Raw genomic sequence first — 144,179 nt, 5'->3', positions numbered from 1 at the left:
CGGGAGTCAGACAAATTTGAAATCGATAACTGCTTACTCTATCGAGTGGTGCAATACCACAACCATCCGGATAGAAGACAACTAGTCCTACCTAGGAACTTGCAGTACATGGTGTTAAAGTCCCTACATGATGAACATGGACATCTCGGTGTGGAGAAGACATTTGGGTTGGCCTGAGACCGCTTTTTCTGGCCCAAGATGCGACACTGTCGCCGTTGTTCTCGGTGTATACAATGCAAGACACTGCCTACCAGAGTAGCACCCATGGGCCATCTGAAGAGTTCTGGCCCAATGGACCTTGTGTGAATGGACTTTCTGTGCATTGAGCCCGATAGCAGAGGAATATGCAACGTGCTGATCATCACGGACCATTACACCCGGTACGCTCAGGCCTTCTCCACAAAAGACCAGAAAGCCATCACAGTGGCGAAGATACTATGGGAGAAGTACTTCGTCCACTACGGTCTTCCGAACTGACTTCACTCAGACCAAGGTCGAGATTTTGAGAGCACTCTGATACGGGAATTGCTCAAAATGCTGAACATTGCTAAATCACGGACGACTTTGTACCATCCCGAAGGAGACCCTTTGCCAGAACGATTTAATCTGACCTTATTGGACATGCTTGGAACACTACAGGGTGCTTAGAAGACTGAATGGAGTCAACACACAGAGGCCCTGGTCCACATGTACAATTGTACACGCCACGAGTCAACTGGATTCTCCCCATACTTCCTTATGTTTGGACGAGAGGCGAGACTGTCAGTGGATGTACGTCTTCGAGTCTCAGCGGATGGGATACACAATGCTACCCATTTCAAATATGTGCAAAGACTTAAGGACAGTTTGCAGCAAGCTTACCAACAGGCTGAGAAGTCTAGAGCTAAGCTGAATGCCGAAAAATCATCATAAAAGATGATACGACCATAAGGTCAAATATCGGGAGCTTCGTCCTGGGGACACTGTGTTGCTTCGCAATCTGGGAGTCCCAGGGAAACATAAATTGGCTGACTGTTGGAGAGATGGTGTATATGAGGTAGTCACAGATGCCTGGCCTCCCTGTCTATCGCATCAAAGACACTGAAGGCCGGGTAAAGGTCTGGCATCGTAATCATCTTCTCCCCATTCCACAAGTGGGAGACGACGAAGCCGAAATACTGGCTACAACGGTGAGCCAGATTCGTCAGAGATTGGTCAAGAGACTGTACATAATCATAACAACGCTGAAACTCCTGAGGATCCTATGGAAAGGCCATCTCAAAGGGACTCTCCCACTGAAGGGGCATCTCCCGGAGGAGCAACGGGTAAAGAGCCCCGTAGGCCAATGCCTACTACGGTGGCTCCAATGGGCCAGCTTTGGATCCACAAAGCCCGTGCTTTATGCCAAACAGAGACTGTTCAGAGACATTTCTCCCCTCAAGGGAAGAGGCTGAGCCTCAGGACTGTACTTATTACTCCCCAGAGGGAGTTGCTGAAGAACAGCTCTGAAGGAGCCAAAGAGTTAGGTACCCTCCAAATCGGGTAACCTATGATCAAGTTGGGGCACCCCACTATGAGGCTCAGCAGTGTTCTCGTAGCAAAATACAATCTGTAATTGTAATGCTCACAAAACTGTGTAACATCGTTAAAAGACATTTGATATGTTAAGTTGTATTCTTATTCATATGCATTTTTATTTTATAACTCATTTATATAGTTGTATAAGTTGTATCGGCCCAAGCGAGGTCGTTGAGGATTTTACCAGGGGGAGGATGTAGCCAGGTCCCCTCTGGGTGGTTGTGCCCCCCCTTCTCTGCACTTTCTTCTGTGCCGATCGGAAGGGATGCGGCCGGTCGCGGGGGCATGAGGGAGCGGGTGTGAGTGCGCACGCCTGCTCGTGTCCCACAGAGGGGGGCGTGCGGGTGCCGGGCGGTGATTGCAGCACCGGGGACTCCCGGCGGCTCCTGCAGTGGGAGGCCGCAATCTTCTTCTTGCTCGCACATGCGCAGTGAGTCACTGCAGCCGGCGGCGATTGCAGAGCTTTGCGCATGCGCAGGTGAGGTGCGCACGAGGAGGCCAATGGGAGAATAGCTCCCAAGAAGACTACAGCCCCAGCATGCACAGGGGCAAGGTTAAGTGGCGCCAGGGAGCCAATTGGGTTGCCCAAATCACCTGCTCGGGGGATTGCTACTTTTGGCGCGCTCAGCCCATGCTAGGTCAGTCAGGACCAGGAAGATCTAGGGGTAGGAGGTGAGTGCAGGGTTCTGTGACCCACTGCATTAGTCCAGCAGCCCCCTAGGCCCCAGTTAGGTCCTGAGCCACATTAACAGCTTGTAGTGCTATAGGGACTGGCCTTAGGTAGGGACTCTGCCCCATTATCTGTTTGGTAGTCAGGAACACAGTGCTAAGCAGTGCAGCCCTGCGAGGTGGGTTCTGGGCTGAGAACGTCACCAAAGACACAGAGACTTACGGTGATATTATCCACGCAGGAATTCACCCGACGCGGTGGTGGATGACGACGTCGGACCAGACGAAATCCCTGTCGTAGTCTGCGGAACCCGGGGCCGGAGCCCCGGGCAGGTATCATTCAACAAGTGCACCAACACTGTACAGCAATGCAAGGAGCACGCCTGAAAGGGGGGGTATCACTTGGGGACACTTACGTGGTAGAGTGGCCAAGGGCCCTGTATAGTTCATTTGGACACGGTGTGGGGGTATACGGTTGTTGGGAAGGATAATACTTTCAATGAGAGCAAGTATTTTTGTGATTCATATAGAGTATAAGTATCTATTTGCATGTGTTCCGTAAAGACCGTTCTGTTTATATCAGTGAGTATTATTGTGTTGTGTCCTGAGAGGGACTCCTCCCGCTCCGTCGGGATGCCTCCCAGGTGGAGATGTTGCACCATGAGATATTGTGATATATATATGTACCCCAGGCTCTCCATGCAGAGGCTTAGCACCTGAGGGCCACACAGGTAAATAAGCACCAGTAGCATCTGTATTTACAGGGAATATCCGTTACACCTATGTTAGAGGTCACTGATCTCCCAAAAAGACTTACATGTGCAGTGCACACACGAGGCTATTAGTACCTCATTTTTAATTGGACTGGTCAAAATTAGGGGTAGCAACACGTTGCATACAAACCAGTGAAATATTACATTAAGTGCAAAAATATAAATAAAGTGAATCAAAAAGATTAAAACAAAGCAGGGATGATTGCATTAGAGAATTGTACCTGTAATGTAAAACAAATATAATCACTGCGCTTCTCCATGTAAAGAGCATGCAGCTAGTGAAGAAAATGGCCATACAAATGTGCAAAACAGAAAGTGAATCCCTGCGCTTCTCCCATAGGGATAGCAATCAATGGGGAATATATATATATATGTAGCCCTCTTACCCCCACCCTAAGTGAGATTGGGGTGTGTAGGTGTATCTGACTACTTCTAGTGTGGTGCTATACCTGTTGCTCACAGGAGGGCTGAGCTTCCGCCATGGGGAACCTGGGGCATTTATACTAAGGGTACTTACTTCCAACGATGCAGCGCCTCCACCTGCGATGGCTCCCACCATAGGGGGAGTGTTTCCTCGCAGGACAATCACAATAATCGATACTCACACAGATATATATATTAACTAGGGACTTTACTCAACATGCAAGAAACAGATCACAGCAATATCAACATCATAACCTGTGTTCCTCTCTAGAGGAGACACTTACTGCGTCGCGCAGGACGCTTCCCAACACTAGGTGATCCCACCCAGTGTCCCGAGAATCCCCACCCAATGTCCCGCACTCTAGGAGAGAACGTGAGTGACTGCGCAGTCACTAATTAATGTGTTAGGCCTGTTGGTGCACATATATATTGAATACCTTCCGAGCACTCCGATGCTCGGGCCTGCAACACTCTTCTAAAAGGGTCAGACGTGCGATGCATCCGTCTGATCCTATCCAGGTACTTCTCCAGGAACCCCAACGAGGGTCCCACCGCTTCACGGGAACACAACCGAATCACGGCAACACCAACCGCATCACGGGAACAGCAACCGCCGCTATCCCTGTCTATCCCTAACTAACCCTAAAGTGACAGGAACCCTAACCTAGGGCCTGTCCCTGATGAACCGCAACCTGGGGTGGCTTGGGGAAAACTCCTAGGGCCTGCGGGGTAATAACCTGCCCCACTCCCCTAACTCATCCCAGTCCTGACACTCACTGAACCCTAACACTAACACTACACTACGCACTGCAAACTTCTTAACGCGTACAGCAACTTGCTGCACACTAGCACTATGCCTTCTTGTCAGGCCTCACAGCCCTGCCAGCCGTGATCCTGACAAGACAGCACACACACACGCACTAAGGGCAGCGTCCCTATCTGGGCCGTCCCTCAACACTTACCCACTAACCTGGTGGGGAGTTGGGGCCTTACTTGGGATGTGGGGACCTTACTCGATGCAGGAGCTGCATATGCTCTCTGCACCCTTCCTTCCCTCACAGCTCCCCAGCTCCAACTGCCGTTCTCAGCGCGCGAAATGTATCTTATTGCTCCCTCTGGAGATCCTTGGCCCTTATTGGCCACACGGAGGCACCTGATGTGCTTGCCCCTAAGCCTCATGGGAGTTGTAGTCCCGTGGAGGCTTCAAATACATTGGGGCCGCGTGCGCACTTGCCCTGCGCATGCGCGAGTCTTTGGAGGCCACCTCAACCCTTCCTGCACTTTCCCTACACTCGTGCGACTTCTCCCTAGCTCTGGGGCCTTACCTGCGCCTGCGCGATCACTGCGCATGCGCGAGTCTCTCCGCAATGGCGGCGCCCTCCTCGCTAGCTGCCGGGACCGCAGCAACGCGATCGCGGCCTTAGCAACGGCCCGATCGCGTTCCCGGCAACCAGCCTGCTCGCGGAGATAGCACGCTACTCCCTGCTCCGGCCCCCACCTTTGGAAGCAGCCGTCGGGTCCGTCGCTGGCTCCGGCGGCACCCGCGACCACGCTGCTCCAAGGGAGGGGGGTCTCTAGGAGCTGCTGGAGACCTGGGTTACACTCTCCCCCTGGTGGAAAATCCAACGTCCCCGCTTGGGGAACGACATCAATCAACATAATAGTTATACAATCAAAATGCACAGCATAGAAAATACAACTCATCACATGGCAATTATATGACTGGGTACAATGAAATTTACACATAATACCCGAGGCTAGCTGAGACCATTTTTGGGGTGCCCCTAACTGATCATGTGGGGGTACCTCACTTTTGCGTCCGTGAGCCTCCCCCAGAAAAATTTCCTGAAGAGCACACCGAAGGGCAAAAGTCACGGGTTCCTCGCTACTTCCTCCCCCTGGTGGAAGGAGTAGCACAATGTCTCTTAACCGGGCCTTTACCCGGTCACCCGCGGCAGGGATGCGGTAGACCAGGAGGCCAGGACCTTTTCCGCGGTCCACTACTTGGCGAATGGCACACTCCTTTTTGGGCTTAAAGGAGGCCAGTCTCCCTGGATCTTCCTTTACACAGTCCTTGTCCCTACGGACTTGCGAGGCTTCCACTGAGAAGCGAGCACTGGACAATGTCTCTGTTTCACCTGGCAGGGGGTAAAGAGTAGACACCCGACCACTGCGGTGATTCACGGTGGCCAACAGGTCCTCGGGGATGCTGTCAGTTCCCACCTCGGCCGTCTTGGGACCTGTCCCCGGTACTTCTGGGGCAGTCCACTTACGCGCTGAAAACTCGGGAGCGTTGGATCCCAGTCCTGGGACCACTTGTGTCGGAGCGCACGGGCTCATACTCCGTTCAGAAGCCGCAACTCTGACCTTCTTCACGGCCAGCTCCATCGGAGATTGTGGGGAGTTAGGGAGTTCCTTACCACTCCACTGGCTTGGGATGGATTCTCCCAAGGAGGACACTTCCGCCAGGACGCGATGTAGAGGGGAGCCCTTCACCCAGGTGACCAGACTTAAGGAACCATCGTGCTCCGCGGTCACCTGGAGGCTCACCCCCGACACCCCTGGGGCAGTCGACTCACCCTCATCGTCGTTTGGTACTGGCCCCCATTCTAGGACCGATGGTACCTCGGTAGTAGGTCGGACTGACCATTGTAGGGCGCACGGGCCCACAGCAGGGTCCGCAACATCGGGGTACACCTCCTCCAGGGCACACGGGCCCACAGCAGGCTCTGTATCCGCCGAAATAATTGGTTCGATAACTTCACTAGAGTGGTCCGCCGGCAGGCGCATCACCACGAGAGGTTGGTCGCTGGAATCACTAAAAGAAAATGGGGGTATAGACACCTTACCCTGTGATTCCGGCATCGGTTGGTCTGGGCTCTGTGGTTCCTGCTCTACCACTAAGCCGTCCCCTTTGAGAGGGTCTGGAACCGGTTCTGCAACATGGTTGTGAACACACGGGGCCACTGGAATTAGGACAGACTGATTAGCAATGTCACTCACTTTTGCAGAGGGGTCAGGCTTCCCCGCTTCTTCTTTAACTGCCTCCGTAGCCTGGGGTGTAATAGGCTTCAAGAACCGCACACCGCAGCATTCACATTCGGCCTCCCACGCCAGTGCACCTCTAGAGCAGTCACAGGTGGGACTAAAACATTGTATACCCGGTTCTCCGCATACCTCAGTCGTCTTGAAGTCTATCGGTAACTGGGACAATTCGGCTCCCTCGTCATAGGCTTCTTGCAGGCAGGGGCACATTAACATAAGGCCATCTACTCCTGGCGCTCGCCAGGCCACATACACATTGGGGTGTATGTCCTGACAGTCTCTCTCATCCTCATCCTCAGAGAAGAAAGAGTCTATTACGGCATCACTGTATGGTTGAAGATAACAAGGCTTGCTCCCCCTGGTGGAATCTGAAGATGGGGCACTTTCTACAAGGGAGTGGTTCTGGCTCTGTGCTGAGTCACTCACAGTGCAGGGGCGGGGTTCAGGGTTTCGCGCCCAACCCGGACAATACTCTGCAACAATTTCTTGCACAGTCCTGGTGCTCTCCCGACTTGGCGGGAGCCGCCATCTTAGGTGTGACTCACTGCTAGAGAGAGACTCCATTTTAATCACAGTCTCTGCAATTACACTAGGGCTCTCTGTATAGATAGGGGGGTAGCCTTCTGGTTTTCCCGCCAATCCCGGACAGTTTTCTTCAACACTATTTAGTGCAGGCTTGCAGCCAGCAGCACGTGCGCTCCCCTGCTCTGGCGGGAGATGCCATTTTACTAGGTCTGCGTAAACTAGGGGGTATCCCTCAGGCGGGCCCCCGGGCATACACAGGGCGGACGGTGCCTCTGCCAGGCATATATCCGCAGTGGGGGTTGCTACAAAAAGTATTGATTTCCATGGGGCCGTGGAATCGTGTTCTTCATCTAAAACACATGCGTGCGGCCACCCTGGAATTTTACGCATATAGGACTGAACCTCAACCGCGGGCATAGTTGCGGGAAGGCCTCCTACTGCCACTACCTGGCCAGGCTCCATATACTGCCTCAAAGCCCAGGCAAGGACCTCGTGTCCGGACTTTACAAACATGGTGACAAAAATTTGAGACTTGGACAATTTGGGAAAAAAATGGAACAGGGCACCCCAGGTCTGTATCTCAGCAGCGCCTCCAAATGTAGCCCTCTTACCCCCACCCTAAGTGAGATTGGGGTGTGTAGGTGTATCTGACTACTTCTAGTGTGGTGCTATACCTGTTGCTCACAGGAGGGCTGAGCTTCCGCCATGGGGAACCTGGGGCATTTATACTAAGGGTACTTACTTCCAACGATGCAGCGCCTCCACCTGCGATGGCTCCCACCATAGGGGGAGTGTTTCCTCGCAGGACAATCACAATAATCGATACTCACACAGATATATATATTAACTAGGGACTTTACTCAACATGCAAGAAACAGATCACAGCAATATCAACATCATAACCTGTGTTCCTCTCTAGAGGAGACACTTACTGCGTCGCGCAGGACGCTTCCCAACACTAGGTGATCCCACCCAGTGTCCCGAGAATCCCCACCCAATGTCCCGCACTCTAGGAGAGAACGTGAGTGACTGCGCAGTCACTAATTAATGTGTTAGGCCTGTTGGTGCACATATATATTGAATACCTTCCGAGCACTCCGATGCTCGGGCCTGCAACACTCTTCTAAAAGGGTCAGACGTGCGATGCATCCATCTGATCCTATCCAGGTACTTCTCCAGGAACCCCAACGAGGGTCCCACCGCTTCACGGGAACACAACCGAATCACGGCAACACCAACCGCATCACGGGAACAGCAACCGCCGCTATCCCTGTCTATCCCTAACTAACCCTAAAGTGACAGGAACCCTAACCTAGGGCCTGTCCCTGATGAACCGCAACCTGGGGTGGCTTGGGGAAAACTCCTAGGGCCTGCGGGGTAATAACCTGCCCCACTCCCCTAACTCATCCCAGTCCTGACACTCACTGAACCCTAACACTAACACTACACTACGCACTGCAAACTTCTTAACGCGTACAGCAACTTGCTGCACACTAGCACTATGCCTTCTTGTCAGGCCTCACAGCCCTGCCAGCCGTGATCCTGACAAGACAGCACACACACACGCACTAAGGGCAGCGTCCCTATCTGGGCCGTCCCTCAACACTTACCCACTAACCTGGTGGGGAGTTGGGGCCTTACTTGGGATGTGGGGACCTTACTCGATGCAGGAGCTGCATATGCTCTCTGCACCCTTCCTTCCCTCACAGCTCCCCAGCTCCAACTGCCGTTCTCAGCGCGCGAAATGTATCTTATTGCTCCCTCTGGAGATCCTTGGCCCTTATTGGCCACACGGAGGCACCTGATGTGCTTGCCCCTAAGCCTCATGGGAGTTGTAGTCCCGTGGAGGCTTCAAATACATTGGGGCCGCGTGCGCACTTGCCCTGCGCATGCGCGAGTCTTTGGAGGCCACCTCAACCCTTCCTGCACTTTCCCTACACTCGCGCGACTTCTCCCTAGCTCTGGGGCCTTACCTGCGCCTGCGCGATCACTGCGGATGCGCGAGTCTCTCCGCAATGGCGGCGCCCTCCTCGCTAGCTGCCGGGACCGCAGCAACGCGATCGCGGCCTTAGCAACGGCCCGATCGCGTCCCCGGCAACCAGCCTGCTCGCGGAGATAGCACGCTACTCCCTGCTCCAGCCCCCACCTTTGGAAGCAGCCGTCGGGTCCGTCGCTGGCTCCGGCGGCACCCGCGACCACGCTGCTCCAAGGGAGGGGGGTCTCTAGGAGCTGCTGGAGACCTGGGTTACATATATGTATGGTGTAAATACCTATAATAAAAAAGGAGACTTTTGGTATACATCCTTTGATCAAATAATGCCAAGCCTGCTAACCATGTCAAGGTAAGTCTCTTTAGCAGGTCCCTACGCTAAATGCATACTAGTGTTATGTGAAATAAGCCCAGAAGGGGTTAAAATATCAAAGCATATGCTTGTATAACTTAGTGCAATTAAAAACTGGTATATACCAGTACAGATACTCACATGTAAGTGAAGTGGAATAAGGGGACCTTGCTAGGAGATTATATACCTAGAAGAGGAGGGGCTGGCCTGCCACAAACTGCTCAATAAGCAGTTGCAGGTGATTGGCTAAATATATTCAATTACATCATAGTAGTGTTGCCCTCTAGGAGCGTGCTGCAAAGGATTAAAATCGGCCCAACAAATAATGTAAAACAAATATAATCACTGCGCTTCTCCATGTAAAGAGCATGCAGCTAGTGAAGGAAATGGCCATACAAATGTGCAAAACAGAAAGTGAATCCCTGCGCTTCTCCCATAGGGATAGCAATCAATGAGGAATATATATATATGTATGGTGTAAATACCTATAAGAAAAAAGGAGACTTTTGGTATACATCCTTTGATCAAATAATGCCAAGCCTGCTAACCACGTCAAGGTAAGTCTCTTTAGCAGGTCCCTACGCTAAATGCATACTAGTGTTATGTGAAATAAGCCCAGAAGGGGTTAAAATATCAAAGCATATGCTTGTATAACCTAGTGCAATTAAAAACTGGTATATACCAGTACAGATACTCACATGTAAGTGAAGTGGAATAAGGGGACCTTGCTAGGAGATTATATACCTAGAAGAGGAGGGGCTGGCCTGCCACAAACTGCTCAATAAGCAGTTGCAGGTGATTGGCTAAATATATTCAATTACACCATAGTAGTGTTGCCCTCTAGAAGCGTGCTGCAAAGGATTAAAATCGGCCCAACAAATAATGTAAAACAAATATAATCACTGCGCTTCTCCATGTAAAGAGCATGCAGCTAGTGAAGGAAATGGCCATACAAATGTGCAAAACAGAAAGTGAATCCATGCGCTTCTCCCATAGGGATAGCAATCAATGGGGAATATATATACTGTATATATATGTATGGTGTAAATACCTATAAGAAAAAAGGAGACTTTTGGTATACATCCTTTGATCAAATAATGCCAAGCCTGCTAACCACGTCAAGGTAAGTCTCTTTAGCAGGTCCCTACGCTAAATGCATACTTGTGTTATGTGAAATAAGCCCAGAAGGGGTTAAAATATCAAAGCATATGCTTGTATAACCTAGTGCAATTAAAAACTGGTATATACCAGTACAGATACTCACATGTAAGTGAAGTGGAATAAGGGGACCTTGCTAGGAGATTATATACCTAGAAGAGGAGGGGCTGGCCTGCCACAAACTGCTCAATAAGCAGTTGCAGGTGATTGGCTAAATATATTCAATTACACCATAGTAGTGTTGCCCTCTAGGAGCGTGCTGCAAAGGATTAAAATCGGCCCAACAAATAATGTAAAACAAATATAATCACTGCGCTTCTCCATGTAAAGAGCATGCAGCTAGTGAAGGAAATGGCCATACAAATGTGCAAAACAGAAAGTGAATCCCTGCGCTTCTCCCATAGGGATAGCAATCAATGGGATAGCAATCAATGTTTTACATTATATTTGGGCCGATTTTAATCCTTTGCAGCACGCTCCTAGAGGGCAACACTACTATGGTGTAATTGAATATATTTAGCCAATCACCTGCAACTGCTTATTGAGCAGTTTTTGGCAGGCCAGCCCCTCCTCTTCTAGGTATATAATCTCCTAGCAAGGTCCCCTTATTCCACTTCACTTACATGTGAGTATCTGTACTGGTATATACCAGTTTTTAATTGCACTAGGTTATACAAGCATATGCTTTGATATTTTAACCCCTTCTGGGCTTATTTCACATAACACTAGTATGCATTTAGCGTAGGGACCTGCTAAAGAGACTTACCTTGACGTGGTTAGCAGGCTTGGCATTATTTGATCAAAGGATGTATACCAAAAGTCTCCTTTTTTCTTATAGGTATTTACACCATACATATATATATATATTCCCCATTGATTGCTATCCCTATGGGAGAAGCGCAGGGATTCACTTTCTGTTTTGCACATTTGTATGGCCATTTCCTTCACTAGCTGCATGCTCTTTACATGGAGAAGCGCAGTGATTATATTTGTTTTACATTATTTGTTGGGCCGATTTTAATCCTTTGCAGCACGCTCCTAGAGGGCAACACTACTATGGTGTAATTGAATATATTTAGCCAATCACCTGCAACTGCTTATTGAGCAGTTTGTGGCAGGCCAGCCCCTCCTCTTCTAGGTATATAATCTCCTAGCAAGGTCCCCTTATTCCACTTCACTTACATGTGAGTATCTGTACTGGTATATACCAGTTTTTAATTGCACTAGGTTATACAAGCATATGCTTTGATATTTTAACCCCTTCTGGGCTTATTTCACATAACACTAGTATGCATTTAGCGTAGGGACCTGCTAAAGAGACTTACCTTGACGTGGTTAGCAGGCTTGGCATTATTTGATCAAAGGATGTATACCAAAAGTCTCCTTTTTTCTTATAGGTATTTACACCATATATATATATATATATTCCCCATTGATTGCTATCCCTATGGGAGAAGTGCAGGGATTCACTTTCTGTTTTGCACATTTGTATGGCCATTTCCTTCACTAGCTGCATGCTCTTTACATGGAGAAGCGCAGTGATTATATTTGTTTTACATTATTTGTTGGGCCGATTTTAATCCTTTGCAGCACGCTCCTAGAGGGCAACACTACTATGGTGTAATTGAATATATTTAGCCAATCACCTGCAACTGCTTATTGAGCAGTTTGTGGCAGGCCAGCCCCTCCTCTTCTAGGTATATAATCTCCTAGCAAGGTCCCCTTATTCCACTTCACTTACATGTGAGTATCTGTACTGGTATATACCAGTTTTTAATTGCACTAGGTTATACAAGCATATGCTTTGATATTTTAACCCCTTCTGGGCTTATTTCACATAACACTAGTATGCATTTAGCGTAGGGACCTGCTAAAGAGACTTACCTTGACGTGGTTAGCAGGCTTGGCATTATTTGATCAAAGGATGTATACCAAAAGTCTCCTTTTTTCTTATAGGTATTTACACCATACATATATATATATATTCCCCATTGATTGCTATCCCTATGGGAGAAGCGCAGGGATTCACTTTCTGTTTTAGAGAATTGTACCTACTGTAAATATTCCTGATATCTGGTTGCTAGTCTGTAGTGGTAAGTGTTAACCCACTAAAAGCAACATTTTCCTTGAGTTCGCTAATAATGCAATGTGCTGAAAGCCTATGGAAGCAAAAGGGTCAATAATCTCATAAATCAGAGAGAAGCATAACACTCTGTAGTATGTATATTGCTGTGATTTTACAAAATATCTCAATAGATCTTATCTGACTTATCCATATACTCTAGATACAGTATTAGTCAGCATAGGAATACAAATAGTAGAAACCTATAAGTGCTGTCGGAGTGATAGAGAAACCTGGATGCCTTCTAGACAGTTGATTGGAGTGGCTAATATTATTTGGATCAATATTGTGCTTGACCATTTCCTGTTAATTATTTTATCAACAGTATCAGACCTGAGCAGATGATAGAAGACCAGATTTAAGTGAAGGAGTTGGTATAAAGTCTAGACTCTAAATGGCCAAACCAGCAATGACAGCACTCAACATTTAGAATTCTAAGAAACCAAACACTTCCTAGTATGACATCATTACGCCCTCAGTACTAGAGAGGGGCAAAACTGGGTGTGTGAAATGAGAGCCTTCCAAAATGAATAAAAAAACTAAAAACCTAAAGATTTTTAGAAACAAAATCTAAAAAATAGGCCAAGGGTGCATCTATTCAATAGAGTTGAAATCTTCGTGTTTCTCACCATATTTTTCCCCCCATTATTTTACGTTTTTTAGTAATATTGTTTTAGTTTCCCATTGTTTGTAAGATTTTATACTTATCTTTTCTTATTTAAGCATACAGCAAAAGAAAGTACACCCTCTTTGAATTCTATGGTTTTATATATCAGGACGTAATAACAACCTTCTGTTCCTTAGCAGGTCTTAAAATTAGGTAAATACAACCTCAGATGAACAACAACACATGACATATTATACCGTGTCATGATTTATTTAACATATCGTATATTCTACACATTTTCGCGGGCTAAAGAGAAAAAATCTTTAATTATCATTTTTATATATTTATATATTTTTTTATTTTTTATTTTATAAATGAATGAATAAGTTTTATTTGGATCTTTTTGGGGTAATCAGCATGATGTGATTCAAAACAAAAGAGAAATGTGACAATTACAAAGAACGGATGCCGTGCTTACAATGGGAAATGATATATAATGAGCAAAAATATATATATTTCAAGTTGCTGCAGGCCGGATAAAATCTTGTGGGGGGCCTGATGTGGCCCCTGGGCTGTATTTTGGAGACCCCTGCCCTAAACAAAATAGAAAACAAAAAGAAATGTACATAAAACAAACACCTATCCCTGTGTAAGGGGTAACAACCTTCCCCAGTCCCTCTCTGTGTCAGGGTCGCCTAGACCTCCTGCCTAGCCATAGCTTCCTTGTCCAGTGGGTGTGCTGCTGCCTTCTGTTGGCTCTGGGTTCCTCTGTCTGTCTGTCTTCTTGTTGCTCCTGTCTCTGTCCTTTATAGCTTCTGCTTCCTGTCTGTTTCCTTTGCCTTTGCTTGAAGTCAGACTCCTATGCACATGCCTCTGATTCCTGATCTGTTTCTGTACCTGTACCTGTATTATAGAAGTCTGTTCACAGTAAAAGCCCTTGCTGGTAATCTGGCTTGTCACTTTTTGTTCCTGTTCTCAGTCCCTGCCCCCAGACCTGTCCTTGCTCCCCTGTCCTGTTTAAGTCTCATCGTTGCCGACCTCTGCTTGTTACCTGACTTCGCTACCTGCCGCCTGCCTCGGACCTCTGCTTGTTTCCTGACTTCGCTACCTGCCGCCTGCCTCAGAGCCCTGCTTGTGACCCCTACTATGCTTGTGCTGTTCCGGCCACCGAGATCCTACCCACCACAGGAGTCTCCCGTGACAGAAAGCAAAGGCCAATTCTGGACCTCGCTGGAACAGATTCTTCTTCTGCCTGCACCCTTTCCTGCCTGCTGCAGCAGACCACATCCGCATGGTTGAAGATAAGTACTTTCATTTCTTTTTTGGAACTCCCAGTTGGGAAGGTTTTTTTTTTGCTGCTAAGTGTTCTGCAAGAATTATTGCGTTCATAACAAAAAACATTTTTGCTGAGGATAGAACTGTTGCTGCAGAGACTAGTGCATCTTTCTTTGAGATTTTTCTTTTGTGCAGTGCCTGGGTTAACCCTTGCAGTACCTGTTGCCACCTTTTAGACTCTGACTTTTCATTCCCTGGACAAGGCTTGTCTCTGCATCCCTGGTTGAACCACTGCTGTTCACAGGGTTCCCATTTCAAAAGACAAGAGTGCTTCCATTATTTTGTTACTGCATACTGTGATTTTTCTTGCAATCTGTAGTTCTTCCTATGATTGGTTTTAAGGTTTCAGGTTTACCTGCAAGTTCCCCTAAAGTTTTTTTCTCTGCAACATATGATATCCCTACGCCTGATATCAAAGGTTTCAGATTTAACTGCAGGGTTCTCTGTCTGATATCCCTACGCCTGATATCTAAAGTTTCAGATTTAACTGCAGGGTTTTCTGTCTGATATTCCTATGTCCGATGTCAAAAGTTTCAGATCTAACTGCAAGTTTTCTCTGTAGTAATTTCCTGCTGTCTATGATATTTCTATGCCTGATTTCTAAAGTTTCAGATTTAAACTGCAGGGTTTCTCTGTCTATGTTTTTTTCCTTGCATTTATAAATCTCTGTGACTGATGCTAAAGTCTCAAAAGGTCAGCTCTCTTATCTTGTGTCTCTCTGTGGCTAATATTCCTGTTGTTCATTCTAATGCTTCTGTTTTAAAAACACATTTCCTCTTTACTGGTTTCTTGGGAAGTATGGTTTCCCCATGTCTGAAATTATGGCTCCCACTCAAACAGTCTTGAGCAGTAAATGTGAACACAGTACCACTGATTCTTCAGAACTTCTCAAAGCAAGGAAGAAGAAGAAAAAGAAGGGAGGCATTACTGTGGAAGTTGCAGAAGGAATTAAGAATCAAAATTTAACCCCAGAGTCTGCATTTGATGAAAGAGATATGCTGCAGCTTAAGGCAACTCACGAATAGTATCCCAAGAATAGTGGAAGAAAAGAAAGATGCCCCTACTCAGACGCTTCAAGCTGCACAGAATGCGATTGATTGTCTTTATGGACGTTTAGATAAGGAGCAAGAAGCCAAGGCTGCACTACAGAGCTGTCTATCCTCAGCAATTGCTAAGTGTGTTCTCCAGGAAAAAGAAAAGCACCAGTTGGAGAGTGACCTGGATGTCATGTCAGGTGAGCTGGAGAAGGCATATGCTGATGCTGCTGATAATCAGCGTCTCGCATCTAAAAGTAACGAATTCCTGGAAATCTCTATGAAGGAAATTGACAGGCTTAATACAGAGCTTAAAGTCTCCCAGGAGGACATTTGCTACTTCAAAAAAGAGATGGAAGTTGCTCGGGAGGAGAGATGCTACTTGAAACAGAGATACATTCTATGAGAGACGCCTCCGAAGAGTTAAATAGTAGGTTTGAAACTATAAACCAAATGAGTAAGAACTTCTCTGTCCAAGCCAGTGAAGGAGATAAAAGACTCCATGAATCAGAAGAGGAGAAGAGACTATTGATAGAAGAAAAGTCAAGGATGCAATTAGTGCTGGAAAAAGCAGAGGGTGACTGGGAAAAATAAAAATATCAGTTGGAGAATGACAGGGTGATCTTGTCAAGTAAGCTGGAGAAGGCCTACACTGATTCTGCCTAGTACCAGACTTTCATGGCTCAAGTTGACGCAGCACTGGAAGCATCTCAGAAAGAGGTTCACAGGCTTACTACAGAGCTGGAAGCCTGTAAGGAGAAGAGTTGCCACTTCAACACAGAACTATGTTCATTGAGAGAAATCTTCGAAGGGTTAAATATCAGTTTTGAAACTGTAACCCAAGAGTGCAAGAATCTCTATGTCCAAGTCAGTGAAGGAGATAAGAAACTCCATAAAGTAGGAGAGGAGAAGAAACAGTTGGCACAGGAAAAGTTAGATGTGCAGACAGCACTGCAGAATGCAGAGAGAGTGCTGAGAGAAGAATGTGTCTCCCTGGAGCGGCGCACACAAGCAGAAAATATGCTGCAGAGTCAGCTGCGAGAACTGCGTACACATCTGCAGGACACCAAGGAGAAATGGGTGAATGCTGAAGAAAAGCAGCGAATTCTGCAGGAAGAAAGTTTCCAGACTGCCTACAAAATAAAGATGCTGCAAGATTATTTGAGTACCCTGTGTGTCCCCAAAGAACAGCATGAGGAGCTGAAGGCCACACTGAGCATAACCAGAGCCTCGCTGGAGGAAGAGCTAAAGCTAGCAGCTAAACACACATCTCAGCAACTCACAGTGCTGCAGGCGCAGATCGCTGAGCTCAAGACACAGCTTGCCAAAAATGAGGAGAGAGAGAAGGTGTCCGTCTGTCAAGTGGCTGGCCTGACACAGCGCTATGAGGTCAAAATGGCTGATGCCTGCAAATTATTGGACCACACTGCCCGTGATAAGGTCCGGCTGCAGCTGGAGCTGTACAATGCCCGGGAGGAGTACCGGCAGCTGCAGATCAGAAATGAAGAAGATGCAAACTATTTAAGATTTACAACAAGAAAAAAAAAAAAAAAAAAAAAATGTAAAAGCGCCGTATGGGATGTTAGTGTGAATATGGGCACTGAAGCAAAAAATAAAAACAAAAAACAAAAAACAAAAAATCATGTGACATGAACCAGTCCGGTGCAAATAAGGGTTTGCTAAGAATAAATATATGTATAGATGAAATTAAGATAATCACAACCCGGTGGTAGATGCAGCTTCTTGTAGTAGGGAACCCCCAGTCCCTAATGTGAACGTGACAACAGAAAGTAGAAAGTGAGAAGCACAGTCAATGGGGGTTGTGATTAAACTAATATTCTTTATTAAATATACTTGTCCCAAGGAAATCCCTCTAGGACAACAATGATAAAAAGTCAATACATGAATGGTAATAAAAATAGTGCAAATAGAGTGGGTATACGGTAACACTTGGTCGGTCTCCAGGGGATAGAAAATGGGAGTAGCCCGATGGATAGTCTTAATCCTGTAGATTGTGCACTGCCCGGGCAGGTTTTAATGAAGAGGGGTACCCCAGGGTTGAGACAATGTTTGAATACGCTCACCCTTTTGGTACTACAGCTCCTTGGCGGTTCTGTTTTCCCTCCGGTCACGAAAACTGCTCCGGTGCACACAGCTTGAATGTGCTGCAACTCGCGATATCACGCAGCCCTCCGGGTGTCCGGGTCTGATGTCACTTCCGGCTGTGACGCACAGACCCTTCCCGGTAGTCTCTGGGCTCCGTTTCTCTGCGCTCCTCCTCCTGGTGGTTACCAATGACCAAATAGACAGCCCAGCAAGTGGTATTGTCCGCTCCTCTCAAACGCACGGATGGCAAGCAAACACCCTATTGCTCCTCCTCCTACGCGTTTCACCAAAAGGCTTCGTCAGGGATCTTTAATATTTAAGATTTACTCTGAGTCAGCTGGGAGATATGGAGTCGCGACTCAACTCCAAAAAAGCTGAATTGACAACTGCTTTGAGTGGGAAAAGAAGTGCAGAAAGACAGCTTCAAGAGCTGAAAACTCAAATAGCTGGTTTTTCATTGGGTGATGCCACGAAACGGCAGTTGCAAGAGGAGACCATGGAGAGCAAACTCTGTGTCCCCAATGACTCATGTGGAAAGGCTGCAGCCGTCATTGATGCCCAAATTCCTGATGTCTCTCCCCCTGCTTTTGGCTTGAACGCACCCATTCGGAGGTTCCTTGCAGCAACCAATGTACCTGTGGAGTACCCTCTGCCCGCTGACAAACCACCAGAGGTGGGTCACCTTGAGCCCACTTTTCATCAAGGCCTCCAGGAAGAGCCTGGAGGATCATCCGGAGAACGCTTTCGAGAGGGGGGAGTAATGTCAGGGTCGCCTAGACCTCCTGCCTAGCCATAGCTTCCTTGTCCACTGGGTGTGCTGCTGCCTTCTGTTGGCTCTGGCTTCCTCTGTCTGTCTGTCTTCTTGTTGCTCCTGTCTCTGTCCTTTATAGCTTCTGCTTCCTGTCTGTTTCCTTTGCCTTTGCTTGAAGTCAGACTCCTATGCACATGCCTCTGATTCCTGATCTGTTTCTGTACCTGTACCTGTATTATAGAAGTCTGTTCACAGTAAAAGCCCTTGCTGGTAATCTGGCTTGTCCCTGTTTGTTCCTGTTCTCAGTCCCTGCCCCCAGACCTGTCCTTGCTCCCCTGTCCTGTTCCAGTCTCCTCGTTGCCGACCTCTGCTTGTTACCTGACATCGCTACCTGCTTCCTGCCTCGGACCTCTGCTTGTTTCCTGACTTCGCTACCTGCCGCCTGCCTCGGACCTCTACTTGTACCTGACTTCGCTACCTGCCGCCTGCCTCGGACCCCTGCTTGTGACCCCTACTACGCTTGTGCTGTTCCAGCCACCGAGATCCTACCCGCCACAGGAGTCTCCCGTGACACTCTGCAAGGCTGGGGGGGGAAAGCCCCTTACCCACTTATCACCCCAATGTCTCAGCATGGCCCTTCGGGTCATGGTGTCCAGGTAGGTGTATGCTTGAGGGTCCAGGCATAGAGGTCTGGTCCCATTGTGTCTTTCTCTCAGGACACCGCCCTCCTTTTCCTTCTCTCAGCCCCCTTGTATGCTAAGGAATCTCTCTCCTGTTACTCAGACCAGGCTTTTTCTAACAGTCCTAATCAGCCAGGTGGAGTCTGGTTTATTGCCTGCGTGATTAACCAGCACACTGCTGGATTTAGAGGCAGTTTCTCGCCAACACTGATTGGTCCCTGTTACAGTGCTAGTACATGAAAAGGGTTAAAACTTTACATAAACTTTGAATAATTTTGATAAGTAATCTTAGAGCTGATAATAACTTTCTAATGCATAAATTTGTATACATTTTCATGCATTATATTAATATGCAATGTATATAGAGATTGGTTGTTCACAATGTCAGTTTTTCAGACAGATATTTGGAGGTGGTACTCAAGCATTTCAACAAAGGTACAGTAGGCGAATGTGACGTTTTTAGATTTAAGCCGCGAATATCTGCAGGTCAATGTGGTGAAAAATGTCCACATCTCTAAATTAAATAGTATTGCTTTTGTTATTTTTATTAATAATGGATTTGTTTTATGTTTTTCTAATTACTCCTCCTTATGGTCTCTATCCTTATCGCCATTCCCATTAAAATGTTAAAGTACTAGAGCTAATCTAGACCCTTGAGTCAAACCGTAGACTTGGTTCTTGCTACGTCAACCCTGCTAGTGACATAATATAATTCAGCACTTTCACATCTACTGTATATGACAATACTCCAGAATTGAGGATTGGAAATGCTTAAGTGACTCAAGTCATCTAGTATTGTTTGCTTTGATAGATCTACAAAAAACAATCACACACACATGTTCCAATCCCATCCCTTCATACATGCATTGTGCACCACACGTACACAAAATGTATGCATCATCTACACAACATACATATACTATACATGCTATATCAATACACATACATCATAAAATCACTGTGTACATAAGCACATACTATACATGCACTATATACTGTACATACAAACATGAACCATATACTGTATGCACACAAAATATGTATTTGTTGTCATCTATCCAATCGTTGATGGGTTAACTTCCCAGCTTTAGGTTATTGGCTTTTTCCAGTAAGAGCCTTAGCAAGTTCTAGTGAGCAATGAGTGGTTTTAGATTAGGCTATACATTGTAGGATCTTTAGTAGTTAATTATTAACAACTAGGGAGAAATGGCAAGCTAGAGAATCCAGAATCCAGGGCAGTAACCACATCATCCAGTTAGGTCACAAGCTACAGTAATATATCTGACCACTACAATGGGAGGAGTTGGACACAGGGAATATCATGAGGATAATTAAACTTTAGCAAACATCCCATAGCCTCCCATCAATAGATAAGGTTGAGCCTAGTCAGATGGATAGGATGAGTCTCCACCCCTATTTTTGAGTCTATAAAGCACCACTGCCATCATTAGGGCAACACATGCATCAAATGCTCACATATAGCACATTCACCACATCAACACACACACACAGTATATAATTTATTTATTAATAAAATATTTTACCAGGAAGTAATATATTGAGAGTTACCTCTCGTTTTCAATTATGTCCTGGGCACAGAGTTAAGACAAATAATACATGTTTACAAATACAGTTACATAATGAGCACTACATATAGTATATGCACTACATGACTACACATAATATATTGTGCAACCCACCATATGGATACACACATACACCATACATGTACAACATAGATACACACACAGTCACATCATAGTCATTATATATACACACCTACACACATAATATACATTTACCATGCATACACATTACAGTATATACAGATGTAGCCGGATGGTTTCTTCTGCGAGCCCAGGAAAAATCTAGGAAAATTTGGGGCTACAGATGCAGCAACGGAACACTTGCCTTTGAAAATCTGAAGCAATCTCCCACTAATTTGCAACATTTCTGTGACATTTCTGCAAATAGACTAATGGCCCATCGGATTAACATAGCGGGGGTTCCTGGCTGTCCCATTCAAACTGAATTCAGTTTGAATGGGACTGCCAGGGGCCCCCGCTGTGTTAATCCGATGGGCCATTAGTTTGTCTGCAGAAATGTTACAGAAATGTTTGAGCATTACTGGGAGATTGCCCCAGATTTTCCCAGACAAGTGTTCGGATACTCGTGGCTGCCAGTATCTCATAGAAATGTTGCAACATTTCTGTGAGATTCTTCTGCTATTTGAATGCAGATTTATGGCCCATTGGATTATCACTGTGGGGGTCCCTGTAGTCCATTCAAATAGCAGGGCCCCCTGCTGTGTTAATCCGATGGACCATTAGTCTACATTCAAATAGCAGAAAAATCTCACAGAAATTAAAATAAGAAAAATACTTGCAATGACCGGTGCTCCTGGTTCAGGGATATCTGCCTAAAGAATCCAGTATATAGGTATATAGTATAAATGTTGAGTGTTTCTGTGAGATAGCCCCACATTTTCCTAGATTTTTCCTGGGCTAGCAGAAGAAAACATCCGGCTACATCTGTACTGTTTACATACATAACCACGTATATAAACGTACCATTTCCAGCACACTAGAAAGATGAGCCAGGAAGCAGGTTTTTTTATATATATTATGATAGAGTCACTGACTCAGTAGGCTGGAATAGTGAATGGAGAGACGCTGCAGCCAGTACACAAAGCGTTAATCTCCTCAGAGAAAGAAAGCACAGCTGAAGACTGATTAAACAGGGGCTGAACTCATCAGTGAAACAAGTGCTTTAAAAAGCAGGAAGTTGCTCACACAAGGTGAGCTTGTTTTTCCACAGGAGGGTGGAGAGACTTCTCCCGGCTAGGAAGCCGTAGCTGTTGCTCTGGTCCCCCAGTCCTGCAAGGAGATATGCTGCTGGGACCAGCTGGGACCCCAACCCAGAATAAAGATAAAAATTGCTGCGAGCTGCACACAGCCTGCTCCCCGGAACCGTGTTCCTGTTTGCTGTTGGAGCTGCATTACAGATAAGACTTTATTATGATACTTATTTGTTATACTTTGTAGAGCATATGTTTTGGGCATATCCAGATTAGCTGGCTGCCCTGTTAGTAAGGGCTCAAGAAGTGAGTTAGTTTCCCTAACGGGAATAGGCTTTATTTTCAAGAAAGTAGTTTCTTAAAGGGACAGTGCACCCGTACTTTATTTTGGTTGTGGCTTATAAACCACTACAGTTTAAAGTTTCCCATCGTGTCTAGCGTCTTACTGACCCCGCCGCGAGGCCGTCCTGCCACAATATATATATATATTTTTAATAGGAACAATACATTGAGAAATACCTATCATTTTAAAGTATGTCCTGGGATATGGGAGCTTTGCTGTGCATGATATCAGAAATCTTCAGTGAATTGCAACCAATGACCATGCTGCTCACTGCCTCTGCTACCAGCCCAATTTTTTAAAATCTGTTCAGCCCTGGTTTTGAACCAGTTTGGGTTAAGTTAATTGGCCCTTGGAGACTAGGGTTATAAACACCTTTTATACCGGGATCATATGATTGACCAAGACATGGCGGTTAAATAAATTGTAATTTATTCCAAAAAAAGACATTGAAACACTCGTGCTACCCACAAACAAGGCAAGACCCCGGCACTGAGGTGGGAAGGTACAAAGCCACACACCCACAGCAGCAGAAGCGTGCCTGGAAGGCGGATTGTCTAGCGTTGCCGGGTCTGGGTTAGAGAGAGAGGGTTAATCAGTATACTTGCAGGTCCTGGGATTGGAGAGAGTAGAATCGTAGAAGTCCGTTAGCCGTGGTCTCGGATTATAGATGGTAGAATAGTCCAGGTCTGTTAGCCGTGATCAGGGGTTGGAGAAGTCGCCATAGTCGAGGGTAAGCCGAGGTCAATATCCAGAGGTGTTCACTTGCATGCCGGGTCGGTACCCAAGAGGTTGATCTGAAAGACAAGACTGGAACAAGGCAAGGCACAACTGTAGGAAGCAGCAAGGCAACACTGAATTATGCTGAGCACTGACTGAGAGCAGGAACAGGGTATATGTAGGCACACAGAACCAATGGGACAGGGGGTAGAGCGGAAGCGTGGCCCCAGCGGAAGCTGGGATAAGCTGAAGTAGACAAGAGGCACAAATGATGCTTGACATGCAGCTGGGGATCGTTGCAAAGGACGTGTTCCTTGATTCCTTACAGACATACACACAATGGATCACAATTTTTGATGAAGAACAAATTTACTGGGATCTGGGCTAACAAACTAAACTTTCCTAGAACGATATGTTAACAAATGAAAGTAGAAAAAATGATCAGCAGTCCAGCTGCTCCTGACCAAGATAAAGACTCACCAGTGAAGAAAGTTAAAAATAATTTATTGATCTACATTAAATGGATACAATCCACGAACAAAAGAGGAAGCCTCCTCCCACGCATTTCAACCAAACTGGTCTTTCTAAAGGAGGACACTCCTGAGGCTTTCAACTCTGGGACCCGAGTAGACTCAGTAGCACCAAGCTTGGTAGCCATCTGGTCTCTCAGAACCCCGGACTTGGAAATCCCACAGTTCATATACAGTGCATCAAACATATACCTGTATTAAATCTACACTTTAATAAAATAAGCTTTTCCCCTGTATCTTGTGCTAAAAATGTGTAAGTCCCCTTTCTGGTGTCAGGGATGGAATAAGTTGATATACTTTCTACTCTTACTAGCCTCATCCCTGCCACACGGTAGAAATCTGACTTTAGACTTTATACACAAATAAAAACCATGCAGCTTTATCACATAGTTGGAGAACCCCCTGAACCCCTGGTTCAGGGTGATTGGGCATGAACTGGGCATCCCCCTTATGCTTGGGACCCCTGTACCATTCTGGGGATACCCTGATCCCTATGCCTCGTTTTTACCTTTCTGCTCTGTGCTGAAGCAGGGAACCATGGCGGTGAGTCACAGGAACGTTTCCAGGGTAGAATATTGCCCTGAGCACTGGGCTTTGATGTATCTGAGAATCTTACCTGATTCTCGGGTACATCTTTGTGGTATCCCGTAACTCGAAGACCCCACTACATAGCCACAATCTGACAAGACTTTATCTGCAAAACTGACTCTGCAACTCTAAGCCCTGCATTCTCTGCTTGCTAGCACTCCTGGAAATGCAAAAACACAAAAATACTGTTTTGTCGCATAATTCACACACAGTCACAGTAATGCATATATACGACAACCAGGCCCAAGAGCTGACACTCTAGGACCTTAAAACACGGATCAGGGGTAACCAAGTGGGCTTGACCTTTATTATTGAAGAAAGAAGGGGAAAGTTTGCGCCAAAAAAGAATTTTGCCTACTATTCAATATGTGGTTCCAGTCCTTTCCACAAAGTGATTTAGCTGCCTGAGTCTTTCAGAGGTTATTCACCAACCTCTGTATGGATATGAGTAGAAAAAGGGTGAAATGTCCTCGGGCGCGTCACTCTGCTTACGGCTTCACGACGTATATTATATGCAAAGCAAAGGAGAGAGAGAAGGGCCAGAGTGAAAAATGACAGCTCAAAGTTTTGCACACTTTTTCATCAGGGTAGGGAGAGGAGGGGGGGGGGTTAAGAGGGGTGAGAGATGAAGACAAGGGATGACTTATATTAAATCAAACTTGTTGACTGGAGACGCACTCACATTAAATCTCTAAAAACTTGATTTGATGTCTCCTCCTCTTTTTGTAATTATATAGACTGTAGGCGAGGAAGTACTCTCTTGTATCTCAAGATTTCTGGTATCTTGAACAGATGTCTTCTCCTCTATGTATAGTTGAATGGATTGAGGCCGAGGAGATGCCTCCTGATATCTTCCTTAGTAAAAGAATAAAAGGTAAAAAATAGTGCAATACAGTTTATTAACGAGTGAAAAATAGAGATTTAAAACTTACAAGCGACCGATAAATTCGAGCATAGGAAGGAGATGCCGCCAGACTCCACAGCTTGTCCCTTTCTGGGTTGTGGTGTCCCGTCTCGGCTGATTCCCTCTTGGCAGGTGTTTCTTGTCTGTGTTAGGTTGTAGGTGGCTGCAGTGCGGATGTCCAGAGTCCATGCACAGGCTATGTCCTCCTCCTCCGGCCGCCTATCTCCCCTGTACAGACAGTTCTCGGCTTCCCTGCTCCGCTGCGCATGTGCATGCGCAGACGGCGAGATGCTGGGCCAGGGAAAACAAACTCCTCGCTCTGGTGGCTTGTAGAGACCAAAAAACGTCAGACGCGTTTCGCCAATGCTTCCTCAGTGACGTCAGCAAGTTCGGGGTAGCAGCAGTCTTTTATACCTTGTGGATTCTACAATCTTAACCTTAACAATGCTGGCTTTGCTCTGACTGTATATGATTTCATTTTCAGCCAATATATACTAGTACAGGCATACCCCGCATTAACATACGCAATGGGACCGGAGCATGTATGTAAAGCGAAAATGTACTTAAAGTGAAGCACTCCCTTTTTTCCCACTTATCGATGCATGTACTGTACTGCAATCGTCATATACGTGCATAACTGATGTAAATAATGCATTTGTAACAGGCTCTATAGTCTCCCCGCTTGCGCACAGCTTCGGTACAGGTAGGGAGCCGGTATTGCTGTTCAGGTCGTGCTGACAGGCGCATGCGTGAGCTGCCGTTTGCCTATTGAGCGATATGTACTTACTCGTGAGTGTACTTAAAGTGAGTGTCCTTAAACCGGGGTATGCCTGTACATCAATTAAACATACACAAAAATACATTAAAATTTTGGTGTTGCACATTACAAAATTTTAAGAACAGGTGGCATATTTAGAAAACCTTTATTAATCATGTGCCTCCTGTAGGAGTTAAAAAGGAAGTCTAAAAATAGAGATCAATTGAGCAGTTCAGATAGAAAAAGGTAGTTAAAACCTATAAAATATATATTTGAAATTTTAAAATGTATTGGATGGGTTTATAAATTGAGTTGGAAGTCTTAAAAGAGGGAATTGTTAAAAGACATTATTTAAATAAACTTATTGAGTTAGATGGCTAATATATGATATTTAAAACCATGGATTTCTGAAGATGCCGTCTGCTTCACATAAATATTTATAACACGACGTTTGCAATAAATACTTTTTAATAAAACTATTGTTATTTTGACATGCTAAATGACTAATATAATATTAATATAATTACAGTAGGCTTGTCTCCAATTATTCCTTTTAACAGGTCATCTTGTTTTAAACCAATTCTCCAACCAATTTCGCTTATGGCAACTATTGGCTTTGATAAAAATTATTGCAGTTTACTGTTTTAAAATGTGTTTTCGTGTTAATGGCTCCTTGTTCAATAAAAATTTCTAAGTCTAAAAATATCACTTTGGATATACTTGAATCATGAGTAAAAATCAAATTTAAATTGTTGATGTTTATAGTGGTAAAAAAGGTCTGTATTGATTCGAGGTCGCCTTTCCATATGATGATAATATCATCTCTATATATAGCCAATAGTTGCCATAAGCGAAATTGGTTGGAGGTTGGAGAATGTCCCCTACGGGGAATTCCGGCGCTTAAAACGCAACTGTACTAAAACAAGAGATTTTGAGGAACAGATAATCCCTATGAAAAATAAGTTCCTAGAGAAGGACTACAATATAGAAACTATTAACAAAGCGTTACAAAAAGTAGGGGAGGTTGACAGAAAAGACATGCTAGTGTACAACAATAAAAAGACACAAAACCAATCAGATGTTTTTATTCCTTTTACCACAACCTACAGCACAAACTCAAAAGAAATTGAAGGGATTTTAAAGAAACATTGGCCTATTTTAAAACAAGATGACCTTTTAAAAGGAATAATTGGAGACAAGCCTACTGTAATTTATTCAAGAGCACCAAATATCAAGCAGAAATTGGTGCCCAGCTTTTTACCCCCTGAAACCAAAAGCTGTTGGTTAGATCAACTAACAAAGGGCTTTAAAAAATGCTTAAACTGCAAGGCCTGCAGGAATAATACATTAACTAACAGTAGGGTAACTTCCTTTAACAGCATCGTGTCCAATTTAAATTATAATATTAAATCACATATCACCTGTGACAGTAAAGGGGTGATCTATGTGCTACAGTGTGGCTGTAACCTACAGTATGTGGGTAGAACAATAAGGAAACTTAAAACAAGATTGGGAGAACATATTAGAAATATATGCAATGGTTTAGAGACGCATAGTGTCTCAAACCACTACAAAATTAAACATAACCAAAACCCATCTTGTCTAAAATTCTTTGGGATTGAAATTGTTAAACCCGACTGGAGGGGAGGAGACTACATTAAGAAAATTAATAGAAGAGAATCCTTCTGGATTTTCACACTCCAAACCTTGGCACATAAGGGGTTAAATTTGGATATGGAAATCATAGCATTTCTCCCTTAATGTTAAAAGACCCTTTTCAAATAAACAAAGACTCTGATTAATTACGCATATTATATTAGTCATTTGCATGTCAAAATAACAATAGTTTTATTAAAAAAGTATTTATTGCAAACGTCGTGTTATAAATATTTATGTGAAGCAGACGGCATCTTCAGAAATCAATGGTTTTAAATATCATATATTAGCCATCTAACTCAATAAGTTTATTTAAATAATGTCTTTTAACAATTCCCTCTTTTAAGACTTCCAACTCAATTTATAAACTCATACAAGTACATTTTAAAATTTCAAATATATATTTTATAGGTTTTAACTACCCTTTTCTATCTGAACTGCTCAATTGATCTTTATTTTTAGACTTCCTTTTTAACTCCTACAGGAGGCATATGATTAATAAAGGTTTTCTAAATATGCCACCTGTTCTTAAAATTATGTAATGTGCAACACCAAAATTTTAATGTATTTTTGTGTATGTTTAATTGATGTACTAGTATATATTGGCTGAAACTGAAATCATATACAGTCAGAGCAAAACCAGCATTGTTAAGGTTAAGATTGTAGAATCCACAAGGTATAAAAGACTGCTGCTACCCCGAACTTGCTGACGTCACTGAGGAAGCATTGGGGAAACGCGTCTGACGTTTTTTGGTCTCTACAAGCCACCATAGCGAGGAGTTTGTTTTCCCTGGCCCAGCATCTCGCCGTCTGCGCATGCGCATGCGCAGTGGAGCAGGGAAGCCGAGAACTGTCTGTACAGGGGAGATAGGCGGCCGGAGGAGGAGGACATAGCCTGTGCATGGGCTCTGGACATCCGCACTGCAGCCACCTACAACCTAACACAGACAAGAAACACCTGCCAAGAGGGAATCAGCCGAGACGGGACACCACAACCTAGAAAGGGACAAGCTGTGGAGTCTGGCGGCATCTCCTTCCTATGCTCGAATTTATCGGTCGCTTGTAAGTTTTAAATCTCTATTTTTCACTCGTTAATAAACTGTATTGCACTATTTTTTCCCTTTTATTCTTTTACTAAGGAAGATATCAGGAGGCATCTCCTCGGCCTCAATCCATTCAACTATACATAGAGGAGAAGACATCTGTTCAAGATACCAGAAATCTTGATATACCAGAGAGTACTTCCTCGCCTACAGTCTATATAATTACAAAAAGAGGAGGAGACATCAAATCAAGTTTTTAGAGATTTAATGTGAGTGTGTCTCCAGTCAACAAGTTTGATTTAATATAAGTCATCCCTTGTCTTCATCTCTCACCCCTCTTAACCCCCCCCCCTCCTCTCCCTACCCTGATGAAAAAGTGTGCAAAACTTTGAGCTGTCATTTTTCACTGTGGCCCTTCTCTCTCTCCTTTGCTTTGCATATAATATACGTCGTGGAGCCGTAAGCAGAGTGACGCGCCCGAGGACATTTCACCCTTTTTCTACTCATTGACCTTTATTATTGAGCCTGGTTACCCCCTCACTATCACAGTAATATTTCATGTTGTATTGCTATATTATCATTCTTACTGAATAATATAATGATGTATTGAATTGTATTTATAAATGCATTTCTAAATAGTAAACTGAATTGTATTTATAAATAAATGATGGTGATTATTTAGTTCCCAGGATTAATATTTACTATTAACTTAACTCTAGGTGCTTACACCAATACTGACATTTGTTATTGTCTTTTAATGTATTGGCAACACCCAAAGGCATATTTGTTTAAAGGATAAAATACCAAATTTGAAAAGAGAAATTAATAGGCAATTTTGAATTAAACTACAAATCTCTAGCAGTATTAGTATAGAATAGTGTTTGAATTCTATTTTCACAAGTAACTTATCGTTTCTTCTACTAAAACCACTCCCCAGTGTGAAAGTGGCACTCAATATTCTGTACTGTAAATAACTTTCACAAAATGACACAAAGGGACACACAGCATAATAGTGTTAGGCATATGTGGCAATGTGGTTTAGAGACAGTAAGAGGATCTCACAAGTTGGAGAAGACAGCCAAAAAAAATACATGTGGGTCAAACACAGGACACAGTGGGAAAGGAAAAGCAATGGCAATATATTATTGCTTTCATTGTCATTGCTTTGAAATGCCTGCTAAGCTCAATTGTACAACTGCAAAAGGAAGTATTGTATTTAACAGCTAAAGTACCTCCGCCCTATCATAAAACAGGACAGAGGAATTGTTGAAGAAAAACAACAAAAGGGACTGGAAAAGGTTTTGTTAATAAAATGTGAAGTGCCAAATGTTCATGCTGTTAAAAATATAAATCCAGAGCTAAATAACCAAGGCTAATTTGGATAATTTTAATCTTATTGTTGTGCGTTTTTTGTTACAGAGCCATGCTAAAACAATGTTAAGTCAAGGTCAAATGCTGAACAAGCTGCAAATAGGAACACTAGGGAATGCGTCAGAATATGGTACCAGAGATTAATGCAGGAGTCAGATTGAAGCAGACTTACATCAGGGCAGGCTGTAAATTGGACAGGTCAGGATGAAGCCAAATCTGAGTTCAAGGTGGGAATCAAACAGAGAAAGAAATACTTTATGTAACTGAGTGATATCAATGTGACAAATAAGAAACAGTCAGCTTTAAAAGAAGTTAAACGTGTCTGAGAGGCTGAATGTGAACAGGTACAGAGAAAAACAGCAGGTTGGATAAGTCTGCCTGCATAGCTCAAAGGTGCATAGATACATCAAACTCCAATATAGAAAAGGTTTATTTCCACAGTTAGAGACTAATTCCAGTACTTCCGGATCACCTTCTATAGTTCATCTTTGTTTCCTGGCTTCATATATTGTCACAAGACCAGGTTATTAACAACTTTTTACCGGGATCATACATTGCGCAAAACAAGGTAATGAAATAAATGTTAATTTATTCGGCATAAATTCGCTTACACACAATGATATACAAAATACAGACAAAAAGACACACTTACTTTTGGGACTGGGGTCAAAAATGAGACTTTCCTAGGTGCAGGGAAATTTACGTTCTCTTCTGAGAACTTGGTCCCTCCTGACCACAAGTTTCTGCAAATCTCCTGGAACTCAAATCAGCATAAATTCCCAGCCGCGTCTGCTACGATCGTTTCTGAGAACTTGGGCGCAAAAGCCGGGACTTAGACTCTGGCAGGCAGGCTTTTCAGGCTTGAAATCGAAGCCGATTGCTCTGCTATTCGCGAAGAAGCAACTTTGAAAAGCCCTCCCACACACTTACTACAGAGAACTACAATCTGATTGGCTCACAGATTCTTAAAGTATTCTGAGTTTCATTCACCAAACTCGGTAGCCAATCAACGCGTGGGAAAATTCCCCAGCAGCCAATCAGAGCCAAGCAGGCTAGAAAAGCCGGGACAGCGGAAAATCTGAAATAGCCAAGAGACATGCGCAAGCCTGCTACCTCTCTCCTTGGCTATCTCAATGCCACTCGCTGGGACAGGCTCCACCATTTCTGGCAGCCCGGATGACTGCCATTGATCTCCGGACCTGTTACTCCGCTTTTTCCCACTGACCAAATGCTATTCTGACTTCTGGGCATCCTCTGACTTCTTTGAACTCCGATGTCCAGCAGACTTACCGGCGCTTATGGATTAGCTCGGGCAGCCTGTTGGACATCGGTTCCAAATGTAACAAGAACATTACACTTAATAAAGTATATTTTCATACACTTCTGAGTCTTGGAGAACAGGGGACAAAAAAGGAAATAAAATGTAGTTTTATTTCTATCTGCCTTATTCCCCACACACTTTCACTTGGACTCAGTCTGGACTCTCAGAGTCCCCCATCAACCGTATATACGGGTTGGGGCATCCACAAACCCTATACTCATTGTGGGTCACTTGGGCACTAGCTGGGGTACCCCCCTTAACCTAGGGATTCACTCAGCTACAGGAATAGAGGTTTTGTCCCTGTGCCCCATTCTCCTTTCTGGGCTGTGCTGAAGCAGGGTACCCTAGTGGTGAGTCGTGCTTGCGTTTTCAAGGGGATATATTGCCGGGACAATGTGCCTACATGTATCCAAGAATCAGGCATAATTCCCGGGTACATTTATGGGGGACCCGACAACTCCGGACCCCAACCTCCTAGGCACATTCTGTCAGCGGTTCCTCTGCAAACCCCCCGCCCCCCTTTTGAAACTCATACCCTAACAATTCTGGCTTGCTGACATGCCCGGAATGGGAAAAACACAAAAAATACTTTTATTACATACAATACATTGGCATGGTACAATTTTACTGGGCCCAAGAGCTAACTTTCTTGGACCATTATACACAGATCAGGGGTAACCAAAACGGGCTTAACATTTATTTGAGAGCCTGGCTACCACCTACCGTCACACATATTTTCTCAGATTATGTTTTAGTGCATGCCACACAACATCTATGGGGTTCAAATTGGGGGATCTGCAAATACAGTATAGAGACAAATACAGTAGTGTTATTGCCAAGAATAAAACAAGCACACACAACAGCACAGTTAATAGTGTACTTACAGTATGTTCAAAATAATTACAGTTCTTACTTTTGTAGTGTTTGGACCCAGTTAATTCCACTGTCTTTAATACATGTAGAAGATGCCCTTTGCTTTAGGATATTTTCTTGGAAGAACTGTTGACCCGATGGGAAGAAATCTAAAATGTATGATGCTGCCTGGATGATAATGACCTCCTGGAAGTACACTTCATGTACTCCATGATTCCTGAAGAAAAACAAATGTAACACTGTTATACAGTTAAATTACTACTGTTTCCAACACTGAAACCGGAACGTGCTTACCGTTAAATACAACTACTGTATGGGTCCTGGTCCAATTCTAGAGATTTCCCCCCACACATAAAGCTGGAGTGGATGCTTTGGATGAGGTTTAAATGATAAACAACGTTTCCCCAGAATGCCATAGAGAAAAATCCATCCAGGGCGACTGATATCTCATCAGAAAATATTACATTCTTATTTTTTTCTCCACTCTCAATCCATGCACGTACTCTGTCAACTCTTTTAATCTTGTTAACATCCCCTATCATGGGAAACACTCTGCAATAAGAAGAAAAAATGGGTTAGGAGCAGAAAATAATATAATGTCCATGCGCTTAAACAGTACATGTACAGTACACAACTTTACCTAGTACATATATAGGTCCAGCCCAAATCGTGTCTCAGTAATCTGATGCTGGACTCAGACACTGGAATATCATGCTTCTGACGCAGAAAATCCCAAACATCTGGAAAAGATCGCTCATAATTTTCCAGGCTGATCTCGTCCACCAGCCGAACCTTTTCACTGTGAAAGAAAAAAATAAATGAAAGATGGGAGAAGGAGCGGCTCAGTGAGTAAAGACAATGACTGACACTCAGTTTGAAGCAGGGGGACCTGTTCAATTCCCGGTGCCGGCTCCTTGTGACCTTGGGCAAGTCACTTTATCTCCCTGTGGCACCAAAAAATAGATTGTAAGTTCCACAGGGCAGGGACCTGTGCCTGCAAAATGTCTGTGTAAAGTGCTGCATAAATCTAGCAGTTCTATGCAAGAGCAAGCTAAAAAAAAAAAAGAGTACAGACGCATAGACATAGCGTATGGCTGTGTTCAAAAAAACATTACAGGCCAAAGTGCTGTTCTAACCCTGTGGACTATCTTATCAACAGTCATCTGCCCAAGATCATAATACTGAACAGAGCGTAGTGTCACCGTGTGTGCCCCCTGGCCATAGCAACTGTTGGATGTAACTTGTTAAGAATCTTTATTGTACATGTGCATTGTTTTAATGCTAGTTTCTTTGATAATTATTTTGGTCATGGCTGCTTTTCAGAATGTATTGAAGGACTAATTAATATTTTTTTCTGTATTGAATGTGTATGGCATCTTTGTTACACTGTATTATACAGCTAACACTACAGGTAAAGGTATACTCATACTTTTGACAACTTGCAACAGTAGACAACCAAGCATCAACTCAGCCCCACCTAAAATTAACACCTAGTGCCGAATGTTACCCCAGTCGCGCCTGCACAAGTGTACATACATTCACACAGAAATTGCATTAGTGGACTATGGGCTGGTCTAATCAGTCAATGAAACTGATGATTAAAATTTAAAAAAAATTCATGTATTCAGTTTTTTAAAAAGTCATTTATTTTTTGGCGTTTTGTAATCCTTGTTGTCATCCTTTTATGCAGATTTGGGAGGCTGATCAAGGTTAACAGGTAAAGTCCAGAGAGAAAATGGTGCTCAGCTTTTTAGCAACTCTTAAGCACACAAATGCAGTATACTCTTTTAGCATATGGATTGAGTTATTCATTTCCTGTATAAAATTAGATTTGAGTGCATGAGATACATTCACTATGTTACTACTGTATAGGCAATACATGAATCACTGTAATTTGTGCTATCTTCAGAATTCCTGCCATTCTGTCTTGATGTGTACCTTCCAAAGACTTTTGAAAGCATTTGAAATATAATTTATCTACCAGGTTATAATGTTACAGTTTAGATATGTTTGATGCAATTTATGGAATACCTCCATACCTCAGAAATGTGTTTTTTATGCCGCTGTTCTGCTTATTCATGATATTGGTATTTATGAATATCTTTTTAGGATTATTTTGGATTTCTATTGGAATTTATTTAAACATGATGGCACATAAAACATGTTAAGCAAAACAAATAAATAAATGTTTCAGAAGCAGCACTTGCCTGAAAATCGGAGGCATTCATTTTGCAACTATGGCACATTTATTATGTAAATTATGCAGTTGAATGTGTGTGAATGATACAGTAACAATTTTGTTATTTCTATTTTTATAACTTTCATGCATTGCATTGCACTTTTAAAATAATAATAATAATAATAATAATAATAATAATAATAATAATAATAATAATAATAATACTATTTAAAAGTTTAGTCCTTGTTAGTTTAACTTTTTTTTTAAACAACTAAATAATGCAATTGTCTAGCTTAAATAAATGTAATCATACTTAAAGCAAACATTTGACTATTTTGATTTCTTTGTTAATAAAAAAGAGTTGTCTGTTCATCAGAACCTCTCAACAGGGCCACGACAGGGGTGGACAGAAAGGACAGGTGTCCAAGGCCTGGGGGGGGGGGGGGCGTCCGGCTGGCTGGCACTGCTAGTTGGGCCCAACCTTGCGGCTGGTCCCCGGCTCCCCCTCAGCTGCAGGCTTCTATTCCTCCGTCCCACGCCGAGCTTCCGATGCTGTTGCGTGATGGGCCTCTCTGACGTCAGCGCACCGGAAGTAAGAGTAACCCAGCTTCTGGCGCACACTGACTTTGGAAGCTTGGCATGGGACAGAGGAATAAGAGGCCTACAACTGAGGGAGAGCCAGGGCCTGGCCATGAGAGGACCGGCAGCCGGGCCTTGCCAGAGGAAGGGCCCAACTTGCAGCGCCGGCCGCCGGGCACCCACCAGCTACTAGACCTGGCCTGACCATCCACAAGGTACAGAGGCAACCAGGCTAAACCTAATGCAGCTGCCCCCGCATTTTAAAAATAGCGCGGGCGGCGCGCGGAAGTCTTCGGCCAAGAACCGGCCGGTTTTCCCGCGCCTCGGGCGCTTTCAATAGTAAGCGTCATTAGTGCTTATCTATTGAAGCGGCCGCCGCGCTGGAAAATCTGTTTTTAAACGGAGAGCAGACCCGCGGCGCTCCCGACCAGCTCCCTGCGAACGTTAGATTAAAAGCTTCCGCAGCAGTAAGTCTGTTTTTTTTATATGTATTGGGGTGATGTTTTTATATATATATATATATATATATAAAAACATCACCCCAATACATATAAAAAAAACAGACTTACTAAGACATGCAGATGAGCATACAGCTATATTTGCATATTTGCTTTCCTGTGGAGGGTTTTTGTCACTTTTTTTACTCACCATAACTTAACTCAGTATTATTTTTTATTTTATATATATATATATAAAAAATAATACTGAGTTAAGTTATGGTGAGTATAAAAAGTGACAAAAACCCTCCACAGGAAAGCAAATATGCAAATATAGCTGTATGCTCATCTGCATGTCTTAGGCAGGTCTGCAACCCCACCTTTCCCCATTATCACCCAGCATACAGTACTTCCACTGCAGCAAGGGATTCTGGGAAATGACATGCAAATGAGCACACAGTGTCACTTTTTGCCTCAAAAACCATTTTTAACATGGTTCCCTATAGGCTTAAGCTTGCTGCATGGTCACAGCTTTGAGCACAGCCAGGGTCAAGGTGCATACCCAGAAAACCACCCACAGACAGCTGTTTCTACCTTGATGGGTCTCATCAGTGTGGGGTTGATTTTACTGGCAATGCAAGAGAGGCTATGGGATAGGCTAAACCATAATACTGAGTTAAGTTATGGTGAGTAAAAAAAGTGACAAAAACCCTCCACAGGAAAGCAAATATATATATGTGTGTGTGTAGCCATGTCTGTTTTGGCTACTAGTCTGACCTCACTGACATGCAAGCCCTGGTAACAGTGCAGAAATGTCAGGACCAATCCAGGGTTTTCCCCAATAGTAAGCAGCTCCCTTGAGTGACAGGGGAGGAGGTGGGCTAAGGCCTGTGTTCTGCCCAATAAGTGGCTTATACCTTGGACCTTCCCCCTCAGTACTTAAGGGGCTGCATTACTAAATGTAGTGAATTGTATCTCCCTCTTGAGAGAGACTGCATCACACAGAGGTGTACAGGGCTCTGGCACCTTCTGTCCCCTCCCCTTGGGAGTGGGAGGTGAATACCATGCCTCTGACTCTAATAGGGTGTCAGGGAAGAGCAAGAATCACCCTTGGTGCCCATGGCTAGGGGGTGGATTCCAGGGACCAACTGGAGAATGAAGGCCTAGAGTAAGCTGTTTGCAGTGGTCCAGTGTATGCTGCTATATGCTGTGTATCATGACTGTATCTGTTGCAATAAAGGAGCTGCTGTTTATATACTCCTGCAATCTATCTGTGAGTTCTCCTCCAGGGATTGTCTCCACATCTGTCAGTGCCTGCAAGAAATGAAGGCACTGACACCAGAGTGTGAGAGAACCAGGTAATTCCCCAGAAATCAGTGCTGATGTCCCCACTACCACCGGCGGACCACCCAGTAGCCTGTAAATCAGTAGGTACCAGCACTACACACCTGGTAGCAGGGCAAATCTTCCAGAGGGTCGGAGAAACACCACTACATACAGTATGTATTGTGGGGGTGCTTTTTATGTATTGGGGGTGGGGGTCTTTTTTATATGTATTGGAGGGGCTGGGTCTTTTTAATATGTATTGGGGTGGGGGTCTTTTTTATATGTTTGGAGGTTGTGGTCTTTTTTTTTATATGTATTGGGGGTAGGGTCTTTTTTTATATGCATTGGTGGACTGGGGGTCTTTTTAATATGCATTAGTGGGTGGGTGTATTTTTTTAATATGCATTTGGGGGTATATTTTTTATATGTATTCGGTTTTGGGGGTGTATTTTTTAATATGCATTGGGGGCTAGAGGGTGTATTTTTTTAAAATGTATTGAGGGGTGTGGGTGTATTTTTAAATATGTGTTGGGGGTGTGTTTGGATTTTTTAATACGTATTGTGGGGTGGGGAGTGTTTTTTTTAAATACATATTGTGGAGTGGGGAGTGTTTTTTAATGTGTATTGGGGGGTGTATTTTTAATATGAGTTGGGGGTGGGGGTGGGGTGTATTTTTATTATGTGTGGGGGTGGGTGTATTTTTATTATGTGGTGGGGTTATATGTATTTAGGGGGTGTATTTTGTGATGGGGGATTGAGTGAGAGTGGGGTAATTGACAGAAGGTTGTTGTGAGTGAGAGGAGAGAGGGGGGAAGGGCGTGAGAGAGGAAAAGAGGAAGTAAGAGTGAGATACAGGGGAGAGAAATACATGCATGGTGTGAGGGTGTGAGTGAGGAAGAGGGAGTGAGACAGAGGGGAAAGAAATACATGGGAAGAGGGTGGAAATTAGAGCAGCTTGTGAGGTGTGAAATGGGGGGTGGGGAAGCTCACAATACTGCTGAGGGGGGGGGAGGCGGATGTAACTCTAGTCCTGGGCCCCGAGAAATCTGTCAATCTGTTTGCCAATCATGTGTTTACTCAACCTCTAGTGTAGCACCTGTTCCCCCACCATAAGTGAGATCAACCAGTTACCTGTTGTTACTGGTACGGTGCGTACCTGTGAGGCTGGAACAGGAGGCTGTGAGTGCTCCACGGTGGTGAGGGGAGATATCAGAACAGGTTTTCAGGGTGGTTTATCTCAGTGTACAGCACCTCCAGCCAGCGTGGATCCCGAGATAACCAGAATGGTCCATGCTGACACTTCTTAGTGACCCAAACAGTGATCCGCACATATGGATGGTTACATGGTTCTTTATTATCACATTGCAGAAGTCACAGCTTTAAATCCCTGACTGGAAACCTAGAAGGCTTTTAGACCATGTAGGTCCCTTCTTGATCCCTTCCTGTATCCCCTCCTGAGATACAGGGTAGATTTTTCCCACTCCACCCGGGGAGGGAAGAGACTCCTAACTTCTGGGAGAGTGTCAGTATATCCCCAGGAGATGGGCTTGAAACCCTGCCCCATAACAGGGCAGGTCTGATACTGACACGCATCACATTAGCTGCATGTGGCCAAACCAGTATTCTCCACAAGGATGACAATTTCTGGTTGTTGCTAAGCCCACCCCTGGATACAGTAACATGCATCCAGGCTGCAATAGCAAACTAGGCCTTCACGAGAGAGTTAACCCCTCACATTGCCTGTACCTACCAGGACTTACACTTTGGGGTCCCAACAGAAGAGTAGCGGCTGGAAGCTATGCTATACTAGCCTATCCCAGCTCCTGAACGATGAGATGTTTTGTCCACTGGACAGGAATAGTTATATAGTTACTGTACCACAATGGGCTGTGGAGTAAGGGCTGGAAATGTCGCAATTTTCTATTTGCCGTATGACCCTGGTGACCATGTTTATAGTTTTTTGTTTGTTTTTCTGAAATGAACTACAAAAAAAATAAACTCTTGTCGCTTTGGAACCACATGTTCCCCGGAGTTCAGTGGCCTATGCACTAAAGGTTCATAAAAAAAATCACCAGGCCATTTAAATCACCGTTTTTATGAGCGTTGCTATCACGGTATTCAGAAAGCCTTGATTACCTGTCATAGCTAAATTCACAAAACGGGCGATTAGCCAGTGATCTGATGAACGACCCTTTGAAAAGGCCTTACCAGCGAGTTGTGTCTGCTGCAGAGAGAGCTGCTCTGAGAGAGCCGTCTCTCCCTGTGCAAATATATCCCAAAATGTATGTGTATAAATTTTAATTTTGTTAATAGTTTAGATGAGCAGGGGGTCTCCTGAACCGAACCGCATTGGTTTCAGCCTCAGGGACCCTCTACTTCCGAGATACAGGCCCCGTTATAGGGTGCCGGTCTCTCCTATGTATTTTATTCCCATGGTCACGTGAGGTGGACATTTAAATGTATAGGAGATACCGGCACCCCATAACGGGGCCTGTATCTCGGAATGAAGGGGGTTCCTGAGGCTATCCGCTATGGTAATGAAGTTTACTGTAAATGCATTCTTATTGCATAGGATTCATGCCAGGGGTCTCTGGTGCTAATATTAATGGATATCAGCTCCAGAGATTCTTGGCATCAATCCTATGCAGGAAAAATTCATTTTTATTCTAAATCCCATCTCGCTGCTTCTCTGCAGGTTTCCAACAGCTTTACACCAACTTTTTCTGGCGTGAGGATTTTGTGATAAAATCACCATTCTAGAGCGGTGATAGGCATTAATAGCCTAATCACTGCTACTAGATATGCACGAGTTTATGAACATGCCGAAATTCGGTGTTAAGTGACTTATCACCGCTGCCTCTGTGATTTTTTTTATGACCAATTTTTTTGGAGCGATTCAGTCTTTTTTCACCCACTTATCACCACTTACTGAATAGCAGTAGGCATTTTTGGTGATAAGTGCTTGATAAGTGGCTTATGAACCCTCACTGCATAGGCCCTTCATCTTCTTAAAAATGAGACTGCCATTGGTTTGTTTTGGTCCTAGAAGAGCATCCTTAAATCATGCCAAATAAAGCACCTTTCAGCCAGAAACTCAACAATTTGATTTTTGATATGAGCTTCTTTTATGTAAAAAATAAAATAAAAAAGTACTGCACTGTTCTTTCATTAATCTACTGCATCTAATCATAGATTAATCAAATAATGATGGAAAACTTGCCATCTAATTTTGAGAGCTATTTTCCTGTTTTCTGACTTTTTATGAGCGCTGCTCAAGTAGGTTATCCATGAGATTTTGAAAGATTAGTAAATAAGAAGCATATTATTCATATTTTCCCGAGGTCAACATTCTAATTTGGCAAGTACTGATCCTGCAATGACAGAAAAAGACAAATAATGATATACGGTAATAGGGTCCTGTATACTGAACTATTAATGCAGTGCTGGACACAATTTTTTTTTTATAATCAATAACATGTTTAAGGCCTGATCTGTGTCTGTATGGGATACATAATCAATATGTAAAGCAATGAATATAAAGTATGTGTCAACACAAGCAAAGGGTGTTCTGTCATGACTTTCACAGTGAGGTTATTATTTAAAAGCTTTTCAAGATGCCAAACTTGTGCACAAAATAAAATAGAAAACAAAAGCATCAAATTAATCAAACATTTAAATCAGCATCCCGCACTGATCGCTATTTTTTTGCATTTTTTTAAAACAATTTTTAGCCAAAGGTTGTGATTGTTTTTCAAATCTAATTTTTCGTTCAGTAGATATAAACGTTTCAAATTTTAAGTGTCTGGGAGGTTTCAATTATAGTTTTCCCAGATCCTTTGCATTCTAAGGGTTACCATTGTAACATCAGAAGCCAGAGACCAGGAAAACGATAAATTTAACACTAAAATAACACTATAAAAAAAAAAATCAGGAGATTATCATGGGCAAGATACTAAGATTTATACAAGTTAAATTCTTGGGGGATAATTGCTTTAATTGAAAGGAATTGGCTATATCCCTTTGCATCATGTATTGTTTTGTTTGGGACCATTTTGCCTCAGTTTAAATTTGGGTGTGGTTGAACTTGTTTGGATCTATGTAGCAAGCCTTTTTTTATAAGTAGCGTTCCTCCCCCTCCCCCCCCCACTTTTGGGAGATCTGGCCTTTCCTACCGGTGTCATGGTGCTTCATACCTGTTAGGTTCCAGGAGATGCTGAGGGTCCGCATTGGTATGGGGAAACAGGACAGACTTTTGGTTGTCTTCTGGCTGTGTTCTTCTCTGGTGCAGTGCCTCCATTTACAGTAGGTTCCAGCGTGGCTGGATACAGTTCCCACTGTGAAAGTCATCATTCATACTCCTACCCAATAGACTGTAGACTCAGGCAGGGGTATATGAAACAGGATCCTCTTTATTGCAGATAGCATCCACTGCAGATGGTATTTCAGCGAATGCATTATATTCTAGCACAGGTCCCAGACCTCTGGATGGTGCCTAGCTTCTTCTCAGAATTGAGGCCTCCCAAGCCTGTTGGTTTTTCTCTTCAGCCACCCTGAGGGGGCTGAGAGCATGTTTCACTCCATTGAGGGGGACTTGGACTGCTATAATTTTCACCTGCTTCCTCCGTAGTGCAGAGGGGGCGGGCACAAGGTGAGCACCCGGATTGACTGTACACAGACTAAATTCAACCTCCACCCCTGGCACTCAGGTAGGCTTCCTGAGGGTGTGGAAAACCCATGATGATAGCCTGCCACAGCCTGCAGCTATCAGGACTTACATGACAGAGAGGGGCAGAAAGATAGCCAGTACCAGACATGGCTACATATATTAGAGAATTATTCGAGGAGTGACATTGTGTAATATGTTGGTGTTGCTTTGTGTTATATTAAAAGAGGATCAATACATACACCTACATTTTTAATTTAAGAGTTTTCAGAGGTTTTTAGGGCAATATTTATTGTTAAATAATGCTATGCCTATGCATTTTTTTCCTTTCTTGCAATTTCTACTGCTATTGTATATATTTCTATCTTCAAAGGCTCTAATTTCCATAATTTGTCAATGGCTGGTAGGTTACTTACCTATTTACCTATGAATGTATTTTTGCGTCAGGATTGGATTAACGCTAAAACATACAGTACTTAATAACGTCATATTATCGGAAGATAACGCAACAGGATTTTACGATTAATGTGACGTTAATCTTATTTAATGTACTTTTATCACCTACAGTATTTTAGGATAATTTAGCTCAGTGTTTCCCAATTAAATTTAGTCGTGGAACCCTTTTTTATTTTGTACAACAAAATGGAACCCCTTAAATATTTTTAGCGTAGCACATGAAAAAAAAAAAGAAATCCACTGCAGGCTCAAGATCAAATACCTTTAAACTGAAAGTAAAATTTTTCCAGGGTGAAGGCAACTACACGTTTTGTCCTCTTCCATGTCCCATAAATAAATGCAGCCGCCCTGTATACGTGCCCATCAGGGGAAAAAAATGATAAGGTTTTAATCTTGCTTATATGATAATTATAGCATCAGATTCTTTGTTTATTATTATGGTGTAAGTGGGAAGGGAGCCCGCAGTGGTGTTGGTGTCTCCGTCCCTCCTGGGGGCTGCAATTTTTAAATGTTTTATTTTTTCGCAATACACTTAATTTTACCTCACGGAACGCCAGGGTTTTTTAAAAGTTCCCCACAGTCCAAATACATTTTTAAAAGTCCTCAGGGTTCCGCGGATCCCTATTTGGGAAATGCTGCTCTACAATACATGTGTTACTACTTTACTATACAACACACACACACACACACATTTATACATACATATATAATATATATACTATATATATACACACACAACTCACTCATTTCTATACACTTCCCCCTATACACTTCCCTCACTCCTTCCTATACTCTCCCATACACTTCCCCTCACTCCCTCCTATACTCTCCCATACACTTTGCCTCACTCCTTCCTCTACACCTCCCCTGCTCACTCACACCTTTTTATACTGCCATACACTTTCCTTATAAGTAGATATCTCATGCCCTCCTGTCACTGCTCTCCTGCTCCGGTGTGAGCTGTAACCGCCACCCCCCCACCCTCCCTCCTCGCGCTCCCTTCTCATGCACCTCGCTCTCCACTTTCTTTACCGGCAGCTTTTGCCACAGGTCAACCAGCTGCGCTAGTGGCATCTTCCCCCAACGAGCAGCGTGTAGAGCCGGGGATTCCCGCACGAGCCTCAGTGGAGCAAACAATTTGAATCTTCGTGGCTGCTCACCTTCTCCACAGCCGCTATGTGGGAGTAGGGGGAGTGGGGAGAGTGGGGGGAGAGGGGGTTGGAGGAGAGCCATGGTGGAACCCCTGGGACTGCTCGGTGGAACCCTATTTGGGAAACACTGATTTAGCTCATCTTGACTACATATATATAGTGGTGTACAGAGAGCGCAGAGATCCCACATGGTGCATATGGGAGTGGCTCAGTGAGTAAAGACACTGTCTGGTACTGAGATTGAAGCAGGGGAGCCTGGTTCAATTACCGGTGTCGGCTCCTTGTGACCTTGGGCAAGTCACTTTATCTCCCTGTGCCTCAAGCACCAAAAACTTAGATTGTAAGCTCTACAGGGCAGGGACACGTGCATGCAAAAATGTCTCTGTGAAGCGCTACGTAAAACTAGCAGCACTATACAAGAACATGCAATTATTATTATAACCGCAACAAATTAGTGATATGTAATAAATTATAAAATCAAATTTTAATAGGCAGATGTAACCCCCTGTGTCTGCTATTGCACTGGACATGGCCCCTTTAAGAATTACATTCAACTGGACCATGTGACTGTGCTTAGCCAGTGGAATGACAGTTGGTGTCAGGTGGAAAGGTATTGCTGAGGGGACTGGTGTGGCAGTTTGTTTTGATATGGTGAGGCTGCTGCAGAATACTCTGCAAGGGCCTGACTGATCAATGGAGTGAGGAGACTGGTGGATTTTGCTGGACAGTACAAAGTACAGTGACACCTCAGGGAGCACTGCAACAGCTATGAAGAGAAATTTCAGAATTTAACAGCCAGAGGAAAGAAAGAGATCCCCCTGCATTGGAACGTAGGTTATGTTTTCAAATTAACTGTAAGAAGCAGCAGCCTGCATCTGTTTGAATCCAGAGCTCCAATGAAAGGTTCTTGTACAAATACCCTGTCTGATCCACAGGATGTGTGAACTAATATACACACTATAATATACACATCTACTACTGCTCCATGGGACCAATCCTCTGGGTTGTAGGCTCCTGGTTAACCTCATATGAAGAAGAAAACACAAATGCCAACACAATAGTGCAAAACATTTAATTGATGCAAAACATATAACATACAAGGGAAAGGAAACTCTCACACTTTCCCTGTTGTTTAAATCGCAGAGAGTGACTCTGGGTGCACTCAGAACTACTCCAGACTCAGTTTCCTGATATATGTATGTATGTAGGCACAGTCCTTCCGGATCGCGTCTTTCCCGCGCGTCAGGGGATGATCTGCCTCCTACACACGTCCGCCAATGGGAGTCATTGCAGAGTGGGTACGGTGGCCTCAGTAGTCCAAAAACCCAAGGGTTTGTGTTTTGTTTTCTTCTTCATATAAGGTTAACCAGGAGCCTACAGCCCAGAGAGTTCGGTTCAATGGAGCAGCAGTAGATGTGTAATCAGTGTTTATATTTTTTATCATTTGTTTATCTGCACATTATATTGCACTATTTATCAATATTGCGCCATAAACACCAGTATGTTTAGTTCAGTAGTTAATGTGGTTTAGGGAAACCACAGCATTTGATTTACATGTTCAGTTGTTTCATCAATTTATGTGTTGCACTTTTTGTTTGTTTCTCATATGTGAACTAATATGCAGTAACTGTAAAATATATAAAGACAGAGGCGCAGCGTTAGTGATTTGCTTTAGTAGGATTGCAGAAATACCGTGTGGTTATGTGGTAGCCGTGTGTACTGTATTTATCCCTGTTCAAAATGATAGATAAAGTAATATAAAGTTTGTTATAATTCCTTACAGGTTTATTGTGTCTAATTACTCCTGCTTCCCACTCTGTGTACCACCTCATGAGTTAAACCCCAAGTTACAGGACTCAGGGCCCCACCTCAGTGATAGGCTCTATAGTCTGGGGAAAAGTAAAGAGGGGTTACACATATTTAAAATAAAATTAATACTTAGCAAAAAATAGTCGCTACTCCTAGACCCAAAGGGGCCTATGCTATAAGCGTTCATAAGCCACTTATCGAGCACTTATCGGCCAAAATGCCTACAGTGATTCTCTAAACCTCGATAAGTGGCCGATAAAATCATGAATCACCCCATTTTTCAGCCGTCTAAAACAGATCGTTAGGTGAGCGATGATAAGCCACTTATCGGCATGTTCTGAAACTCGTGCAATTCTCGTAGCCGCAATTAAGTTATCGAGGCCTATCGCGGCCCTAGAATGGCGAGTTTCTCCCAAAATCCTCACACCAGGAAAAGTTGGCTTGAGGCTGGTGAGAAGTTGCTGAGAGGCGGTGATACAGGTCTTAGAAAAGAAAAAGCATTTTTTTCTGCATCAGATTGATACCGAGAGTCTCCGGAGCTGATACCAATTAATATCAGCACCGAAGATTCCCGGCATGAATCCCGTGCAATAACAATGCATTTACTGGCAACTTCATTACCTTAGTGGCTAAAAGCTAAGGCAATAAAGGTGTTAACCCCTCCTGCTTCCAACCAAGGGCCAAAGGTGGGCCCTTCAGCCACCCGTGTTACCCACAATAAACACTAATACCCACCTCTACCACTACATGATTGATACAAGAGGCAAGAGGTGTCCTCAGGTGGTCCCCGCGGGTGGTCTCCATGGGTAGTCCCCGCAGGAGTCTGAGGGTCCTCAGGTGCTCCTTGCAGTTGTCCAGGGGTCCATGGATGGTCCCTGCTGGTCTTCTGGTGGTCCCCGCGGTTATCAGGGGGAACTTGGGTAGTCCCTGCGAGTGTCAAGAGGCCCTTGGGTGGTCCCTGTGGGTGTCTGGGGGCCCTCATAGAGTCCCTGTGTGTGTCTGGGGGCCTCGGGTGGTCCCCGCAGGTGTCCGAGGGTCCTCGGGTGGGTCCCTGCAGGTGTCTGTCAGCCCTTGGGCAAATGAGCTATTATCCATATCTGGAATACTTTACTGTATGTGTTGGGGTAGAGGGTGGGTGGGGAGGGGGGTGTATGTATTTAAATGTACTGCACATTTATTTATTTTTTGCCACAGGGGTGGTACTGCAGGCCCACATGTACTGTAGGATATTGCTTGAACTGCTGCTTTAATTCCCAATGACGCTACATGACTGTATTGTAGAATTAAAAAGCTAGTGATTGATTGTAAGAATAGCAAAAATTGTTATGCAAGCCCATGTCGAGAAAAAAAGAGATGTCTCTTTTTTTTCAGACTTGAAATTCACACACACGCATGTGCCTAAATGTGATGGCACACATATGCGTTTCAACAAGTTTCCAATGAGACACACACGCATGGGCCTAAATGTGATGACACGCATATGGTTTCAACAAGGTTCCAATGAGACACACACGCATGCGCCTAAATGTGATGACACGCATATGCGTTTCAACAAGGTTCCAATGAGACACACACGCATGCACCTAAATTGTGATTCGAAGAATATGCGTTTTGAAAGTATTGAATAATAAAAAATACATATAGAATAAAATATATCCACATGTATTTTTGGGGATTCTTAGCAGATTTAATTACACATGCAAACATACTGTACAATGTTTTCTATAAAGCTCACAATTATTCTATCCTAATCAATACAAATTGTACTGTCACACTAAATGTTTTGCCTAATTGGATTTTTAAATCAAATTAACAATGCGCAAGCAACGTCCTAAAAAAGTGATATTAGAGGTCCATCAAAATCCCTCCTTTTGCTTTTTTCAGCTTGATGTCAAAGTTTATTTGCTGGTGGGAAAAAAATTATGCTATTATTCCAGTATTACGCATGCGTCAAGTCGCGTTATTTGGAATTAAAGCAGCAGTTCAAGCAATATCCTATAGTACATGTGTGTCTGTATGATGAGAACAAACTTCTGATAGGCTCTGGCTCTTGAGCCCCGCCCTCTCCCTAGCTTCCCACCAATTGTATCTACTGTAGTAACTGCTCATTCAATCATATTGCAGGACTACATTTTCAATAATTGTGCAAAAATTGAATTAAATTAAATTTAGCAAAGCGATTGATTAGAGGAGATGGACCGATCTGCAGCTTACTGTAGCTAATCACTTGTCTGTGTGCATATTGTATTGATGCACATACTGTAATGTATTGTTTAAAAAAAAATGTAAACGGCAGCATAACTGCAGCTTTAAACTTAATACAGTACTGTACATTGTATTTACCATCATTATAAACTTTGCCAAATGGGTGGAGATGAGCCACTGGCACTCCCGTAGTCTGCATTATAGTTGACAGGTAATAGCTGGCCTGCTACACCTGTAGTTGACAGCTGATGAAGCTGGAAATATTTTTGATACATTCAAGCTTGCTGGTACCTGTATGTGAATTCAGGTTCAGGCTTTTCAATACACATGTAAATTTTGCAGGTATTCCAGCTGGGAAAGGTTTGAAGGATTGCCGTTCACCAGATTTTCACTGACGGTCGTTATTGTAAGCCGTGCTGGCGCTGTTGCTCGTGCTGTTACATTGCTGGATTGAAGAATCTTATATAGATTAAAGCCAACCTTTCTCCTTTTGAAGTTGCCATGATCAAACATACTGTAAAAATCAGGGCCCACACCCAATACCCTCTTGCATCTCTGGCAGGAGGGGCAATGTGAAAAGACTGAACGCTACTTAAGGTTTTTCTTATCGAACTCTTCCAACCACGAACGTCAGGTGAAAATTTGTAAAAATCGTAGTTCGAAATGAAATATTCATATATTTCGGCTACAGCCGCCATGTTATCAATAACGTTCGCCATGTTATCTGCTGCAGCATTAATTGCAGAAAATATTAAAAATGCATAACTACAGTCAGGTTTTTTATACATGTGCGGTGTACACATGGTGAATAGTCCAGTCAGCAATTGTGCAAGGATACTGTAGGAATGTAGAAAAAAGCACACAGCTTTGCGTTTTATATGTATTTATTATGACACGCCTAAATTTGATAACGTCTTCAAGGTCGAATCACAATTGACCACTGTGGTAGACTTGTTATTTATCTGGTTTTATACACTTGCAAATTGACACAGTAGCACAGACAACAGAACTGTACACATTACAATTCATTAATTTCTGCCACCTGGCGGATACGTGAAGAATTGCACCCAAAGAAATCCGAAACCATTAAATTAAAACAGATCAACAGTGGTAAACCTGGCGGTGTGAGGGCGGCGTGAATGCGGGAATGCGCTGTGAATACCACGTGGAATACAGCAGAGCCAAGAAAAAAGGATTCAGGATTTGTTAAAATAATGGTGGCAGCATCTGTATCTCAGGAAGCAGGGGGTACCTGGAGCGTAAATTTATGGGGTTCAACTCTGATGACGTCCTGCTTTAATCCTGAATTAAAAGAAAAATGAAAAGAAATGTTAAGATATGAAGAAAAAAAAAGTCTTAGATTGCTGCTTTAAGGCACCAACATTAGGGTACTTCATATCTTAAATTATAGCATACACTGCTTTCAGAACCTTACAGGTTACTTCTTTAAGTCTACTCATGTAATGTATATCAACACTGTTAAACAATAGAAAGCAACATTTAGCAAATTCCTACAGGCCAACTACCCTTGGCAGTAAAAATGATTACACATAAGTTATTGTTTGTTTTTTTTCCAAGCTTCCCTTTTATAAGACATAACATTTGTTATCATTCAATCATGAATCACAAATAGTATAGCTTCTACTCAGTGTTGCATGGCCAAATTTCCATAAGTTGCTAAGTACTGTGTTTTACTGTATTGGCTGGCTTTTCTATTGAGTTATTATTACACTAAGAAAGCAGATGAATACCATTGTACAGAACACTGCTCAAAGCCCTTTCCACTTTTATTTAGATAGGCTGAATACAGATTTGGAAAGACACTGATTTCCAGTACTCCACAGAGAAATACTAATTAATTAGTAGAACTTGACTGGCTGCCTAAAATGTAACATTTTACAAGAGCAGTGCTTAAAACTGAAGACAATGGCAATAATGTCACAAATGTGAAGCTGTGTTAATCAAAAACAATTACAGCAATAAACCTAAAAATGCCAAAAGCTCGTTATTAATGTTATACTTTTTTGCTTGGATAACATAGATTTTCCAGGACAGCTATTCCCTTTCCTGCCACAGTGGAGCAACTTTAGTGGGACTGCTTGGTCCCTTTTGTGTGTTGGTTTGTCCTGGAAAACATATTCGATACACATGGTACAGTAGATAGCTGCTCTACTCAAACCACTGGACTATGTCTTACTGTTCTAGTAAGGATGTCCAGTAATGTTTCAAATATTTGTATCCTTTGTTGTTCCTAATCTCACACACATAATCTCGCACACAACTACTTGGCCCCTTTCTTATACAACCTTCTATTCTCTTGTGGTAGTGGCTGAGCCTCATCATGAGCATTACTTTACTTGGGTAATAACAGGTATGTATGTATATTTCAACTAGGTACGCAGTGTTTGAAAGTTTTTTTACAAACATTAAAATACAATTACAATACAGGGAATATAATACTATAGATGGGATAAGTGCATCAAGACATACAGATGCAGCTTGATGTTTGATCTTGCTGCCCTCACGAAATCCGCTATGGGCACTTTTTTTTTATTACTCTGTGCTCATGAAGTGCCAGTAAGGAGACTAAAAGCTGATCAGGAATAACACAGCGGGATCCCTGCTTCTGAATGGGACTCCCGCTGTGTGAATCCTACCAGGCTGCATCAGAGAATTCATCGCAGTTATAAGAACCACAAAATAAAATAGGGAGTAGAGGGACGGGCCTCAGCTGCAAGTAGCCCTGGCTACTCACAAACAGAGTGGGGGGGGGGTTGTAACAGGGGGACGCCTTTTAGGAATAACTAGAGCTGTTGGGTGTTGGCCATATATGAGTTTATCCTTGTCTGGAGGAAGACATGACTACTACCGAGCCCAGTTTAGTCTAGCATGCAGTTTATAGGCAGGAAAGGGAAGCGTTATTGCCTCTCCCTGGTCTGCGTACAGACCAGACATGTGTGTCCTTGATCCCTTTGATGCTGTGGGACACCAGTTATCTATATAGACATCTACAGCGTAGACATATATGGACATTCAAACACTGGAGAAACTGAACGTTGGCCTACAAAAGTCATAATAAACTGACAGTCATAATCTAAGTAACAATTTGATCTTATATATATATATATTTTTTTAAATGATTTAGTGCGATCCTTATAATCAGTCTATTATGACTGTTATTTAATGATGTTTAAGGTCATTGACTGGTTAATCTTTGTACCAAACATTTTTTAATTGATTCATCAAATTATGCAAATTACCTTGTTATAAATACTATGGAGGAGCATCCAATGGGTAACCCCTGATGAAGTCATCATAGATGACGAAACGCGTAGGGCGTGGTTAAGACTGAGGTTGTCACTTCCCCACGAACTCTACCATTGCAGGTTGCTAGACTTTGCAGGCTGTGTGAGGCTGAGAAGAGAAAGAAACGCTGGATCCTTTTCCCCCGATGTCTCACTGACCAGAAGCAAGGATTTGGAGGTGTTGGTTCCCGGAGGGATTTCCTGTGCTGTGTACCCGACCAGAGGGACGTCATTTCCGGTTGCTCAGACCATGCGGAGAGCAGACAGGAGAGGAATCAATTGCTGATACCAGACGGCAGTACTGGCTTATGAGAGCCTATCTCATACCTGCTTTTAAACCCTGTACCTTTGTGAGTGGGCATTTGACTGATTTTATTGTTCTATAAACTAATTGTTATACTTTAATGCACTAGGTGTGCGCCAGTTTCTTTTCTTTTTTTTTTATATATATATATAAAATATATATATATAAATATATATATATATATATATATATATATATATATATTATATATATATATATATATATATATATATATATATATATATATATATATATATTGTGTTTTAAGTTATGGTTGGTGAAAAAGGCAACAAGAAACCACCACTGTATTGCATATAGCAAATAAAAAGATCAGGTGACACATTGTGTGCTCATTTGCATGTAATTTCCCAGAATCCCTTGCTGCAGTGGAAGCACTGTATGCTGGTGACAATGGTGAAACCTGCCTAAGACATGTGAATGTGCTCACAAGTGATTTTTTTATTTGATATCTATATAAAAGATATATATATATATATATATATATATATATATATATAGCCATGCATAATAATGGTATACTACTTTCCTCTCTGTTGGCAGTAAGTCCTGATAAGTACAGGTATGCCAGCAGTAGTTATGGAGGTTTTCCCTCACACCCTGGTGAGGTGCCCTATGTATGGAGGGGAGTGGCTGTATGCTCTGAGTCCCTGGACAGTGACATCAGAGATGCGCCTGCCTCCTGAAGTATATAAGGCACAACACTGTCAGTTAGTGTAGTGAGAAGTAGTTGGTAGAGTGTATGCTCCTGCATAAGGGATTGTAGGAACACTTTTGTGACCCTAGTGCCGTAACTAGCGGTCCAGGTTGACCAATCAAGTCTGTCTAAGCCACTCTGTGTCCAGGGACCTGGCACAGGGGTGATCTCTCAAAGAGAAGAGGGAATCCCACTTCAATACGGGAGGGCGTACCTGGCAAAGGGACAGCACGAAGAGATGTGCGGCTAGAGCCGGCAGCTGCATGGGGCAGTCTGCTACATCCCAATCTACAATAAAGATGACCTTGTTAATGAAAATCCCACTGTGTGAGTGTGAGATTACTCTACAGTGGCAGTCACCCCCGAGAAGGAGTTCCTCACCAGGACCATCTCCCTGCGGAAGCATAGATCCTGATGAGGTGGAGGTGCTGCACATGATGTAAGTTGGACTCGTACACACTTCCTCAGTTGCCTGTCTGGATGACATCCCCTAATACCATCAAGCGGGAGACTCAGGAGCCCTGTTGCCTACAGGTGCACCACCAGACACGAACATGTAATGGGAACTGGTTAGACCACACGGGCCAATGTGAGATTGGGTGGGGGAAAACCCGTTACATATATATCTTAAGTACACATATGCTTTTGATTATTTTCCACCTGTGCATTTAAACATATTTGCCCCTTTGATTCCTGAAGGTGATGTACAGTAAACTGACATGCTGAATGTACAGTAAACCTATGACACATACTTGTCAATTTTCTCAAAAACAACTGTGTGGTAATGACAAAATATTTATTCAGTTTCGAACAGAGAAATTCATGGGTATGAACACTGATGCTAATAATAGACCGGGAGTGAGTTGGCTGGTATGCCTATAATCTTTATTACCTATTTGGCAATACTGCTAGATCATAAACTTCTTTCAATTAAATATTGAAGTGAATACAGATATAGCAAGACTTCATGTGTTTGACACAGGTGCAAGCTTTGGGGCCGTGACTGTGAACGCCCCGGCGCTGCAGGATTAACACTGCGGAGGGTATGATATGGAAGAATGGACCCCCACAGCACTATCTCAGCTTTAAACTTTTTCAGCCACGGCTCAGGAGACAGGAAGTCTTGCTACACCTGATCCTCATTTTGTAATATATTGGCATAATGCACAAACACACATAAACACATAGAAAATGGAAACAAAAGAAAACAGCGCACAACGCCAAATGGTGAAGCAAGTTCAACAATATAATTCAAATTAAAGGGGTAATATATCTGCGTACATAATAAAGGTTGGTAAAGTGCATTTAGTGTGTATCACACTGTTTACCACTCGGCAGCTGTTGTCAGGAGAGTCAGGTGCTTGCTTCTCTTAGCTAGTGCCACTCCGTTGGTTCTGGGGCAGGACGTCAATCTTTTGCTCCCAAGGGGGTTTCCCTTCCCTTCACGCAGCCAGGTTCAGCTGAAGGTATTGGTGCTCGGTGAGATCACTCCGGCTGATTTGAAGCTTGGTTAACTCAGTAGTATGAGTGACTGTCGCATACTGCTCCTGCCTGGACCTCCTTGGGACCTTTACTTATCTGCTGTGGATTCCGGAAGACTGGGACAGTCACTCATACTACTGAGTTAACCAAGCTTCAAACCAGCCGGAGTGATCTCACCGAGCACCAATACCTTCAGCTGAACCTGGCTGCGTGAAGGGAAGGGAAGGGAAACCCCCATGGGAGCAAAAGATTGACGTCCTGCCCCAGAACCAACGGAGTGGCACTAGCTGAGAGAAGCAAGCACCTGACTCTCCTGACAACAGCTGCCGAGTGGTAAACAGTGTGATACACACTAAATGCACTTTACAAACCTTTATTATGTACGCAGATATATTACCCCTTTAATTTGAATTATATTGTTGAACTTGCTTCACCATTTGGCGTTGTGCGCTGTTTTCTTTTGTTTCCATTTTCTTAGTGTGTGTGGGGTGCTGAGCAACCCCCTGTGTTAATAGCAGCAGACGCCTGTATCCTCAACACGGTTATGTGATACAATTTATTTATTTTTTATATATCTCACTGTGGGAGCTGTGGTATAATCCTTTATCACATATTTGATGATTTAGTCACTGCACTGTGTATATTCATATACTATAAATCCTAGTAGTTAGTTAGGTAGTAGCGCACAGTATTTTTTCTGTTTTTACACATAAACACACCCTTAGACTATTAAACTTCAAGTTGAGTAATACTCTGGTATCAATGAATGGCAACTAGAGTCTCTTGACCTAAGGCAAACTTATTGCAGGTAGCTACAGTATAGCTTGTTGTTATTGCCATACTGAGCAAAGCAGCAATTATCCCCAGTGTGACTGTCTGTTTGTAATCATATCAACAAGTTAACAACATCAAGATCAAATGAAAGCACTGTATGGAGCAGCACAGGAGCACAAGCAATTGTCTGCAGCTTGTTTCCCACCTCTACATACAGCTTGGGAATGATGATAATTATACTGACTGGCTGATTTTACACAGGAGGGGGAGTCATCTGATCCCTGCACAGTGGCCAACGTCTGAGTGTTCAAGGTAAGGAAGTGTGGTTTGGAGTTTTGCAGATTGGAAGTGGGAATAAAGACCAGCAGGCTACGCACTTAAATTAAAACAACAAAGAAGAAAAAGCAAGAGAGACAGAAAGCAAACCGAAGAAAGAGGAAAGGGACAGAAAGAGACAAAGGTAGAAACACAATAAAGATCAAAAGATGCAACTGAATGACTCCTTTGTTAAAAGACTTGGGGGCCTATGCAGAGAGGAACGGGCAAAAAAATCTCCATTGTGTTGAAATAGCAAAATTGTGGCGTTTTTATGACAGCTTATGCAGAAAGGGAGAAATGGCTATAAAGTATCCATGTGAAGTACTGGCGAGTGCTAATTTCGCCATTCCTGTCAAATGTTCTTGCATTTGGCTACAAATGTAATCCGTGTGTTTTGAAGTTGCGCTCGCGAGTCTCGCGAGACGTGATTTGAAGTGAGCGGGCAATTTGTACATAACACTGCAGATTCCTGTCAGAGCGCCTCACGGACGGCTTGCTCCAATTCACATACCACAGAAACGGCGCTCTTGTCTGTGTGAAAGTTGTGAAAGCGCATACACACTTCAGATACAGTTATAATATTGGACTGTTTACATTTTCAGTGTATCAATAATCTACAGGCAAACACACTCAGCGATAGACCGTGTAGTCAGTCTAGTAGTTACCACACGAAATTGTACCAAGTTTCAGTATGTCCGTAGCGCGCTCTAGTTGCTAAACAATTAAACAATCAATCAAACAAATCTAAACAATTAAAAACGTTGCAAATACATGTCTGATTACTTGCAGTCCAAATTGTATTAAATAGTATAACTCAGTAGGTATAGAAGAGGATCGTAAACACAGTTATTCCTTTCGTATGTACAGTGGTACATACAGTAGCAGTGCAGGTTTACCGCTGAAGATATGTAACGTGACTGAACGAAGGAGTACATTGCATGAGTGCAGCATGTTTTTGTAATGTCAGAAACGATATCACACATTACTTAAGTATTCATAGGGGTCTACACCTAGGGCACTAATGTTGTGGTTACTTCAACACATAGTGACATGACTTACATTTATGCAGGTCACTGATGTTAAAATTTTGCCCTGCTTCTAACGTATTTTCTGTTCCTTTGAACCATTCATAACTTTATTATGTTGCTCCGCTGACATTTTGAAAACATTAACTACTGCAGCATCTGCATTTATATTGTAATATATTAATATATGTACATATATTAATATCTATTTCCAAACGTCTATATATATAGAGGCATATCTATATATGTTGGTGCACATATCCTCTGAACCACACGGGAGATCGGACATACATACACACATATATACATGTAGACATATACATGTACTTTACAAAGTCACGAGGTCACAGAGTCCACATCGATGTTAATGAATTAGCTGCTGAACATCTACGTACACAAACAAGGGGGGGGGGCAGCAGGAATGCAGCATGAATAAGAGTGCCAATACAATATTATTGGCCCTTCGTTGCACTTATTCATACTTGCATTCCTGTCATTATTGGTGGGCGCAGGGTTGACAGTTAGCAGACGTGTATTGGTGACGTCAGTGGCAGAATCGTGTGTGACAGCAAGGGGAACCTGATGCCATGGATCGTGATGCCTTCGTGACACGTTGATGGGATTCACGCAACGGAGCCAGGGAGGAAAGGGGGTGGGTAACGCTGTCAAAGTGCTAGCTTATGCTAGCAACCAGAAGATGCCCTTGGTGGGAGGGAGTGGGAAGGGTGAGGGGGGGGGGGGGGGCAGCAGGAATGCAGCATGAATAAGAGTGCCAATACAATATTATTGGCCCTTCGTTGCACTTATTCATACTTGCATTCCTGTCATTATTGGTGGGCGCAGGGTTGAAAGTTAGCAGACGTGTTATGGTGACGTCAGTGGCAGAATCGTGTGTGACAGCAAGGGGAACCTGATGCCATGGATCGGGACGGCTACTGCCGTTTTTTCCTGGCGTACACTATTGCCGAGTTTAACACACAGAATTACACCAAGCATGGTGAGAATGTTACATTTTCTTTCCCTGCATATGGCGCAAATATCAACATGGCGATCGTGAACAAAAAAGCGCTTTTCGCCACTACTTTGGCGGAATCCTGCTGCTTTGAAAATCTCCTGGCGAATACTGCAAAATTCGCAACGCAACTACACCTCTCTGCATACAGGAAGCTAATTATGCCGAATACATGCATAACGCCATGTATTCGCACCTCTCTGCATAGGCCCCTTAGGATCAAAATGTAGAATTTCAATAATAAATTGTAAACCACTTTGGGATGAAAGCATGGTTTTTGTATTTGTTTCCAGAAGCAGAAGAAAGAGGCAAGGAGGCAGACTAATCATACTGCAAAGGGGCTGAAAGAGAGCAAGACACAGCAGCTACTCAGGGCCTCATGCAGTAAGCGTTGATAAGGATTTTTTCGGCATTTTATAGCCAAAATTGGGTTTGAGATTCAGTAAGCGCCGATAAGTGCTTGATTTCGGCAGGTTTCGTAGCCGATAATTTTGTTATGGCCAGTCGCCTGCCGATAAGCCTGTTTTCGGCACTGATCGCCACTTTTTTAAATCGGCTGGATTCAAGTAGCAAAATCAGCTTATCGGGGCTGATCAGCACTAGGAAATTGAGATGTTATGGCTAATTTCTCCCGCCAACTAAAGTTGGCAAGTTGGAGGGGAGAACGATCGCTAAGGCTGCCGGAACGGCACTTAGAAAAAAAAACTCTTCTGTACATCAATGGAGTCAATGGAGCGGGGACGTATAACAGTATAGTACTGTTTACGTTTCATTGCTCACAATACAAAGGGGATTTGCATTACAGTGTGGGGGGCATTCCCTGCATTGTGTCACAGCTGACGTGTATTATTTGCATAACATTGTACTTTTAGATGTTTTCAGCATTTGCATGTCACATTACTCATCATGTGATGATGTGTCAAGGGAAAATCCTATACTTAACTCTTAAAGGAGAACCTCACATCATATCACACATTTTACTGAACTGAGCGACAATTATTTATATGATGTTACACATGTCACACATCTAACACATACACCGTATATTCATGTTGCTTTACATTACACAATGCTTGTAATGTGTAACGCATCTTTAAACGTTCATGTACATCTTTCTTCTCATGTTTACATGTAGTTTTGGTTCCTCCCTCTTTCATGACGTCACTTATTGGACACTCAATCACATTGCATGTTTACATTGTAAACGTTGCATTACAAGCACTTCAACCTAACTTCTACACACATCTACAGTAATTAATCATTGTGACACCTTTCAAACTAATTCTATAGCAACTATCCTCATGCAATAAATGTATGCATATGCACACGATAATTCATTCTTGTCAACATGTGACAATAACATGGCTAATTACACATGTTACAGCAAACATTTTACACGCCAATCTCAGGCTCTTTGTCAAATTACATGACTGACTGTTGCGTTCAGAAGTGTTAAATGCATTGCACATTAAATTAATTTTTTTCAAGCAATGTTTGTACAAAGCTTCACGTGACATCATTGTCAAATATCATGATTCCCTGCAGAATACACAGAACAAATACTTCTAACATCAAGTGCAGACAGCTTGGGACAGAACTACTTTAATATGTTAATGTAACACATTGCATTTTACTATGTCACCTGACATCATCACATACCTATTTAAAGGACGCCCATTACCTGCTCATTCACATCTACTCATTTCAAAATGTTGCGATTGTTTAGGAGACGGAGGAACATTCTTTTTTATGACATGCTTGCTGATGAAGAGAATGACATAGGGCAAGGGAGGGACAGACCCAGGGACAGTGACAGGGACAGGCACGCGGATACGACAGGGACAGGGAGAGGGACAGGCCGAGGGACAGGTAGAGGGACAGGAGATCAGAGGAGAAGACAGAGGAGACAAGTTGTGCCTCGTCCGCGTGTGTACAGGGAGAGAACCCTGTTAGATGGGATGAGTGAGGAGGAGATAGTAAGTCGCTATCATTTGAGTTCAGCAGCAATCTTATCTCTTTATGAGGAGATAAGGGGAGATTTAGATTTTTTGACAGCCAGAGGTCGTGCAGTCCCTGGGCTTGTTAAAATGCTGTGCTCATTACATTATCTCGCTTCCGCGTCATTCCAGACAACTGTGGGCATAGTGGGCGGGGTCTCGCAATCTACATTCTCGCAGGCCTTTACCCAGTTTCTCTATGCACTCAATAGACGCGCTAGGAATTATATTCATTTTCCTACAGAGGCGACAGAGTGGCTGGAAGTCAGGACTGGCTTTTATAATATAGCAGGGATACCATGTGTGCTGGGTGCAATCGATTGCACACATGTTGCTTTGATTGCACCTAGTCAGAGTGAGCATGTTTACCGCAATCGTAAGCACTACCATTCACTCAATATACAGGTGGTATGTGATGCCACGATGAGGATAATGCATGTGGTACCCAAATTCCCTGGTTCAAGTCACGATTCCTCTATCCTGAGGAACTCTTCAGTCTTCCATGCGTTCGAAGAGGGACATTTTGAACATGGTTGGCTGCTGGGTGAGTACAGATTTAGATGTTCTAACACAAAACACATTTTTCTTTAGGAATGTTGTCATTGTAGAATCTTATCACTAATGTAAGCTTATGTGTGCTCCATTCATTATAGGTGACTCGGGATACGGAATTAGGCCGTGGCTCTTGACTCCGGTGCTAAACCCTCAAACTGAAGCAGAGGAGAGGTACAATGCAGCCCATATCTCTACAAGATCTGTTATAGAGAGGACATTTGGCCTACTCAAGACCAGATTTAGGTGTCTGGACAGAACTGGTGGGGCTCTTCTATACAAGCCTCAAAAAGTGTCTGATATTATCCTTGCCTGTTGCATTTTGCACAATGTTGCACTCAGGCACAATGTACAATCAGACCTAGCTGAGGCTTTGGCAGACGAGCATCCAACCCATGTAGCTGCTGAAAATGAACAAACAGCCAGTGGTGGCCAGACACGCCAGAATCTCATCAATTCCTTTTTTTCTTGTATGTAAAAACATATATGTTCCTAGTACTACTTTTATAGATTAATTATGTTATATTAACAATAATGTTTCTTTATATAACCTTCTGTTAGGACACAGATGAATATGGGTTGCACACCTTTCTTTTCTCTGCTGTGTGCACAAAGGGATGTGGCAGCGGTATGTTATTGTTGCACAGGTTATATAATCCCTCTTCAATTGTACATTAGTTGTGTGTATGTGAATACTACTGGGGTAACAAAGCAGTAATATTTTAGCATTGTGTTGTTCCTTATGCTAACACAATACACATAGTATGGCCATAGTCATTCATTCTTGCAGTATGCTTACATACAATGTTATTGGTGCAGTGTAACATGTACATCCATATGATGTGTACACCAGGCTGCTTTACATTTTGAATGTGATTAAATATACATGGTGTTGCACATTTAACACCAAATACACACTTTGCTGTGTTGCTTACGGTACTGAAGATGGCATGTCAATGTTTGCAATTTATATATTGTTCCTTTGCATTATAGGTATATCTCCAGTATGACTGATCATGGTATGTATATTTGCTGACATCTGGCATAAGATGTGCCTACCTCAATATTCGTAGAATTATTTGAACTAAAAACCCAACATATTGGTTCAAAGACAAATGTTACATATATGTACTTTCTGTATCATGTACATGCATTTAGCTACTATTGAGGTTTCATGTGCATTGTATTAGAAAATGATTACTCCCATTTCATCACATTTAATGTATGTTCCCTTATAAATTCCATTAATGTAATATAGAGGTGTTTGGAGAGAAGGGGATAACTGTACTTATTTGTTTACTTACGGGAGCTCATTAATCACGGATGCAATTGACTGATCATAACACTCCATGCATGAATGCCTGTAATCACAACAATGCGTGGTACATCTTATATTTAGCAATGTAGGTGATTATTAATGCTACAAAATATTTGTCAACATTACTTAAAATGTGTCACATGTGTATGTATAAGTCACACGTGTGTTGATGTGACCTACATGTAACAAGTGTCAAAGTGTAAACAAAACCACTATTCTGTCAATAATTTTAATGTAATTTTGCATTTCTAATTTCCCACAATGACAATGTTGGTAATATATTTGGAATGTCATTGACGCCACTTCATCATTATCATGATGATAATTATCAAGTATTCTCAAAATATAAGCGTCAATCACGTGCACATTAGCATAGGCACACTTTTTAAGACAACTGTTTGTGTCTGTATTAATTTGTGTATGATCCATGTATAACACCGACAAATGATAACAGCAGGTTTATTATGGTAGCTTATATCATCATATTGACTGTACTATGTATGTGTTGAACGTTTAATAAACACAGTAAACTATAGTTAGTTTGGTACATGAAATATACACATAAACGTACTTCATTACATGATGTTGATGTAATATTCAGAACATTATGCATTGTAAGGGACCACAACATCTTGCCAATAACATTATATGCTACAGTCCCAAACCATTTTTTCAACATACCCATGTAACAAGAGATTTTTAACACGAAATGGCTAGTTGGTTGTAAGTGTCCTTTACATTGGGAGAAGGAGTGGCTCAGTGAGTAAAGACACACACTGGCACTGAGAGTTTGAAGCAGGGGAGTCTGGTTCAATTCCCGGTGTCGGCTCCTTGTGACCTTGATCAAGTCACTTTTTCTCCCTGTGCCTCAGGCGGCAAAAAATAAATTGTAAGCTCCACGGGCCAGGGACCTCAGGCTGAAAATTGTGTCTGTAAAGCGCTGCGTATAACTAGCAGCGCTATACAAGAACATGCTCATATTATTATTATAATTATAATTATTGTTACATAGTTTCGACAGTCATACGTTCCATTACACAATATAATACACTAATGTGTTAGCAGAGTGGGAATGGTTGTTATATATAAAACACATGGCATAAAATGTTAGTAGTAATTAAAGAACACTCAAGAAAATTTCTAGCTGCACTCTTTTGCAATATCATTATTTTAATTAAGTGCTTATGCAATATAGGCATAAGTGTATCACATTTTTAATTGTTTGTTAATAAGCGCTGCAAGCAATATAAAATTAGTTCCATATGTAGTATAGTAGTCGTGGCTCCTCCTCACAATCATCTCATATAAAGGTAGACTCTTCTGAAATCATACATTGATCCGATTGTATCTTCCCCGACATCTCTGAAATACAGCATACACATGATGGTCAAAGATGGCACCTTACTATATATGTATCCGTGACAACGCGTTACACAGCTCTATATGATTGTGTACATACACACGTCAGTCACTTATATGTTAGAACTACAAGTGTACATCATTATGTAATCGAGAATTAAATTAGTAGCAGCCATAACTATGTATATGCCCTGAAGAAGTAGTTAATTCTACGAAACTAGTTGGATGTAACATTCTATTGCCTTATATCTGCTTACATTGGCCTTTGTCTATGTATTGGCCTGTCCTGTTTTTATTTCATCCTGTGTGCTGTTTTGGACACTTGTGAGAGACTTTGTAAGACTGTTAAAAATTCCCTATTGAATCCACCACTGCTGTGTAGACAGTGACGTCATTACACAGCGTCCCGCGACCGAGCGGCACCGTGGCACGCTGAGGGCACCCCAGCAAGCTGCGTTTTAACCTCTGTGCAGAGGATACACCTGCCGAGGTACAGGAGCAGCTTCATATCGGCCAGGAAGCAGGAGCGATTTCACCGAGCCCCAGTACCAGCTGCTGAACCTGGCTGCATGAAGGGAAATCCCCTTGGGAGTGAAAAGACTGACGTCCTGCCCCAGAATCAACTGAGCTGCAGCAGCAGAGGGAAGCAAGCACCTGAATCTACAGCTAACAGCTGCCGGGTGGTAAACAGTGTGATACACACTACATGCCTTTTACCAACTTTTTTCATGTACGCAGATATATTACCCCCTTTTTAATTCTATAATATATTGTTGAATTTGCTTCACTATTTGGCGTTGTGCGCTGTTTTCTTTTGTTTCCATAACTATGTATATGAAGTTAACGTTGCCTGTATATTGAAAAATGTGCGCGCACATCTTAGTGTGCGCACGCACTTCACGCTTGGGTCGACTAACTGTTAGCGCATGCGCAAAGCAATGCATACGTTGTGCGTTCAATACATGTTGAAAATAGCATTAACCATTAAATATTTATTTCAAATACAATGAAGGCGAAACTACATTACTTCTAAACGAGTACATCTGTATTCTTTTTAAACAGACGTGTGTGGACAGAAAGCACGGCCGATAACACAATGCGCAAATGCAATACGTGTGACGTCATGTTAAGCCAGCGTGAAGCGCACGCAAACACTCCTCCCACTGAATTAACATTCGGCTAACGCCCAGTGTACGCCCACAAACACTGAGGCGCACGCATGACACAGTGCAGTTACCGTAACTATAACAAAACAACACAGCCAATAGGCTTTGACGCGCGCACGTCGCTTGGGGGTGGGACTTACATCCGTAATCCTTTTTAAGGACGCCTTGGCACATGACAAGGGTCCCACGTCATACGTGGTCGACCCGGTTTGTTTTTTGTAGATATTGCATGATAACAAAAGAGGTGTGTGTTACAGTTATGGTAACATGTTTATAATATGTTTAAAGGGATAGGAAAGTACATATATTTATTCCGTGAGCAATGTGTACTACTCTTTCAGGTTCTACTATATTGTAATAGGAAACAATGTGTTTGTGATCGCTACATGTTATGCAGTCTGCTATGTTACGCTGTATCCACGCATTTAAAGTCAAAATGGTGGTTACAAAAAAAAAAACTTTTAACGCTGAGTCAACGCATAACGATTTTATATTTACCATTCTTGTAGAAGTAACACTTCGTCTGCCTGCAACTTGTCGCTCCAGAAAACCAAGGCATTTGCATCCACGGTTGACCCAAACGCTGAATCCTGTATGACACACATCTCCTCCATGAAGTGCTCATAGGAATCGCCACTGCTTTCTTCAAACAATTGGTCCGGAGGTAGGTTCATTTCTTCGAGTACCCATTTGAATGCGTTTGCAGCAAAAACGCTTTGTACAAAATCATAGTAGTTATGTTCTTGTAGAATGTGTGTTTCAGCAATGGCGGGTTTCATATAATGCAGCAGGTATGGATTCACACGGAACAGTAGTAGCGCATCCATTGCTATTGGCATTAGGAATAAATATGCCATTTAGCACAATATGTGTGCCGTCTTCCACAGTGAATTGTTTTTCCTTAGCAATCTTCCAAAAACCATACCTTTCTTGTAGCTTATCTTGCACACGTTCAAAACAGTCATTAGTTGATAAAATGAATCTTACTGAGGATTTAAAATTTCGCGCACGCCCAGGTTCTTGGTAATAAGGATACTTTGCTCTAATCAAATCATAGATTTGGCCCACGTTGGCTTTGTGGTCGGGACTTGACACAATCGCTTCTGCAATCATCAATTTGTACCCCTTGTGTGGATGCATATTTGACCATAAATCATCAGCCATTGCAGAGTATCAGAAATGATGTGTGCAGTTCTATGTTCTTTGCTCATAATAATGAAATGGTTCAAATGCTAACTATTTTGTGTCTTTCCTTTTCAAGGTCACACAATGTTTCAACTTGTACTCCTTGTTTCAAGCACCAATTGGAGGTCTAGAAATAATTGGTTTCACATTTGTGGTTTCTGATAGCCATTTGACTGACCAACATGTAGCAACTTTAATCTACTTTCTCAAAACATTTGTAGACTTTTAATTAAGAAACATTGTGGGTTGAGGAAAAAAACATTGTCCACTTTATCAAAATAGTGCTTACACAGCCATATAATGAAATACACACACACCTGCAAAATATTATTTTTTTTTCCCCCATAAATGTCTGTGTCTAATTGAAAGTCTGGTTAACTCCCTGTCTGCATCAGAGTTTAAGTACATGTGTATATGTAGATATATATATCTCTCTCATAAATATAAATATATATATATATATAATGTCTGTAAAACCAAACTTTTAATGTGTGTGTATATTACAATATTTAAGGGTTTATGTAAAGAGGGATTTTTATATTGGTGTGATTTATTTAAAGGTTTAAATAATAGAGCCTTAAAATGTTTTATGGCCTATTGCATTGACCTGTCTGGTAAATGTGATTTACCATCAAACAAGGGTTTTTTTTAATTTAGAAGGCCTGTAGTGTTACAACCAATAATATCTCTGTAATGCAGGTGTACACAGAACATATTGATGGCAGTAAGTAGGCCTTGTATGAAACCTATTTAAATGGTGATAAACATGAGTGAATTAAGTAATAAACATTTGTTTTAGGCCAATACTGTTATAGGCTCACAGTTAGTATAGTTCACAAACATTAGGCCTGTATTATTAAAATACTGTGTTTTCACAAGGAAGCATGAAATGTATGTTTTGTGAAAATACATCTATACCAGTTTAGATAGTACAAATCATATATATATATATATATATATATATATATATATATATATATATATATATATATATATATATATATATATATATATATACATACACACACACACACACTGTGTGTACATATATCCATCCATACATACTACATATTTATTAGTATACATTCACAGATATGTTCTTGAAACAAGAACACATAAATGATTAAAGGACAACATTTCAATGGGCAAGCAAGGTGAAGGTAAGTAATGTTTTACACTTAATCCTGCTGTACACAGACAAGAAATATGTTTGCAGTTAAATAGATGTGTGTTTTTAATTGCATGTGAATAATATTAACATGCAATGATTACATCAAGTAACACACCCAAATAAAATGTTTTGCAGGTAAGTCAATGGCAGCTTCTCTAAACATAGCAACTGGCTCCTGGTGGACCATTACTGAACAGATGATTAATACATCAATATTAATAACACTATTCATTAATTAGGACTGTTAACATTTCCAAAACTTCACGTGTACAAGAACATACTTGAAAATTTGGAAACAACAGGTCTTCAGCATACATACAATATTCATTAGATAATCTGAAGTCAACAAAACAAGGCCAAAGACATATTAAGTGAATTATAACATTTTTTTTTTTTACCCTTTGAGAGCGAGTAACAGGCCTGCTTCTTGTCTCTTGGATTTTCCTTTTTCGTTTACCAACAACTTTAGGCACAACAGAGCCACTTTGAGTGGCCTTTGGCACTTCACGGGCAGGGCTTGTGGCCAGTGACTGTTCACCGACAGGCCTTGTGGGCAGTGACTCACCGACAGGGCTTGTGGGCAGTGACTCACCGACAGGGCTTGTGGGCAGTGACTGTTCACGGACAGGGCTTGTGGGCAGTGACTGTTCACGGACAGGGCTTGTGGGCAGTGACTGTTCCCGGACAGGGCTTGTGGGTAGTGACTGTTCACGGACAGGGCTTGTGGGCAGTGACTGTTCACGGACAGGGCTTGTAGGCAGTGACTGTTCACGGACAGAGCTTGTGGCCAGTGACTCACCGACAGGGCTTGTGCCCACTGACACATGTGAGCAAGTTGGTAGACACTGCACAAGTGATGGTTGGTCTGTTCATGCACACGTTTCGTCACCAATCGGCGACTTTCTCAAAGGGCTTTGAGAAAGTCGCCGATTGGTGACGAAACGCGTCAGGGACACTGAGAAGCGCGATTACGTCACGAAGACGCTGCGCACGCGCATGAGGCCATACCAAGCGCGGGAAGATTACAGCGGCCATTCGGAGTGGAGAGCTGAATTTGAACAGCATACAGACGGTATAACGGTGTCCTTATCCGGTTGGCGGTGATCCTGACCAGCTGTTGGGAAGTAACTTTGTCCAGCAGTTCCGGATGGTGGTGAATTAATTCACAAACTGCATTTTAAAACTTTTTATCTTGTGAGTGCGATTCCCCCCCCCCCTTCCACCCCCTTCCCCAATTTTAAAATAAATTACGCAGTATTATGCTATGGGGCGTGCGCTCTCTCTCTTTTTCTGTTTGTAGATATCCGTGGAGGTGGTTTATCCCTTGTGAGAGCAGCAGAAGATCCCTTGCACACACCTTATACCTCCTTTTGGACTGATCATTGAAGGACTGGTTGGATTTTATATTATAACTTTACACTTATTTTTTTCATTTTTTTCATCATCTTTTCACTTTTTTAGCACTTTTTGCACATTTTTCATTTTCACCCACATTAATGTATTTTTCTATGGTGTTGTTTTAAGTATATTTGTTTATTATGCTTAGTATTTAACAGTTTTATCACACATGTATATCTTGATTTTTGAACACATTTAGGAATCTTACACACTTTTCGTATATAAGATATTAGCACTACAGTTCATTTTTACACGTAGCAATAGAGTATTATTCTGGCGCCACATTTTTTTATATATATATATATATATATATATATATGCAGGAATAATCACACACTTTACTTATCAGTGACCACTATGTACTTTATAATACTACTTCCCCTAGGGGGTAACTCCACAACATATAACGCAGTCCAAAGTGTCTTTCACTCCACTAGGAGTGTACCTTGCACCCACCACCGTGTACCCCCACACCGTGTCCACAGTTAACCCTTTTGTCCCGTGGTCAGCGCTGCCACTATGTAAGAGTATAGATATATATTTAGGTGATTCGTTGGTGCACTTATAAAGGTACCTGCTGAGTGCTCCTGCACTCGGGCCTGCAAGCAACTTCGTAAAGGATCCGCCGCTAGGTGGTCCCGTCTGCGATCCGGTCCTTCCTTGCACGAGGGTCCGCCAGGGACGATCCCACCCAGGAGATACTGTAGTCTCTGTCTCTTTGGGCACAGGCTTGAGCCCAAGTCTCTTCTCGGGAAGCGCAGCGTCCGCTGGGTCCCTAACTATCACTGATACTAATGTGACAGGGTCCCTAACCTAGGGCCTGTCCCTGTAGCACCACAAGCTATAAGGGGCTCAGGACCTAACTGGGCCTAGGGGGCTGCTGGCCTAATGCAGAGGGTCACAGACCCCTGCACTCACCTCCTTCCCCTAGCTCTTCCTAGTCCTGACTGCTAACGTGGGCTCAGCGCGCGAAAATATATATATTCCCTGCAAGCAGGGAACTCCTGTTGTCCTATTGGCTCCCTGGCATCATGGGGCCGCTCCTGAGGCTCATGGGACTTGTAGTCCCATTCCAAGAGCCTCCCTGGTAGGCTAGTGTTCGCGCTCTTGCTGTTCACGCATGCGCAACCTTTTTAAAGATGGCGGCGCCCTGTACAGGAGCCGCCGGGAACCTCCTGACTGCCGAAGCGCTCCCTGCCTTGCCCCCACCCTCCAGAAGTGCTGGAGTGGTCTATCGAATGACCCCCAGCAGCAGAGGTAACGAGGGAGGGGGGGTCGCGGGGCAGAAAAGACGCAGCGGGGACCTGGTTACAATAGATTATTTAAAAATGATATTACTGGTTGTCATACAGATCTGATCTCTCTCTATTTTCTGCTAGTATACTAACCAAATATTGGTAGTTGCTTTAACACCATTACATAATACCAGTGTAACAGTGTTCCCCCCCCCAATAACAGATAGGAGCCATTACAGGGTGTGTGATGCATATACCTGCTGGCAACAGGAGGGCTGAGTCGTCCACCAATGGTAGTGCGGACACAGGAACAGGCTTCTTGCGTTCATACCCCACATATTTACTTAGCAGTGCAGAGCCTGTATCTGCTATGGGGTCTTGTTTTGCTCCTTCATACGCAAACCTATTCATGGGTTGGTGGGAGCAGACCCACGTGTTTGGAGATAGCAACCCCTATCGTCAACTTATCACCTTATATCACTGCTATATTGACTATTTATTATTAATTTGGAAGGGCACTGTCACTCAGTTATATTCCTTTATTTCTCACATTAACACGAATCCCTTTAACCTACACTTCACTCATCACTTCCATCACCATCACATTCACTTTCTAGACCTTTTACTTTGTCACTCCTGATCTTAAGGTACACACTGATATTTTTCGTAAGCCACACACTCGCAACTTTTTATTGCATGCCACCAGTTGTCATAGGGGGTCATGCAGTAAGCGGCGGAAAGGCACTTCTCGCCCGTTTCACGCCAAAAATGCCTACCCCTATTCAGTAAGGGGCGAAAACTTGGCGAAAAGCAAAAAAAACGCAAATGTTTGGCGTTTTTTTTTTCCCCATATCGGCGCAGCAAAAAGGCACTTTTCGCCTCAACTAGCCATTTTTTCCGCCACGCTCCATTCTAGTAGTGGCTAGTAGCTTTGCGCCACTATTCGCCACTCTAGAAGGGCGTTTTTCAGGCGAATCCGGCACTCCACAAAAAGTAGGCAAGTTGATGGTGAGAGGCTGCGGATGAGCGGCGGATCGGCACTTAGAAAAAAATTCAGGCCTTTTTCCTGTCTGTGATTGATGCCGGGGGTCTCCTGAGCTGATACCATTAATACCAGCACCGGAGCCCCCCGGCATGCATCCGAGGCAGGAAAAATGCATTTAAAGGCCACTTCATTACCTTAGCGGCTAACCGCTAAGGCAATGAAGGGGTTAAGCCGCCGTGCCAGGTTTATTGTGGGTAGCGGGGGTGGGTGAAGGGGGTATTTGGTCCTTGTTGTTTGTTTAGGGCTTGCGGGGTGGGTTGCGGGTGCACTTAACCCCTTCACGACCGTAACGGTAAATACCGCTAAGGTCATGAAGGGGTTAAGCCCTCCCGCTACCCACCCGCAAGCCCTAAACAAACAACAAGGGCCAATTACCCCCTTCACCCACCCCGCTACCCAAAATAAAAAGAAAACACACACAACAGCCCCACACTAAATAAATAAATCTATCTATCTATCTATCATTACCCCAACAACCCCTATACCCCCCTAACATACACATACTGTATATACACATACAGTATAGTAATGGGCACAATTACTATTATCCACAAATGGATAATAGTGAATGTGCCCATTTTAAATACATACAGAACAATAAATACATTAAATACACATTACACTCACCCTTGTCCGGCTGCCACGATGAAAGCCATCCTCATCTTCATCCTGCTAATGCCCCATCCGCTACTGCAAAACAGAAACAAGAATAAAAACATCCAATGTAATGTCCCCTAACCCCTTAATCACCATAGCGGTTAATAACCACTACAGGCATTAAGGGGTTAACCAACCCTCACCCACCACTCGGGAGGCCTACATTCCCTCCCCCACTAACCCCCCACCCCGTGAGGCCTAAACACTCTCACCCACTAAGCACAAGGGAGGCCTACTCACATACCCTTGGGGCCAATACCCCCTCCCCCCAATCCCATTACCCACAATAAAAACAATACACAGCCCCACAATAAAAATCATTCTATTTATTAAATACATTACCCACCCCCTGTGCCCCCCCATAAATACATGATTTATTCTTTTACATATAGGGTTCATACCCCAGCCCCTGACGGGTCACCTGACAGACCTACAGGGTACCAGCAACTTGTTTCATACAGGTTCTGGAGGCCTGTTGGTGGGTCCCGCCAGGCGCCTTGGCCCACCAGGTGGTCTCCACGGGTCACCGTGGGCCACAATTGGGTCCCCAAGGTAGGCCTGCGGATGTCTGGGAGCCCCGGGTCAGATCCACAGGTGTCTGAGGGACTTTGGTGGTTCCCACAGGGGTCTGGGGACCCATAGGTGCTCACTACGGGTCTGCGGTGCCCCCACGGATGTGGGACCACCGGTTCTTCCCTGCACACTACGGGTCCGCGCATTAATTTTTAATGTGCCGATATTTGCGCCGAGAGAGCAGCGGATCTCTCTCTGCTGCAAACACATCTCGGCAGGGGATGGCTTCTCGGCAGCTTCTCGGCAGGCAGCCTGTCTCGCCACAGGTTACTCGCCATTATTTCAAATGGTGGTGGTGCATTTATTCGCCAGGGATTAGGCCCTTCCTGCATAAAGCGAGGTTAACACGCCAAAATTTGGCTAGTTCAAACCCTGGCGAATGCATTTTTCCGCTGCTTAGTGCATAGACCCCATAATCGGTGTTTGTTTCGGGGAGTTCCATATGGACAGTTCTTGCGATTACACAGGAACTGTTCTACTATGGAAAATGTTGAGATTAGTGCACATGACCTTACATCAAGATTCCTCGAAAGGGGATATGATCCCCATATAATTCAAGAAGCCTACAATAATGCTAAAGATAAAACCAGACAGGACCTGTTGATCCAAAAAACTTCCAAGCCAAAACGGCTTATCCAACGCTCTTACGACGCTTTGCAACGTTGTTTATGTGTGTATATATATACTGCTGCGGCCCATTTTATTCTAAAACATCGCTGCATTTTTCCTGGATTTTTTCTCGAATGCGACGCACTTCACCGGGTGCATGCCGCATTCATGTTGCGTTCTCAGCCGCGGGTCATGCACGGGTCATGCGCGGTTCATGCGTTTATTGAGAATGGTTCGGATTTAATAGGTTGCAATTCTTCGCGTATCCACCAGAAAGCAGATATTCATGAATTGTAATGCGCATGCGCTTCAGTAATGTGCCGACTTGCAGGTGTTTCGTTTAAAAAAGATACCACAGTGTGCTATTGTAAACTGGCCTTGAGACTGAAGGAAGAGGTTACAATAATGTATCAATTAAGCCTTTTCATATTAAAGAAAGACAAAGACCAGTTTCTGTTATTCTCCAGAGACCCGCCACCATGAGTGTTCAAATGCAGCCCATTTTCCAAATACCCGACAGAATTTACACGTATTTGATATGGGCTGCGATTGTTCAGTATTTATCAGTATTTTATCGAAAACTATGACTTTTGAAAATTTTCGCCAGCTCCTCATGTGTGGAAGCGTGCAATAAGGAAAAGGTTATGTAGCGATCCCTGTTTTTATCGTATTGATCCAGAATTTATTAGAGGATATTGGTGTGTATCACCGGCTTTTTCCTGTATCTATGATTATGCAGATGACAAAAGGCGAAAGGTCGTGTTAAAACCAACTAAGAAACGACAGTCGCTGGCAAGCAATGCGCCAACACCATCACCGGCTTCCAATAACGCTACCACCGTCAGTGACAACCCTTGCTGTCTGTCCACGCACGGATACCTGCAGCCTGAGCCGGATTTGGCGTGCAGTTTTGAGCAAGCTTGCATGTACCTAAGCGATTTCCAGCCTCATCAGCTGACTACAGGTGTAGTAGTCCCGCTGCCAACTGTCAACGTGTATGATCAAGAATACTGGACTGGCAGTGGCCCGGCGCCGGCGCCAGCTGATTGGGAAATTCTATGGTGAGTATTGTTGCCGTATTATTTTCTGTTTTTTTTTTTTTTTTGACAATATCAATATCGGTGCGATTCAAAAGTCAAGCGATTCTCCTGTAAGCAATATCATTGGCTGAGCGGCTCCTACAGTACTGTACTGCAGATACTGAACAATTGGTGGAACGCTAGGCGCATGCGCATTGGAACCTTCTTGAAACGCTTAAGCGTGTCATTACATCAACGGTAGGCGCATGCGCATGTGAACAGGAGACGCCCCCCGAGAAAATTATTGGTGGGACTGACTGGGAACTTCTTTAGTGGACTGACCATTACAGTAAAACTTTTCTTTTTGTTTTTCCTCAGAAAAGAAAACGGCTAATGGAGGGATTTCGATGGATAATATCGCTTTGTGTAACAATGCCTGCACATTGCTGAATCGGATTTAAAATCCCACATACCGGAGTCTACAGTTTAGTGGCCGTTGTTATTGTATGCATTTATTCTACCTGAATTACAGTACATACAGTATGTGTCTTCAATGCAGTACCAGTACATACAGTACTGTACAATACAGTATGTCTTCTATTTTTTTAATACTCTTGTACTGAGCATGCCTACAGTATACAGTACAGTATGTCTGGACAGTATTGTACATTCTAGAAACACTGTATTTTGTTACAGTATCAAAGGAGCCAATGGAACAATTTAAAACCAATCAACATGTTCTTTTATTGGTGGAGTAAGTGCAAAACATTTATTTACAAATACTGTACAATGTAAAAACATTTAAGTGCACAGCAATTCAAAACATCAACAGGTGTATGGTTTACTGCTAGTGAAAACATTTATTTACAGAAAGTAAAAACATTTACAGTCAGTCAGTATGGTTTACAGTCACATGTTATTAAAAAAATTCTTTATTCATAAAATATACAAAACGCAACATCTCCTTTATTAAAGAACGGCAAGTCACAACATTTACAGTGGGATCGTGTGCAAAACAGTCAGTCAGGCCTGCACCACTACAGTCTTCGAGGGCAGCAAACAGGCCCAGTTTTCAGGACAACCTTGAAAACCGGGCCTGTTTGCGGCCCTCGAGGACTGGAACTAAACATTTACCAAACATTTTCAACAGTTGAACACTCACTCAAATGCGTACCCCACCAGATTGTCCTTCCATGGCCGATGCCTTGCATGGCGCAAAATGCCATTAATGCAGTCTCGAACGCCTTTCATTACAGGATCTGTAATTGAAAAAAAGCGCCGCAATTCATCCAGAATGGTCTTTCTTAAATTGTCAGGAAGCGCCTTTTTTACGCGATTTCCTTCATAGTTCACTTTGAAGGCACAGTCACAGTACATCAAGTAGGACACATGGTGCTTAAAAATTAACAAGGCATACTTGTGGGGTGCACCAGCACTCATCACCCTATACTTCTCCCTGAGGGCCGGTGGCATATCGCGCAGGATGATGTTGGGCACCGTATCGATGCTAGCGAATGTAGGTCTTCTGTGAGCGGGTGTGCTTGTGGCGGCGGGCGAGGGTAGGTTGTCTGAGAGGAAGCTTTCCTCCTGTCTTGGTCGCCGTATTGTCTCCTGGCATGGTCTTGACGGGGTTGTCATGTCCTCCTCAACGGCATACATGTACACAAAATCTTCTGGTGGAGGGGGTGCGCTTGGTGATGGAAGGTGGTCGATGCTCCCATTCATCACATCCTGCCACCCTCCTGCTCCGGCGTTGGGGAAACAGGGGCATGAACGCCGAGCAAATGATGTAACCCCGCTATGTCAGCCTCTATCTTCTCCATCCGTTGATCCATACGTTGATCCATATTTAGCATCCATTGCTCCATATTTAGCATGGTCTCCAGAAGCAGATCTATCTTTGCCAGCACAATAGAGTTCCCGGGGATATCCACACTTATCCCATTCAGCATCCGGTCTAACGAGCTGCTTCTTGTGCATGGCGTGCTGTGGACATCTGGGTGGATGGGTGCTACGGAGGATGAGATGGGGGTTCCATGGAGAGAAGCGGCAGCGTCGTCGAAGAGGGATGGAGAAAGTGACCTCTGGATTTCCGGGCGAGAAGCGGTAAAGTGGTCTAAGCGCAAAGGAGAAAGTGACCCGTGGATTTCAGAGGCACCAGGAGTGGAGAAGACGGGCTGAAGATTTCTGGGACAGCGGCGGCAGAGTCGTCGAAGCGTATTGGAGGAAGTGGTCTGCGGGTTCGATGGATTGGCTGCCATTTGTTTTGCGTGGAGTGTACATCACCGTATTTCTTCTTGACAAAATAAGGCTGACGTCTATTAGCCATTTGAGGTCAGCAGAAGGTTTTCTTTATTGGCCTTAGCCTGTCGCTTTGGCCTTGGCGTGGAAACGCCTGCCGCCTTTCGCTTTTCTGTGTGATAGGCACGGCAGAGGCGAGTGGCTTCCTGCGTCCGCAGTATCTGGACAATGGAAAGTTCAGAAAAAGATCATCGAGTGGTGGGCTAAGCAAAGTGTGTAACCTTTTATGCATGGCGACGAGTTACAGGTGTTGAAAGTGGGCGTACTCTAATGTGAGTCATTAACGTATAAATACACCATTCATTTTGTGGATTCACTGCACATTGAATACACATCGACTAAACATCGAATATACATTCTTGTGTTTGTATTTCTTTCTACTCGCAGCAATGCCTGTTAAAAAGATTTCCAAGGAGCTCCACATGCAAATTAATGAGATGTACACGAGCGGACACCGAATCGCTGCTATCCAACGCTGATTAGCTACTTCTGGCATCGTTGTGCCAGCAACCACCGTGAGCTATCATGCACACGGAAAAAACAGAGAATGCAAAAGGGCGTATGTATATTTATATAACTTCATTTATTATATATTTTTTATATATAAAATATTGTACTGTAGATTTACTAGTGTACTGTAATAGTGTACTGTACAGTAGCTCTACTGTATCTAATTTTATAGTTATTTCGGTAGATTTATATTACAACAGTATACTGTATATATTTTTTATATTGCTGCATATTAATAGAACAATTTATTGTGTGCTGTAGATCTACTGTATCTAATATTTTAGTTATTTCGGTATATTTATATTACAACAATATATATATTTTTATATTGCTGCATATTAATAGAACAATATATTGTGTACTGTAGATCTACTGTATCTAATATTTTAGTTATTACGGTAGATTTATATTATAACAGTATATATATTTTTTATATTGCTGCATATTAATAGAACAATATATTGTCTACTGTAGATCTACTGTATCTAATATTTTAGTTATTTCGGTATATCTATATTACAACAGTATACAGTATATATTTTTTATATTGCTGCATATTTATAGAACAATATCTCATTGTAAACTATTTTTACACCAAATGATGTGCTGTGCTTGTGGCCTACTGCACTGTAACTTACCGGATTGTTTTTCTTTACATTGTAGGGAGACAACTCTTCTGGTCGACAAGATAAGTTAGGAGAATGATGAGAAGAGTGCATTAAGGGTCAAATACACTCTGCAGGAAAATCACAATCTCACTGTATCTGAGACCAGCATAAAGAAGATGAGAAGCAGAATTGGATGGAAATATGGACGTGTGAGGTTAGTACTGGACAGTACAGGGGGTAAAAGTGTTGTTTAGGAAACTGTACTGTACCGCTAAAATTATTTATTCCTTGTCATTACAGAGCGTACCCCATGATAAGGGACGCAAACAAAATCAAAAGAGTGGTCCAGGCCCAGGCATGGATCGACAGTGGGAAACTTTCAAGGATTGCATCTTCACTGACGAGTCTACTGTATCGCTGGAGAGATTTGCCACCTTTGCATTCCACAAAAAAGGTCGCACATCTATGAAGCCGCGGCCAAAACACCCCGTGAAGATGCATGTGTGGGGTGCCATCTCTAGGCGTGGACCAGGATGCATTGTCATCTTTGAAGGTAAAATATATAAAATATAATGTAGCCTTATGCACTGTACTGTACTATTGTGCAGTTTTTTGAGCACTTTTCTTTTCTTGTTATAGGAATCATGAATAAAGCTTTCTTCCAAGACAAAATTGTGCCTGAGATAGTGGAATACATCACACGCGTGTTCTCGGATGGTCACCGTTTCTACCAGGACAACGATCCGAAGCACACCGCGTCAACAGCGCATATCCTTGAGCGCGGTATCAACTGGGTGAAGACGCCAGCGGAGTAAGTGCGGTAACCATATCTCATTTTTTCCCCACTATTTTTACTGTGTACTGTATCTCTTAAACTAATAGTCCTTTTTTTCCAATGACAGATCGCCAGACTTCAATCCGATCGAAATGGTCTGGCATCAGCTGAAGGACCATATTGACCATATTGCGACTGTGTTGCCCATTGTGATCACGTGTAATGGGCAAGCAGCAGGAAAGTAGTACTGTACTGTAGTACTGTAAGTACAGTATGATACAGGTAAGTATGGCACAGATTTTTTCTTTCCTAATAGTCAGAGTATACAGTAGTTCCAGTATAGACTAGTTTGACAGTACTAACTGCATACACAATGCCATAATGCCATAATAAAGTATGCACCTTCAGTACAGTAACTGCTCAATTTTTGAAGTGAAACTTCTTTAGTGGCACCTATTCTCATGGGGCAAAATTGGAGCGAAGGAGACGAAAATGAAACGGAAGTGACGTCACTCCCCCTCCCCCACCACAACCCGCCCCCAACACCCACCCGCTGTGACAAGCGGCGGCGGTAGCCGCCGGCGCCACTCCTAACGGCCGCCGTTACCCCTAGACTTGCGCAGAGCTTACGGTACTGTGGGTGTACCAAAATGGCGGAAGCCCCGCAAGTCCTCCGGCTGTGAGAAGAGGAGCCGCTGCTCAGCCTCTCTCCTCCCTCTTGCTTCCCCTTCCCCGAGTCCCGTTGACTGAGTGCCGCCGGTGCTGGAGGAGGAGAGGAACCCCGGGATCATGACGGCCGCTGCGCTGTCAGCATGTGCCGCGCATGCGCGCACAAACGTTATCGTGCGCTCCTGGCTCCTGCTCGGGTAACGTGGGAAGCGGGGGGGTTTGAGCGCGCCGCTTCTCACGCATACGGCGGGCCCGGTGCGGCCGCGTCTCAACCTTCCCCCACCCCTCTCCCCCCAATTACCCCCTCTATTCCTCCCCCCACACCCCCCCACCGGCATCATGGTGTTCTTCCCCGGGGGGGGTCCGTCACACTCACATGGGCCTCCTTGCCGTATGTGCCATCCTCCCTGCCCTGATCCCCGGCACTGCGTGGCAACACAACCTGTGCCCATCCCTCCTCCTACCACACTGCTCTGCCGCCGTGCTCGCAGGTGCAGGGGGTGATCGGAGGTGCAGGGAGTGAGGGGAGGTGCATGTGAGGAGGTGAAGGGGGGGTGATGTGAGGAGGTGAAGGGGGGTGATGTGAGGAGGTGAAGGGGGGGTGATGTGAGGAGGTAAAGGGGGGTGATGTGAGGAGGTGAAGGGGGTGATGTGAGATGCAGCGGGGGTGATGTGAGGTGCAGGGGGGTGATGTGAGGTGGGGGGGGGTGATGTGAGGTGGAGGGGGGTGATGTGAGGTGCAGGGAGGTAATGTGAGGTGCAGGGGGGTGATGTAAGGTGCAGGGAGGTGATGTGAGGTGCAGGGGGGTGATGTGAGGTGCAGGGAGATTATGTAAGGTGCATGGAGGTGATGTGAGGTGCAGGGGGGTGATGTGAGGTGCAGGGGGGTGATGTGAGGTGCAGGGAGATGATGTGAGGTGCAGGGGGGTGATGCGAGGTGCAGGAGGGTGATGCAAGGTGCAGGAGGGTGATGCGAGGTGCAGGGGGGTGATGCGAGGTGCAGGAGGGGGATGCGAGGTGCAGGGGGGTGATGCGAGGTGCAGGGGGGGATGCGAGGTGCAGGGGGGTGATGCGAGGTGCAGGGGGGTGATGCGAGGTGCAGGGGCATATGCGAGGTGCAGGGGCATATGCGAGGTGCAGGGGCATATGCGAGGTGCAGGATGGGTGCGCATACATCACACACACACACACACAGTCACACGCACACACACACACAGTCACACGCACACACACAGTCACGCGCACACACACACAGTCACGCGCACACACACACAGTCACCGCTATTCACCTTACCGCTGCTCTCTGCATGAGGCCCAAAGACGGAAAAAATTATATTACTATATATATATTATCAATTATATATTATTAAATAATATTATTATAAATGTGCATTATTCATGTTTATCCATGTTTTATAAATGTTTTATAAATGTTTATCCAATTTCAATCTGCCAGAAGAACTTACTGTAATAAAGACTGCATTATGTATTATTCATGATTATTTTTATATTTGTATTTTTACTTAGAGGGACGTCACGTTGAAATGCCTCATCCAAAATAAAGGCCGAATAACCCCTAGCCAAAAAACGTTTTTTTAAGTCTGATATAGCAGGACCTAGTCTCTCGGGTCTACGGGTTATTCTTGACACTCGTGCTTACTGTGAGAAAGGGAGTGACTTAATAAGGGCTCCTGAGTGGTAGCTATCAGCCCTTAGTGTGGAGTTTCTGTCCGTTGGCTTCCTGAATACATCTGTGTGTAGGATCCCCGCTGTATGACTGTTAAGTACATCTAAGAAGGAAAGCTGTGTTGCACTCCATGTATTGGTAAAACGAACAGTAGTATCTAATGCACATAGTCAAAAAAGATGATCAATTCTTCCTCTGTGCCTTTCCACAGAAAGAAGACATCATCAATGTAGTGTGAAAAACACTGCATGTGTTGGTATGTGATGATGCATAAATGTGGGTACTCGCTAAAATGGCCATATCGAGATTGGCATAGGCAGGGGCCTTATTACTGCCCATTGCCATGCCATTGCCATGCCCTTTGTCTGTTGGAAATATTGTTCAAATGTAAAAATCATTTTTATACAGGATAAAGTGCAAAAGCAACATGATAGATGCTATGGGCATCATATATTTATAGTAAGCAGTGAGGGATGATCTGATTACCTCTAACCCTTCTGTGTGTGGTATGATTGTGTACAGATTTGTGACATCCATGCTAACCATAATATAATTATCGCCTAGTGGCGGAATGGATCTAAGTTTAGACAAGAAGTCTGAAGTGTCTCTAATATAGGAGGGAGTAATAAGGACTATGGGTTGGATAATATCATCAACAAATACCGCCAACGGTTGATTTAGGGAGTAGGTGGCAGAAATAATGAGAAAGCGCTTCGGCGTGAAACGCGTTGGTGGGGTGATGCCTTCGCTATTTGTCCTATGATCAATATATAATATTTTTTTATGGAATACACACTTTCATTATTTTTCTTCAAATTTGGATGCTCTTGGGTAGTGCTCTGTTATTTTCATCCTTTTGTCTATTCCTGAACTATCTCAACGGAGGCACACCAAGAACACTTGGAACCTGGGATCCATACGTCGACGTTGCAGCATACCAGTGAGTCTGCTTGCTACATGCTTCCTGTTTTACCTTGGACTTCAGGTACAATATAGGGTGATTTTATATGCTGCGGTTTCTGGACTGTTTGTGTATTATACCTTCACTTTTCAATCTCATAAGTGGTAGGTTATTGAACCGCATGCTACACCTAGTACCTGTCCTCTATTTAGCAATATATTTCCAGTGTTTGTATTATGAGAGTGTAAGAGATGTGTGCATAGGTACGCAATGGAGACGTTTTAGCATGAAACTAAAATGAGTAACACAGTAAAAACACTCAAAATAAACAAAATAAAGGCCAACTCCACTTTGGAGAATATCTATACCTTTACTCTGTCCATTTCTAACTGGGTGGGTAGCTAAGCTAGTTACCACCCCCAAACATATACTGCACCGACACACTTTATTCGAGCAAATACCCAGTATGTACCTGGCAGATACCTGGAATGCGCCGCTCCTCACCTCTGACAAGCCCCGTTGCGTTTGCCTTCCCAGCCTGGGTTCATGCCTGGCTGACGGGCGGCTGATCTGTTAAATGATAATGATTAGAATTTAATAGGCTGCAATGCTTCGCGTGTCTACCAGATGGCATAAATTCATGAATTGTAATGCAGTATATATATATATACTGTGCAGTATTGCAGCCAGCAGGAATAAAATGCTTTAATCCCTGCCTGGAAAATACCTCAATGCACTCGGGCAGAAAACAGTCACAAACCTCAATACACCCGGGTATACCCGAATTCGTGGGACTAGCCGAGCTCGAATAAAGTGTGTCGCCAGTGTATACATATAGATATACAACAGTCCAAGAAGAACGTCTCTTTTCTGTTTGTTGTAGCTGTAGGGGAAGGCCTCTCTGCTCTTCTGGGCCAGCACCCGTGTGTGCTATGGCAATGTCTGTGTCCAGGTATACAGGCCTGGTCCCCTTGTCTTGCTATCAGCATACAGTCCTTCTGCAGCTCAAGACATCTGTTCCTCTGGTCAGCCCTAGTCGTGGGCAAAGGAAATCTTCTGCGTCTTTCTCAGAACAGGATTTTTCTGACAGTCCTTATCAGCTAGGTGGAGTCTGGTTGATTGCTGGTTAATTGCACACCAGAAAACTGCTGGATTAGAAGCACATTTTTCCAACAGTGATACTGTAAGTCCCTGTTACAGAGAATATCTTTTTATATATGACACTGCTTTGGTCTGTATATTAGTCTTTAGCACTACGTCAACACAGGGGAGGGTTAAGGGGTAACCCAAAAGAGATCCAATTTTACTCCCTTATACTATTAAATGACTGGGAAAAATTCAATCCCTGGGTAAAAGAGCACTCCACCTGATGCCCGTTTAGAGGCTAACTCTGAGAGCATCCCAGTTGAATCTGCGTACGTGTACTTTACCCGGATACAGGAGCACATCAGCGCCCAGAGCATCGTCAAAATGTTTATTTGGACCTCACCTTCCAAACACTGTTTTCTGGTCTTATAAATTGCTAGAGAAGGAGGAAAACAGCTAGGCACACGGTCTTGCAAAAGGGGTGGTTTAATAGCCAATCCAAGGTTTCGACTGCATAAGCAAGGTGAGCTAAATGAAAAACTTGCGTAGTGCTAAAGAGACAGGGGGTATTGCCGCTCGCCAAAATGTCTAAGGAGTATATACATATAGATGAGGGGTGCATACGGGAAATAGGTACATATGTCAACACAGGGGAGGGTTAAGGGGTAACCCAAAAGAAATCCTATTTGCACTCCCTTATACTATTAAATGGCTGGGAAAAATTCAATCCCTGGGTAAAAAATAGTGTCCTATTTCGTGCTGATATAGTGGATATACTCATAACCCCTAAACATGTATAGATGTAGAAATGTGTGGACCTTAAATGACCACCTCTAGTCCACACATTTCTACATCTATACATGTTTAGGGGTTATGAGTATATCCACTATATCAGCACGAAATAGGACAGTTATACTGTGCACTATCAGCAGTGGGGGATGTACTTATACTGTGCACTATCAGCAGTGGGGGATGATCCCGCGCGACTGGATCGATATCCATGGCAGTCTGCCTTCGTTAATTTCATTGAGATCAATATGATACTCATTATCACCCCTCGCAATACTAATAACAAGAGGGCTGTATGTGAAATACTTATTGTCTACACAGATCAACTTGGCACATAAAGGGTTAACTTTGGCCCATATCGTAGCTAGGTTTCATCTGATTGATTCCTCTCCCAATGGTGATGATTGGCCTGCTTGCGAAGCCACTCCCCCAGGCCGATCTACATAAGACATCAGGGAAGGGGCCGTTTCTCTACCCTTTCCCACCTTGACAAAGCGCAGGTGCGCGAAACGATCGTCGGTGTTTTATGATGTCACACCTGTGACGTCAGCAGTGAGCGCGGAGCAGGGAGGAGTGTCTGGGCAGCAGAGGCCACGAACATCAGGTCGTATACTGCTGAGCCAAACTGCAACTGTGTTTGAGAGTGATCACATTGCAGAGCTGTCTTGCTGACATCTTAATATATGTATTTATGATACTTTGTATCCTCACTAAGAGGCTTGTGCGTCGGGACTGTTTTTATATGGGGGGAGCCTGTTATCTGACATTTAAGTCAAGAGACACTATATATCCCCTATGTAAGGAATCAGTAATGGTGTGCCTCTGTATACTTAGGAATTCTGGCAGACACACACTCTAGTCACTGATACTTTGCATCACATACTCCCTCAGGGAGGGACATCACGTGTTAAGTCCTTTACAATATTGAGGGTGGACGTGCCTCAAGTCCAGTTTGTGCTTGCGTTTTTGTGTAATACACATCCCATATAGTGTGCTTAATTTAGTACATGCTATCCATATCTATGTATAGGACTGCCAGGATTTATCAATGGTAATTATAGTTGCTAACTGTGTGTGTACAGCGAACCATACAGGTTTATACTGCTCATTCCACTCCCTGCACTCACTCCCTGTTTCTTTTAATATTTGTAGAAGTCTTTGCATAAATGTTTAATAAAAGTGTTTTTATATTTCACTAAATGGTGTATGGGTTTTTTACCCAGGGATTGAATTTTTCCCAGCCATTTAATAGTATAAGGGAGTGCAAATAGGATCTCTTTTGGGTTACCCCTTAATCCTCCCCTGTGTTGACATATTTACCTATTTCCCGTATGCACCCCTCATCTATATGTATATACTCCTTAGACATTTTGGCGAGCGGCAATACCCCCTGTCTCTTTAGCACTACGCAAGTTTTTCATTTAGCTCACCTTGCTTATGCAGTCGAAACCTTGGATTGGCTATTAAACCACCCCTTTTGCAAGACCGTGTGCCTAGCTGTTTTCCTCCTTCTCTAGCAATTTATAAGACCAGAAAACAGTGTTTGGAAGGTGAGGTCCAAATAAACATTTTGACGATGCTCTGGGCGCTGATGTGCTCCTGTATCCGGGTAAAGTACAATTACGCAGATTCAACTGGGATGCTCTCAGAGTTAGCCTCTAAGCGGGCATCAGGGGGAGTGCTCTGCTTGGTATCTCCCACTTTGGATTATTTTATACTCAACCTCCTTATTTAGTGCACTTTTTATTTATATTTACAGTGCAATGATTAACTTTTTTTATTTATATTTGTTTGTATGGCTCTATTTTTTCTGATTTATATGAGAATGTCGTTTATCTCATTGACTGTTATTTTGCCAGCCAATCAGTTAAAAGCCAGTCAAAACAGTCCTCCAACTCCTTCTCCTATTCCAGACTATGGAAGGAATTCGCAATTCCTATCTAGCCGGCTTTGAGGTACAGTAATGATTAATAATATGCAAGTTGTTTTAGAAGTGATTTAGCATTTAGCACTTTTTCAAGGTTCTAGAATACAGCGAGTTTGCAAAAAGATACATTTTGGGCATTCCACCCGGATTTGCACTACCAGAATTAAAACACTTCTAAAAAAGCCTTTTTAGCATGGTTTGCTTACACAATAGCAAAACATGCAAATTCTCTTCTAAAGTGTAGTAGTGATTTGTCACCATTTTTAAATTCTTAAATTGTGAGCTTAGTAGAGCGAAAAGTCTGGCCATATATTCTTAATCAATTTTCAGTGTTGTAGAAGCAGATCTGGAATACAGAATGTAAAATACTGAGTACGGACAGAGTATTTTATTATAATGAAAGGCAGAACTTGGAAATCCACTTAAATTGTCTTCTAAAAACAAATCTATTGCATTAAAACAGGTAGGAAATCCCTATTTTGGTTTCTCTTCAGTGCTCTTACTGTAACTTACTGTAACGCTTGCACTGCCCATGAGCAAGACAGGACCCCGGTACTGAGGTGGGGAAGTATAGAACCACGCACCCACAGCAGCGGAAGCGTGCCTGGCAGGCGGATTGTCAATGTAGCTGGTACTGGGTTGTGAAGAACCTAATACTTGCCAAAGTCTTGGGATGGAGATGTCAGAATTGTCAAAGTCTGTTAAGCCGTGGTCTGGGGTAGGAGAGGTCAGAATCGTAGAAGTCCGTATAGCCGTTGTCTGGGTTGGAGAGGTAACGCAGAATCGTGGGTAAGCCGGGATCGATGTCCAGAGGGGTTCAGAAGTCAAGCCGGGTCGGTACACATAGAATCCAAACTGCAATAGAGATAAGACAGGAGCAAGGCACAACAAACGCAGGAGCTCAAGGCTACAACCAGTTATGCTCCACAATGACTTGGAGTAAGAACAGGGTATAAGTAGGAGAGAGGAACCAATTGCAAGGCAGGCGGAGCGGAAGCGTGGCCTCTGCAGAGGCTAGGAGAGGCTGCAGGAGACAAGTGGGCATTAGGAATACTTGTCACGCACCTGGGGAGCGGTGCACCGTGTCACATGAGCGTTCCGCACGCTAGAGAAGCTCGGTGTGTCCGAGTGGGCGGAGCTAAGCTCTGTGGCAGCCTAGAAGAGCTGCGCGTGCGCTCTGTAAGCAGAGCGGTCTGTGCGGCGACAGGTAAGGAGGGAACACGTCACAAAGGACATGTTCTCCGATTCCTTATACTTACGTAAGCAATTTTTCAGCTCCATTTTGCATCTTCTTCCCATAATACCAACAAGTAGTTTTCTCACTGGCCTACCCGAAGATAATGCAAATCAACCCATCTCTAAACCAGCTTGATCACTTGGAACTAACTTCAGTTTAATCTCCATTGAGGTCCAATTACCAGCATATCTAGCACAATCAGGCTGTGCGTACTTACACCTCATATATTTTACTTAGCATCACCAGAGTTTCTGGCATCTTCCTAATGATGCCAACTGAGAGTCGCTAATAGTGGACCTGCTGGCATCTTTTTGAAAGCATGATTTATGGACAGCAGATGTAGCTGATGTTATTGCACCCATTAACACAATGTGATGCATTAATGCTACAACACTGTTTAGCTCAAGAATGACCGCAGCTACATGAATAACGCCTGCTACATCTGTATATTAATTATTTGTACTTTTGAAAGGGAAGGAAATTACAGGTTACGAACCGAGCTAGGTTGCCTATTTAGATAATATAATCATCTACTGTATATCCAAGTGTCATATAAATATTACAGTGTTTAAATCATGCAAGCAGCTAGTCTGACCACAGATCATAAAAAGCATGCACTGTGCAAAGTAGAGATACATTATGTTGGACATTTTATGGGAAATTGTCAAGTAAAACCACTTAGTGACACTAAGTACTTTATATCTGGGCCCACCATAAAAAGAAAGGTGATGTAATTTATTGACTTACAATGCATGATTATCTGAGATTTGCCCAACACTTTCCCCCTGTGATGTCTCTAGAATTGTTCTGGATAAAGAAATCACTGTATAGATTTATTTGTCAAGAGGCCTTCGAACATGGTGGAGCATACGCTATTGTATGTCCAATTTGCAATGTACACAGGCAAATAGCAAGAAATAATGCACATACTGTATAGGTTGTAAGTGCAAAAATCATAAATGTGTAATTGAGAGTGAACATTAAGTGAAAATCAAAATATGTATGAAATTATAGAACCCTTGGTAAGGTGTCGCTTCTCCAAATATGATTTTCCAAAGGTCTCAAATAGAGTACATAGACACGTATGCAGGGACATGCAGCATACATTTAAAGTAGCATTTTTTAAGTAGCATGCAGTGTGGAGTTCAACAGGGAAGATTATTGGATTACTGGACTGATCTCTTACCCTAACAGATATATTTTTCTACTCTTCACAGGTAAAACCCAAATTTGATTCTTCTGTCTCCTAATCACCCCTTGATGTGTCTATTTGACTAAATTCAACTTGTGAAACCTAGGCAGGACAACAGCCTGTTTAGAAGTACCATTTGTTTAAATGTGTCTCACATGCGCTAATTGAGCTGGTTGGGCTAAACTTAATTCAGTCAGGTGACTTGTCAGACCTATTTAGCTTGAGACACACTGCGGGAGAAGCATTGCAGTGGCAAACAGCATACATTTAAGGTAGCCTTTTCTTAATAGAATGCAGTGTGGAGTTGAACAGGGAGTTTAACAGGAGTGGACAACACAACATCTACTGCCCCGGAATCCTGGATTTGGAACTATGCTGGAAAGGAGGACATTACCTATCACAGACTGCAAATCTCAGAACTAAACTATTGCTGCCATGCCGCTGCTACGGTTTATATTTGCTTAGACCTGACTTCTTTTCAAAATACATGCTTCTTTCTAATCTAATTATGTCTCTGACTCTAGTCATATCTCCATCTCGCCTTCCTTCACCACTTCTCAGTCAACATGAACTCCTTTCTTACCTGCGCCCTCTGTCACCACACAGCTATATCCCCTGCACTAAAACACACCCCTACAAATCATCCTCACACATTCTTTTTCTATCCATGCTTCTCCTCCTTGCTTCTGGGGATTTCTCTCCCAATCCTGGTCCCTGCCTTATTTCTGTTTGCTCTCGTCCTCACCTTCCACATACAACTTCTACTCCTTCGGGTGTCATACCCTCTAACCTCATACCCATCCCCTGCCACCTTCCCTCCTCTCTCCCTTTCTCCTGTGCCTTTTGGAATGCATGCTCCCATTCTAACAAGTTCCTCTCTGTTAGAAAAAAAGGGGTGTGTAATTGGGCACTCCTGAACCAAATAATATAGTGACTAGATACACATAAAATGATGTGAATCTAAAAGTGAATAAAATGTGAACTCTAAATGAACAAATGATATCACATGTGAATATATAAGTGAATACATTTAAACAATATACAGTATGAACCCAATCTCCATCCTAAATAGTACAAGTGATCATGTGATAAACAAATGTAAAGCAGCTCAAGGACCAAAAAAGCGTCTGTAGACCTGAGTCTGTTGAATCTTGTTTTTCTTCCAGGTGAGGGGAGCGCAGAAATGTTCACAGCATATATGAAAAATAAAATTGAAAAACATAGTGTGACCAATAAAGTGAAATTAGTTCTTTAAATAAAGTGAAGGTTTTCCACTCACATATTCGTCCTTGTATTTAAAGCATGTCAGAGACAAACTCTCTTTGACTGGAGGTGCAGTGGAGCAGGCTAGCAGGAACATATTGTTACTGATTACACCTCCTTTTTTTCTAATATCTAGTGTTCTAGTAATTTGAGGCTGCACCACTTTGATCTATGGAGAATTCAACTCCAGTTGTAGCAAATATATTCAAAACCAGAGACAGAACATGAAACACAGACAGAGCTCAGTGCACAGCAAATATATTCACTAAGAGATTATCAAGATATGCAAATACAGAGTTTACAATATGCTTTCTACTGAGGAAAATATTGAATTAAATGATAAAGATATGATAGATATGGAGTTTACGAAATTAGAAACAGTATTGTTTAAAGATACGCGTAAATGGTTTGATATAGACTTTTTAGTCAAATATTTGGCAGAAAAAAGAGTCCCAAGGGGATTGCGTTTAAAAAAGAGTCCATCTTTTGATTTAGATGACATTGATTTCATCCAAACGTGGAATAAAATATTTGACAACTTATCTTTTGAACTAATGCGTTTAATCACAAGTCAACTTAAAAAGAAAATGGTTAAAATGGATAGGGAAATCAATCTCATAAAGGAAAAATTGGAACCTTTTATAAATCATAAAACATTCAAAGAAAATGATGTGATACACTGGCGACACACTTTATTCGAGCTCGGCTAGTCCCACGAATTCGGGTATACCCGGGTGTATTGAGGTTTGTGACTGTTTTCTGCCCGAGTGCATTGAGGTATTTTCCAGGCAGGGATTGAAGCATTTTATTCCCGCTGGCTGCAATACTGCACAGTATATATATATATACTGCATTACAATTCATGAATTTATGCCATCTGGTAGACACGCGAAGCATTGCAGCCTATTAAATCCTAATCATTATCATTTAACAGATCAGCCGCCCGTCAGCCAGGCATGAACCCAGGCTGGGAAGGCAAACGCAACGGGGCTTGTCAGAGGTGAGGAGCGGCGCATTCCAGGTATCTGCCAGGTACATACTGGGTATTTGCTCAAATAAAGTGTGTCGGTGCAGTACTTCAAAAAAGGATAGAAACTTTGGAAAAAGCTATAAGGGCCTATGCAGTAAAGATTAAAATAAAATATCTACAGGCCATGTAAATCGCCGTTTTTTGGAGTGTTGCTTCACGGTATTCAGAAAACGTTGATTACCTGTCATAGCAAAATTCCCAAAATAAGCGAGTTGCTGCTAGCAATAGGAGCGAGCCTCTGAAAAGGTCTTACCCGGCTATTCATTTCTGCTGCAGAGAGAGCTACTCAGAGAGAACCGCCTCTGCCAGTGAAAATCTCGGCCAAAAATTATGTTTTTTAATATATACTTTATTACTAGTGTAGATGTGCAGGGTGTCTCCGGAGCCGAACCGCGTTGGTTTAAGGTCCGGGGACCCCCTGCTTCCCGAGATACAGGCCCCTTTATGGGGTGCCGGTGTCTCCTATGCATGGAGATATCCCCATCACGTGACGTGGGACATTTCCATGCATAGGAGACACCGGCACCCCATAAAGGGGCCTGTATCTCGGGAAGCAGTGGGTCCCCGACATAAAAAAAACATGGTTCAACTCCGGAGACCCCCTGCTCATCTACACTAGGAATAAAATGTATATGAAAAAATATTTACTAAGCATCAATAGACCACCCATCCCCTGTGCCCCCCATAATATAAAACCATTATTTATTTTTTAACATACAGGATTCATACCCCAGACCAATGAGGGTCGATGGTGGGCCCAATGTGTGTCTGCAGACCCCACCGTGCACCAGAGGGGGGTGCCCACAGGTGTCTGGGGGTCTCTAGGTTGTCCACTGCTAGGCGCCATGGGCCTCCAGGTGGTCCACGCTGGTCACCGTGGGCCACAATGGGGTCAACGGGTGAGGCAGTGGGTGTCTGGGGATCCCCGGGTCATCTCCACAGGTGTCTGAAGGCCCTCAGGTTGTTCCCACTGGGGTCTGGGGCCCTAAGGTTGTTCCCACAGGGTTCTGGGGCCCTCGGGTGATCCCTGCGTGTCCACGGGCCCCAACAGTTGTGGGGCCCATGGTTCTTCCCCACAGGTGTCCACTGAGAGTCCGCAGGTGGTACCCGTGGGCATCTGGAGGTTCTCGGGTGGTACCTGTGGGCATCCGGGGGTCCCTAGGTGGTTTCCATAGGTCCCCGCAGACCTAAGGTACCAACACTCTATGTTAACAAATAAAACATGGCCTACAATCAATCCCTGAGGGCCTCAGACACCTGTGGGGTTGACCCGGGGACCCCCAGACACTCGCGGGCCCACCCGTGGACCCCATTGTGGCCCACGGTTTCCCGTGGGGACACCTGAAGGCCCATGGCACCTAGCGGGGACCACTCGGAGACCCCCAGACCCTATGCGCACCCCCCTCTGGTGCACTGTGGGGCCTGTGGACACCTGTCGGGACCACCAGGGATTACCGTAGGCCTGTGGTATTAACCCTGTATGTTAAAAAATAAATAATGTTTTTAAATTATGTGGGGCACGGGGGGGGGTTTGTATTGATGTTTATTAAATATTGATATGTTTATTGTGGCCTAGGAGGTGGGTTTTTGGGCTGTTGTGTGTGTATTGTTTTTATTATGGGTAGTGGGGGTGGGTGAAGGGGATATTAGCCCCAAGGATGGGTGTTTAGGCCTTGTGGGTGGGTAGCGGGAGCGTTCATTGCCTTAGAGGTATTAACAGCTAAGGTAATGAAGGGGTTAAGTCCACCCGCAACCCCCCTACAGGGCCTAAACACCCACCAAGGGCTGAATACCCCCTTCCCCCACTCCCGCTACCCACAATAAGCCTGGAACGGGTGGTTAACCCCTTCATTGCCTTAATAAAGTAAAATAAAGTATCCCAGTGAGTAAACTCTGACCAAATGAAGAATCCAATCACGGTGTTGAAACAGTTCCTGAAAGGGATCTTGACTGAAGTCTCAGAGCACATACAAACAAACATAATAGACAAAAAAGACAAAGAGAAAAATCATAGTCTAACCCTAATAAATGAATTATAAAAACTCAAACACATACAAAGAATAACCAAATAGCTATTACAATTTAATAAAACAATGTAAAATGATATATAAAAAAAGACAAACAATTGCCTAACATAACTTGGGACACAGGCTGAATAGGTCCATCAAGTAGGGGTAAAATTGAAATCCTACTTACAACAGGACTGAAGTTACAGGCTCATAGAACAAATCTCCTTCTTTTCTTAGTGTTTGAACCTCTTAGGGGAACAATGACAAGAATGACACGAGTCGCAAAGAGCTCTGTGCTACTCTGACGATCACCGCCGCCGCACTCGCAGACCCGCTAGTCACGTGGTGAGCGGATGACGTCACTAGCTAGCGCAACAGCGCCAATTGTCCTTGAAGCCAGTAAAGCTCCTGGCACTCAAAATAAGAAAACCCATGGCTGATCACAGCTCTATGGGGGAATGAGATTGTAATGTCCACGTCCTCAAGCACACATTTGTGTGGTTATTAACCATTAAGGTGATTAAGGAGTTAGGGGCCATTAGATTGTATTTATTATGCATGTATGCTTTCTGGAAACGGAGGACAGGGACCTGCTGTATCCTGACGAGGATGCCCATCATATTGTTGTGTTACGTAGAACAGTATTTATTTACTTTATTTATGCTGGTTAATGATGTGTTTAATAACTGGCAAATAATCTATTATCCATATCTGACCTGTATATATATATACAGAGAGAGATATATATATATATACACACACACATGATGAACCAATATCCAAATAAATGTAGAAGGGTTATCAAAAACATGCTGTACTCCAAATAACACTTCTCCATACAGACACACTACGATAAAATTAATTTCCTTTAATAATCCTAACTGAACTTACAATCACAATCATCAACTGCCAAACAAATACCTCAAATGCCAATCAACACATAGCATTTACATTGTATATACTGCACCGACACACTTTATTCGAGAAAATGCCCAGTTTGTACCTGGCAGATACCTGGAATCCGCCGCTGCTCGCCTCTTGCATGCTTCGTTGCGTTTGCCTTCCCAGCCACGGTTCATGCCTGGCTGATGGGGGCCTGATCTGTTAAATGATAATGAGAAGGATTTACTAGGCTGCAATGCTTCACGTGTCCACCAGATGGCATAAACTCATGACTTGTAAAGCGCCGAATCAGTAATGTGTGGGCTTGCAGTTGTTTCGTTTAAAAAAGATACTGTACCACAGTGTGCCATTGTACAGTAACTTGGCCTTGGCCTTGAGACTGAAGGAAGAGTTGTAAAAATGTATCAATTTAGGCTTTACATACTGTATTAAATAAAGACAAAGACCTGTTTCAGTTACAGTTACACTATTCTCCAGAGACCCACCATGAGTGTCCAAGTGCAGCAGCCCGTGTTCCAAAAACCTGACAGAAGTTATGCTTATTTGATATGGGCCGCTATTAATGCAACAGAGGATAAGATGGCAACAGTTGTTCAAATTTATCAGTATTTTATCGAAAACTATGACTTTTACAAATTTTCGCCAACTCTTCATTTGTGGAAGCGTGCAATAAGGAAAAGGTTATGTAGTGACCCCTGTTTTCACCGTATTGAGCCCCAATTTGTTGGAGGGTATTGGTGTGTGTCACAGGGTTTTTCCCGTATCTATGATCATGGAGGCGGCAAAAGGCGAAGGGTCGTGTTAAAACCAACTAAGAAGCGACAGTCCCTGCCAAGCAATGCACCAGCACCAGCACCGGCTTCCAATGACGGTCCCACTGTCAGTGACAACCCTGAGACAGAGTCGGATTTCGAGGCCAGCTTTGATGAAGCTTGCATGTACCTAAGCAATTTCCCGCCTCACCTGCTGACTACAGGTGGGCTAGTCCCGCTGCTAACTATCGACGTGGGTGATGAAGAAAGCTGTACTGGCAGTGGACCGGCGCCGGTGCAAGCTGAAAGGGAAATAGTATGGTGAGTACTGTATTGTTGCCGTATTATTTTGGTGGGGCTGGCTGGGTACTTCTTTAGGGGGCTGACCATTACTGTACATTAAAATTTTTCATTTTGTTTTTCCTCAGAAAAGAAAACGGCTAATGGGGGGATTTCGACGGATAATATTGTGCTGTACTGTATGCTGATGTTTTCCGACCGAACAGTATACTGTGTAATAAACCCGAATAAATAAAACTATGCATTTATTCTACAGTACATGTTCAGTTAATTACTGCACATACTGGAGGCGAGATGTGTTTGCAGCAGAGAGAGATCCGCTGCTCTCTCTGCGCAAACATCGGCACATTAAAAATTATTTGAAATACATTTTTATTGATAGTGTAGATGTGCAGGGGGTCTCCGGAGCTGAATCGCGTTGGATTTAGGTCTGGTTTCCCCCTGCTCCCCGAGATACAGGCCCCTTTAGGGGGTGCCGGTATCCCTCTGCTTGGTTTAAAGGGCCCGATCACGTGACCGCGGCCTGTAAACCAAGCAGAGCAGAGGGATAACGGCACCCCTTAAAGTGGCCTGTATCTCGGGGGGCAGGGGGTCCCCAGACCTGAAACCTGTGCGCTTCTGCTCTGGAGACCCTCTGCACATGTACAGTATCAATAAAACACATACAATATACAGTATAAATAAACACTCGTTCTGTACCTTAGCGGCTATGCGCTATGGTAAAGAAGCATAATTTCTGTATTTTAATAATATTGTACAGTGAGCAGGGGGTTCCCTGAGCCAGAAATTAATGCTCAGGGATCCCCCCTGCTCCTGCTCAATATTATTAAAAATACAGAAATGCTGCGTCATTACCATAGCGGATAGCCGCTAAGGCAATGAAGGGGTTAACCAACCGTGCCCGCTTTATTGTGTGTAGTGGGGATGGGTGAGGGGGGGTATTTGGCCCTTGATGTGAGTTTAGGACTTGCTTGGGGGGGGGTTTGCGGGTGCACTTAACCCCTTCACGGCCGTAGCAGTTAATACTGCTACGGTCATGAAGGGGTTAAGCCCCCCCGCTACCCCCCGCAAGCCCTAAACAACCATCGTTGGGGCTAATACCCCATTCACTACCCTCCCGCTACCCACAATAAAAAAATACACACACAGCACAGCAGCCGCCAAAAAATAAATAAATAAATCTAAATAAATGACAATAAATACATTTTAAATACATTTTTATTGATAGTGTAGATGTGCAGGGGGTCTCCGGAGCTGAATCGCATTGGTTTTAGGTCTGGGGACCCCCTGCTCCCCGAGATACAGGCCCCTTTACGGGGTGCCGGTATCCCTCTGCTTGGTTTAAAGGGCCCGATCACGTGACCGCGGCCTGTAAACCAAGCAGAGCAGAGGGATACCGGCACACCCTAAAGGGGCCTGTATCTCGGGGGGCAGGGGGTCCCCAGACCTGAAACCTGTGCGCTTCTGCTCCGGAGACCCTCTGCACATCTACACTATCAATAAAAATGTATTTTAAATGTATTTATTTATATTCATTTATTTATTTAGATTTATTTATTAATTGTGCTGCTGCTGCAAGTCCTAAACTCACACCAAGGGCCAAACACCCCCCTCACCCCCAATAAAAAAAATTCACGCACAGCAGCCCCACAATTAATAAATAAATCTAAATAAATAAATAAATACATGAAGAGAAATAAATATATACTGTACTGTAAGTGCCTGCTTTATTGTGTGTAGCGGGGGTGGGTGACGGGGTTTATAAATGTGAGTTTATACTGTAAATAAAATAAAGAATATTATTTCTAGGGGCCCTAGAACAGAAGTTCCCACGCCAATTTCGCGCTCATTGCTCTTTTTTTACAATGTTGCTGGTCTTGCGGCTTTGCAGTCTGCAAGCAAAAAGCAGTAGTACTGAGTGTGAGATAAATTATTTATCAGTGTTGATCAAAGAGAGTTGATCAGAAGGATTCCCCTTATATACAGTACAGTACTCTATTGTCATTCATACAGTACAGTATAGTAAAGGGTAGACAACAAATGGTCTTGCAGTATATTACTACAAATCTGTCAGGTTGACCAGAATCACTGCGGATATCGGAAAATAATACAATTTTATTAATTCTACGTAGAATTAATAAAATTGTATTACTTTCCGATATCCGCAGTGATTCTGGTCAACCTGACAGATTTGTAGTAATATACTGCAAGACCATTTGTTGTCTACCCTTTACTATACTGTATGAATGACAATAGAGTGCTGTATACTTTATAAGGGGAATCCTTCTGATCAACTCTCTTTGATCAACACTGATAAATATCATATTTACTGTATACCCCTTTAGCACCTGTCGTTCCATCCTACAGTATGCACCCATTTACAATGGTGATTGCGGTCGTATTCACGTACTTTATGTGAGATAAATTAACCAGTTCTTTTATTGCTGAAGTCGCCACAAAAAACTTTTATTTACAAATACAGTACAATACAATGGTGAAACATTTCAAGTTAACAGCAATTCAAAACCTCAACACACAATAATACATACTGTACAGTACTGTATGATTATTTATTTATAATACAGTATACAGCTCTGTACTGTATATGCAGTATACAGTATACTGTACTATATTTGGGCCTTGTCTTTGGGGGTTTATTCATGCAATTATTAGGGTGACCTGCTGTTGGAAATACTGACACAGTACAGTCCCAGCTAGTATTTTAGCCACCCCACCCCCTCCCTTAGAGTTTTTAATCCCTCCCTGGCCAAGCATCAATCGTCTGGCTAATCCAATCCAAGCCATTGTTTTGTTAATCTGGCCCTGGGCTGGCTACGGTAACAAGATTCAGCAGGAGGCCAGCCAGCGTATGATCCCACCATCCCCCTCCCTTAGAGGGAGGCCTGCCTGCTTTGGAAAAATCCCCTCTCGAATTGGAAATGTAAATCTGATGTGCATCCGTTTGCTTACAGTAACTGTTCTGTTCAGAACAGCCACTGCTTCTAAATTACTGAAAATATACAGGATAAATATACAGTAATGTGAAATAATCCGTTCTGTGGGTCTGAGAGGGTTGAAAGTCACCAGGTCCTCATACAGTACAGTACATTCTCGAATACCTTTAGAATAAAAATACAGTATATATAAATATACAGTATAAATATTGCACAGTATAATGTTAAATAACCCATCCTGTTCTTTTTCCCTTCATACTGTAACAGTATCCTCATTGTGTCTGCGGTACAGTAGTTCATTGAGAGAGGAGAGGTTTTGTGTACATCATTACTGCTGTTTATATACTGTACATTTGACTGCACAAGCAGATTTGACGGAACACAAGGCCCCCCCTCCCCTTGGGCACCCTTTTTCCTGGAACGACAAGAAAACAAAAACTTTGTTCAGTTACTGTACTGTTCTGTACTGTATGTGCGTACTGTATTATGGTAGAACTACTGTACAGTAGGTGGCTGGTGCAGCTTTCTCTGGAAAGAAAAAAATGGAGCAGTTAGTAGGCAGTTACTGTAGTACTGTCAAACTAGTCTACTGTACTGTATACTGGAACTACTGTATACTCTGACTATTGGGAAAGAAAAAATCTGTGCCATACTTACCTGTATCATACTGTACTTACTGTACAATACTACAGCACTGTACTACTTTCCTGATGCTTGCCCATTGCGCGCGATGACAATGGGCAACACAGTGGCAATATGGTCTATATATTTATTGCATCGTTCCACGGTGAGAACATTGTTCCAAAAACTCATTATGGCTGTATACAACTCGTCCTTCTTGGAGGGTTTCGCCTCTTTACGGATGTGGTCCTTCAGCTGATGCCAGACCATTTCGATCGGATTGAAGTCTGGCGATCTGTGATTGGAAAGAAAGGACAATTAGTTTAAGAGATACAGTACACAGTAAAAACAGTGGGGAACATAAATGGGACACGGTCTACTGCACTTACTCCGCTGGCGTCTTCACCCAGTTGATGCCGCGCTCAAGGATATGCGCCGTCGACGCGGTGTGCTTGGGATCATTGTCCTGGTAAAAGCGATGCCCATTGGGAAAGTCACGTCTGATGTATCGCACTATCACGGGCACAATGTTGTCTTGGAAGAAATCTTTATTCATGATTCCTATAGCAAGAAAAGAAAAGGGCTCAATAGTACAGTACAGTGCATACGGTAAGGCAACACTAGTCAAGTACAGTGCATTAGGCGGCATTATATTTGAGAAATTGTACCTTCAAAGACGACAATGCATCCCGGTCCACGCCTAGAGATAGCACCCCACACATGCAGCTTCACAGGGTGTTTTGGCCGCGGCTTCAAAGTTATGCGGCCTTTATTGTGGAACGCAAATCTTGAAAATCTCACCAGCGACACAGTAGACTCAGCAGTGAAGATGCAATCCTGGAAAGTCTCACCGCTGTCGATCCATGCTTGGGCCTGTAGCACTCTTTTGATTTTTTATTTGCGTCCCGTATCATGGGGTACACTCTGTAATGACAATGAATAAAAAAATTTAGCGTCACAGTGCAGTACAGTTTGCAAAACAACACTTTTACTTTACAGTACCTCCTGTACTGTCCAGTACTAACCTCACACGTCCATATTTCCATCCAATTCTGCGTCTCATCTTCTTTATGCTGCTCTCGGATACAGTCAGATTGTGCTTTTCCTGCAGAGTGTTTTTAACCCTTAATGCGCTCCTCTCATCATTCTCCTCACTTATTCTGTCCACCAGAAGAGTAGTCTCCCTACAATGTACTTTGGCACCTAGAGGGATTAATGAGGGTTTTCTATTCTCTCCCTTTATTTAGAGTGCCAATATCACCACACTTAGTCCCCTGGGTTTTCCGGTCCATGAAATTTAAGCAACATCTATCATATACAGGGGTCGGCTTTATGACCATCCCACATTTCGTGACCCTGTTCCCCTAGACACACAACAACGTTCATACAGCTACTGAACCAATAAATATCACGTTTTGTCTGTTTTCAACTTTATTGCTTGGGCAGGCTTTCAACCGATCCCGTCTGCAGTACCAAGTATTCCACCGTTCTCCTGCAATAGAATTAATTGGTTAAACTCAGCTGCCCTGCATTAGCTGGTCATTCAACACACACTATATATACCTTGTGTGTAGCTCTCCACGTCACCACCTTTGAAAAAGCGCCCCAGCGAAACGTGCGTCAGGTGGGAGGCGGCTACAGGACTGACGTCATCACGTATTGACGTGCACATGCCGGGCAGAGGGTGAGAGGCACTGCTAAGTGCCGATGTATGCATGAAGGGATACAATGTTTATATGCAATAGACACTCTGTATTTTAAGTGGTGTCGCTGCCTGTTGAATTCTGAGCTGGCAAATAACTTACATCAGCGTTACTATATTGCGCAAGCTCTGACGAGGGCTTGGTATATACTTTTGATAGGGGCATGGTGTGTTTATTATTACCCTACCCTGAATATTCAAATGTAACTGCTGCATATTATTATTATTGCATTATATGTACCCCTTCCTTCCCTCTGCTAATCATATGTGGTTGCTCACTTTGTTTCTGCTACCTGCTACCGTACTTGCTATAGTGGCACATTTGAAGTAGGGGGCTATAACTTGATACGGACGAGATCCGTGCCCCAGAGATGGACATTACACTTTGTAAGCTCTTGTGCACTTAGCTATCAACAGTCAAAATTACTACCTAACTATTATTGTTTTCTGCGTGGTGTGAGGCTTTAATAAGCGTGATTATGGCACATTTGAACTAGGGGGCTATAACTGGATACGGACTAGATCCGTGCCCCAGAGCTAAGTACCACACTTTGTGAGCTCCTGTGCGCACTGTTTATTAACACTTAGATTACCATTTCCACCAACCTACAGTTAAGGTTGATTAACCCTGCATTGAGGGATCCTCCACGACCAGAGCTACTTCAACATTTTAGCCTATTGTGGCTGTACTACACCATCATTAGTGAGCTTTCACTCTATCACTGTATATTTTGCATAGCATTTTTTGGCATATACCTTTGCATGTCAGTCCACCGTCACCTGTATCTATTTTACATGCTTTTTAACCTTGTTATTGCTGAACCAGGGGGCAAACTATTCAGTCAATGATTGTTCATCACTGCTAATTAGCAGATAGGTAGGATCTCTACCTCTCCCCTTAGACTTCAGTTTTAGTATTGTGTATTTCTGTCTGTTTTGTGTGTTGTTTTACCACTGTCAGTTGTTCATTTATTTCAACGATTTTGACACTTATTTTAACTAACATAATTAAAGCATTTAAATTTTAAGTTTATCATCACTACATTTTCACATACAACGAGTGCTGCCCTGAGGGTGTCTTTGTTCTCTAGTAATCGTCTCCCTACAATGCAAAGAAATTATATTGTGTTATTAATATGCAGCAATATAAAATGTATACTGTATACTGTACATGTAATGTTGTAATATACAGTAAATATAAATATACAAAAAATGTATACTGCTGTACTATAAATATAAATAGACAAAATATACAGTATACAGTACTGTTGTAATATAAATATACTATATAAATATACTGTTGTTATATCATAATAAATACACATCATATACTGTATATTCCGTTGTAAGATGAATTGCAATATACAAAAAGTGTATACTGCTGCACAAAAAATATAAATTGACCACACATACACTATATACTGTTGTAATATAATAAATATACTATATAAATACGGTATACTGTTGTTATATCATAATAAATACACATCATATACTGTATATTCCGTTGTAAGATGAATTGCAATATAACAAAAGTGTACAGTATACTGCTGTACAAAAAATATAAATTGACCACACATACACTACAGTATATACTGTTGTAATATAATAAATATACTATATGAATACGGTATACTGTTGTTATATCATAATAAATACACATCATATACTGTATATTCCGTTGTAAGATGAATTGCAATATACCAAAAGTGTATACTGCTTCACAAAAAATATAAATTGACCACACATGCACTATATACTGTTGTAATATAATAAATATACTATATAAATACGGTATACTGTTGTTATATCATAATAAATACACATCATATACTGTATATTCCGTTGTAAGATGAATTGCAATATAACAAAAGTGTATACTGCTGCACAAAAAATATAAATTGACCACACATACAGTACACTACAGTATATACTGTTGTAATATAAATATACTATATAAATACGGTATACTGTAGATGTACACTACAGTTTTCTATCTTTTTTTTGTTAAGTTTTATAAATATACTTACGCATTTGTTACCTTTGGTGCCTTTTTGCGGTCTCTGTTTTTTCCTTGTGCATGATAGCACACGGTGTTTGATGGCACAACGAGGCCAGAAGCAGTTAACCAGCGATGGATATCTGCAATTCGTTTTCCGCTCGTGTACATCTCCTTCATTCTCATGCTGAGATCCTTGGAAATCTTCTTAACAGGCATTGCTGCGAGTAGAAAGAAATACAAACACAAGAATGTGTATTCGATGTTTAGTCGATGTGTATTCAATGTGCAGTGAATCCACAAAATGGATGGTGTATTTATATGTTAATGACTCACATTACAGACCACCCACTTTCAACACCTGTACCTGGCCGCCATGCATAAAAGGTTGTACACGTTGCATAGCCCACCACTTGCTGATCTTTATCTGAGCCATTGTCCAGATACTGCATTGTGCCTCCCGCTTACATGGAGCATCCCCGGTTCTATGGACGCAAGAACCATCTCACCTCTGCTGTGCCTGCCACACTGAAAAAGAGAAAGGCAGTTACCGTTTCCAAGCCAAAGGCAAAGCGACAGGCTAAGGCCAATAAAGAAAACCTTCTGCTGACCCCAAAGGCTAAGGCTTTTAAAACACGTCAGCCTTATTATGTGAAGAAGAAATACGGTACTGTGCTTGGTACGCAAGACGAATGGCAGCCAACTCACCGAATCCGCAGACCACTTGCTCCCATAAGCTTCGACGACTCTGCTGTAGCTGTCCCGGAAATCTTCAGCCCGGCTTCTCCACCCCCATCTTCTCCGGTTCCATCTGAAGATGCTGCTGCCTCTGAAATCCACGGGTCACTGTCTCCTTTGCTCTTGGACGACTCTGCTTCTCTCCCGGAAATCGAGCGGTCACCTTCTCCATACCTCTTTGACGACGCTGCCGCTATTCCTGTACCGGGCATCCCCAGGTCACCTCCTCCACTCTCCATCGATGCCGCTTCTCTCCAGGGAACCCCCATCTCATCCTCCGTTGCACCCATCCCCCCAGATCTCCAGATGCCATGCACAAGCAGCTCGTTAGACCGGATCCTGAATGGGCTAACTGTGGATCTCCCCGGGAATTCTATTGTGCTGGCAAAGCTAGATCTGCTTCTGGAGTCGGTGCTACATATGGAGCAACGGATGCTACATATGGAGCAACGGATGGATCAACGGATCCTACATATGGAGCAACGGATGGATTAACGGATCCTACATATGGAGCAACGGATGGATCAACGGATGGACAAGATAGAGGCTGACATAGCGGGCATACATTATTTGCTCGGTGTTAATGCCCCTGTTTCCCCGACACTGGAGCAGGGGGGTGACATGGATGTGATGCATGGTACCTTCGGCCCCCGTCCATCACCAAGCACACCCCCTCCACCAGAAGATGCAGTGTACTATGCTATTGAGGAGGACATGACAACCCCGTCAAGACCACGCCAGGAGACAACCCTGGCGACCACTACCGGAGGAAAGCTTCCTCCCAGACACCCTACCATTGCCCATCGCCTCAAGTACACCCGCTCCCAAAAGACCTCCTACACCCGCTCGCATAGAAACAGTGCCCGACATCTCCCTGTGCGATCTGCCACCGGCGCTGAGGGAGAAGTATTGGGTGAGGAGTGCAGGTATACCCCACAAGTATGCCTTGATCATATTTAAACACCATGTTCCCTACACATTGTACTGCGAGTGGGTGTTAAAAGTAAATTACGATGGGAATCGCCATAAAAAGGCCCTTCCTGCTAATTTAAGGAAAAAGATTGTGGAGGAAATGCAGCGCTATTATCCTGTTACAGATCCTGTAATGAGAGGCGTTAGAGACTGCATTAATGGCGTTTTGCGCCATGCAAGGCATCGGCCATGGATGGAAAATGGGGAGGACTTTCAGTGAGACCATACTGTAATATTGTGCTGTACTGTACAGTACATGTTTTACCCTACAGTAACTGCTGTACTTAAACAAATGATACTGTACTGTATGTTGTTGTGTGTTGCACGGTTTTTGTACTGTATTTGTAAATAAAAGTTTTTGGTGGCGAATTCAGCAATAAAAGAACTGGTTAATTTATCTCACACTCAGTACTACAAACTGCTTTTTGCTGCCAGACTGCAAAGCCGCAAGACCAGCAACATTGTAACAAAAGAGCAATGAGCGCGCAATTGGCGTGGGAACTTCTGTTCTAAGGCCCCTAGAAATAATATTCTTTACTTTATTTATAAACTCACATTTATAAACCCCGTCACCCACCCCCGCTACACACAATAAAAAATAATCACACACAGCATCCCCGCAATAAATAAATAAATAAATACAAATAAATACATTTGAAATACATTATTATTCCTAGTGTAGATGTGCAGGGGGTCTCGGGAGCTGAACCGCACTGGTTTCAGGTCGGGGGACCTCCTGCCCCCCGAGATACAGCCCCCTTTATGAGGTGCCGGTATCCCTCTGCATTAAAGACCCGATCACGTGACCGCGGCCTGTTAAACCAAGCAGAGCAGAGGGATACCGGCACCCCTTAAAGAGGCCTATATCTTGGGGACCAGGGGGTCCCCAGACCTGAAACCTGTGCGCTTCTGCTCCGGAGACCCCCTGCACATCTACACTGTGAATAAAACACACACATCATTAAAGAATCATTCTTTACCTTAGCGGCTATGCGCTATGGTAAAGAAGCATCATTTCTGTATTTTAATAATATTGTACAGTGAGCAGGGGGTTCCCAGAGCCAGAAATTAATGCTCAGGGACCCCCCCTGCTCCTGCTCAATATTATTAAAAATACAGAAATGCTGCGTCATTACCATAGCGGATAGCCGCTAAGGCAATGAAGGGGTTAACCCACCGTGCCCGCTTTATTGTGTTTAGTGGGGATGGGTGAGGGGGGTATTTGGCCCTTGGTGTGAGTTTAGGAATTGCGGGGGGTTGCGGGTGCACTTAACCCCTTCACGACCGTAGCAGTTAATACCGCTACGGTCATGAAGGGGTTAAGGCCTCCCGCTACCCCCCCGCAAGCCCTAAACAAGCACCGTTGGGGCTAATACCCCATTCACCCACCCCCGCTACCCACAATAAAAAAAATACACATACACAGCAGCCCCACAATTAATAAATAAATCTAAATAAATAAATAAATACATGAAGAGAAATAAATATATACTGTATACTGTATATATACTGGATATATATACAGTATATATATAATAACAATCCCTATACATATACAGTATATACTTTGTATATATATACACTGTATATATATATATATATATTCATGTAGAGGTATCAGTACCGTGTTAGCCGAGCTTCAATAATCAAAAAATAAATAGATGATACCGTTCTGTGGCTAACGAAATGCTTTTATTTGTGCGAGCTTTCGAGATACACTGATCTCTTCTTCCGGCGATGTAACATCGCCGGAAGAAGAGATCAGTGTATCTCGAAAGGTCGCACAAATAAAAGCATTTCGTTAGCCACAGAACGGTATCATCTATTTATTTTTTTATTATATATATATATATATATATATATATATATATATATATATATATATATATATATATATATACAGTATACAGTATAAATACACACATGATGAACCAATATACAAATACATGTAGAATGGTTATCAAAATCATACTGTCCTACAGATAACGCTTCTCTATACAGACAATAATAATAATCCATTTAATAATCCTAACCTATCTTTACAATATAAAACATAACATTCCAATCCACACAGTACATTGCATTTACATTGTATAAATGATGCATAAAATCTATGCACCATATACATTCTGCAAATGAATGTTAACAATATAATTGCAAGCTACTCTACCAGTAAATACAAACACTTCCAAACAATTCAACTATTTTAACCAATCAAGTATCAAAAATCAATATATACTGTAAGTACCAACCAGAAAACACAATTTAAAACCAAAGCTAACCCTTACAATACCAAGGATTACATCTATCTAATTGTAAAAAACCTTATACATTATACACAGCATTGTTTAAAGCCCCCTCCCCCCTAATGTTTCTGTTAAACAGATTACACCGAAGGGAGAGAGATATAAAGGCCTAAAGCCCCTTCCCCCCTAATGTTTCTGTTAAACAGATTACACTGAAGGGAGAGAGATGTAAAGGCCTAAAGCCCCCTCCCCCATAAAGTTTCTGTTAAACAGATAACACTGAAGGGAGAGAAATGTAAAGGCCTAAAGCCCCCTTCCCCCTAATGTTTCTGTTAAACAGATTACACTGAAGGGAGAGAGATTTTACAGAAACACACATTAGGGGGGAGGGGGCTTTAAACAGATTACACTGAAGGGAGAGAGATGTTTCTGTTACTAGTAAATCTCCCTCCCTGCATTGCTAACCACCCTCACCCCCTACCCACATACCGTTACCCCCCCCCCATCATGGCCATGGCCCCTCCGCTTCTGCAAAACAGACACAAAAATTAAAACATACAAAGTAATGTCCCCTAACCCCTTAATCACCATAGCGGTTATTAACCGCTACAGTCATGAAGTGGTTAACCCACCCTCACCCACCACTCGGGATGCCTACATACCCTCCCACACTAACCCCCCCCCACCCATGAGGCCTAACCACCCAGTCAGTACCCACAAGGGAGGCCTACCCACATACTGTTGGGGAAACACCCCACCCCCACCCCAGTACCCACAATAAAAACAGTACAATGACCCACAATAAACAGCATTATATTTATTAAATACATTACCCACCCCCTGTGCCCCCCCCATAAATACAAGATTTATTCTTTTACATTCAGGGTCCATAACGCAGCCCCACACTAGTCCCCGGTGAGCTGGCAGGGCACCTGGACAGACCTACAGTTTACCAGCAGCATTCCACAGGTTCTGGAGGCCTGCTGGTGGATCCTGCCAGCACCATAGCCCTCAGGTGGTCTCCTTGGGTCACCGTGGGCCACAATTGGGTCCCCACGGTAGGCCCAAGGATTTCTGGGAGCCCCGGGTCAAACCCACAGGTGTCTGCGGGGCCTCGGGTGGTTCCCATGGGGGTCTGGGGAACTCACGGGTGCTCACTACAGGTCCGCGGTGCCCCCACAGAAGTGGGACCACACATCATCATCCCCGCACCTATGGGTCGGAGGTGCCCCCACAGAAGTGGGAACACACATCGTCATGCCCGCAGACTACAGGTCGGAGGTGCCCCCACAGAAGTGGGACCACACATCGTCATCCCCGCATGTGTCATCCGTGGAACCACCAGCCTGCTATCCTTTAGGATACCCGAGGATACCCACAGGTGGTCTCCATAGGCCCCACGCAAAACCACGGAATCAAACCCTGAATGTAAAAAAAATAAACCTGGCCTATACATTCAATACATACACCCTCCCCCCCAACACCTACAGTACAATAATGTGCAAAATAACTATTATCCAGATATGGATAATAGATTAATTGCCCATTATTAAAAACATTAACTAGCATATACAAATAAATAAAGTACTACTGACCTCATCAATACGAAGTGTCCGACGCCAGCGCCTTCCTTCTCTTGCCCACACAATACATAGCCAAAACCAAGGCAATAAATTGCAAGTACATTCAGATATCAATTAACCCCTTAAACACCTTATCGGATAATAACCGCAAAGGTAATTAAGGAGTTAAGCCACACAGGCACGATACCCACCCTTCACCCATGAATTTGTACTGTGGCTTCATCATGCAACTATATATATATATATATACTGTATATATATATACAGAGAGACAGAGAGAGAGATATATACAGTATATATATATATATATATATATATATATATATATATATATATATATATAATCAAAAAATAAATAGATGATACCTTTCTGTGGCTAACGAAATGCTTTTATTTGTGCGAGCTTTCGAGATACACTGATCTCTTCTTCCGGCGATGTTACAATGAATATGTTACAATATATATATATATATATACACACGTTATATACACACCCATGATAAACCAATATACAGTACAAATAAATGTAGAAGGGTTATCAAAAGCACTGTCCTACAACCAAACACTTCTCCATACATACACACTAAATTAAAATCAATTTCCTTTAATATTCATAACTGATCTCTCAATCTATATCATCACTAAACCTCTGAAAAGCCATTTAAACAACTTACATTCCAATATAAATGATGCCTGAATATCTATGCACCATATATATTCTGCAAATTAATCAACCAAGTAAACAAAACTCAATTAGCAATCATTATTTACATCCCTAAACAATTCACACTAGATCCCGAACAATAAAACCATTAACAAATTCACGCCTAGAGCAGAACAATTAAGCCTTTGAAAAAATATAAGTACCGACAAAAATACAACCTTTACAAACCAAGCCTATCCCTGACCTTCCTCAAACACACAATACAATACCAAGGAATACATCTATCTAATTTTAAAATACTTTAAACTCACAAAATAATTAAAAACACATCTAATCCAGCTTTTAAAACATCATCATTTCTTACCCTGAATGTATACTGTACAGTATATCTCTCTAGACATATATACTGTATACATACATACAGTGGCAAGAAATGATATACCACAAAAAAAAAAAACTACACATGTTAAAAAACCTTTTGAAAAAATTAACAAGTTAAATAAAATACATTTCTTTACTGTACAGTAGTTCACTTACCATTACTTGCCCCCACCGATTCCCGTTGCGCAGCTTACTCACGAACCAATCCACGATCAGGAACCCATAAAATAATAAACCAGAAAATAATAAACTTTAAACTAAAAATCCAAATCAATCCACGGGTCTTCTACTTGTAATCCATCTTCATCTGTATTCTTCTTTCTTCTATCTCCTTCCGGGCGGGGCAGGGCGTGGTCTTCTTTCCATCATCGGCCACGCCCTTGTCTTTTTTCTTCTCCGGAGGTCCTTCCTCCGCGGCGTCTGGCTGCAAAATGAGACGACATAGGCTTTTAAAGGCCTATAACGTCACATTTTGCGTCATGGTTCCCACGGTCCTGATTGGGCCGTGAAAACCATGTGTTTTGGCCGACAAAAAAAAAATTATGACGTCACTTAAAGGGAATGAAAGCACAGCCAATCAGAATGGCTTTGCTTCAAATGCCTTTAAGATGACGTCATGAAAAGGCACATGGCCGTACACACATGGTACTAGAGCCAATCAGAGTGTGGGAATTTTATCCCTACTCTGATTGGCTCTGTTATACCATGTGTCAGGGGCTTGGGGGAGAAAGGATGTGACGTCAATGAAAACCTGTCACGTGGTACGGTAGCCAATCAGAGCGTGGGTACTCCATCCCTACTCTGATATATATATATATAGTATATATATACACAGTATATACTGTATATGTGTAGGGATTGTTATTATATATATACTGTATATATATCCAGTATATATATATATACTGTACAGTATATATTTATTTCTCTTCATGTATTTATTTATTTATTTAGATTTATTTATTAATTGTGGGGCTGCTGTGCGTGAATTTTTTTTATTGGGGGTGAGGGGGTGTTTGGCCCTTGTTGTGAGTTTAGGACTTGCAGCAGCAGCACAATTAATAAATAAATCTAAATAAATAAATAAATAAATGAATATAAATAAATACATTTAAAATACATTTTTATTGATAGTGTAGATATGCAGAGGGTCTCCGGAGCAGAAGCGCACAGGTTTCAGGTCTGGGGACCCCCTGCCCCCCGAGATACAGGCCCCTTTAGGGTGTGCCGGTATCCCTCTGCTCTGCTTGGTTTACAGGCCGCGATCACGTTATCGGGCTCTTTAAACCAAGCAGAGGGATACTGGCACCCCCTAAAGGGGCCTGTATCTCGGGGAGCAGGGGGTCCCCAGACCTAAAACCAATGCGATTCAGCTCCGGAGACCCCTGCACATCTACACTATCAATAAAAATGTATTTCAAATGTATTTATTGTCATTTATTTAGATTTATTTATTTATTTTTTGGCGGCTGCTGTGCTGTGTGTGTATTTTTTTATTGTGGGTAGCGGGAGGGTAGTGAATGGGGTATTAGCCCCAACGATAGTTGTTTAGGGCTTGCGGGGGGGGGGTAGCGGGAGGGCTTAACCCCTTCATGACCGTAGCGGTATTAACTGCTACGGCCATGAAGGGGTTAAGTGCACCCGCAAACCCCCGTTCCCCGCAAGTCCTAAACTCACACCAAGGGCCAAATACCCCCCTCACCCATCCCCACTACACACAATAAAGCGGGCACGGTGGGTTAACCCCTTCATTGCCTTAGCGGCTATCCGCTATGGTAATGACGCAGCATTTCTGTATTTTTAATAATATTGAGCAGGAGCAGGGGGGGTCCCTGAGCATTAATTTCTGGCTCAGGGAACCCCCTGCTCACTGTACAATATTATTAAAATACAGAAATTATGCTTCTTTACCATAGCGCATAGCCGCTAAGGTAAAGAACGAGTGTTTATTTATACTGTATATTGTATGTGTTTTATTGATACTGTACATGTGCAGAGGGTCTCCAGAGCAGAAGCGCACAGGTTTCAGGTCTGGGGACCCCCTGCCCTCCGAGATACAGGCCCCTTTAGGGGGTGCCGGTATCCCTCTGCTCTGCTTGGTTTACAGGCCGTGATCACGTGATCGGGCCCTTTAAGCCAAGCAGAGGGATACCGGCACCCCCTAAAGGGGGCTGTATCTCGGGGGGCCGGGGGTCCCCAGACCTGAAACCAACGCAATTCAGCTCCGGAGACCCCCTGCACATGTACACTATCAATAAAAATGTATTTAAAATAATTTTTATTGTGCCGATGTTTGCGCAGAGAGAGAGCAGCGGATCTCTCTCTGCTGCAAACACATCTCGCCCCCGCCGCCCATACAGTAGTATCATTTATGTATGTGCATTTACAGTACTGTACTGTATGTGTACAGTACTGTACAGTATGTTAAGGCTTATAGGGGTTGTTGTTATACAGTATATATATATACAGTATATATACTGCATTACAATTCATTATAGGGGACGGCTTCACAGAGAACAGCTCGCAAGCGCCACCATGTGTATTTTCACGGCATTGCAGTATTTCAGCAAGCCGGAATAAAAAGCTTAAATCCCTGCCGGAAAATAACGCAATGCACTCTGGCAGAAAACGATCAGAAACCTGAATACACCCGAGTACACCCGAATTCGCGGGACTAGCCGAGCTCAAATAAAGTGTGTCGCCAGTGTATGATGCATGCAATCTATGCACCATATACATTTTGCAAATTAATGTTAACAATAACATTGCAAGCAAAATACAAATATCTCCCAACAAGTATACTATTTTAACCAATCCAGTAAACATACATCAATTAGCATTCATTAATGACATCCCTAAACAATTTACATTCCATCACTAACAATTAAACAATTAACTAATTCAAGCCTTGAACAGAACAATTTAGCCTGTAAAAAAATATAAGTACCAACAAGAATACAAAATTGGAAACCAAGGCTAACCCTGACCTCAAGTACACCATACAATATCAACAATTACATCTATCTAATTTTAAAATACATTATACACACATTTATGCATAGCAACAATGACAAATTAATTTAAAACACATCAAATCAAGCTTTTAAAACAACATAATTTCATACCCTATATGTATATATCTCTCTAGACATACATACATACATACATACATACATACATACATACATACATACATACATACATACATACATACATACATACAGTGGCAAGAAATGATATACCACAAATAAATAAATACACATGTTAAAAAAGCATTAAAAAAATTAACAAGTTCAATTAAATACATTTCTTTAGTTCACTTACCATTACTTGACCCCACTGACTCCCGTTGAACAGCTTAGTCACAAACAAAACCACCAGGCACAGGAACCCATAAAATAAAAAAACATAAAAAAATAAACATTAAACTAAAAATCCAAATCAATCCACGGGTCTTCTATTTGTAATCCATCTTCATCTGTATTTTTCATTCATCTATCTTCTTCCCGTCTTCGGCCATGCCCTGGTCTTCTTTCATCAGGAGGAGGTCCTTCCTCCTCGGCGTCTGGCTTCAAAATGAGACGACATAGGCTTTTAAAGGCCTATGACGTCAAATTTTCGTCATGGTTCCCACGGCCCTGATTGGGCCATGAAAACCATGTGTTTTGGCCGATAAAAAAAAAAGATGACGTCACTTAAAGGCAATAAAAGCACAGCCAATCAGAATGGCTTTGCTTCAATTGCCTTTAAGATGACGTCATGAAAAGAAACATGGCCGGCCTCACATGGTACGGTAGCCAATCAGAGCGTGGGAAGTCTATCCCTACTCTGATTGGCTCTAGTACCATGTGAATTCGGTCTTGCTAGGGGCCTCGTTCCCAGCACAGATGCTTCAGGCGTCTATCTCCCTGATCCATAAACCTGGAAAGGACCCGGCAGACTGTAAGAGTTACCGGCCCATCTCATTAATCAATACGGACATAAACATTTTCTCCAAGCTTATAGCTAATAGAGTGGGTTTCGTCCTTCCCAGGTTGATTCATCCAGATCAGGTAGGTTTTATCGGAGGAAGGCAAGTGGCAGACAATACCAGCCGAATAATCGATTTGATTGATCTGGCTCAAAAGCAAAAGATTCCGTCATTAGTACTCAGTCTGGACGCGGAAAAACCCTTCGATAGGATCGACTGGCCCTACTTGAGGGGGACACTAGAAGCATTTGGCCTTGAGGGACGCCTATTGGGAGCCATTATGGCACTGTACGAGGGGCCGACGGCGAGGGTGCGACACCAGGGGTTCCCATCGGAACAATTTCAAATCCTTGCTGTTCGCCCTCTGTATAGTACCCTTGGCGGCACAGCTGAGAAACAACCCAGATATTTCTGGAATAGCATTAAAAGAGCAGTCACATAAAGTGGCGCTGTACGCGGATGATGTGATCCTGACATTATCCAACCCTCTTACCTCTCTGCCCAGTGTTTTTTCAATCTTGGGGAGGTTTAATCAAATTTCAGGGTTCAAAATTAATCAGGCCAAGTCGGAAGCCCTCAACATAAATTTACCTAAACCAGTGTAAAAACTAATTGGACTAAACTTTAACTTTAAATGGCAACCCTCCATGATCAAATACCTACAAAGGAATACAAAGCCTTATATAAGGCAAACTATCTCAGGTTGTTTAAGACTCTAAAGGAGGATCTCAGGAGATGGGCGGAGTGTGGCATCTCTTGGATTGGAAGAATTCATAGTGTGAAAATGAATCTCCTTCCGTGGGTGCTATACCTTTTCCAGGCCCTCCCGATCCCCCTGCCGAAAGATGAGATCCTCTCGCTACAGTCTACAATAACGAAGTTTATCTGGAATAAAAAAGGCCCAAGAATTAAAAAAGACATCTTGAGGAGGCCGACCTCAGAGGAGGTTTGGGGGTGCCTTGCTTGCTCGCCTATTACGAAGCGGCCCAGCTAACGCAGATTTTGCAGTGGCACACAGATCCGACGCTCTGGAGATGGGTGGCACTGGAGAGAGAGTGCTGTGCACCCATGAGCTGCGAAACTTGATTTGGATACCCAGGATAAGCCGGTCCAGAATGCGGACACCTCTACAGGCCATGCTGAGTTCCTTGAAGTTTTGGGAGGCTACCAAAGTTAGATGTTCTCTAACAACACCAAACTCCTTGATGACCCCCATTTGGGGCAACCCAGACTTCGCTCCAGGCTTGGATAGCTCTAATTTTTCAAAATGGATTCAGTCAGGGTATCTCCGACTAAAAGATCTGGAGGGTAGAAAATATGTCAAAACCTTTGACCATATCAAAGAGGAAAAAAATATTCCTAACACAGAGTTCTTTAGATACTTACAGATCAGGGCATTCTATAACAAAGCCCAAATTCGGCCCCGGAGAACAAATTTTGAGCAGCTGTGTTCAAGAGGAACGGACACAAGGGGACTAACCTCTAGAATGTACAATGAAGTGATCTGCCCAGAGACAGAGGACGAACCCAGACTTAGCTATATGAGACAGTGGGAAGCAGACTTGGGGGAGACATTAGAGGATGAGGACTGGGATAGGATCCTGCAGGCAGCAGCTAAAAGCTCTATCTGTACCACGTTAAAGGAGAACGCAAAAAAAGTCCTGATGCGCTGGTACTACACCCCAACAAAATTATCTAAATGTGTCAGAGGCTTTTCTCTGCTCTGCCCCAAGCAGTGTGGAGAAAGAGCGGACCTGCGCCACATGCTGTGGTCTTGCACGAAGGTGGCTCCAATTTGGGCGGAGATTAAGGAGTGGCTGCAATGGCTGCTAGGTGTGGAGATCCCCGTCGACCCGTGGTTGTTCTTACTGGGCAGGAGGATCCGGGGGCTCTCGAACGCAACGCATAAATTAATTACACATTTTACTACGGCCACCAGATGCGAGATCGCAGCATTGTGGAAGCAACCAGATATCCAAATTGTACCCAAAATCAGGAATAAAATTTGGTTTGTTTGCCGGATGGAACCGTTGATCAGCTTACTCACGAACCAATCCACGACACCATCCACGACACCATCCAGGAACAAATCCACGACACAATCCAGGAACAAATCCACGAACCAAACCAGGAACCAATCCAAGAACAAGTGCAGGAACCAATCCAGGAAGCAAGCCACGAAGAAATCCAAGAAACAATCCACGACACGATCCAGGAACAGGAACCCATAAAAGAAAAAAAAACATAACAAATTAAACATTAAAATAATAAAACATGACAATCAAGGGTTGTACTAGTTTTATTCTTAGTGAATTATATGGCCGGACTCACATGGTACTTGAACCAATCAGAGTAGGGATGGAGTTCCCACGCTCTGATTGGCTGGCTTACCATGTGAGTCCGGCCATGTGTCATTTCATGACGTTTTCTTAAAGGCAATTGCAGCAAAGCCATTCTGATTGGCTGTGCTGGCATTGCCTTTAAGTGACGTCATCAAATTTTTTCACATCGGCCAAAACACATGGTTTTAACGGCCCAATCAGGGCCGTGGGAACCATATGACGACAAATGTGACGTCATAGGCCTATAAAAGCCTATGTCGTCTCATTTTGAAGCCAGACGCCGAGGAGGAAGGACCTCCTCCTGAAGATTGAAGACCAGGGCGTGGCACCGGACGTCAAGAAGACCCCGGAACAAGGTATTTTAATACAGATTCACTAAGAATAAAACTAGTACAACCCTTGATTGTCATGTTTTATTATTTTAATGTTTAATTTGTTATGTTTTTTTCTTTTATGGGTTCCTGTTGCTGGATCGTGTCGTGGATTGTTTCGTGGATTTCTTCGTGGCTTGCTTCCTGGATTGGTTCCTGCACTTGTTCTTGGATTGGTTCCTGGTTTGGTTCGTGGATTTGTTCCTGGATGGTGTCGTGGATGGTGTCGTGGATTGGTTCGTGAGTAAGCTGATCAACGGGAGTCGGTGGGGGCAAGTAATGGTAAGTTTAATAAAGAAATGTTCTTAATGTAACTGTTTTTTGTGTTGCTTTTTCATGTTTTCATTTTTTATAATGCATATCATTTCTTCCCACTGTATGTATGTCTGTATGTATGTGTACAGATATATATACAGGGTAAGAAATGATAGTGTTGTTAAAGCTTCTTATTCTGTATTGTTAATCATTGTGGCTATGCATTGATGTGTGCTAAATGTATTTTATTTTTAGACAGATGTAAGTTTTGGGCTTCTAGGCCGTACAGTAGGTTATGGAAAGCCTTGCTTTAGTATATTGTAATTGTTGGTGTACTTTTGTCTATGTTTTGAAGTGGTTCTCTGTTAGGATAGCTTTAGTTCATTGTGTAATTGGTATGGATGGTATTTTAATTGTTTAGGGATGTAATTGATGTGTGTTAATTCATTGATGGTGAGTTTATTGGATTAAATAATATACTTCTTGTGATGTATGGCGATTTGAGTGGGATTATTGTATTGTTAACATTGATTTGCAGCGTGTACATGCAGTTTACATGTTATGCTACATGTATACACTGTAAATGCAATGTTTTATGAGGCATGTGAGCCTACAGATTGAATGATTAAATGGAATTTGGTTAGGCAATGGGTATTTATTTCACTGAGGATGTTATGCATAACTGTTGTAGGCATTGCAGGATGGCTTCACCCCTTAATTACCTTTCAGGTTAGTACCCGATAAGGTGATTAAGGGGTTCAGTGTTATGTTAATGATATTGAAATGTTGTGGCTATTTATAATGTTGGCAACGGACCCCAAGGATGATGCTGGCGACGGAGACTTCTTATTGATGAGGTTAGTACAATTTTCTTTACATTTTCACGGTATTGAATGTGTTTCATAATGGCCAAATAATGTATTATACCTATGTGGATAATATTTATTTGGCTCATTATTGTACTGTATGTGCTGGAGGAGGGGGTATTAGGCCCAAGGGTATTTGGTAGGACTCCCCTGTGGGTATTGGGTGAGGGTGGTTGGGGGGCTTTGTGGGGGAGGGTATGTGGGTGATGGTGGCTTAACCCCTTAATAACTGTAGCGGTTAATAACCGCTATGGTGATTAAGGGGTTAGGGGACATTAATTTGGATGTTGTAATTCTTGTGTTTGTTTTGCAGAAGCGGATGGGGCATGGGCAGGATGAAGATGAGGATGGCCTTCATCGTGGCAGTGGGACATGGGTGAGTGCTATATGTATTTAAAATCTTTATTGTTGTGTATGTATTGTAAATGGACAACTGCACTATTATCCTTTTGTGGATAATAGTCATTGTACCCATTACTATACAGTATGTTAGGGGGGTATAGGTGTTGTTGGGTATATATATATATATATATATATATATATATATATATATATATATATATATATATATATAATATAATTATTTATTTATGTAGTTATTGTGGGGCTGGGGTGTGTATTTTTTTAATATTGGGACTAGTGGGGGTGGGTGAAAGGGGTATTAGCCCCAACGGTGGTAGTTTAGGGCTTGCGGGTGGGTAGCGGGAGGCCTTAACCCCTTCAGGACCGTAGCGGTATTAACTGCTACGGTCGTGAAGGGGTTAAGTGCCCCCGCAACCCCCCCGCAAGTCCTAAACTCACACCCAGGGCCAAATACCCCCCTCACCCATCCCCGCTACCCACAATAACGCTGGCACGGTGGGTTAACCCCTTCATTGCCTTAGCGGTTAGCCGCTAAGGTAATGAAGTGGCTTTTAAATGCCTTTTTCCTGCCTCGGATGCATGCCGGGGGGCTCCGGTGCGGGTATCAGCTCCGGAGACCCCCGGCATCAATCACAGGCAGGAAAAAGGGCTGATTTTTTCTAAGTGTCGCCCTTGCCGATGCTTCTCCTTCAGCAAGTTGCCAACTTTAGTTGGCGGGCTGGATTGGCCATAAAATCTCCAATCTGGCCTGCCGATCAGCACCGAAAAGCTGATCGGGGCTTACTGAATTCAGGCGGGAAAAAAAAGTCCCGATAAGTGGCTTATCGGCAGCCGGGTGGCGAAAATTTTTTTTTCGGAAGAAAAGTTGCCGGTAATTCCCACTTATCGGGGCTTACTGAATCAGGAGGGCAAAAAACGGCTATAAAATGCCGAAAAAGCCTTATCGGGGCTTACTGCATGAGGCCCTAAGTCCCACTCACATTTTAGAGGATGGAATCAGGACCTTCAAAATATGGACATTTATTCCAATCTTTTTTATGCAATAAATTGTTGCTGCTGCAACCATGAGCCTCCTCCTGGTCTTTTTGGCAGTGCACTGCCATTTCTCTACCCGTTCCTGCTGTCTATCTGGGAGATTGCATGCCAATCAATCATCTGCTGTTGGATACTCCTGGAGGAAAAAAGTGAGTCTGCTTTGTGGGTCGCTTTGCCCTGTTTTTCTCCTTATATGGGACTTTGGTCTGTACTAATTATTAATGTTGCCGGTGGCATTAAGTACTAGTCCCATAACCCTATTAGGGCAACTTTATTGTACACACAGTACAATGGGAGTTCTTTCCACTGCAGTTATTAATTTAATTACAAGGACTTGTTCTTCAGATGCACTGGCGTTCTATACCCTTCAAAATATAAAACTCCTCAAACGTGTTCCTCTTGATGTTCTTAAGAATAAAAAGAGACATGCATAGTTTAATACTGTTTTACTTACAGAATAGGGAAAACTAGAATAACTCTCACAAAAACATAAAGTAGAGAAAAAAGGTTTCTCATTCAAAAGACTAGTCAAGTTTGTCACACCTAGACGCTGTATGAACTCCTGAATGGAACATTCCCCTTGATCACCATCCACCATTGGTTGTAAAATTCACGTTGAGTCTAGAGACATCACGTCCGGGCTGGAACAATTCCCTCCACTGTTATCTAGATCTCTGACCCTATTCATCTGAAATAAGACATGGCTGGTAATGGAGAAGTCTTGGGCCACCATAATAGGAGTTGGTCTAGTATAAATAGAAGAAAGTGAACCCTAATCTGGCCTAGCTAAGCTGCTCCAGGACTACATGTAGAGTAGGAGAGTAGAAAGTTCCAGAACCAAGGTGTGCACACTTCTTTGATCACAGAGTCTAGTCAAATAATAATAATAATAATAATACCAATATCAAAAACAAAAGCAACACCTTAATTTATGAGTAAAATACCCTCAGAATCTTTCAAAATAACTTTATATCACACTAATAGCAGTAATATTCTATGGACTATTCACCTACTTTAAATGCACTCAAAATCATCTTTCAGCTCCAGAAGTGTCTTATGTAATAGCACTGCAATAAATATAGAGCTGTGAATTATTGTCTTCTTGCAACTTTCTATGCTCATCTGATTTGGTTACCATATTTTTCAATTAGAATACATTATTCATTTAATATCCAAATGTCATATGTTATTTATATAGGTATAATATTTTGGTAACTCTTGTTTATTGTTATTTACAATGGACTTTTAGTATATTTGGGGGCATTTAAATAGGTTTTTGTAGCATCGCTGTGTTGTTTTTTAGATAGAGAGTTTGGCATAGACTGACGTTTGTACTGTATGTAGATTATATCCTAGTTTTATTTTGAGTTTTACGTAGAGCTTCTTTTTAAGTTATATAACTTTTTTTCATTGTTGCGTATTACCATGGATGCTCATGTTTTTGAGAATTGTTGAATTTTGAATCAATTATTTTGACTGTTGTCATTTATTTATTTTTAAAATTGCGAACGTTTTTCTATGGTATGTCCTTTTAAAAAAATATGCGTTTTTCACAGTCAGTTTCACTGGACACTGAAGTTTTGTGTGTTGTAGCTGTGAAGCACCACACAGTTAGAGAGTAGAACACCATAGGAAATTAAATTGGCGCTAAAATGTACCTTACCCACCTGCTATTTTGATTGCATCTACTTAAGTTACTTAAATCCTAAATATGTGTGATCTACTGTAAATGCTGCATGGAGTATTTTAAAAACATTAAAGAAAGCATTGCTCTCCTTCAAGGAATACACTTTACTAAATAGAATCTTAACCTGTATGAATTTCTCAATGTCTTGTATTTCTATAGTTACATACAAGTATAGCCATGTCTTGTCCAGCTATCTTTCTGCCCCTCCTGTCACGCAAGTCCCAGTAGCTACAGGCAGTGACAGGCTATCCTGTGGGGTTTACCCCCCTCATGCAGCAACCGAGTGGCAAGAGAGGAGATGTCATGGGGTCTGTGTTGCAGTCAATCCTAGTGCAGACCCTGTGCCCTCCCCTTTTGCATTATGGAGGATGTACCAAATTATAGGAGTCAGTTCCCCTCCATCTCTCCTAAGGAGGGGAGGTGGGAGTCCTCCTCCACCCCTCCTGGGAGAGGCGCATATGTCAAGTCCTCCTCCACCCCTCCTGGGCCTGTGAGAGCAAGTCTGTGCATGGCACAAGGCCTCAACCCTTAACTGCTGGCCAGCACCATCCAGGGATCTGAGACCTCTACTCTACTATATGCAACACTGTTTACCATCTGCAGTAGTTGCTACAAATAAAGACCTCCTTTATATACCCCTGGCTGAGATGCAGTCTATTAGACAGAGGTATTGGAGAGAAAGAACTGTCATTGTAGGGACTGCCTGCAGCCATGCTTTAGCCTTCCATGTCTGGAGGCGTTGTAACACAATGGAAAGAACATAAGGATCACCGTAAGCCTGTCCTGGACCCCACCCCATCGCAGACCTCAGCTCTCCTCGACCCTCACGGGTATGCACGCACTAAGACATCAGTCGTAGCAGCAACATGTTTACAGAGAGGGTGGGGGGGGATTAGGGCTACACATGCATTTGCTAAAAGGGTTGTGAATCAATATTTATTTGGTCTTCAACTGGTGCAATTTTGAGTCAAAGAAAAATGATAAATGGGATTGTATTCTTAAATATTTTTGTTGCACTTCATTCTTAGAACTGAAACATGAAGTCATACATAAAGTACTTATTCTCTTGTGTATACAATATTCAATGCTTGAAATTGTCACTTTTCTAAATGTCTTTGTTGCTGATACAACAAAGACCGAAAGATATCTATCAGCTTTCCGTACTGTCCGTCTTTTCCTTTTGAAGCATTTCACAGAAACATTTATATTTGATTGATTAATGTACCTCTAATGCATGACCTTTTAGTATTACTTGCAAAACTCTTAAAGCAGTTTAGAGTGCTCATATTATTTCCAGGACTAGGATTTGTTCTGTTGGAGAGATATGTGATCATCTTCATCATGTATTGCTCCTGAAACAATTTAGGAATAGAAAATAATATATTTTAGCATCCTGCTATAATTCTGGTATGCCATCACAGACTCATAAGTAGTTTGTTATAAGAAAACATGGCATACTGTATGGAGAATTTTGACCCTGTCTGTACCTCTTACTTTTGGAGTCTTCTGGAGTCTTTCCCTACACTTGCAATCTATGGTCCCTACTTTCTTCTCCTACGGTAGTTTTTCATTACACCCATCGCTCTGATCAAACTTTTCATCGTAAAACATACACTGGAAATAATGTCTACCTTGAGACCTCCAAAAACTGTACTTAGAGACAGGAATTTCATTAAGTGATTTAAGTATCTTACATTTCATTCAGACCATTACTTAGAAATGGTAGAGTTTTTACAGCAAAGAAAAAATAAGAACAGAATAGGATACATCCCATTAAATATCTGTATTGGTAAATCTTCCCTAGCTCCTACTGTTGAAAGTTCTCATGTCCAAATCGTGCACACAGGCTCTAAAACAGTCTACGTTCCAGATACACCAGCCTCCAAAATGAAAAAAAAAAATTGTGGTACATTATTATCTGCCAAAAAATGCTTTGTTTTTTTGGTGAAAATAATCAACATTCTACCACTAAAAATAGCAACAACAACAAAATTAACATGGCCGCTAAAATTATCTGACTGGCATTAAATGACAAAATACCACAAATTTAGTAGTCATGTTGATGCCATTCATCAAGTACCGATATCTATAAGAAACACGGTAGTGCCAAACAATACCACTTTTTTTTAATCCCCTACTCCAGGCTAGCATTATGCCTCTCTTGCCTATGTATATAATGGCCAGTATATAGATAGACAATATATCCTAAACCAACATGGAATAGGTGATAAACTTTAAAAAAAAAACACATTACAGTACATATTAACCCCTTAGTAGACCAAGAGGTCAGCTAGTCATGATTTTGTATGACTAAGGGGTTTATTCACTACTCTTTTATAAGTGGCTTATAGCACTATAAATGCCCGTAAAGTGCAACATTGCTTATGCTGCTATTCACGAAGCTCAGATAACAGTGCAATATTGCACTGAAACAGCTTTTTATAGTACTATGACACTGTCAAATAAAAGCCGTACGATATGCCAAAATATGCCTGAAATTGCATTTTTTTGCCAGAAACTGCTATTCACTGAGCAGTGATAAGCATTTCGTACTATAAAAGTTTGCAGTATTTTGGTGCCAGCTACTGGCTGGTACTAAAAATATTGCAAGGTGCATAAAAGCAGTTTCTTTTAGTTTTACTGCACAGGATTGGTACCGGAGGCTGGCGGGGACCACCCAGAGATCCGTAGGGACCGCAGGTCCCCGGGTGTTCCCGCAGTCCCCTGCATCTCATGTGCCCCGTGGGTCCCATGGGGTCTTTGCATATCCGAGGGTCCATGAATCTCTGGGTGTCCCCGCAGGTTTCCGGGGGTCCCAACATCTCCAGTGGGCCCCAAAGGTCCCCAGGGGATCCTTGCAGGTTTCCGGGGGTCCCCGTCAGCCTCCAGTATCAATCCTATGCAATAAAAATAAAATTGCAGCCAGTTTCATTACCTTAGTGTCTAACCACTAAGGTAATGAACCGGTTAAGTAGCAGGCACTGCTTTGTTGTTGGTACAGGGGGGGTGGGTGAAGCTTGCAGTTGCCCCAGGGTGGCTACAATTAATTAAAATACAATCCATGTCTCTCTTACCTTTGATGTTTTTACCTCCGTCCTATGTGAGCACCAACTCTTCACCCTCGACCCATGCTCCTCAAGAGCCGATGCACAGATGTCCGTGATAATATCTTGATTGAAGAGACGTCTCGCCAGTGAATTCTTCTTTATTTTCTTCATTCTTTTCTTTCCTTCTGTCTTCTTCCTTGTAATCCAATGGGCGGATGTTATCCTGTTGGCTCCTTGGCATCAAATGAGACGGGAAAGACCTTATGTAAGGCCTGTGACGTCACATTTGAGTGTCAAATGGTACACCCACAATCCAATTGGCTGGTGTACCATATGACAGATGAAAACATATTTTTAAGGGTGTGACATCATCAAAAAGGAGGGAAGCCAGCCAATCAGGAAGGCTATGCTTTCCTCCCCTTAAGATGTCACCAAAAAAAATGGCTGTCATCAAATATTACTCCAACCAATCGGATTGGGAGATTTACCATATGAGGCATCATATGGTACATGATAGGCAAAGAATATATAAGCTGCACCCCTAGGTTGATAAGTACAAGATAGGCAAAGAATAGTACACCCCCAATCTGATTGGTTGTAGTACCATGTGACAGCTTCCATTTTTTTCTAAAGATGTGACATCATCTTAAAGGGCGGTCAAGTGTCAGGCCGGGGAGTGTGGTCAGGCCACCCGGTGGGTAGTGGGGTGTGGGTTAACCCCTTAATTACTATAGCGGTTATTAACCGCTAAGGTGATTAAGGGGTAGTGGCCAGTAGTTTTTTTTTTAATGTAATGTTGCTGCCAACAGAGGATGGTGATGAGGACAAAGAGGAAGACAAGGACAGCCTTCATCCTGGCAAGGTTAAGTAGAACTTTCATTTGCAGTACTTTATGCTGTTTTATTTTATTTTTAATGGGAAAATGCACTATTATCCATATCTGGATAATAGTAATTTTGCCCATTACTGTACTGTATGTGTTGGGGGGTCATTGTTGGGGGTACATAGGGTGGCTGGGTCGGTTATTTATTGGTAGGTAGTAAGCATTTTAATGTTTATTGGGTAGAGGTAGTGAATGAAGGGGGTACTTGGCCCAGGGTGGGTAGATATGCCTACTGAGTGGGTAGCGGGAGAGGTTAACCCCTTAATTACCATAGCGGTTACCACTGCTATGGTAATTAAGGGATTAACTCTCCTGTAACCTTCCCGGTAGGCCTAACCACCCACCCGTGCCAAGTACCCCCTTCACACACACCCTCTGCCCTCAATAAACCAGCTATGGTTCCTTAACACCTTCATTGCCTTAGCGGCTTGAAATTAATGTGGTTCAGCTCAGGTAACCTCCTGCTCCTGTACACTATTATTAAAATTAATATTTAAACTGCACGATCGCCTGTAAGAGCTGTGCATGGAGACGCATCTCTGTGCAGCTCTTCCAGGATTCAGTTTAAACAAATAGATTCAGTGCGATAACACTTAGGGAAAAAAAGTAGTGCGATCTTGCATTATTTGACTGTACTTTAAAAAAATTGTGTTTTTTCTTAATGAATACCGTTTTGACACACATGTTTTAGAGTGTGGTTAAACAATGCAGAGTCATTTGCCAATGCACTTATTTTATCAAGGTTTAGTGAATTGGCCCTATGGGTTATAAAAGGATTAATATAAAGCATACACTACACTAACTACCCCCCTAAGCTCCAATAGTGGCTAATAAAGTATTGCCCTCCCCCTGTGTGCCTAAACACTCTTCCCAGGGCAATTACCCTATCACACATCCCTCTTATGCCCCCCCACCCCCCAAAAAAAATATCACCCCTCTCGTGACTAAAGGCCAATAGCCATATTAGACACATGTGGCTAATATGGCTTTTGGACATTAAAAGCATATGTAGCCCTGCTTCCTATCACTAGCAAGCCGCTACTATGTGCTGATTTACCTGCCGGCTCACAGGGCCTAAGTCTCTGCCACGGAGAGCCTGGGGTGCGCGCAATATGGATAACAGGTGCAGCGCCTCCACCTGCGACAGCTCCCGCCAAAGGGGAGTGGGTCTTCGCAGGACGTTTATGCAAGAATTACACTTACAAAGCCAAATCATAAAACCAATCTCGTTTACTTGCAAACCAAACTCACAATACATTACAGGCCATAACATTCCTATATATATAAGTACGTTATATAGCACGCCACGGCGGACGGCAACATTCCCTAGTGCCACGGCGGACGCCCCACAACATACGCCACGGCGGATGCCACCATTACTTCCCACACCCGCCACCGGGTGAACCCACCCCCTGTCCGATTCCTTACGGATTAGTCTTCCCGCCCAAAGCAAGCCTTATGTGTGTGTATGGGTGACTGTGCAGCCACTGTGTCTTGGGTGAATGAATGGTTCAGTTGGTGCACTTGATGAAATACCTGCCGAGCACTCCGGTGCTCGGGACTGCCACGATCTTCACAAAGGGTCTCGGTGTGCTCCCGCCCGAACTCCGGCAACATAAGTGGGGTCTGAGCCCAGATCTCCTCCTCGCAAGTATAGTCCCGATCAAGGATTTTAAGTACTAGGGGAACAGGAACCTCACTAAGGCGATCCCTGGCTCAGCTTGTCTCTAAGGTGACTCAGGGCTAACTGGGCCTGGGGCACCTGGCCTGCGCCGGGGCGGCTCAACCTCCCCACACAGACTCTCCGTCTCCTCTCCAATCAGCTCTGACCCACGTGCGCGCAACCACTGTCTATATCTCCAGCTCCTCCTCTGCCCATTGGCTAGACTCTCTCACCTGACCCTCCCCGCAGGGCTGTTGGGTCAAGGGACAGCTTTCTCCCTCCAAATGCGCTCTCCTCCTTCGCGGGCTTTTGCAACTACTATTTGCAAGCGCAACCTCCTGCTCTTTGGGGTGAATAAGGGGTCACGGCTACATCCTCCCCCCTGTGGATTCCAACGACCCCGCTTGGACAACGATAACACAACAACCAGTTATATAATGAAAAACACTAATACATTGGTTTCTCTATCAACTTGTACATTTCACTGAACATGATAATCACTGATTGGACCCGGCTGCGAGCCAACTGCTGAGACTCATAATGGGGTGCCCCGAACTGATCATAAGCCAACCTCGTGGGAGGTTGGCCAGCTATTTGGCTTCTGCGAATTGGCTCTTCCACTACCTCTTTGGGAGAGTAGCAATTCTCATCGGGTATTTACAACTCGGCCCTTGAGGGGCTGGATATATCTGTAAAGTCTCTGTGTGGCACAAAGCACGGGCTCTGGGGATCTAGCGGCGGACTCACTGGAGTCAGTGTCTCTGTCAGGGGCCAAGGGGCTCTTTGCCCATAGCTCCTCTGGGAGATGCTCCCGTGGCCGGAAGGCCCCTTTGAGAGGTTCCTTCCTTGGGATCTTCCAGACTTTCCTGTCCTGATGACAGTTCTACTCCAAGTCTCCTTCTTCTATTTGGGGAATAGGGAGAAGATGATTGCGATGCCACGTCTTTACCCGATCCTCCGAGTCTTTGATACGGTAGACTGGAAGGCCAGGCATTTGAGAAATTACTTCGTACACCCCCTCCCGCCAACGGTCAGCCAACTTATGCTTTCCCGGTACTCCCAGGTTGCGGAGCAGTACGGCATCACCAGGTTTAATGTCCTTATGTTTCACTTTGTGATCATAGCGCCTTTTGTTCCCGGCATTCAGTTTTTCGGTGGATCTCTCGGCTTGCCCATAGGTCTTATGTAGATTCTCTTGAAATCTTTGTACGTAGCGAAAATGGGTGATATTGTGCACCCCATCGGTGGAGACTCTTAATTGGATATCCACTGGCAGACGGGCTTCACGGCCAAACATAAGAAAGTAGGGCGAGAACCCGGTAGATTCGTGTCGGGTGCAATTATAAGCATGGACTAGAGTTTCCACATGGCGACTCCACTTAGTCTTCTCTACACCCGTGAGCGTGCCCAGCATGCCCAGCAGAGTGCGATTGAAACGTTCAGGCAAAGCATCCCCTTCTGGGTGATAAGGGGTAGTACGGGACTTTTTAATGTGCAAGAGGTTCAGCAATTCTTTTATTAGTTTACTTTCAAAGTCCCGTCCCTGATCGGAGAACAGACGTTGTGGAAGCCCATAATGCATGAAATACTTCTCCCAGAGCACCTTAGCCACCGTAATAGCTTTTTGATCTTTGGTCGGAAAGGCCTGGGCGTAGCGGATATAATGATCAGTGATGACCAGCACGTTCCCTATACCATGGGTGTCAGGTTTGATACACAAGACGTCCATGCAGACTAAGTACATACAGTAGGTCCTGTACTCTTTAGATGGCCCATAAGGGCAGCTCTAGTGGGTAGAGTCTTGCGCTGGATACACCGCACACACCTACGACAGTGATGCTCCACGGATTCTCTCATTTTTGGCCAAAAAAATCTATCTCTCACTAGTCCGAAAGTCTTGTCTACCCCTCCCTAGATGTCCGTGTTCATCATGGAGAGCTTTCAACACTAAGTATTGTAGTCGTTTTTGTAACACTATTTGGCGGCGACCCGGATGGTCATGATACTTCACCACTCGGTACAATAGCCAATCTTGCATTTCAAATTTGTCCACCTCCCGCATCAGTATACCTCCGACATCCCCCGGAGTCTGGCGAAGCAGATCCCGTTGCTTTTGTCGAATGGCATCACGGATAATCCCTGCAACCGGATCTTGTTTTTGGTAACGTACCATGTCCTCCCAAGCTATGATTTGATCGGGGGTAACATGCATCCCACTCGGGTCACGATAGGCTTCAGGTATAGCGGTATAGGTGCACCCTAGGGAGTCAGCCACCCGTAATTCCGAAAAGGCTACTTGTTCATCTATGATGGCGGCCGTGCCACAGAGTGCTCTTATTCCGAGTTCAGGAATCTCTTCCCACTGATCTTCGTCGGTGGTAGGGCTCAACCCCGGTCGCCTCGACAGGGCGTCAGCTCCAATGTTCAAAGGCCCAGGTTTGTATTTCAAGGTGAAGTTGTAATTGAAGAGCGCGGCCAACCAGCGATGTCCGGTCGCATCAAGTTTGGCTGAGGTCATGATGTAGGTGAGAGGATTATTGTCAGTGCGTATTTCGAACGATACCCCGTACAGATAGTCCCGAAGTTTGTCCACTATGGCCCACTTAAGGGTCAAAAACTTGAGCTTGTGTACCGGATAGTTCTGCTCACTGACTGTGAGACTACGGCTGATATATGCTACGGGTCGCAACCCCTCAGGATATTTTTGATGCAAAACGGCTCCTAGGCCACTCAGGCTGGCATCCACGTGTAGGATGTAGGGTTGGTCGGGATTGGCGTAGGCCAAGACCGGAGCCGCCGTCAGGCTCTGCTTTAAGTCGTGGAAGGCTTGTACGCACTCGGGGGTCCATTTATCCCCGAAGGGCTGTTTGGCAGAGTGGGTCTTGAGGCCCATTTCTGACGGGTATATGCGGAGCAGGTTGTTGAGGGCGTTGGCCCTGCATGAGTACCCTTCCACAAATCGCCGATAGTAGCCGCAAAAACCCAAGAATGAGCGCAGCTCCCCCACATTCTCTGGGCGAGGCCAGTTAACGACAGCTTCTATTTTAGCGGGATCAGTGGCGATTCCGGCACTGGACACTATGTGTCCTACATATGTTACTGAGGCCCGGCAGAACCGACATTTGTCCAGAGAGAGTTTGAGGCCTTTTTGGGACAATCTATCCAGCACCTTCAAGAGACGGGTCTTGTGTTCTTCCAGAGTTTTCCCGAAGACTATGATGTCATCTAGGTACACCAGGCATTCTCGGGGGTTGAGGTCACCCAAAGTCTTCTCCATTAATTGCTGGAAGGTGGCGGGTGCCCCGCATATGCATTGGGGCATGCGGGTAAACTGATAAAACCCCAAGGGGCAGACGAAGGCTGTCTTTTCTTGATCCTCTGGGCTCATAGGGACTTGATAGTACCCAGACCGTAGAGCCAGTACGCTGAACCACTGGCTCCCGTGTAAGGTATCGAGGATCTCTTCTATGCGAGGGAGGTTATACTGATCCGGCACCGTCCGATTGTTCAGCGGCCGATAATCTACACACAGTCTCACAGTTCCATTCTTTTTTCCACCACCACTATAGGAGAGGCGTAGGGACTTCGGGATTCTGTGACAATCCCGGTGGCTTCCATGTCATTGATAGCGGCCCTCACATCCTCCACATCCCTGGGAGCGAGTCGGCGAGAACGCTCTCTGAAGGGCTTCTCATCCATCATGCGAATGGTGTGCTGGGCGTTGCGACTACACCCCACATCCATCTCCCCGGTAGAGAATGCGGAGCGTCTCTGTTCCAGTTGTACCCGTAACCGTTCCTTCAAGGCAACTCGGATGAGCCAAAATCGAAGTCCAAGGCCGTCCCTGTTTCTTCCACTCGGGTCGTGTTTACTTGCACGGCTTCTTCCACTGAACTAACAGGATAGATTCTGCCTATCCGCTGTCCCACATCGATGGCCAGGGGGAAGGGCGATAGATTCTGCACCATCACATTAATGCGTCTAGGAAGGCGCCCCGCCAATGGCGGAATTCGGCTTTGAGCCGATACCCTCGTCGTACATCCTCAGCGGGGGTACTCTAGTGAGAATTGCTGGTCTTCGGCTAGGCGCTCCGCATAACCACACCAAGCGGAAACTCTTGTGTTTCGCCGGGGAAAAGCTTCGTCCACCCCTTCCGTCCACAGAACAACAGCCCATAGTCATCTGAAGGAGTGGAGGGCTGGGCTGGGTCGGCTTGAACCAATTGTAGCTGTAGTCTAGACATGGGGAGCTCTTTAGTATCGTGTAGATAGGCCCGGATGACTGCTTGTACGATATCAGCATTGGTACCGAGGATAATAGGGTACTTGGGGGTGTCTTGGGGTTCCGGACACACCAAGGCGTCCACCTTCATGGGGTGAGATTTTCCCGTGTTGAGCTGTTGTATTTCCAGAACCACGGTCACTAACCCATCGACGGGGTAGTCGTCATTGCTTAGCCCGCGTTCCTTGATGTGATCAGCTGGTCGCAGCGGACGCTTTTGAAGATGGCGATCATAGAACCTTCGGTATATGATGGTGACCTGGGATCCAGTGTCTAGCAGTGCAGAGGAGTAGATTCCATCCACTAAAACCCGGATCAACGCTACTGGTCCCACCCGACTACCATCTTCTACCGGCTCAGCTCCTCCATAAGGGGTCCCATCTGGGTCGGCATCCGTTGCATGCACCCACAGACCATCGCCTGGGATGGGGACTTCTGGGGTGAAGGGCTCCGGTGTCGAGAAGTGCCCAGACGGCAATCGTAGGATAGATGCCCCCGCTTCCTGCACGTGTAGCATGACAAATCTCTGTGGGTAGCCCGACGATCAGGCGGAGGGGACGACCGTCCCGCGAAAGGCGGTTTCCCGGAGCCAGGTTGGTCCGGTGGTTCCTCTTTCTTTTCCGTGCTTCCTTTGGATTTAGTGCTACCGCTAGCTTTTGGCTTCTGAGGGGAGAGTAGCATTAGATGCGTCTCATGTTCCTTCACCTGTTGCAGTAGTTGGATGAACGAAGGGGGGGGGGGCGGGTGAGGTGATCACGAATCATGCTGGCTATTGGGTGAGAAGGACTGGATCCGCGGAGGTACTGCTTCTGGAGATACTCATTCATCTTGGAGGGTAGCACATATTTATAATGCAGCAGTGGCCCAAGAGATATTTGCACACGGTGTATATAGGCGGACAGTTCTTCCCCCCTCCTTCTGGTTTACGGCATAGTATTTGGCCTACAACGCCCCGTCATCCTCTTTCGCGCTATAGGCTTCGGCCAGGAACTCTTTCATCAAGTGAGATGTTAGATCGGGGTACTGTTCGCGGTGTATACCGATCAGAGTGGCCGCTGGGGGCCGCAGGCACTCAATGAGTCTCTGTCTTTTTACTACATCGGTGCACGACCACTCTTCCATTACCCACCGCATGTGCTCTTTCCACGTTTCTACCCCATCTTCCCCGGTAGGCACAGGGAGGGTCCCGAGAAGGCTTTTAGCTTCCGGTAGTTCTGAGCGTGGGTGGCCAAGGTAAGTGCTTCGACTAGCGGCGGCAAACTAGGGGGACTAGATAACAGGTTTATCTTGTCATTTAGTTTCTGAAGCATATTACTACTCACTCCAGCCTCAACGGAGGCGCTGGATACTGGGTCACTGGACATGGACCGGCAGCTACTGATGTCATTCGCGGCATAGTGAATCAAAGGGAGGGTGGGGTCGTCCTCATCCAATGGACGTACGAGGGGATCTCGGAGGGGATAAACAAAAGGACTACCGCCGGGTGGTGCATCAGGTAAGGCCAGAGCTTGCGGAACAGCAGGTTCGAGTGCTAACAGGTTACGCCGACAGTCCACGAGCAAGGTATTCCACTTGGAGTTGTGATCTACCATTACATCTACTAGGCGAGCTTTCGCAAAACCCGGGAGTTGTCGCAAGGCTGTCTGTAAAGTCTCTAAGGGTAAGGCCATGGGCACTCGGGCCAGCGCTACGGCGCGATGGGAAGGCGTGCATACTTGACGGGCCCAGTCTCATATCTTGTGACGAGTGGGCAAAGCCATGGTGATAACAATTTAGGTTCGAGGGGCACCCCAGGTCTGAAATCTCAGCAGCGCCTCCAAATGTAGCCCTGCTTCCTATCACTAGCAAGCCGCTACTATGTGCTGATTTACCTGCCGGCTCACAGGGCCTAAGTCTCTGCCACGGAGAGCCTGGGGTGCGCGCAATATGGATAACAGGTGCAGCGCCTCCACCTGCGACAGCTCCCGCCAAAGGGGGAGTGGGTCTTCGCAGGACGTTTATTCAAGAATTACACTTACAAAGCCAAATCATAAAACCAATCTCGTTTACTTGCAAACCAAACTCACAATACATTATAGGCCATAACATTCCTATATATATTAGTACGTTATATAGCACGCCACGGCGGACGGCAACATTCCCTAGTGCCACGGTGGACGCCCCACAACATACGCCACGGCGGATGCCACCATTACTTCCCACACCCGCCACCGGGTGAACCCACCCCCTGTCCGATTCCTTACGCATTAGTCTTCCCGCCCAAAGCAAGCCTTATGTGTGTGTATGGGTGACTGTGCAGCCACTGTGTCTTGGGTGAATGAATGGTCCAGTTGGTGCACTTGATGAAATACCTGCCGAGCACTCCGGTGCTCGGGACTGCCACGATCTTCACAAAGGGTCTCGGTGTGCTCCCGCCCGAACTCCGGCAACATAAGTGGGGTCTGAGCCCAGACCTCCTCCTCGCAAGTATAGTCCCGATCAAGGATTTTAAGTACTAGGGGAACAGGAACCTCACTAAGGCGATCCCTGGCTCAGCTTGTTTCTAAGGTGACTCAGGGCTAACTGGGCCTGGGGCACTTGGCCTGCGCCGGGGCGGTTCAACCTCCCCACACAGACTCTCCATTTCCTCTCCTCTCCAATCAGCTCTGACCCACGTGTGCGCAACCACTGTCTACTGCTGCGGCCAAGTTTATTCGCGCATTTGCCCGTTCTTGGCCGCAGCAGTAGCCTGGCGCGCGCCCGAGAGTGACGGGCGCGCGCCGAAGCAGCGGAAGAGCGCCCTCCGATCGGGGCGCTCTCCCTACCGCTGCCGGGTCCGCCGGGTCCCCCGGAACCCCCTGCCGCTGTCCCGTGATCGCGGGACACCAGGGCTCCCTCGGGGAGCCCCTGGACGTGCGTGCAGGGGGCGCACGCTCCCGAAGACGCGTGACCGCGCGTCTATGACGCGCGGCACGCCGAGGGGCGGCCACTAGCAAGCCGGGAAATCTCCCGGCTTGCGGATCTGGCCGCAGAGTGATAAAGCGTGTCGGTAGTGTATATCTCCAGCTCCTCCTCCGCCCATTGGCTAGACTCTCTCACCTGACCCTCCCCGCAGGGCTACTGGGTCAAGGGACTGCTTTCTCCCGCCAAATGCGCTCTCCTCCTTCGCGGGCTTTTGCAACTACTATTTGCAAGCACAGTCTCCCACTCTTTGGGGTGAATAAGGGGTCACGGCTACACATAAAAAAAACATATGTATAGCAAAATCAAAACAGTACTGTAACATATAGCCTCCATTGCATACCTCTGCGCACGTCCTCCTACAAGTACAGAAACAAATAACAACATTAACATTACACAATGCTCACCCCCTACAACAGGACAGAGTCACAGAAAACACAGGACAGAGAGACTGTCAGAGGAGAGAGACAGTCTGAGGGGGCAGTTGACTTTAAGGGGGCAGGGAGTCTGCTACACAGGCCCTCAGGGAGTCTGCTACACAGGCCCTCACTCTTTCACATCTCGACTATTGTAATCTAGGATTTGCTGTCTCTCACATGTCTCCCCTTTAGTCTATCCTAAACGCAGCTGCTATAATTGTTTTACTATCTCCTAAATCTGTTTCATCATCTCTCCAGCTGAAATCCCTCTCCTGGCTCCTATTAAATATTATATTACTTATACAATTATTCTCTCTTTTAAAGCTGCAGTTCAAGCTGCCGTTTAAAAAAAATGTTCCATTCAATACAGGGCATTAATGCAATATAAACACTGGCAAGTGATTACTTAAGTTGCAGATAGATCCGTTCTCCTGTGATCGATCGACAAAGATTTGGCTTGGGGTTCAATAAGTGCTGCAGATTAGGACCCATGATGCAAAGTTCTGTGTGAAAGATCATTTGACCAAGCAGGTACTAGATACAATTGGTGCACTGCTAGAGGAGGTAGGGCTCAAGAATCAGAGCCTATTTCATAAAAGGAAGGGGATGTGACTTTGTAAATGGTTGCTATAGAAACACAAATGCTTGTTACAATAGAATACATTAAAAAAAGTCTTTCATTTTTGTTTTAAATGCTGCAAGTATTTTCTCATAGTACAAATTGATTTATTAAAAAAAACATGTAGGATATTGCTTGAACTGCAACTTTAAGACAATACACTCCTGTGATGGGAGGGGGTAACCAGGCTCTCAAATAAAGGTCAAGCCTGTTTTGGTTACCCCTGATCTGTGTATAAGGGTCCATGAGAGTTCGCTATTGAGCCCAGTAACAATGTACCAATCTGTTATACTGTATGTAATAAAAGTATTTTGTTGTGTTTTTCCCTATCCGGGCATGCTAGCAAGCAGGGAGTGCTAGGGTATACGTTTCAAGGGTTTTTTGCAGAGGAACCGTTGACAGAATGTGCCTAGGAGGTTGGGGTCCGGAGTTGTCGGTTCCCCTATAGATGTCCTCAGGAATCATGTCTGATTCTTGGATACATGTAGGCACATTGTCCCAGCAATACCTCCCATTGAAAACGCAAGCGCGACTCACCACTAGTGTACCCTGCTTCAGCACAGCAAAGAAAGGAGAATGAGGCACAGGAATAAAGTGTATTCCTGTGCTGAGGGAATCCCTAGGTTAAGGGGGGTACGCCAGATAGTGCCAAGGTGACCCACAACAGTATATGGTTTGTGGGTGCCCCAACCATATATAAGGTTGAGGGGGGACTCTGTGAGTCCAAGAGAACATGTGTGGGGAATAACGCAAATAGAAATAAAACTACAACATTTTTCCTTTTCTGTCCCCTGTTCCCCAAGACTCAGAAGTGTAGTAAAATATACTTTTATTAATGTAATGTGCTTTTTACATTCGGAACCGATGTCCAAACAGGCTGCCAGAGCTAACCCAAAGGCGCCATTATGTCTGCTGGACATCTGAGTTTAAAGCAGTCAGAGGATGCCCAGAGGTGTGAATAGCATTTGGTCAGTGGGGAAAGGTGGAGTACCAGGTCCGGAGATCAATGGCAGTCCTCCGGGCTGCCACTTGCTTTGCCAGACCTGGTGGAGCCTGCCCAGCAGGTGGCATTGAGATAGCCAGGGAGAGAGGTGGCAGGCTTGCGCATGTCTCTTGTCTATTTCGGATTTCCCACTGACCTGACTTTTCTAGCCAAATTTCTCAGAAACGATCGTTGCTACGTGGCTTTGATATTATGCCGATTTGAGTTCCTGGAGATTTGTAGTAACTCGCGGTCATTAGGGACCAAGTTCTCAGAAGAGAACATAGCTGTGGCGTGTGGAACTTTATGCCGATTTGGGTTCAGGAGATTCCGGGCTACTGTAAGTCCCGATCAGGGTAAAACTCACCCGATGAGTTCCCTGCACCTACTGTAGGAAAGTCTAGTTTAGACCCCAGTCCCAAATTAAGTGTGTCTTTTTGTCTGTATTTTGTGTATCGTGTGTAAGTGAATGATGCTAAATAAATTACAATTTATTTCATTACCTTGTTTTGCTCAATGAATGAGCCTGGTAAAAAGGTGTAAATAACCTGGTCTCCCATGACAACTCCTCTGCAACTCCTCTGCCACTCCTTACATCTCAGCCCTCATCTCTCACTATACATATACAGTATAGTTCCCACAATCTGATTGGATGAAGTACCACGTGAGGGCAGCCATTTTAGATTTAATAACATCATGTTAAAGGAAAATGAAGCACAGCCATTCTGATTGGCTGGCTTCACTTCCTTTACATGACGTCACTTCCCAAAAAAAAAGGCACATGATTCTCACAGCCAATCACAGCGTGAGAACCATTTGCCAATCAAATGTGATGTCACAGGCCATATTTAAGGCTGTGACGGCTCATTTGAGCTCAAGAAGCCGACGAGTCAACATCGGGGATTTAACATGGGGTATTGGATTGACAGATGAAGAAACAAGATAAAGAAACAAGCTAAAGAAACTAAAGAAATAGTCACAGATGAAGAAAGAAAAAGGTGGTACAAGATGAAAGAAAGAAGATTTTTGTTACCTGGTCTCGATCTTCATTGTGGATAGCGTTGGATTGCGTTTCATGTCACCGGAGCAGAGCTTGCTGATTCCCGGGAAACGGAGGGCCAACGCTTCTAAAGGTAAGATCAATATTGAATGCATGTACTTTTATTTTGACAAGGTTTTTGGATTGGATTTTTCTATTTTTATGTTTTTCAATGCCCATTGACTGCTAATGTATTAATCTGTAACTGTTTAGGGTACAAATGAATACAGTAATAGCCAATGCATTTTTTGGCAAATGCATTTCTTCTATTGACTGTTATATTTTCTATGTATGTTTATAGTTTTGATTAAATTGTTTTTAATTGATGGCGTGTTTTGATTTGTATTTTTTTACAGACTGTTTAGCGTTTTTATTTAATGCTTTTTGTTGGCTACTGGTTTATATTATGTGTTGCCTAGTGGTTCTATTAATTAATTGATATGTTGGTTACTGCTTTTATAAATTAAATGTATTGTTTGGCTAGTGGTGTGATTTATTTAATTGATTGGCTAGTGATTTTATTTCTTTAATTGATTGGTTGGCTAGTGGTTTTATTTAGGTAATTATTTGATTGCCTATTGCTTTTAATTTTACAGTTTGGGGGTTTAGGTGCTTGTTTTATAGGTTTTATTATTGTGCATTTTGGACATTCAGGCTTTTGTATTAGAGTGACCATTGACTGTTATAGTAGCATATCCTGCCCATATTATATGGGTATGATGTACAACTTGATTGATGTATAACTATCAATGGGTACAGGGTGGATATAGTGGGTCCGGGGTGGGTGGTTAGGCCTCCCGTGTGGGGAGCGGGGCAGGGTGGGTTAATTCCTTAATTACTATAGCGGTTATTAACCACTAATTTGATTAAGGTGCTAGGGGCCATTAGATTGTATTTATTATTTATGCTTTCTGGCAGCGGAGGACATGGACCTGCAGTATACTGATTAGGATGCCCTTCACATTGGAGGGGGTAAGTAGAACAGGTTTTATTTACTTTATTTATGCTGGCTGGCTAATGTTGTGTTTAATAATGGGCAAATAATCTATTATCCATATCTGGATAATAGTTATTTTGCCCATTACTGTACTGTATGTGATTGGGGGCTGGGGGCAGAGATGAATTTATTGAAATGTAGGCCACGTTTATTTTTTTTAAATACAGGAATGGTACCGCAGGCCAGCGGGGACCCACGGACACCATCCAAGTACCCATGGACACCCACGGACACCAGCTGAGGACCCACGGACACCTGCAGGGAAGAACCGGGGGCCCCACAACTGTGGGGGCCTCGGGACCCATGGGGACCACCCGAGGGCCCACAGACACATGTGGTAATCACCCAAGGGCCCCCAGTCACCTGAGAAGATTACCCAGGGCCCCCAAGACACCCGTGAGGACCACCTTCAGGTCCACGGAGCCTAGCGGGGACAAGCTGAGGGCCACCAGACACCCGTGGGAACCCCCCTGGGGTGCACTGTCGGGCCTGCGACACCCATGGGGACCACCAAGGTACCCCTGCCGGCCTGTGGTATTAGTCCTGTGTCTATAAAAATAAATATTGGTTTTATTAGGGGGCACAAGGGTGGGTTGTTTATTGGTAATGACAAAAAAAAAACTGCGAAAAAACGTATGAACAAAGGAACAGAAAACACAGTATAAAGTGTATATAAGAACTGTATATCAAAACTCTCCCTCCAGCTTGCCCAAAGACTCTTACCTAAAAGTCAAATGAAATGCACAGAAGATGAGGGATGGACCTATGGCGCATGGGAGAGATAAAAAAAAAACCATAGTGCACTATATACTGTTATATATATATATATATATAAAAAAACCATAGTGCACTATATACTGTTATATACTGTATATATATAAATAGACCATACGATACCGGTTGCAACACGACATCAAGGGACAACACGCAGGTAAGTAAATCATACATTTTCTATATTTGATAGAAGACACAAAAAACGACGTTTCAGTCCCCCAGTGGGACCTTTCTCAAACTCCCAGAGAAAGATTTTGGATATGGAAAAAAGGAAAAAGGAGGTTCCAAAGTACATAGATTTAATAACACATAAAACATAAAAGGATATGTTCCACCAACTGAGCTTCGCTATTGTCAGAAAGCAGATCCTGTGAAATGGGAAAAACAACTGCCCAGATTGTCTTGCATGTCACAGTAACATTTCTCTTGCCTTGCGTGTTGGTCCACCAGTAGGCACAGGTATTAGGCTGTTCACTAGGGCGTCCTGCATCCTGTGTCCTTTCTCCTCCAGTGCCTCTGTTGTCTCCATGTGTCTTTCTCTGGGAGTAATTTGGTTTCCTGATAAGCCCAGCTGTACTGAAGTGGACGAGTGGAGTCCATACAGAAGTTACACTGAAAACCAGGATTCCTGTGTTTTCTCTGATGTTTATTGGTGCTTATTACATATTTTTATTTACATTTCTGACTAGTGTAGATGAGCAGGGGGACTTGGAGCAGAACGCATTGATTTCAGGTCCGGTGACCCCCTGTTTCCCAACATACAGGCCCCGTTATGGAGTGCCGGTAACTCCTATGCATGTAAATGTCCCGATCACGTGACGCGAGACAATTCCATGCATAGGAGATACCGGCACCCCATAATGGGGCCTGTATCTCAGGAAGCAGGGGGTCCCCGGACCTGAAATGAATGCAGTTCAGCTGCTACAATACTGTAGTATTAGAATTTTAATAAAACCCCTGTGATCGCCAGTGAGAGGCGCACTGTTAGAGTGACTGATTCAGCCTATCTCTTACTGTGCCTCTCTTACAGACAGTTAGACCCTGGTTGGACTCACACAGCAGGGACCCCTGTTGTGTTAATCCGATGGGTAATTTTGTCTGCAACGGAACATCTCGCAACACCACACGGCATAACGCATGTTTCAACACTTGAAATGTTCTAATAACGGCCGCTGCATCTGTACATCTCAAGTGAATTAACCATTCCCCCTTGGAGACACACTTACTCTACCATAACACCTTCCTACTGACTCACTAAGTTCTCCCTGCTTACCACTAAGATTGTAAGTTCTTCGGGACAAGAACTCCTTTTCCAAATGTCTACTTTTATGTTGAAGTGCTTATTTCTATTACTGTATGTCATGTATATTACTGCTTTACAGAGCTATGTACATGGATGTTGCTATATAGATAAAGATATACATAAAATAATAATAAAAAAAGTGGTTAGAATGTGAAAATTGTACAATGTTCATGCATTCATATACCAACTTTAATATACAATCTATAAACATCCAATTAATGTAATATGTTTGCAGTTAACAAACCTATCCCAGTCAGGCCGATTATAGCTGGAATAGATTTGTTGACTACCAACTTATCACATTATTTGTATTTTTTCTTGAAACCATATGTACTAGATTTAAGATCCTATTTAAGGGATACAACCCAATTCTATTTTAGTGATGTGACATACACTGTACAATCGCTCAACGCTAAATTGCTCATAATTTATTTTGCACTGCAATTGGTTATTTTTTTTAAGCAAAGATGGTAAACTAAAACCAGAGCAGGTAGATTTTTGGGAGAACGCGGAAAAAAATCATATTGAAACATAATTATTTTCAGCTTGGGGAGCAATTTTACATTCATCTTTGTGGCATAGCCATGGGCACAAGGTTTTCTCCAGGTTATGCAAATCACTTCTTGGAACAAAAGGAGGACTTGCTTATTTGGGCCAATAACCATTTTGGAGAAAACCTGCTGCTCTGACATCATTTGATAGATAATTTGTTTTTTCTTTTGGAGGGGGTATGAAATTTTAGTTACAGAATTTATTTTATATCTTAATAATAATACTTTTAATTCAGTTTTTACAGCAAATTATAATAAGGAGATTGTGGAATTACTAGATCTAACTATTTTTAAAGATCACAAAATCAAATAAAAACCTCCTTTTAATAAGGTTAATACAAATAATTATCTGTTGGCTAATTGTCATCATGATAAAAAATGGATCTCAAACAAGTTAGTAGCTCAATTTCTGAAGCTTGAAAAAAATTGTACTAATGACAAGGACTTAAAAAAACAAGCCAAAGATATTAAAAGGAAAGTTGTACAGAGAAAATATAATGGTACTTTAATTAATAAAACATATGAGAAAGTTAATGGGATGCAAAGAAGTGATTTATTATCGTTAAAGAAAAACATCTGAAGATCAAGATGTTAAGGAACTAATATCGTTCATGAAAGTTTTTAACCGTGCCTTAAGCAAATTTAAAAAAAAACATGAGTAAACATTGGGAAATTCTGTTGAGCGATCCAGTATTGAAACCAATACTCACCCCCAATCCACAGGTAGTTTTAAGAGAAGGGTCACATTTGAAACAATTCTTCACCCCACTGTAAGTCTGAATATGAATAAGACTATTACTGATACCAGCTTAAAGGGAGAAAAAGGCTTACACAGTACAAATGTAAAAATGGTTACATTTGTAAATATGCAGTAGATAGAAAAATAGAATTCAAGTCTAATAACATAAACAAAAAAATAAATTGAAGTCAAGAAATGTATTCATTTTTCTAGTAAATGTATTATATATCTAGGGCTACTGTACACTGGCGACACACTTTATTCGAGCTTGGCTAGTCCCACGAATTCGGGTATACCCGGGTGTATTGAGGTTTGTGACTGTTTTCTGCCCGAGTACATTGAGTTATTTTTCAGGCAGGGATTGAAGCATTTTATTCCCGCTGGCTGCAATACTGCACAGTATATATATATACACTGCATTACAATTCATGAATTTATGCCATCTGGTAGACACCCGAAGCATTGCAGCCTATTAAATCCTAATCATCCTCATTTAACAGATCAGCCGCCCATCAGCCAGGCATGAACCCAGGCTGGGAAGGCAAATGCAACGGGGCTTGTCAGAGGTGAGGAGCGGCGCATTCCAGGTATCTGCCAGGTACATACCGGGTATTTGCTCGAATAAAGTGTGTCGGTGCAGTACATTATAACAATTATGAGATTAATAAATTTTCATATGCATGTTCTACAGAAAACAGGTGTTCTATGTTACAGAATCTATTATCAACGATCAAGATAGTGACACGTTTAATGAGAACAGAGGGACAAGACCTAAGATCTTGGGTCACGATGACTTCAACCCACGCTCTAAAGGTACTGTTGCCCTAGCTTCCTGTTCTTCGTCTTCTTCCTCTTTTTTAGGGAAATCCCAGAGCAAGTATGAACAAAAGGAGAGGACATACCCGCTTTGTTACAAACATCCGAATCATCTCTTATACTGTAGATAACCCACAAAGGAGAAAGGGAAGTTCAGAGGAATATGAGCAGAGGAACGCTGCCAAAGAGCGAAGGGGATTCAGTCACTGAAATGTGAACCTCAGAAGTATGGAATATTTAACCTTTCTACGCATTCTCTCCTCTAATCAAATCTTGCTCCTAGCTAAGGGGTTGTCATATTCACCTATTACAAAACCAGATAAGTTTGATATATTTATGGATCTCAATAGATTATTCGTAAGATTACCTTGAAAAGATATTTCATTTTAAGGAATCTTCGTGAAACACCATAACCTGATTTTAACACTCAAGAAGAGGCCTATTTAAAGGTATTGACCTTAATATTAAGGGAATCAGACCCTTTGGCAAGTTTGCAGTGTCTGTCCATTGAAGAGCCCCATTATGGGGAGCTATTATCTCATTCAAGTTCTCCTATGGAGTCTCAAATTCTTAACTCTTTACTGGGAGCACCTCTCATTGAGCCCCTTCATTATTTTAATTCTGATTCAAGTTCTCCTATGGAGTCTCAATTTTCTATTTATCATACTCCTATTTCTGAAAATGCAGTTATTAAACATTCACCTTTTTGCCCCAAATCATTGTTTTTTCCATATCAGTCAAAAGGTAATTTCATTGATACCTTCTACACCATTGTTTTACAAGATCTAGAGGCTCATCGTCATCTACATGATTTAACATCTTATTAAATTTTGGAAAGTGATTCCAATCATTATATTGGAGTTATCTTGTGGAGGCTAAAAATAGTAGTGTTATCACTATTTCTGCGTTTAAATTCCTGTATGTGGACACCATAGAATACCTATATTCTACCAGGTAGAAAGAAGATCCGGCGATACTGCCAGTGACAAATATCCAGGCAACTTCCGGGTTGAATGAAAAAACTTTATTCGGACATCACACACAAGGCTACACCACGGTCTCCCCTCAACGCGTTTCACGCGATGGAACAGCGCTTCGTCTTGGACTTGTTAATTTTTTTAAAAGGTTTTTTAACATGTGTATTTTTTTTTTGTGGTATATCATTTCTTGCAACTGTATGTATGTATGTATATATGTCTAGAGTGATATATACATACAGGGTAAGAAATGATGTTGTTTTAAAAGCTTGATTTGATGTGTTTTAAATTAATTTGTCTATGCTGCTATGCTTTATTGTGAGTTTAAAGTATTTTAAAATTAGATAGATGTATTCCTTGGTATTGTATTGTGTGTTTGAGGGAGGTCAGCGATAGCCTTGGTTTTAAAGGTTGGATTTTGGTTGGTACTTATATTTTTTCACAGGCTAAATTGTTCTGCTCCAGGCGTGAATTAGTTAATTGTTTCATTGTTCAGGATGGAGTGTGAATTGTTTAGGGATGTAAATAATGATTGCTAATTGATTTTTGTTTACTTGGTTGATTCATTTGCAGAATGTATATGGTGCATAGATTTTATGCATCATTTATATTGGAATGTGAGGTGTTTCATTGGCTTTTCATTGGTTTGTGATGATATAGATTGTGAGATCAGTTAGGATTATTAAAGGAAATTGATTTTAATGTAGTGTCTGTATGGAGAAGTGTTTGGTTGTAGGACAGTATGGTTTTGATAACCCTTCTACATTTATTTGTATATTGGTTCATCGTGTGTATATACTGTGTATATACATATATATAGTTGCATGATGAAGCCACTGTACAAATTCATGGGTGAAGGGTGGGTTCGGGCCAGTGTGGCTTAACCCCTTAATCACCTTTGCGGTTATTATCTGATAAGGTGTTTAAGGGGTTAATTGATATCTGAATGTAATTGCAATGTATTGGCTTTGTATTTGCTATGTATGTTGTGGGCAAGACAAGGATGTTGCTGGCGACGGACACTTCGTATTTATGAGGTCAGTAGTACTTTATTTATTTGAATATGCTAGTTAATGTTTTTAATAATGGGCAATTAATCTATTATCCATATCTGGATAATAGTTATTTTGCACATTATTGTACTGTAGGTGTTGGGGGGGAGGGTGTATGTATTGAATGTATAGGCCAGGTTTATTTTTTTTACATTCAGGGTTGGTTCCGTGGTTCTGCGTGGGACCTCTGGAGACCACCTGCGGGTATCCTCGGGTATCCCAAGGGTTTCAGGCTGGTGGTTCCACGGGTGACACATGCGGGGATGATGATGTGTGGTCCCACTTCTGTGGGGGCACCGCGGACCCGTAGTCTGCGGGGATGACGATGTGTGGTCCCACTTCTGTGGGGGCACCGCCGACCCGTAGGTGCGGGGATGATGATGTGTGGTCCCACTTCTGTGGGGGCACCGCGGACCCGTAGTGAGCACCCGTGAGTTCCCCAGACCCCCGAGGGAACCACCCGAGGCCCCGCAGACACCTGTGGGTCTGACCCGGGGCTCCCAGACATCCGCGGGCCTACCGTGGGGACCCAATTGTGGCCCACGGTGACCCAAGGAGACCACCTGGGGGCCATGGTGCTGGCGGGATCCACCAGCAGGCCTCCAGAACCTGTGTAAAAAGGGCTGCTGGTAAACTGTAGGTCTGTCCAGGTGCCCCGCCAGCCCACCGGGGACTCGCGTGGGGCTGCGTTATGAACCCTGTATGTAAAAGGATAAATCTTGTATTTATGGGGGGGCACAGGGGGTGGGAAATGTATTTAATAAATATAATGCTGTTTATTGTGGGTCACTGTACTGTTTTTATTGTGGGTACTGGGGGTGGGAGGGGGGGTGTTTCCCCAACAGTATGTGGGTTGGCCTCCCTTGTGTGTACTGGGTGGTTAGGCCTCACGGGGGGCGGTTAGTGTGGGAGGGTATGTAGGCATCCCGAGTGGTGGGTGAGGGTGGGTTAACCCCTTAATGACTGTAGCGGTTAATAACCGCTATGGTGATTAAGGGGTTAGGGGACATTACTTTGTATGTTTTAATTTTTGTCTCTTTTTTGCAGCAGCGGAGGGGCCATGTGCAGGTGGGTAGTGGGTAGTGGGTGTGGGTGTGGTTATTTACATGGGATCCCCCTCCCCACATTTACATACAGTACACTGCACTCACAGAAAACACAGGCCAGGCAGATTTAACTGACACAATAGGGGGAGGGGGGGCTTACACAGATTAGTCAAAGCAGGGAAGCTTAGCAGACACAATAGGGGGAGGGGTTTTTACATAGATTACAGTGAAGGCAGGGAAGTTTAAAACACACAATAGGGGGAAGGATTTTACATAGATTACAGTGAAGGCAGGGAGGTTTAAAACACATTAAAAATATGTATGTAATGTATTTATTGTTTATTCTGCCTTAACCCTTCATTGCCTTAGCGGCTATACGCTATGGTAATGAAGCAGCATTTCTGTATTTTTAATAAAATTATGCAGGAGCAGGGGGTTCCCTGAGCATTAATTTCTGGCTCAGGGAACCCCCTGCTCACTGTACTATATTATTAAAATACAGAAATGCTGCTTCATTACCATAGCACATAGCCGCTAAGGTAAAGAACGAGTGTTTATTTATATATGTGTTTTATTTATACTGTACATGTGCAGAAGGTCTCCGGAGCAGAACCGCTGTGGTTTTAGGTCCGGGGACCCCCTGCTCCCTGAGATACAGGCCCCTTTAGGGGGTGCCGGTATCCCTCTGCTTGGTTTACAGGTCGCGGTCACGTGATCGGGACCTTTAAACGCAGAGGGATACCGGCACTTCATAAAGGGGCTGTATCTCAGGGAGCAGGGGGTCCCCCGACCTGAAACCAATGCATTTTAGCTCCGGAGACCCCCTGCACATCTACACTATAAATAAAAATGTATTTCAAATGTATTTATTTATAGTCATTTATTTATTTAGATTTTTTTTATTTTTTTTTGGGCGGCTGCTGTGTGTGATTTTTTTTATTGTGGGTAGCGGGGGTGGGTGAAGGGTGTATTAGCCCCAACGGTGGTTGTTTAGGGCTTGCGGGGGGTAGCGGGAGGGCTTAACCCCTTCATGACCGTAGCGGTATTAACTGCTACGGCCGTGAAGGGGTTAAGTGCACCCGCAACCCCCCTGCAAGTTCTAAACTCACACCAAGGACCAAATACCCCCTTCACCCACCCCCGCTACCCACAATAAATTGGGCACGGTGAGTTAACCCTTTCATTGCCTTAGCGGCTATACGCTATGGTAATGAAGCAGCATTTCTGTATTTTTAATAATATTGTGCAGGAGCAGGGGGCCCCCTGAGCATTAATGTCTGGCTCAGGTAACCCCCTGCTCACTGTACAATATTATTAAAATACAGAAATTCTGCTTCGTTACCATAGCACATAGCGGCTAAGGTAAGGAACGAGTGTTTATTTATATATGTTTTTTATACATACTGTAGATGTGCAGAGGGTCTCCGGAGCAGAACCGCTGTGGTTTTAGGTCCGGGGACCCCCTGCTCCCCGAGATACAGGCCCCTTTAGGGGGTGCCGTTATCCCTCTGCTTGGTTTACAGGTCGCGGTCACGTGATCGGGACCTTGAAACGCAGAGGGATACCGGCACCTCATAAAGGGGGCTGTATCTCGGGGAGCAGGGGGTCCCCCGACCTGAAACCAACGCGGTTCAGCTCCGGAGACCCCCTGCACATGTATACTATGAATAAAAATGTACAGTACTGTATGTTAAGGGTTATAGGGGACGGCTTTAAAGACAACAGCTCGCAAACGCCCCCATGCGTTTTTACACGGCATTGCAGTATTGCAGCCAGCGGGAATAAAATGCTTAAATCACAGCCGCGAAAATAACGCTATATACCCCGGGAGAAAACGACACAAAACCGCACATCACCGGGATCTTCTGAAATTCGCGGAGCTAGCCAAGTAAGAATAAAGTTGGTCACCAGTGTATATTATGTGTATAAGTGAAATGTAAATTTAAATCATTGATATTAAGAATGTCAATAAAAGTGATAAGTGAATGTGCATCCCCATCCCACACCAAAATAAGATCATCTATAAAACGTCTATAAAACACTATGTGATTAAGAAATATATTAGAATCGTGATAAATGTGTTGTGACTCCCAAAGACCCATAAATTAGCATACGACGGCGCAAATGAAGAACCCATAGCAGTGCCTGATTTTTGTAAGTAATAACGTGAATCGAACAAAAAATAATTGTGAGTTAATTAAAAAGTGATCGATTCTAATAAAAAGTGCATAAGGTGACGGAAAAATCCGATAAATTAAGAAAGTGTTGTATTGCATTAATACCCTGCTTATGTGAAATTATAGAATACAGGGAGGTCACATCCAACGTGACCCACCTGTATTCACGTTTCCAATTCAAATTGTGAATAGAATTAATTAAATCTGATGTATCTTTTATAAAAGAAGGCAATTGACATACCAATGGTTGTAAAAAGCTGTCCACATACCAAGATAACCATCTCCCAAAGATCCAATGCTCGCAACTATTGGTCAGCCAGGAGGGTCGACCAACGATTTATGGATCTTTGGGAGATGGTGAAAAATAGGTACCACGGGATGTGGACAGCTCAAGAACTCAATCTCCTTGTGATTAATTACCTCAAGTATTTTACCCATACCCAGAAGTTCCATAAGATGGCCTATGAAAGCCTTAGTAGGATCATTTTTAAGACATTGATAAAGAGAAACATCATTCAATTGTCTATAAGCTTCTCTTTTGTACTGATCAGCTGTCAAGACCACTAGGGCCCCTCCTTTATCAGCATTCTTAAAGACAAATCTATTATCCTTTTTAAGGATTTCAAGTTGTTGAACCTCTGAGACCGTGAGGTTATTAGACAAAACATTTGAAAATGTAAAACCATTCCCCAATAGACGTATGTCCCGCTCAACCAATTTTTCAAAAGTATTGTATTGTATTGTATTGTACAGTATGTCTTTATTTATATAGCGCCATTAATGTACATAGCGCTTCACAGTAGTAATACATGTGGTAATCAAATAAATAACAGATAATATAAATAACAGATCATGGGAATAAGTGCTTTAGACATAAAAGTAGTGATATACGGGCCCCTACTGGAACTGGGGCAAAAAATTGATTTTTTTCTTAGACCAGAATCCTGATTACCAAAAAACGGTTGAGATAACAAATTGAGAGGTTCCCCCTGTTGTACAAGAATGTCCTCCATGTCCGACAATAGGCACTGCTCTTGAAAGTTAAATCTTTCAATATTCTCATGTAACGGGTATTCCCCCCCCCCAATCGCAGATCTGATGTGGGTGCAAGGAACATACGGTGTTACCATAGGTGTGGTGCATTACCTGTTGGCTCGCAGGAGGGCTGAGCTTCTGCCACTGGGAACCTGGGGCAATTATACTAGGGGTAACCACTTACTCAATTCAGCGCCTCCACCTGCGATGGCTCCCACCAGAGGGGGAGTGGTTCCTCGCAGGACAATCAATAATAACATACACGGTGAGGTATAATAACTAAGGACTTTACTAACATGCAAACAACGTATCACGGCAATACCACAGTATAACCTGTGTCCCTCTCTAGAGGAGACACTTACTGCGTCGCGCAGGACGCTTCCCCAACACTAGGTGATCCCACCCAGTGTCCCGAGAATCCCACCCAATGTCCCGCACTCTTGGAGAGAACGTGGGTGACTGCGCAGTCACAGTTACACTAAGGGCCCGGTGGTGCACTTATGACTGTATGGTACCTGCCGAGCACTCCGGTACTCGGATCAGCAACGGGCTTCACAAAGGGTCAGACGTGTGATGAATCCGTCTGATCCTCCAACCGAACTCCTTTGTACGCGGACCGCCAGGGCGGTCTCCCTCTGGAATAGTCTCTGCGGACCCCAACGTGGGTCCGAACCGCTTTACAGGAACCGCAGCGTCCGCTGAGTCCCTAACTAACACTTGGTACTAACGTGACAGGAACCCTAACCTAGGGCCTGTCCCTGTAGCACTAAATGACACGCTCTATGCTATAGGCTGTCCCTATAGCACAGCAACCTGAAGTGGCTTTGGGAAAACTCGTAGGGGCCTACCGGGGTTAATAACCTGCCCCACTCACCTAACTCTTCCCAGCCTTGACTATGCTTAATAACACTTTACGAGTCCCAGTGCCTACAGCAGCAAGCTGTAGCTCACTGGATGTTGCTGCCAACGTGCTGCGCAACAAGGTGCCTGCCTGTCAGACCTCACAGCACTAACAGCCGTGACTCTGACAAGGCAGCACTCTACACTAAGGGCAGCGTCCCTATCTTGGGCCTCCCTAAGCATTTACCCACTAAACTAGT

The sequence above is a fragment of the Ascaphus truei genome, chromosome 2 (genome assembly GCF_040206685.1).
Source record: "Ascaphus truei isolate aAscTru1 chromosome 2, aAscTru1.hap1, whole genome shotgun sequence".
Taxonomy (NCBI): Eukaryota; Metazoa; Chordata; class Amphibia; order Anura; family Ascaphidae; genus Ascaphus; species Ascaphus truei.
This window is presented reverse-complemented; position numbering follows the sequence as displayed.